The sequence below is a fragment of the Oncorhynchus tshawytscha genome, linkage group LG02 (assembly GCF_018296145.1).
Source record: "Oncorhynchus tshawytscha isolate Ot180627B linkage group LG02, Otsh_v2.0, whole genome shotgun sequence".
Taxonomy (NCBI): Eukaryota; Metazoa; Chordata; class Actinopteri; order Salmoniformes; family Salmonidae; genus Oncorhynchus; species Oncorhynchus tshawytscha.
In genome coordinates, this window is record NC_056430.1 from 52,333,219 (window position 1) to 52,477,397 (window position 144,179).

The window sequence follows — 144,179 nt, forward strand, 5'->3', positions numbered from 1 at the left end:
CTCTCGTACTGTTGTGGAATAAGTGATTTTGAAAGGGTTTTCCTGCTTGGAATTGTGTACATTGAATTTAGACTATTGCTATAATTTCTAAAACCTCTGTCCACCACGATCGAAAATGGCTGGAAATCGGTGGCAATCATTTTTTTTAAATAAATAGATTTGGCTCTTCTGATATGCGAGCCGGCTCCCAACGTTCACCTACAACAGCCGACTCTTAGAGCCGACTCATTTGCGAATGACTCATCACTAATAATTAGCTGGTTGATAAGCTGAATCAGGTTGGAGCAAAAGCCAACAGGAGGGTAGGTCGCCTGAAGATCTGGATTTCCACCTAGTCCAAGGCGACCTCCTACACAGTGTGAATTATTTCGAGACATTCCGGGGGCTACTTTTTTATGGGTCTAAGTAAAGACGTATTTTAAAGGTAAAAATGTATTACCTTTTAGTATGGCATGAACACAACCAGTCCTGATGTTTTCATCTGATTGTCAAAAACATCCCTTCAAAAAGTAGGCTACCTGCGCACGTTCATATCAAGTCTGAAAAGGGGCTGAAATAAGGGATGCAAATACAGCTGCGTCTGTTCTGAGCTCATTGGCTCTGTCAAGTGGGGTGGCAGGTAGCCTAGTGGTTAGAGTGCTGGACCAGTAACCGAAAAGTTGCTGGATTGAATCCCCGAGCTGACAAGGTAAAAATATATCGTTCTGCCTCTGAACAAGGCAGTTAACCTGCTGTTCCTAAGTCATTGAAAATAAGAATTTGTTCTTAACTGACTTGCCTAGTTAAATAAAGGTTTAAAAAAATACACATTTGGTGTGGGAAACTGATTGCCCAATTGAATGTTTGCTAGTGAATGCTCAATATAGACAGAGAGAGAGGCTGACAAGCAGAGTAGAGAGATTCATGTTATTGAAAGAACCTGAACCAACTGTCACTGGTTTGCATTTTGTTGCATTTAGGGGAGCTCATGTCTCATTCACACACTGCTCTGACCCCTTGCTCTTGAGTAGTGCGGGACACGTGACTGTATGATTTTGTGATGAAACTGTCCAAATAATATTGGAGATATGGCCAGGAGTAGCTAATACCAACGATCAAGGTAATATGGACTTACCTATAAAATGTTCCCACTTGTGTTTGTTGAAACTGTCGGGCACTGTGCTATTGTATCTATTTAACTTTAGACAAGCATTGATTTGATTACATTGGCTAGCTTCAGTAGCTAGCTAGCTACAGTAGGTCGGTAGGTCGGGTTGCAATTTCTACTTAATCTGCCTCAATTGTAAATATGTCTGAGGTAATAATAAAAAATAAGTATGTAGGGCGTCAACATTGGGTATAAGGAGTTAGCTAGCTACAGTGCCTTCAGAAAGTATTCATACCCCTTGACTTATGACACATTATGTTGTGTTACAGCCTGAATTCAAAATGGATTAAGTATATAAAAGATTCTACACACAATACCCCATAATGACAAAAAAACGTATACATTTGTGGAAAATTAAATACAGAAATAACTCATTTATATAAGTATTCACACCCCTGAGTCAATGCATGTTAGAATAACCTTTGGCAGTGATTACAGCTGTGAGTCTTTCTGGGTAAGTCTCTAAGAGCTTTGAACACCTGTATTGTACAATATTTGTACATTATTCTTTTAAAAATTCATCAAGCTCTGTCAAGTTGGTTGTTAATCGTGGCTAGACAGCCATTTTTAAATCTTTCCATAGATTTTCAAGTCGGTTTAAGTCAAAACTTTAACTAGGCCACTCAGGAACATTCAATGTCATCTTGGTAAACAACTCCAGTGTATATTTGGCCTTGTGTTTTTGGTTATTGTCCTACTGAAAGGTGAATTTGTCTCCCAGTGTCTGTTGGAAAGCAGACTAAACCAGGTTTTCTCTAGGATTTTGCCTGTGCTTAGCTCTATTCCATTTATTTTTATCCTATAAACTCCCTAGTCCTTGACGATGACAACCATACCCAATACATGATGCAGCCACCCCCATGCTTGAAAAAATGAAGAGTGGTACTCAGTGATGTCCTGTGTTGGATTTGCCCAGACATAACACTTTGTATTCAGAACATCAAGTTAATTTCTTTGCCACATTTTTTCAGTTTTACTTTAGTGCCTTGCTGCAAACAGGATGCTTGTTTTGGAATATTTTTATTCGGTATAGGCTTCCTTCTTTCCACTCTGTCATTTAGGTTAGTATGGTGAGTAACTACAATGTTGTTGATAATCTGTGGATGTTAAATGACCTAACACCGTCATGTCACATGGGATGAACAAACAAATGTTTTGGCTTTTGTTGTCAGGCTAATCTTAAGAAACGATCATAACCTGAGGTATCCTGATTGAAAGGATCATCATCATATCATGAGGATGGTCATGCAGTTGTATTGACACGTCACCTATTATGACCCCTTATGGCATCTGTATGTCATGCTTATATCAAAGTCAAGTCCCTTTAACAGTGGATTATGGCCAAGGACGTTTTGTAAATGCACACAAAGCCAGCCCCACACATTCATTATCCAACTTTTCATTTTATTTTTATGCATCATATAATTTCAATACGTTAAATCCCCCCTGACATTATAAGGCTTTGGTGCAACACACAATCAAAGGGACATATTTAGACAGCGTGTGTTGTCCAAAGCTTTTTGGAGCCAGTCTAGGGAATTAATGGTAGCCTAAGGCAGGATAGGATATGGATAAGCTATCACATTGGGATTTACTTTTGGATTCTAAAATTCAAGGGTTATCAGCCTTCCCGGCAAAATACAACACACATTGTCCAACCAGGTTCCAGGTGAATTGGTCACGGTGGTTACGTCTCAAAAGGCACCCTATCCCTTACATTGTGCCCTTTTTACCAGATCTATTGTCCCTGGTCAAAAATGGTACACTATGAAGGAAATAGGGGGCCATTTGGAACATACCCAGTGTGACTCAGCATTTTCAACATAATTTTCGCTTCTAATCAACCCGACAGAGCTTTTTCCAAATGGAATGTCTTACAGAAAGGCGGGCTTACAGTATATTTTGCACTGGCGTAGTATCTATGCTATTTCAATTTAATTTAATGCAGTACAATATTTTTTTCCCAGGCGAGTGCGGTATGCTGTGCTGTACTCTGACGCTTGTAAAAAAAGTTTGCAGCCGTGTTCCTTTGCTAAGACGGTTCATTGCACATTCACAGTTGCCCCTCACTCGCATGCCTGCTTCACCTGGGACTACTTCAGAGATTCCTGTTTTACTACAGTCAAAAGGCAACAATAGCCACGATGCTGTTCACAACATGACTGCAGTTGTTTATGAACCCATACACACAATACCCCATAATGACAAAGCAAAAACAGGTAAAACATTTTTTAAATTGAAATATTACATTTGCATAAGTATTCAGACACTTTACTCAGTACTTTGTGAGTCTTCTTGGGTATGCTGCTACAAGCTTGGCACACCTGTATTTGGGGAGTTTCTCCCATTCTTCTCTGCAGATCCTCTCAAGCTCTGTCAGGTTGGATGAAGAGCGTTGCTGCACAGCTATTTTCAGGTCTCTCCAGAGATGTTCGATTGAGTTCAAGTCCGGGATCTGGCTGGGCCACTCAAGGACATTCAGAGACTTCCCCGAAGCCACTCCTTCATTGTCTTGGCTGTGTGCTTAGGGTTATTGTCCTGTTGAAAGGTGAACCTTAACCCCAGTCTGAGGTCCTGAGTGCTCTGGAGCAGATTTTCATCAAGGATCTCTCTGTACTTTGCTCTGTTCATCTTTGCCTCGATCCTGACTAGTCTCCCAGTCTCTACTGCTGAAAAATATCCCCACAGTATGATACTACCACCACCATACTTCACCGTAGGGATGGTGCCAGGTTTCCTCCAGACGTGACGCTTGGCATTCAGGCCAAAGAGTTCAATCTTGGTTTCAGCAGACCAGAGAGTCTTGTTTCTCATGATCTGAGAGTCTTTAGGTGCCTTTGGGCAAACTCCAAGCGGGCTGTCATGTGCATTTTACTGAGGAATGGCTTCCGTCGGGCCACTCTACCATAAAGGCTTGATTGGTGGCGTGCTGCAGAGATGGTTGTCCTTCAGGGAGGTTCTTCCATCTCCACAGAGGAACTCTAGAGCTCTGTCAGAGTGACTATCAGGTTCTGTGTCACCTCCCTGACCAATGCCCTTCTTCCCCGATTGCTCAGTTTGGCTGGATGGCCAGCTCTAGGAAGAGACTTGGTGGTGCAAAACTTCCATTTAAGAATGATGGAGGCCACTGTGTTCTTAGGGACCTTCAATGCTGCAGAATGTTTTTTGTACCCTTCCCCAGATCTGTGCCTCGAAACAATCCTGTCTCGGAGTTCTACGGACAATACCTTCGACCTCATGGCTTGGTTTTTGCTCTGACATTCATAAAAAGACAGGTGTGTGCCTTTCCAAATCATGTCCAATCAATTGAATTTACCACAGTTGGAATCCAATCAAGTTGTAGAACCATCTCAAGGATGATCAATGGAAACAGGATGTACCTGAGCTCAATTTTGAGTCTCATAGCAAAGGGTCTAAATACTTATGAAAATAAGGTATTTCTGTTTTTTGTTTTTAATTCATTTACAAACATTTCTTAAAATATGTTTTAGCTTTGTGATAATGGGGTGTTGTGTGTAGATTGCTGAGGATTAAGAAAAATGTAATCCATTTTAGAATAAGGCTGTAATGTAATAAAATGTGGAAAAATTCAAGGGGTCTGAATACTTTCCGAAGGCACTATACTTCCATTCATTTTTTATTGCAATTGTTTTTATTGGTTTTTAAAATAAGATATACAGATAGAACATGATGTAACAACATAAATAAAGCAACAAGCTACATTGATAATATTCCATGTAACAGCTGTTGGACCAAAAAATATATACAGTACCAGTCAGAAGATTGGACACACCTACTCATTCAAGGGTTTTTCTTTATCTTTACTATTTTCTACATTGTAGAATAACATTGAAGACATCAAAACTATGAAATAACATAAATGGAATCATGTAGCAACCAAACAAGTGTTACATTTTATATTCTTCAAAGTAGCCACCTTTTGCCTTGATGACAGTATATATACATACACACATGCAGTGATCAGTAACTTCCTTGCCATACAGCATAACATACAACCTTTCAATGTAAATGTTTATGTAACTTATATTATCTCAACCTGAGAGTAAATATCTCTTTGTGGTTACCCTGTTACTTTGGTGTTTTGTAACACTTCAATTATGTTTATTAATTTAGGATATGCTATTAAAAGGAAAGGAATCAAAACTCCCTTAAAAATGAAAAATAACAAACAGATTTTTGTGCATAGTGTGATGTGCCACAATACACAATAGCCCCTTTCAAATCACCCAGATAAACCCCCTCTTATTGCTAAGATGGCAGGGCTATACAGGTCAATAATCATACCATTAACTTGTATTCCCTGTAGTGGATTTAGTTGGTATGACATGTACTGACTTAGATTTTTATAAATGTCCGATGTCTACGGGCTACACTGAGTTACATGATAACGGAGGTGAACTACGATTGCGAAGTAAACCAATGAAAGTAGAGATCCCACGATCTCCAATGATAGCTTAGATGTATAACTACAAGCTATGGTGGAGAAAGGTAACAGCTATGGCTGCGTTGCGCTTCTACCATGGATTGACAACATGGGTTAGCTACAAGGCTAGCTCAAACAGAAGCAAAAACAAGCATTAAACCAAAACAGGGAAATCCTTTGCTTTAAATTATAAGGAAACTATTGGTTGCCTCAAAAAAATGAAAGCTAAACAAAATTGTGAAATCCTTAGATGTACAAAATGTGTAATACACACTCTACTAGGTAGCCATCTAAGGAAAATAACAAGATTAAGAAAGTATTATTTCACTTTTGGTCTAAGCATCATGAATAGTGCAGATCCTCTCTAGTCAGAATTAGCTGAGATTGAGAACAAGTAACGTCAGCTAAAGAGTTCCGATCTGTAACGTAAATGTTAGCTAACTAGCTAACCTGACAATAACATGGGCCATAAACAAAAATGCTGATTACTGGAAAAATTCACATAACGTTACAGCTAGTTACCCATCTTCTCCAGGTGGAGTTATAGTCCCTTGCAGCACAGGTAAGCAGTCCACTACGGGATCGGTGTCCCACCCACGGGACAGTTGAGCTAACATAGGCTAAGACGATTAGCTTGAGGTTGTAAGTAACAAGAACATTTCCCACGACATAGACATCTGATATTGGCAGAAAACTTACATTTTTGTTAATCTAACTGCACTGTCCAATTTACAGTATATATTACAGTGAAAGAATACCATGTTATTGTTTGAGGAGAGTGCACAGTTTTGAACATGAAAAGTTATTTAAAAACAAATTAGGCACATTTGGGCAGTTTTGATACAACATTTTTAACAGAAATACAATTGTTCATTGGATTGTCTAAAACTTTGCACATACACTGCCAAAATCTAAATTGCAGCTGGGCTGGAATAATAGATTATGGCCTTTCTCTTGCATTTCAAAGATCTACTGTGTTATATTCTCCTACATTCCTTTCAAATTTCCACAAACTTCAAAGTGTTTCCTTTCAAATGGTACCAATAATATGCATATACTTGCTTCAGGGCCTGAGCTACAGGCAGTTAGATTTGGGTATGTCATTTTAGGCGAAAATTTAGAAAAAAAGGGGCGGATCCGTAAGAGTTTTACAAATCAACAAAAGTAATGTCCATGCAGCTGGATGGACCGGTTCAGTCCTTAAACTGGCAAGCAAAACTAGCCTCCAGATAGCCACATGGTTTGTTAGGCTAGCATTTCACCCAAAGTTGGAAAGAGAGAAAGGAATTACTGTTGTTTTCGATCTTCACTTGCATGTCAAATTCTTCAGAATTAAATCCTTAGTGGTGGTTCTGAGAAGCTTTTAAAGAACACCATCTGGGGTTGTTATCTTCAAATCCGCAGGGTACCACAGGCCATAACGGATTCCCTCACAGCCCCTGAGCATGGCCCTCACCTCCCTGAAGGCAGCTCTCTGCTTGATAACCGCCTGAGTGTAGTCAGGGTAGATTCAGGTCTGGTCTCTAAGCAGGATATCACCGGTTGGCCTCGGCTGCTTTGCAGAGAGGCTTGCTTCTTTCTGTTGGTAGAAGTGGCCTCTTATCACGAGAGCGATGTGCACGGTCTAGCAGCGGGGGTTTGTCAAGGCTGAGTGTCAGCTGTAGCATCTCTGCGATTAACTCTGTAGTGCACTTGCCATCCTCCTGTCTATCTCTCACACCCGTCATGCATAAATTTAAACGATGGAATGTAGACTCCAAATGTAGATTTTTTTTCTATCTAAGTTCCTTGATTTCCTTTTTAATTTGGAGAACATTCTTTTCCAGTATGGTGATTGAGTCAGAGTAGCCATTAGCTGCTGTCTCCAGGCTGGTCATGCGGATGTCCAGTGTCTCATGGTTGGATCTAGCTTGTTCAGATGCAGTTTTCAGCTCCTCTCTCAGCTGGCTAACCTGGTTTTGTAGCTCTGCTGACTGCATCTCTGGCTAATCGTCCAGTTTGTCAATTAATTCCTGCTTCATTTCAATGAATGCCTGCAGAACAGCTTCTTGTCCAGTCACCTCGGCTGTGCATTGTCCAGCCGTTGGTGTAGCCTCATGGTCCTTGGCTAGGCTAGTTGGTCTGTTAGCATTCGGCTGATTCTTGCGGTTGGTGCCTGACATCGTCAACAAAAATGACAAAAACGTAACAGTAAGCCTTAAAATTGAATCTCACGTTTTAGAGTGGTATTTTGATCAAAATTACTATCTGCCCATATGTTTTGGAACAAACTAATCAAATACTTAAACGTTCTGGCGAGGAGCTCAGAAATGTACATCCTCACATGGTGCCGCTCCAAGACCTCCCCATCATTTTTTTCAAATGGTGCTGGGGACCTTCAGCCAAGTCTTGTGAGACCTGTGGGCAATCTATAGCAAAATAAGTCTCACATTTCCACAGACGGGTCATTTTTAGCGTGTAGCCGAAACGGTTTGGATGCTACAGACAGAAGTTGTGAGATCGGCGGTACCAAATTCAGACGAGTCCCAAGACGCTTATGGGGGTCATAGAGCAAAACTGTCACGCCCTGGTCTTAGTATTTTGTGTTTTCTTTATTATTTTGGTCAGGCCAGGGTGTGACATGGGTGATTATGTGTTTGTCTTGTCTAGGGGTTTTTGTAGATTAATGGGGTTGTGTTTAGTAGAGTAGTCTAGGTAAGTCTATGGTTGCCTAGAGTGGTTCTCAATCAGAGGCAGGTGTTTATCGTTGTCTCTGATTGGGAACCATATTTAGGCAGCCATATTCTTTGAGTGTTTCGTGGGTGATTGTTCCTGTCTCTGTGTTTGTTTGCACCAGATAGGGCTGTTTCGGTTTTTCACCTTACATTTTTCGTATTTTTCGTTATCATCTTTATTAAAGATGTGTATAAAGATAACCACGCTGCATTTTGGGCCTCCTCTCTTTCAACGGAAGAAAACCGTAACAAAAACACCATTGTGTTTGAGAGAGACTCATCTTTCCATAGAGGGGTCAAACCATTCGGAAGCGACAGACAATTTTGTGAGAAGACCGATTTTCGGGATGTCTCAGGGTTGGACAAACACCACTCTAGCTCAATTCGCGGCATTTTCGCAGACGCAGGCGGTGATTCCACTTCCTGCGGTGGCGGCGTTTATGTTGACAGTTGGGACACTTCGGCTATGAACAGAGCGTGACCCAGCAGGATAAGTCCATTCATTATTGTGTCATTGTAACGATTGTCTTTGGGTGAAAGAGAGGAGGACCAAAATGCAGCGTGATGATTATCCACATTTAATAGGAAACTTAATGAACAAAAACAATGAACAAAAACAACAAACCGACAAAAATGAACGACGACGAAACAGTCCCGTAAAGTGAACACTAACACTGGAAACAGGAACAATCACCCACAAAATACCCACAGAATATGGCTGCCTAAATATGGTTCCCAATCAGAGACAACGATAGACAGCTGCCTCTAATTGAGAACCAATCTAGGCAACCATAGACGTACAAAAACACCTAGATAGGAAAACACACCCATAAACATACAAAACCCCTAGACAAGGCAAAAACACATACATCACCCATGTCACACCCTGACCTAACCAAAATAACAAAGAAAACAAAGAATATTAAGGTCAGGGTGTGACAGTCATCTAGCATTGGCAGAGGAACACGCCCTCCATCTGTAGATAATTGCCAACAAACTTTGTGCTTTTTGTCAGTCTGTAAGAGAGATTGTAACATTAATGATTTACCGTTGCAGCAGGACAGGCTATTTGAAAAGTAAATTATTAACAAATGCATCTGCAGATACGTATACCAAACACATATACAGTATGTGTATCCTACACCCAGTGGCCAGTTTATTAGGTACACCACCTTGTTCACGAAAACAGACAGTGAGTCACGTGGCCGTGTCTTACTATATAAAGCAGGCAGACAGGGATCGAGGCATTTAGTTACTGTTGGATTGAACGTTAGAATGGGCAAACCAGTGCCAGGCGCGCCGGTTCCAGTATCTCAGACATGGCCGGCCTCCTGAGCTTTTCACGCACAACAGTGTCTACCAAGAATGGTCCGATAAACAAAAAACATCCAGTTCTGTGGGCAAAAACAGCTTTTTGATGAGAGAGGTCGAAGGACAATGGCAAAAATCATGCAAGCTAACAGACGGGCCACAAACAGGCAAACAGTGGTGTGAAGAACGACATCTCAGAACGCTTAACTTGCCGGCCTTGTCACAGATGGACTATTGCAGCAGACAACCACACCGGGTTCTACTCCTATTAGCTAAAAACAAGTAGAAATGGCTCTAGTGGGCATGCAATCACCAACGCTGGATAATTGAGGAGTGGGAAAAAAAATTCTGGTTCGATGGAAGAGTCAGGATTTGGCAGAAGCAGCATGAGTCCATGGCCCCATCCTGCCTGGTGTCAACGGTACAGGCTGGTGGCGGTGGTGTAATGGTGTGGGGATGTTTTCCTGGCACACGTTAAGTCCCCTGATTTGTTTATAAATCAAATGCTGGATGTCTCCACAAATCCAATGTACAACAATTCACACAACAGGAAATGCTCTCTCTCTCTCTCTCTCTCTCTCTCTCTCTCTCTCTCTCTCTCTCTCTCTCTCACTGTTGTGTGTGTAAATGGGTATTCACAGTGTGACGCCTTGACGAGTTAATTTGCTTTAAATTTACAACTGAAAGGAATTTAAGTAAAATTAAAAATAAAGCAAGTGGAGCACTGTGTGTCGGATGATAAATGTTCAGTATATTTCTCCCACCTACTACTTAGGATAGCGAACGGCAAGGACAGTATACAATGCTTTTCTAAGAAACGACTCACTATGGATGTACCTATTGTACTGAATCATCTATAGGCAATAGCTCTACAGACAACAATCCCCTCTATAGACAACCAATTATTGTGTACATTAACTTTAAACAATCTGCATAATACTTAATTTATAATGCATTGTAATGCAGTTATATCGCATTGTAAGTATGTTATAATTTTTATTCTGTTTTATAACAGCCATGTTGAGTTAGTTGAAAAGGCTCATATGTGCTTATACAGTGGGGAGAACAAGTATTTGACACACTGCCGATTTTGCAGGTTTTCCTACTTACAAAGCATGTAGAGGTCTGTAATTTTTATCATAGGTACACTTCAACTGTGAGAGACGGAATCTAAAATAAAAATCCAGAAAATCACATTGTATGATTTTTAAGTAATTAATTTGCATTTTATTGCATGACATAAGTATTTGATCACCTACCAACCAGTAAGAATTCCGGCTCTCACAGACCTGTTAGTTTTTCTTTAGTGTTCTCCACCTGTATTAACTGCAACTGTTTGAACTTGTTACCTGTATAAAAGACACCTGTCCACACACTCAATCAAACAGACTCCAACCTCTCCACAATGGCCAAGACCAGAGAGGGTGTAAGGACATCAGCGATACAATTGTAGACCTGCACAAGGCTGGGATGGGCTACAGGACAATAGGCAACAACTGTTGACGCAATTATTAGAAAATGGAAGAAGTTCAAGATGACGGTCAATCAACCTCGGTCTGGGGCTCCATGCAAGATCTCGCCTCGTGGGGCATCAATGATCATGAGGAAGGTGAGGGATCAGCCCAGAACCACACGGCAGGACCTGGTCAATGACCTGAAGAGAGCTGGGACCACAGTCTCAAAGAAAACCATTAGTAACACACTACGCCGTCATGGATGAAAATCCTGCAGCGCACGCAAGGTCTCCCTGCTCAAGCCAGCGCATGTCCAGGCCCGTCTGAAGTTTGCCAATGACCATCTGGATGATCCAGAGGAGGAATGGGAGGTCATGTGGTCTGATGAGACAAAAATAGAGCTTTTTGGTCTAAACTCCACTCGCCATGTTTGGAGGAAGAAGAAGGATGAGTACAACCCCAAGAACACCATCCTAACTGTGAAGCATGGAGGTGGAAACATCATTCTTTGGGGATGCTTTTCTGCAAAGGGGACAGGATGACTGCACCGTATTGAGGGGAGGATGGATGGGGCCATGTATCGCGAGATCTTGGCCAACAACCTCCTTCCAGCATGACAACGACCCGAAACACACATGACAACGACCCGAAACACACAGCCAGGGCAACTAAGGAGTGGCTCCGTAAGAAGCATCTCAAGGTCCTGGAGTGGCCTAGCCAGTCTCCAGACCTGAACCCAATAGAAAAGGGAGCTGAAAGGGAGGGAGCTGAAAGTCCATATTGCCCAGTGACAGCCCCGAAACCTGAAGGATCTGGAGAAGGTCTGTATGGAGGAGTGGGCCAAAATCCCTGCTGCAGTGTGTGCAAACCGGGTCAAGAACTACAGGAAACGTATGATCTCTGTAAAAAAAGGTTTCTATAACAAATATTAAGTTCTGCTTTTATGATGTATCAAATACTTATGTCATGCAATAAAATGCTAATTAATTACTTAAAAATCATACAATGTGATTTTCTGGATTTTTGATTCGGCCTCTCACAGTTGAAGTGTACCTACGATAAAAATTACAGACCTCTACATGCTTTGTAAGTAGGAAAACTTGCAAAATCGTCAGTGTATCAAATACTTGTTCTCCCCATTGTAACTAGTAAAACATCATTATACCTGTTGACTTGCAGTAAAATATTACTCTAATCTGTAACACTGTCTTATCTGCAATACCCAAGAGAATGAACACTGTATAGCAGCCTATTAACTAAAGCAACACAAGCCCAATGTATTAAGCCTACGGTTTAAAATAATAATGAACCTAGCAATATGTAGACTACTGGAATATTGGAATCTTTCACAACCTAATTAAAACATTCTCTGGAGTCCCTAAACTCCAAGAGCAGTGTTCTCAAAGAATAATGTATTATGTATTAATCCACGGTGCATTGGTATTTATGTTACCGAGCATTTCTGTAGCACTTTCTGTAGAGCAGAACTGTAGAGCAGAAGAGAGAATACGATAAATCCCTGTGTATCGTTGAGATATAAATCAAGATGATTTAGTAGGACACGAACACAGCGAAGACTAGAGACGAAGGGCCTATTCAGACAATTCTTTCTGATTCTGGGTTATTCTTTAGTGGTTCACACCTATGTTTGCACGTGTCACTTTTTATAGCTGTCTTTATTTCTACTTCACTTTATTTGTTTTACCTCTTTGTTCTTCTCGTCCTTCATTTTCTATTCCTTTGAAGTTGTATTCCCTCTGTCTTGAAAATAAACTGTGCACCCCTGCCCATTCTATGTCAAATGTGTGTATCTGGTTTTAAATGTAAAGATATCGATTTAGAAGTAAAACCACTTCGGAGATTCAGGGCCTGCATTTACAAAAATGTATGAGAGCTCATCTACTTTTCGCCCTGTCCATGGAATGTTGTTAATTGTGCTCTAAAAGACAAAACTGATCTTAAGTCAGCACTTCTACTCTGAGACACTTTAGGAATATGGTCCCAGATTTCTTACAGTCGAGTCAATGTGGCAACAGTGTGACACATACAGTAAGACCACTCTTTCCTCAGGACGGTTGTGTTATTCACAGGCCGCCTAATTATTGTGGCCGCATCTTGTGTGTGTGTGTGTGTGTGTGTGTGTGTGGGTGTGTGTGTGTGTGTATGTGTGTGGGTGGGTGGATGCTGCGCCTCAGCCACAGACGGGGAGGAACAGGAGGTGCTAACACATGACTGGCCCTCATCTACATCTGATGTCCTTGCTATCCACTGCATATTCATTCAAGTGGCATACTGTATGATTCTGGAGTAGGTTCATTTCCAAACCAAATTTCAATCACGAGGCAACTGTTTTCAGTGTGCTACAGCTGTGGATGTGCCATTATGTTGCCAGATTTGAAAACAAATAAATGTGTAGCTTAATATTCATAGAAAAGGGATAACTCATGCAAAAAAAGTATTAAAAGAGAACAATGACATACTTTGTTTTATTCATCTTGATGAGTTTGGTCATTTGGTTACCTGTTCAGGAGTCTTATGGCTTGGGGGTAAAAATTGTTGAGAAGCCTTTTTGTCCTAGACTTGGCACTCCGGTACCGCTTGCCATGCGGTAGTAGAGAGAACAGTCTATGACTGGGGTGGCTGGGGTCTTTGACAACTTTTAGAGTGTTTTCTATCCAAATCTACTAATTTTATGCATATTCCAGCTTTTATGGCTGAGTAGCAGGCAGATTAATTTGGGCACGCTTTTCATCCAAAATTCCCAATACTGCCCCCTACCCCAAAGAAGTTAAGAAAAAATACCAAAAAATATATATAATTAAAGTACCAAATAATTCAAGAGCAGCAGTAAAATAACAATAGCGAGACTATATACAGAGGGTACCGGTACAGTCAATGTGCGGGGGCACCGGTTAGTCGAGGTAATTGAGGTAATATGCCTTCCTCTGACACCGCCTGGTGTAGAGGTCCTGGATGGCAGGCAGCTTTGCCCCAATGATGCACTGGGCCGTACGCACTACCCTCTGAAGTGCCTTGCGGTCGGAGGCCGAGCAGTTGCCATACCAGGCAGTGATGCAACCGGTCAGGATGCTCTCGATGTTGCAGCTGTAGAACCTTTTGAGGATCTCAGGACCCATGCCAAATCTTTTTAGTTTCCTGAGGGGGAATAGGCGTTTGTCGTGCCCTCTTCACGACTGTCTTGGTGTGTTTGGACCAATCTAGTTTGTTGTTGATGTGGACACCAAGGTATTTGAAGCTCTCAACATGCTCCACTACAGCCCCCTTGATGAGAATGGGGACGTGCTCGGTGCTCCTTCTCCTGTATTCCACAATCATCTCCTTAGTCTTGATCACATTGAAGGAGAGGTTGTTGTCCTTGCACCACACTGTCAGGTGTCTGACCTCCTCCCTATAGGCTGTCTCACGCAATGCCGTCGGGGATACGCCCACAATGTATTTTGTTTAAAAAAAAATCTTCACATTTTCAAACAGTACATTTATATTTTCCAACGGGTCTATACATTTGGGTGAGGTTTTTTTCTTGCCTGAGTAGCCTCGTTTCCCTGCCAAAAATGCAATTAAACAATCTAGTGTTCAGCGAAATAACAACACAATGTTAAATACAGGTAGCCTAGTCAAATAATTAACATCCAATCACATTAACCGTTACTCTCTCGTGAGAAACCTTCACTCTTGCACAGACAATTAGAAACCAAACATGACAATTTGAAAAATAAGTCACGGGAGTTTTTTGAGCGAGAATAAAGACGACTTTCGAGTAGTAAGACTAGTATAAAAGCAACAGTTACCATTAATAAGAAGGGGCTAGAAGCATCTTATATGGTGTGCTATCGAGTGGCTTGGACAGGCAAGCCCCATACTATTGTGGAGGACTTCATTCTTCCTACTGCAGCGGATATGGCTGGGACAATGCTGGGGGAAAAGGCCCAAAAAACTATACAGACAAGGACTCCATCAAACAACACTGTTTCATGACGCATCAGTAACATGACAGGAGATATTTTGAAACAATTACTGCTTCACATACAAGCCAGTGAATTAAATGCTTTACTGCTGAATTAATCAACAGAGGTAGCAGGCCTTGCACAGCTCCTGGTATATGTCCGTTATGTTTATGGGGGGGTCAATTAAGGAAGACATCCTCTTCTGCAAAACACTGGAAACCAGGACAGCATGAGAGGATATTTTTAAAGTACTGGACAGCTTTGTGACATCAAATGGACTTTGGTGGTCAAGATGTGTTGGCATCTGTTCTGATGGCGCAAAAAGTACAGTTAACCAGCATGGCTACCACAGCATTCTGCAGCGATACACCGTCCCATCTGGTTTGCCCTTAGTGGGACTATCTTTTTGTTTTTCAACAGGGGCCTCATTTATAAATTGGACTTGAGATCAATTTTGATCTTAACCCTCCTGTTGTGTTCCCGTCGAATTGGAACTATTTACAAGTTTTCTCTCTGAAAAATATAGTTCATTTAATCTAATTGTCATAAGGTTCCATGACTTTGTCCACACAGGGTATCTGAACACACAAAATACATTTTGATCATTTTGATTACATTTTGGGTGTATTATTTAACTTTTGTACACCTGTGGTGTTCCCAGTCAAAAATGACTGGTCATTAGAAATGAATGGGTGAGACTACAATTACTGCATAAAATTAAGTTCAGGCACATGACCATTCATCCGATGAATACACTTCCTCTCCCAGACCCACACATGCATGTGTGTTTGAGCATACAGACACACACACACACACACACCTCACTCCCCTTCTTGGCTTCCATGGTAACCCCCACGGGAACCACCAGTTGGCATTCTCACAAACATTCACAACATTATAGAACTTTATAGAACTTTTCTCGCAGCTCTGGTATATAAAGCTTCTTTGAGGCCTTGCTCAAAATTCATTCTGTGGCAGCACAATTACCAAACTATACACTGTATGTGAGGCTCTTGATCATATCTTTGATCATGACACTGGTGAGATGGAGAGAGGCCATGTAACTGACAGTGAAGATGCATTAGAGGAGAAAGTGTCAGAAGTTGAAGACAACACAGAATATGATCCAGATCAAAAGACAACCGATGTGGAACAATCCAGTGATGAGGAAGAGGGCCCTGCTGAGGTTGTTACATTCTGGTCAAAGAAGGGGACATTTTTTCTGGTCTTCATCCCCACCTGAGAGGAGAGGTCGGCTGTCGGCTGAAAATGTTATCAGGATGGGCAAACGAGATACGCCATATCCCGGATTGATGACATAAATCATTTTCTATTTCCAGATTGTTTTAGCTGCACCATAAAAATAAAACATGTTGTTGTTCGGTGAAATGCTCATTGAACTTGTGAACAATATGGAGTCAATTCTATTCATTTGAATATGTAAATATTAACTTTAGATGTGATAAATTAAAACAACGCTTTGATGCAATTTTTTTAACGTTACTATTGTATGGTCTTTGGCTATGCCGGATTAAGTGATATGACATGCTATTCTATAAAATAATTTATCCGTAATTAATATTACCTGATTGAGCTAATCATGTAAATGTAAAAATCGTCACCTTAAAAATCGTCACCTTAATTCAGTCTCATCTGAAAGTTGTAAATTCTTGGTTATCTTCACGAACCTGGCTAACAAGTTGAATCAGCAATACAAAATTGGGTTTAATTATTTATTTACTAAATACCAAACTAATCACACAGAATTACACATACAGATAATTAATCATAACTTGATTACAAATTACGTCATAAAGGAAAACGTCCCTAGCAGGCGGAACAGATATGACAGCTTGCTACACAAAAGAAAAGGGGCTGGGTTTGAGCGAAAGAGCGGGAAGACTGAGTAACAAAGGAAGAAGCTGTGCTATCATAAATACAGTATCTTATGCATTCTAAATTACTGCCCATTTGGAAAAGGAAAATGCAATAAATATTTACTCTGAGCTGCGCTTCGGTAGGTTAGTGGTAGATGGAAGGCCGTGTTGCCAAACCGAGTCCTTTGTCCTTTGTCCTTTGTCCTTTGAAGAAGAATGTCTCTGGTGGTTAAATGGATACGTTGTAGTAACGCCGTTGTGTGATAGATGGGATATTCTGTCTGTTCCTTCCTAACCCTCATTTGCAGCAGCTTTTGCTAACTCAACGGCTAGGAGGTATCACTTCTGTAGTCAATAAGAGTTCAAAGTTCATACCATTCGCAACCAAAGCACACGCTGATGTTGGCTTCATTCTGTAGTTATTATCTGAACCATTCTGACATCGGACCGCGGACCGTCGTCCTCACATCCTCGGAACAGGAGGTTACATTTTCGTCGCTTATATAGCGGAGGGAGAAAAGGGGTGTATTTCATAGTTTACAACCTATGTCTCTTCACGTGGACGGGCCACTGAGTCGGGCCTAATTCACTCATGAAAACCCAATTCTCACATTTTAGAAGCTAAAATCACATTTCATCCCATCACGAATAATTTCATATTCAAACATTTAAATTGAACAACAATTCCATGTGAATTCCGATAACTCTGATGTGTAGACTTTACACTGTAGAGTTTATGTCATCTTATCATTGATGAGAATGTCTCAGATGACAACCGAACTGACATCATATTCATTAAGTACCACTGCATATGTTCAATTGGTCGGATTACCAGAATATAGTTAATTTCCCCCAACCTTCTGATGTTCCCAGAATCTCTATGTTAACCAAGGGGTTTTCAAATGTAACATCAGTAGGGTAGAGAGAGGAAAAAGGGGGGAGGTATTTATGACTGTCATAAACCTACCCCCAGGCCAACGTCATGACACTATGCAAGACATGAAGTATCACTAGTATGTACTCATTATTTTATTTACTGATTGTTGCACTTTTGCGGGTTACTGGCACATACTCTTGTAAGAGGATGACGGCACGTTGGCCCATGGTGGTGTTCTTCAACATCCTAGACGTGTCGGCCTACAACGCTTTTGTGGTGTGGATGGAGGTGAATCCAGGCTGGAAGCAGGGGAAATTCTTCAAGAGGAGACTACCCCTAGAAGAGTTGGGGAAAGCCATGGTGGCACCTCTCATTCAAAGGCGCCAACACCTTCCTCGAACACCATCCTCGGCTGGATTGGTGAGAGATATACAAGGGCCAGAAGCAAGATCTATGTCTGTCAGAGACAGAAGAGACAAAAGGAAGAGGTGCAATCTGTGTGTACCAAGACATGTCAAAACGAGCATTATGTGCCAAAAATGCAGAGCATATATTTGCAAGGCACATGCAACAACCACCAGGGATTATCCAACATGTGCATGAGAACACACAAAATGGAACCACCATTGATTGACAGATTGTGAACACTTGAATGTTTTTGTTATTGTTAGTAATACTGTTATTGTTACTGTTGTTCTTTAATGTGTTCAGACATACATTTTGTAATATGGTAAAGTGTTCATGTGTAGTTTTGGGCCTATGTCCTTTCTTTACTAATTATATCATACCGGTCAGTTTTGACCAGGAACATAACAGATGTTATTTTGTGCCACTATTTAACCATTTGAAATGTTTTCAAAAAAAATATCCTTGTTAAACTTTGACACAAAGTAGTCTGTTATAAATAGCACAATATGTTTCATCTGAGTATTTGTTATGGTCAAAATAATCCATACAATATGCTTTTTTTTTAACTAAAAAAACGAGTTGTATGAGCTCAGGTCAATGAGGCCTACAAGCCATAAATAGCAAATATAAATGCAAAACTTTTAATGGTCACTAGAACTTAAGTTGATAAAAATATCTAACACAACATTAGGTGATAATATATGTATTATATTGGATTTATAATCAGCTATAATGGGGCGGTCATTTTGGACCGGGGGCACTGAATTAATTAACATGAAACGAACACAACAAGAGGGTTAAGTATGACTTTAGCAGAAAACCACGCATAAGTAGTTATTTATAAAACCTTACTTTGACGTGGAAATAATCTTATCAATTCAATTCAATTCAATTCAAGGGCTTTATTGGCATGGGAAACATGTGTTAACATTGCCAAAGCAAGTGAGATAGACAACATACAAAGTGAATATATAAAGTGAAAAACAACAAAAATTAACAGTAAACATTACACATACAGAAGTTTCAAAACAGTAAAGACATTACAAATGTCATATTATATATATATACAGTATTTTAGCAATGTACAAATGGTTAAAGGACACAAGATAAAATAAATAAGCATAAATATGGGTTGTATTTACAATGGTGTTTGTTCTTCACTGGTTGCCCTTTTGTCGTGGCAACAGGTCACAAATCTTGCTGCTATGATGACACACTGTGGAATTTCACCCAGTAGATATGGGAGTTTTTCAAAATTGGATTTGTTTTCGAATTCTTTGTGGATCTGTGTAATCTGAGGGAAATATGTCTCTCTAATATGGTCATACATTGGGCAGGAGGTTAGGAAGTGCAGCTCAGTTTCCACCTCATTTTGTGGGCAGTGAGCACATAGCCTGTCTTCTTTTGAGAGCCATGTCTGCCTACGGCGGCCTTTCTCAATAGCAAGGCTATGCTCACTGATTCTGTACATAGTCAAAGCTTTCCTTAATTTTGGGTCAGTCACAGTGGTCAGGTATTCTGCCGCTGTGTACTCTCTGTGTAGGGCCAAATAGCATTCTAGTTTGCTCTGTTTTTTTGTTAATTCTTTCCAATGTGTTAAGTAATTATCTTTTTGTTTTCTCATGATTTGGTTGGGTCTAATTGTGCTGTTGTCCTGGGGCTCTGTAGGGTGTGTTTGTGTTTGTGAACAGAGCCCCAGGACCAGCTTGCTTAGGGGACTCTTCTCCAGGTTCATCTCTCTGTAGGTGATGGCTTTGTAATGGAAGGTTTGTGAATCGCTTCCTTTTAGGTGGTTGTAGAATTTAACGGCTCTTTTCTGGATTTTGATAATTAGTGGGTATCGGCCTAATTCTGCTCTGCATGCATTATTTGGTGTTCTACGGATATTTTTGCAGAATTCTGCGTGCAGAGTCTCAATTTGGTGTTTGTCCCATTTTGTGAAGTCTTGGTTGTTGAGCGGACCCCAGACCTCACAACCATAAAGGGCAATGGGCTCTATGACTGATTCAAGTATTTTTAGCCAAATCCTAATTGGTATGTTGAAATTTATGTTTCTTTTGATGGCATAGAATGCCCTTCTTGCCTTGTCTCTCAGATCGTTCACAGCTTTGTGGAAGTTACCTGTGGCGCTGATGTTTAGGCCAAGGTATGTATAGTTTTTGTGTGCTCTAGGGCAACAGTGTCTAGATGGAATTTGTATTTGTGGTCCTGGTGACTGGACCTTTTTGGAACACCATTATTTTGGTCTTACTGAGGTTTACTGTCAGGGCCCAGGTCTGACAGAATCTGTGCATAAGATCTAGGTGCTGCTGTAGGCCCCCATTGGTTGGTGACAGAAGCACCAGATCATCAGAAAACAGTAGACATTTGACTTCAGATTCTAGTAGGGTGAGGCCGGGTGCTGCAGACTTTTCTAGTGCCCGCGCCAATTCGTTGATATATATGTTGAAGAGGGTTGTGCTTAAGCTGCATCCCTGTCTAACCCCACGACCCTGTGTGAAGAAATGTGTGTGTTTTTTGCCAATTTTAACCGCACACTTGTTGTTTGTGTACATGGATTTTATAATGTCGTATGTTTTACCCCCAACACCACTTTCCATCAGTTTGTATAGCAGACCCTCATGCCAGATTGAGTCGAAGGCTTTTTTGAAATCAACAAAGCATGAGAAGACTTTGCCTTTGTTTTGGTTTGTTTGGTTGTCAATTAGGGTGTGCAGGGTGAATACATGGTCTGTTGTACGGTAATTTGGTAAAAAGCCAATTTGACATTTGCTCAGTACATTGTTTTCATTGAGCAAATGTACGAGTCTGCTGTTAATAATAATGCAGAGGATTTTCCCAAGGTTACTGTTGACACATATTCCACGGTAGTTATTGGGGTCAAATTTGTCTCCACTTTTGTGGATTGGGGTGATCAGTCCTTGGTTCCAAATATTGGGGAAGATGCCAGAGCTATGTATGATGTTAAAGAGTTTTAGTATAGCCAATTGGAATTTGTTGTCTGTATATTTGATCATTTCATTGAGGATACCATCAACACCACAGGCCTTTTTGGGTTGGAGGGTTTTTATTTTGTCCTGTAACTCATTCAATGTAATTGGAGAATCCAGTGGGTTCTGGTAGTCTTTAATAGTTGATTCTAAGATCTGTATTTGATCATGTATATGTTTTTGCTTTTTATTCTTTGTTATAGAGCCAAAAAGATTGGAGAAGTGGTTTACCCATACATCTCCATTTTGGATAGATAATTCTTTGTGTTGTTGTTTGTTTAGTGTTTTCCAATTTTCCCAGAAGTGGTTAGAGTCTATGGATTCTTCAATTGCATTGAGCTGATTTCTGACATGCTGTTCCTTCTTTTTCCGTAGTGTATTTCTGTATTGTTTTAGTGATTCACCATAGTGAAGGTGTAGACTCAGGTTTTCCGGGTCTCTATGTTTTTGGTTGGACAGGTTTCTCAATTTCTTTCTTAGATTTTTGCATTCTTCATCAAACCATTTGTCATCATTGTTAATTTTCTTCGGTTTTCTATTTGAGATTTTTAGATTTGATAGGGAAGCTGAGAGGTCAAATATACTGTTAAGATATTCTACTGCCAAGTTTACACCTTCACTATTACAGTGGAATGTTTTACCCAGGAAATTGTCTAAAAGGGATTGAATTTGTTGTTGCCTAATTGTTTTTGGTAGGTTTCCAAACTGCATTCCTTCCATCTATAGCATTTCTTAATGTTACTCAGTTCCTTTGGCTTTGATGCCTCATGATTGAGTATTGCTCTGTTTAAGTAGACTGTGATTTTGCTGTGGTCTGATAGGGGTGTCAGTGGGCTGACTGTGAACGCTCTGAGAGACTCTGGGTTGAGGTCAGTGATAAAGTAGTCTACAGTACTACTGCCAAGAGATGAGCCATAGGTGTACCTACCATAGGAGTCCCCTCGAAGCCTACCGTTGACTATGTACATACCCAGCGTGCGACAGAGCTGCAGGAGTTGTGACCCGTTTTTGTTGGTTATGTTGTCATAGTTGTGCCTAGGGGGCATATGTGGGAGGAATGCTGTCACCTCCAGGCAGGTGTTTGTCCCCCTGTGTGCTGAGGGTGTCAGGTTCTTGTCCGGTTCTGGCATTTAGGTCGCCACAGACTAGTACATGTCCCTGGGCCTGGAAATTATTGATTTCCCCCTCCAGGATGGAGAAGCTGTCTTCATTAAAATATGGGGATTCTAGTGGGGGATATAGGTAGCACACAGGAGGACTTTTTCTCTGTTAGGATCATTTCCTTTTGAATTTCTAGCCAAATGTAGAATGTTCCTGTTTTGATTAATTTAATGGAGTGAGTTAGGTCTGCTCTATACCAAATTAGCATACCCCCTGAGTCCCTTCCCTGTTTCACACCTGGTAGTTTGGTGGATGGGACTACCAGCTCTCTGTAACCTAGAGGGCAACCAGTGGGTCCGTCTCCTCTATACCAGGTTTCTTGCAGGATGACAATGTCTGTATTACCGATTTCTTTGGTGAAGTCCGGGTTTCTGCTCTTTAGGCCAAAGGCAGATGACCTCAGGCCTTGGATATTCCAGGATAATATAGTGAAGGCTTTTTGTTCCATAGAGTGTCGTATGTTGTTGGTCGTGGTTTGGCCTCAGGCCAGTAAGTGTGAGCAGAGCCTGATGAGCATCTGGTACATGCCATTGGCTTGGGCGAGTGTGAGAGTGGGGGTTGGGACTGTTTGCCCGCTCACTACCTGGGCGTATGTGTGGCTTCCATGTTGAGGCCCTCTTTGCGGGGGTGGGGTGCATGGGGTGGGCAGGAGTGGCATAGGTCTGATCTGAGGGGGCCTAAATGGGGTGTGGGCATGGTTGAGGTGGGCTGTTCTGCTGGCTTCTCTGTGGGGGTGGCCACCTCTCTAGTGGGTTGTTCTCTGTCACACGCCGTCCCCCTCCACTTCTCCTCCATCCCCCTCACCCTCTCCTCCATCCCCCTCAACCTCTCCTCCACCAGCAGTCTGATACTCTCCTCTAGTGCTCTGTTCTGCTCCTCTTTCTCCTGTTGTATTTGTCTCACCACTTATCTCTATGCAAAGTCTAGACTTGACGTAAGTTATTTTCCTGCTGGTTATGTAGGGGTATTGCAGTTTGGGACGCAAATGCGTCCAAGCCTGTGGTGAACTTTGCATTAGCTTTATGAACAATTGTTATGAATTATAATTAAAGGTGTGAGGAATTAATTGCCAGATGCAATGTGTTTTGAGTTAAAAACAGGATGCAATGTTCTATAAATAGTGTGTCAAATTAGAAAAAAGGTTACCATGGCTGTTCTTACGTTATTGGAAGACATTGAAAACCGTGCTTTAGAAGGGAGAAAGTTTTAAGAGACCGGAATGACTTTTTTTGCGCATGATGATCTGTGGTTTATGAATCGCTATAGTCTCCCAATACATTTTCTGTTAGATTTGTGCGCAGATTTATCCCCCAATCTGGAAAGGAAGAGACGTGGTAATCATGCCATACCCGTATCTGTCCAAGTACTGTCCACCCTGGGATTCCTCGCTACTGGGACATTCCAGGGGGAAATGAGTGACAGGTCGAGTATATCACAGCCATCATTCAGCCACAACCTGCCACAAGCGATTGAGGCGATTCTACGCGTATTGTCCACAAGATACATTAGTTTACCATTTACAGTTGACGAACAGGCGCGCGTCAAAGCCGTGTTTGTCCTCTTATATAATTTCCCAGGGGTCAGAGGTGTAGTTGACTGCACGCATATGGCCTTACGCGCACCGTCTGTAGATGAACATGTATATGTTAACATGAATAATTTCCATTCAGATCATCTGCGATGCCCGTATGCAACTACTCAATGTATGCTCCAAGTGGCCAAGGTCTACGCACAACTCATTCATTCTGCGCCACAGCAGAGTAGGCCTGCGTCTAGAAGCTGGTGAGAGGCGGGTGGCTTCTCGGTGAGTTATTTTTTTCCAGTGTATAATAGCCTATTAACCGTGCAAAATAATGTAATACAACGGTTTTACCCTATTAGGTGACCGGGGCTATCCACTGAAAACGTGGCTTCTCACTCCCTTTTCCGAACATCAGAGGAAATGCGCTACAATTTGTTGCACGGCAGAACAAGGTCGGTTGTGGAGCGCCCCATCCGACTGCTGAAGGACAGGTGGCATTGCCTTGATGCATCAGGTGGAAAACTCCTCTACAAGCCAGAGAAGGTAACTTCATTTAATAAAAATACAAAACTTAAATTTTGTTTTAAAATGGGTCAACTTAAAGCAACTTATACCAACATTTTATTTTTAGCATTTTGTTGAAATTGCACACCCAAAGGTTCTGGCCAAATAGCTGAAAAGTTTTTAATTTGGCCCTAAGGTTACTGAGATGTCCCCTTGAAGCTTGTTCATTTTGTAGCAATGCTAGTGTAAACTAATGGAATCAGCTGATTCCTATCATTTCCACTAGCATTGCAACAAAATGTGGACAGATTTCAAGGGGACATCTCAGTAACTGTAGTGCCCATTAGTCGTGCAAGTTTGTTTGACAAGAACATTGGGGTGTGCAATTTCAAATCCCCCCAAAAAATGTTGGCCAGTTTTAAGAATGAATGGTTTCCCTCCCTAATCAAAGGTGACATGTGGTGTGCTCCACAACATAGGCCTGAGGCATAGTATTGAAATGGATGCGGAGAATAGAATGGACCCCCAAGAGCCTCCTAACCCACCACCCAATGGAGCACCTGCCCCGGCTGATGCAGTGAGAAGGAGCCGGCAGCTCATAGAGAGATTGGTGGTAAGAAACAGAATGCCAGACAATATACAAAGCATAGGTTTTTTATTCATGTTGTGGAAAAGGTTCACCAATTGCATTCTGCAAATGAATCAAAACCCTGCGTATTCTTCAGAGTTTAGTCACAATCTGCCCAACCAATGTGTTCAACTCGTTCTGGTCATTCTGGGTTTTCAGGACTGAGGCGGTCAACACGTGAACTGTGGACGCAGATGTGGATGGACCCTCGACACCTGTGGCCAAACATTCCCCCTCACTCCTGGCACCTGCAGGGTCTGCGACGCTTGGGAACCGGGGCCTCACGGACTTCATCCCGGTGCACAGATGCAGACGGACCCTCGACACCTGTGGCCAAACCTTCCCCCTTACTCCTGGCACCTGCCGATTTGGGAGCCTCACGCACTTTATCCCTTGGTGGAGGGGGCACCCTCACCTGGCACACGGGCTGCAACGCAGCTTCCCCTGTTTCTATGTGAATAAAATAATACAATAAAAAATAATACAATAAATCAGTACATATCTTGTATATTAAGTTACTGATAACCAAGTTTCACATTCTCTTAATTACTTACCGTGATCCAGTGATGCAACCGTGGGGGTTTCGCCTGCCGACTTCACCGTTTCCGATGTTATTGCTAAACAATGTAAAAGTTGGGATCAAACAATATGAAAAAAAAAGCAAAATAGAAGAAACTCACCTTTTTTTTAAACATTCACTCTCGACGTCTGAGCATGTGTCAGTGTATGCAGCTGTACACAGCCCATCTGTAAATAGCCCATCCAACCAAATACCTACCTCATCCCCATATTTGTTTATGTTTTTCTGCTCTTTTGTACACCAGTATTTCTACTTGCACATCCTCATCTGCACATATATCACTCCAGTGTAAATCGCTAAATTGTAATTACTTCGCCACTAATGGCCTATTTATTGCCTTACCTCCTTAATTTGCACACACTATACATATTTTTCTATTGACTGTACGTTTGTTTATCCCATGTGTAACTGTGTTGCTGTTCATGTCATACTGCTTTGCTTTATCTTGGCCAGGTCGCAGTTGTAAATGAGAACTTGTTCTCAACTGGCCTACCTGGTAAAATAAAGGTGGAATAAAAGGTCATACTATTTATTTTTCACATAAGCCACAGTTCTGTCTTGCTGCCCCACCTCATTCACTGCAGCAGCGACACATTCCCAAGCTACCTGTTTGGCTTTGTTGGTCAACCTACTATTTAGTCCACCGAATAATTCTTGTTGCCTGTCTTCAATCTCACCTACCATTGCCGTGATCTCGTCTTCCAAAAAGTTTGCTTTTCTCTTTTGATCCATGGCTATTCCTGACTAAACCCTCACTTGTGCTAGCATTCTATAAGGGGAAATTGCTGATTGTAAGGCACGTTCAGGTGCCGTCAATATTAAGTTAATTTGAGATGTTTCGATCACAGGTGCGCAAGTTACAAATGGGCTTCTTAGAACCAGAGTACACTAGGTTTTTTATGCTCAGTATATTTTATGAATTGAACGTAAGCACACTGTTGGAAATGATCAAAAGACTAGGTTCAAGTATAAAACTAAGAACATTTTTTTAAATAAATGAGGCCCCTGGACAATGACCCAAAACATATCTCCAAGCTGTGTAAGGGCTGTTTGACCAAGAAGGAGAGTGATGGAGTGCTGCATCAGATGATCTGGCCTCCAAAATCACACAACTTTTGAGATGGTTTGGGATGAGTTGGACCGCAGAGTGAAGGAAAATCGCATTTTTGGTTACTACATGATTCCATGTGTGTTATTTCATAGTTTTGATGTCTTCGCTATTATTCTACAATGTAGAAAATAGTACAAATAAAGCAAAACCTTTGAATGAGTAGGTGTGTCCAAACTTTTTACTGGTACTGTATATATTTTTCTCACCTCATCTATACACAATACCTTATAATGACAGAGTGAAAATATGTTTTTAGAAATGTTAGCATTTATTATTTCATTGAAAATGAAATACAGAAATATCTTGTTTACATAAGTATTCATACCACTGAGTCAATACTTTGTAGAATCACCTATGGTAGCATTAACAGCTGTGAGTCTTTCTGGGTAAGTCTCTAAGAGCTTTCCACACCTGAATTGTGCAACATTTGCCCATGATTATTTTCAAAATTCATCAAGCTCTGTCAAATTGGATGTTGATCATTGCTAGACAACCATTTTCAGGTCTTGCCATAGATTTTCCAGTAGATTTAAGTCAAAACTGTAACTCGGCCAATCAGGAACATTCAATGTCTTCTTGGTAAGCAACTCCAGTGTAGATTTGGCCTTGTGTTTTAGGTTATTGTCCTGCTGAAAGGTGAATTAATCTCCCAGTATATGGTGGAAAGCAGACTGAACCAAGTTTTCCTCTAGGGTTTTGCCTGTGCTTAGCTCCATTCCGTAAATTTTTTATCCTGAAAAACTACCCAGTCCATAACGATTACAAGCATACCCATAACATGATGTAGCCACCACTATGCTTGAGAATATGGATAGTGGTACTCAGTAATGTAATCCATTTTAAAATTCAGGCTGTAACACAAAAAGGCACTGTACACTTTCTAAAGGCACTGTACAGTACACACAGGATATTATGGAGTAATTGTGGAGCAACTTCATGATAATGAAGGGAAACATGCATTCTAAATGCCCCATAGATTTCTAACATTATTAGCTAATTTCACACGGTACGCACGCACACACATATACACACACATATGTTTTATTAGATATAAAGTGTAGACATGCTCCAGATACGCAAGTTCTTCATTTCATATACAGAGCTAGGATATTCTGTATAATGGGACAGTTTCTAGATGCATCCAATCCGGACTTCACTGCAACCGTATGAGTCCGGGAAGATATCTGGGGTAAGATACGTTCAAGACCTGCTTACGTACAAAACCTGTAGAATATTCTGACTCCGGAAAGGGTGTGTCAACATTCTGACATTTTCCTGTTCAGGCATCTAAAATTATCCTGCTTCTTCACGAAGATGACATGTCTTGAGCATACATTTGCACCATATTTACGGAAATGCAACCATCATCACAATTAATCCAAGTTGCTATTTCTGAAGCACACCTCTGCTATTTCTTTTTTTTTTTAAATGCAGTCACAACACATTCTTCCTGTAAAGATGCAAACGTATGCCAATCTTTGCTAAAAACACATTTTATTTATTTAAAAACTTTTGAGGACAGAGTGATAAAAGCAACATAATATTCAGTGCTGTCTAATTTGAAGGAAGCCTGTTTCTTTGGGATGTTTTCTGTCCTCAGATATGGAAAGCTAAGGAATCCTGTTTGCAGATGAAGAGAGAGGTCCCAAGGAATGTCTTGAAAGACTAAGTGTATATCCTATATGTGTAGGCCTACATATGTTACCAAATGTTGTATACAAAAAATAAATACATTTAAACATCACACAGACTGGAGCAGGCTGGTTAAGCAGGGTTCTGTTTCAGCCAAGCAAAAACACACTTGATTTAATTTCAGCAAATCTAATGAATGTGCGATTGCTGGGCTGGAATAGAAGTCTGCTCACCCAGTAGATCAGGGATCAGTGGAACAAGGTTAGCCACCGCTGGTATGGATTTGTTTTTGTCTTCACCTGAAATTATGCTTTAGTAATAACAGCCTACTCGTTACTACTCAATGATCTATCTATTGTTTTTGAGATTAAGATCTTTACATACGAGTGAGCTTGTTTGTACATTTTGAAGTGATGAAGTTTTGATCGTCTCTATCTCTCTCTCTCGGTGTATGTCAGCTATGTAAATCAATTTTACCATATGGCTTGCATCACCAATTCAGCCATAAGTCTACAGTATGATGGCATTACTGGCCTTTTGGGAATCTGTTATCTGATGCAGAGAATAGCTAAATTCACACATTGTTTACACCTTGAGCTATGTGTTCTCAAGTTAAAATGATACCAGTAGATATTGGATATGAGACAAACCATATTTTGTACATGCCTATTAAGTGCCGACATATACAAGTGTTTAGTGCAAATCCAACCCTTGACAATTAGGTTACAGGAGATGAGAATTACAGGTAACATTTTTAGAGGTTTTGTTTTATTTTATTCATTTTTAGCAATGTTGCTTGCAAAATGATTGCAGTTGTTCCCAATGCCGTAACCGGGCTTTGAGTTTTAGGTCCAGAAGAAAAAATGACCCCAGACATTATCACCTTGGCTGCTGTAGGTTCATTTACCTCAGTTGACTGTTCAGTCAGTTGTAATGATGAATTGCACAAAATCATCAACTCTATTTTCTCAAATTACATAGCTTTCACATTTGTATTCCTAGTCATTAGCAATCAAGCACCACACAAACAGATATTAATGGAGCACACAGATGATCATATTATCACATTCACATGAATTATTTGAATATTACGTACGATTCTGTAACAATATCAGTGATGTAGTGGTAGAAAAGGTGGGTAATAGGTCAACTATAAACTCCAGTGGGTGTTTGAGGTAAGATGAACAACCACCAATATAAACAAAAACGTATTTTTAGAACTGTATAGTTTGCATTTTAACTGAATTGTTATGTATGCCTAGGCCTGTAGGGAAGGTGATGTTCATATTGAAAAAAACATGTTTGTTCCTAACTCGTTTGATAAGATTAGTACAGATTTTCTCAGGGGACCCCACATGGGGCCCGACCCCAAATTTGGGAACCGCTGCACTAACCTCTCTCTCCGCTTGCTTCCTCTCTCTCTGTCTCCTCTGCTTCTCCAGCATGCATTGCAACCTGCCTCAGCCTCACCACTGAGCGCCACACCACTGTCCGTCTCAGTAGCCTACTCTCTGTAAAGCAAAGTTATGAGAATTTAGTAGCCTATTTTCTGCTCCTGCTAAGGTAGTCTCTGTTTAATGTTAGCTTCTTACGTCATTCTTCTGGCTGGCTAAGTAATACTAACTAATACTATACTTGAACATTACTGCAATAGAAGTCTCTGCAGACTACCCACCTGACTGACTGTAGGTCTCTATAAGTGGCTATTTACAAGGTGGTGGATTAGCCGTTTGAGAGTGGTGAATGTGCTGCTAAGAAGGCAAATTCGGGAGGCAAATCCACTGGACGCAGGCTATTTATTTACTCATTTAAATGTAACCTTTATTTCACTTGGCAAGTCAGTTAAGAACACATTCTTATTTACAAACAACGAACAAACCACTATTCAGGATTGCACTCGTTCGCAAAGAGACAGGCGTGATTAGAATTCAGTCAGATCAAGAATATAAGCGTTCGGAGCTTTGAGAAACGCTGGGAGCAATATTTAGATTGCCTTTATTGTGTACAAAATATATATTTTTTATTATTATTATAAAAAAAGATGTATTAGAATTTTTTTTACAGAGGTCCGGACCTTGGTGCCCTCATATATAGCTATGGCCCTGGTTGATCCCATAGATAGAGCAACCATGTAAGCTACTGTCTATGTGTCACTGACCTTTGATAAGCAAGTAACTGGTAGGGTTGCACATTTTGGGGAATATTCAGAGGTGGAAACTTGCAGTGAGAATTAACGGGAATATATGGGAATATATGGGAATTAATGGAAATATCTGCAAATTAATATTAATGCCATTTAAATATAGATATTTTTTGCATTGGATATACAGTGGGGAGAACAAGTATTTGATACACTGACGATTTTGCAGGTTTTCCTACTTACAAAGCATTTGTAAATCACATTGTATGATTTTTAAGTAATTAATTAGCATTTTATTGCATGACATAAGTATTTGATCACCTACCAACCAGTAAGAATTCCGGCTCTCACAGACCTGTTAGTTTTTCTTTAAGAATCCCTCCTGTTCTCCACTCATTACCTGTATTAACTGCACCTGTATGAACTCGTTACCTGTATAAAAGACACCTGTCCACACACTCAATCAAACAGACTCCAACCTCTCCACAATGGCCAAGACCAGGGAGCTGTGTAAGGACATCAGGGATAAAATTGAAGACCTGCACAAGGCTAGGATGGGCTACAGGACAATAGGGAAGCATCAATGATCATGAGGAAGGTGAGGAATCAGCCCAGAACTACACGGCAGGACCTGGTCAATGACCTGAACAGAGCTGGGACCACAGTCTCAAAGAAAACCATTAGTAACCCAATATGCCTTCATGGATTAAAATCCTGCAGCGCACGCAAGGTCCCCCTGCTCAAGCCAGCGCATGTCCAGGCCTGTCTGAAGTTTGCCAATGACCATCTGGATGATCCAGAGGAGGAATGGGAGAAGGTCAAATCAAATCAAATCAAATTTTATTTGTCACATACACATGGTTAGCAGATGTTAATGCGAGTGTAGCGAAATGCTTGTGCTTCTAGTTCCGACAATGCAGTAATAACCAACAAGTAATCTAACTAACAATTTCAAAACTACTGTCTTATACACAGTGTAAGGGGATAAAGAATATGTACATAAAGATATATGAATGAGTGATGGTACAGAGCAGCATAGGCAAGATACAGTAGATGGTATCGAGTACAGTATATACATATGAGATGAGTATGTAAACAAAGTGGCATAGTTAAAGTGGCTAGTGATACATGTATTACATAAGGATGCAGTAGATGATATAGAGTACAGTATATACGTATGCATATGAGATGAATAATGTAGGGTATGTAACATTATATTAGGTAGCATTGTTTAAAGTGGCTAGTGATATATTTTACATAATTTCCCATCAATTCCCATTATTAAAATGGCTGGAGTTGAGTCAGTGTCAGTGTCAGTGTGTTGGTAGCAGCCACTCAATGTTAGTGGTGGCTGTTTAACAGTCTGATGGCCTTGAGATTGTTTTTCAGTCTCTCGGTCCCAGCTTTGATGCACCTGTACTGACCTCGCCTTCTGGATGATAGCGGGGTGAACAGGCAGTGGCTCGGGTGGTTGTTGTCCTTGATGATCTTTATGGCCTTCCTGTAACATCGGGTGGTGTAGGTGTCCTGGAGGGCAGGTAGTTTGCCCCCGGTGATGCGTTGTGCAGACCTCACTACCCTCTGGAGAGCCTTACGGTTGAGGGCGGAGCAGTTGCCGTACCAGGCGGTGATGCAGCCCGCCAGGATGCTCTCGATTGTGCATCTGTAGAAGTTTGTGAGTGCTTTTGGTGACAAGCCGAATTTCTTCAGCCTCCTGAGGTTGAAGAGGCGCTGCTGCGCCTTCTTCACGATGCTGTCTGTGTGAGTGGACCAATTCAGTTTGTCTGTGATGTGTATGCCGAGGAACTTAAAACTTGCTACCCTCTCCACTACTGTTCCATCGATGTGGATAGGGGGTGTTCCCTCTGCTGTTTCCTGAAGTCCACAATCATCTCCTTAGTTTTGTTGACGTTGAGTGTGAGGTTATTTTCCTGACACCACACTCCGAGGGCCCTCACCTCCTCCCTGTAGGCCGTCTCGTCGTTGTTGGTAATCAAGCCTACCACTGTTGTGTCGTCCGCAAACTTGATGATTGAGTTGGAGGCGTGCGTGGCCACGCAGTCGTGGGTGAACAGGGAGTACAGGAGAGGGCTCAGAACGAGCACCCTTGATGGGGCCCCAGTGTTGAGGAGTGGGTCAGCAGGTGTGGAGATGTTGTGAGTGCCTACCCTCACCACCTGGGGGAACAATGGTGGCCCTCTTGAAGCATGTGGGAACAGCAGACTGGTATAGGGATTGATTGAATATGTCCGTAAACACACCGGCCAGCTACCCAGCTCTGCTGGGGATGCCGTCTGGGCCTGCAGCGGGGTTAACACGTTTAAATGTCACCTCGGCTGCAGTGAAGGAGAGGGTCTGCAGGCCGTGTCAGTGGCACTGTATTGTCCTCAAAGCGGGCAAAAAGTTATTTAGTCTGCCTGGGAGCAAGACATCCTGGGTGACTATTTCTTCTTGTAGTCCGTGATTGACTGAACCCTGCCACATACCTCTTGTGTCTGAGCCGTTGAATTGAGATTCTACTTTGTCTCTGTACTGGGATGGATGGGGCCACTGTTTGTATTCGGTGATGTTACCAGTCACCTTGCCCTGATAAAAGCAGTGGTTGGCCAGTTTCACAATGCTGCCATCAATCGGTTTCTGGTTCCCTCAGACGCATCTTGAAGATGCACACCAAATCAGGTCGTCAATGGTTATCTGGGTCTTCCAGTCATGACAGCTTGGTCAGACCAGCGTTGAACAGACACAGCAGCCATGGGTCATGTGGTCTGATGAGACAAAAATAGAGCTTTTTGGTCTAAACTCCACTCCGTGTTTGGAGGAAGAAGAAGGATGAGCATCTCAAGGTCTTGGATCATTCTTTGGGGATGCTTTTCTGCAAAGCCAGTCTCCAGACCTGAACCAACAATCAGAGAAAATCTTTGGAGGGGGAGCTGAAAGTCCGAAAATCTTTGGAGGGAGCTGAAAGTCCGTGTTGCCCAGCGACAGCCCCGTCTTGGAATGACCTAGCCAGTCTCCAGACCTGAACCCAATAGAAAATCTTTGGAGGGAGCTGAAACCTGAAGGATCTGGAGGTCTGTATGGAGGAGTAGGCCAAAATCCCTGCTGCAGTGTGTGCAAACCTGGTCAAGAACTACAGGAAACGTATGATCTCTGTAATTGCAAACAAAGTTTTCTGTACCAAAGATTAGTTTCTGCTTTTCTGATGTATCAAATACTTATGTCATATAATAAAATGCTAATTAATTACTTAAAAATCATACAATGTGATTTTCTGGATTTTTGTTTTAGATTCCGTCTCTCACAGTTGAAGTGTACCTATGATAAAAATTACAGACCTCTACATGCTTTGTAAGTAGGAAAACCAGCAAAATCGGCAGTATATCAAATACTTGTTCTCCCCACTGTATTTACCTTATCATAAGTAGACATAGATCCTTCCAACAGAAAAAAATTATCCATCGCATCTCCCAAAAACGTTTTCAACATAAAATGATAGTCTAGAAACTAAAGCTTTGGTTGTCTCCCTCTCAGGCTTCCATGTCTTCTCCCTGGACCTCTTCAATGTCCACCTCTTGAACATCAGACTCTGAGGCCTCACCTTCACTGTCACTTTCCAAACTTGTTGAGGATGGCTTGTTGTCAGGCTCAAAAAGCCTCAAATTTGCCAGGATGGTCACCAATTTTGTAACCCTTGTATTGGTCAGCTTGTTGCGTGCTTTGGTGTGTGTGTTCCCAAACAAGGACCAGTTGCGCTCTGAGGCAGCTGATGTTGGTGGGATTTGGAGGATGATGGAGGCAACAGGGGAAAGAGCCTCAGATCCACAAAGTACCTTCCACCAGGTGGCTGATGAGATATGTTGGCACGACTGCCATATTGCATCTCCATCCCAAAGCCCTTGCTTGGAAGGGTACTACGCCAGACTGCCAAGAACCTTGCCCTCAACCAGGCCAAGGTGGAGAAGCACAGTAGTGATGACACCATAGGTCTTGTTGATCTCTGCACCAGACAGGATGCTCTTGCCAGCATACTTGGGGTCCAACATGTACGCTGCGGCGTGTATTGGCTTCAGGCAAAAGTCTTCACGCTTTTTGATGTATTTCAGAACTGCATTTTCCTCTGCTTGGAGCAACAGTGAAGTGGGCAGGGCAGTACAGATTTCTTCTCTTACATCTGCAAGCAGAGTCTGAACATCAGACAGGATGGCATTGTCTCCCTCAATCCGTGCAATGGCTACTGCTATAGGTTTCAGGAGTTTCAGGCTGCTTACCACTCTCTCCCAAAATACATCATCCAGGAGGATCCTCTTGATGGGGCAGTCCATATTGGCAGATTGTGATATGGCCATTTCTTGGAGAGACTCCTTCCCCTCCAGGAGACTGTCAAACATGATGACAACACCACCCCAATGGGTGTTGCTGGGCAGCTTCAATGTGGCGCTCTTATTCTTCTCACTTTGCTTGGTGAGGTAGTTTGCTGCTATAACTTGATGACCCTTCACATACCTAACCATTTCCTTGGCTCTCTTGTAGAGTGTATCCATTGTTTTCAGTGCCATGATGTCCTTGAGGAGCAGATTCAATGCATGAGCAGCACAGCCAATGGGTGTGATGTGAGGGTAGGACTCCTCCACTTTAGACCAAGCAGCCTTCATGTTCACAGCATTGTCTGTCACCAGTGCAAATACCTTATGTGGTCCAAGGTCATTGATGACTGCGTTCAGCTCATCTGCAATGTAGAGACTGGTGTGTCTGTTGTCCCTTGTGTCTGTGCTCTTGTAGAATACTGGTTGAGGGGTGGAGATGTAGTTAATTATTCCTTGCCCACGAACATTCGATCACCCATCAGAGATGATTGCAATACAGTCTGCTTTCTCTATGATTTGCTTGACCTTCACTTGAACTCTGTTGAACTCTGCATCCAGCAAATGAGTAGATAAAGCATGTCTGGTTGGAGGGGTGTTTGCTGGGCAAAGAACATTCAGAAATCTCTTCCAATACACATTGCCTGTGAGCATCAGAGGTGAACCAGTTGCATACACAGCTCAAGCAAGGCATTCATCAGCATTTCTCTGACTATGTTCCTCCAGTCAAAAACATTTAAAAAAACTTCTGATTCCAGGAGGACCATGAGCTGTTGCTATTGATAAGGTGTCTGATTCATAATGTTCACCTCGAATAGAAGTAGAAGGACTTTTGTCAGAGGTTGCTTGTTGTGAGCTGAGGGAACTTTATCCACTTGGCCAGATGAATCTGCATCTTTGTTGCATTCTTCACATATGATTTGGCACAGTATTTGCAAATGTATGTAGCTTTTCCTTCTACATTAGCTGCAGTGAAATGTCTCCACACATCAGATAGTGCCTGTGTCATTTTTCTGTAAAGTGTTAATAAAACAAAATACAATTCCATGTACAGATACATAGTTAAGTAGTTAGATTAAACAACTCCTTTGTAAGATAAATGTTTTAAAATTAAACATGTGAATTAACACTCCTCAGTCATGGTAGCAAAATCAAACTAGCAGAAATTAACAAGTTAGAAATTATTTAAACACACTTTGAGGTAGGCTACTATTTACTAGTTAACAAAAAATATGTTATAAAATATATTCACCCCACTCAGTATTGTAATCAAAACTTACCAGAAAGCATGTAGTCCTTGGCTCAGACAATGTAATAGTGTGGGCTCAATAGCATCTCATTAGTGTGCAAGATCTTGAGAATCAGCTGTACATGTGATGGGAGAGTGCACTGCACATGTGATGGAAGAATGCACTGTGCATGTGATGGAAGAATGCACTGTGCATGCAGAGGGTTGCAATTCCTTTGAATTGGGGATAGTTTAACCAAAATATGCCACAAAACCTAGAATTGCCTTATATGTATCCCACAAAAAAGGTTCAATGTTATAAGCTAACTTCTTTTGATGAATTTAAGTAAAATTCCCCAAAATTCCCGGGCTTAACTTCCCATGACCCTTTGCAACCCTAGTAACTGGGCTAACAAAGTGAACCGTTTAGGTCAATAATATGCTGTTGGCTTTATAATCGTGAGAGAAATTGAAGTAGCTAGCTACTTTTTGTCCCTCATGCTAGCCTTTACAGCCAAATATCACTTCAGAAACGTCAAGATTAAAAAAAAATATATATACATGTATATATATATTTATTGATATGGCTGGCATTGTGGACCATTTCTCCCCTCTTGCTGCAGCTTTCACGCATCTAGAAATAACAGAGAAAGGCTGTGAAAAACAGCGTGCTGCGAACGTTCTAAAATGTTTTGTCAATAGTGCGTTTTTGTTTTGTTAAAAATAAATTGTCCTCGTGCACTGTTGCTCCTACGGCACTAATCTGGTTAGCATGCACCTTTTGGAGCTCTGCCCAAACAAGGCATTTGATTGGTTTGACGTGTTGCGAGGTGTCACTGATTTACACTGGGTTCTGACCCCTCTTTAACGGATTTCTGCCATGGAACTTCCCCAGGCTTCCCTTTTTTGGTTTGCAATGAGGCTACCCCAACCTTAACACTAAACCCCTAACCCTAAAACTAAACCTAACCCTTAACCCTGAAGCTAATTGTAACCCTAATTGTAACCCAAACCCTAAACCTAACCATTAAGCCTAAAATAGCCTTTTTTTCTTGTGGGGACCGGAAAAATGTCCTTTTCACTATTTTTGTGAGGACTTCTGGTACACACATACACACTACAAAAGATATGATACAAAGTATATGATGCCACCAAAGGTATGCTCACAGAATTAACAGAACTATGGGGCGGTTTCCTGGACACATATTAAACCTTATCCTGGACTAAAAAGCGTTTTCAATATTCTCCATTGAGTTTGCTTTTTAGTTGAAGACCAGGCTTAATCTGTGTCCCGGAAATGTGTCCCTATTTGTATTGTATTTCTTTGGGCCGGTTTCCCTGACACAGATTAAGACTAGTCATGGACTAAAAAGCACTTTGAATGGAGAATCTCCATTGAACATGCTTAATCTGTGTGCGGTAAACCGGCCCTACAGGTTTGCCCTCAATACATCTCCGATAGCCTCTCTCCATATACCATACATACGACACAATGACCACACCGCATCTGAGCATGAAGTACTTGACAATGATTTCAACAGCGACACACTCAAACTAATTTCACTGTCAAGGAGAGACGAGGGCTTTTGTCAAGCTCTTTCCCAGCCATATTCATTTCTATGCAAATGGTGTTGCTTCTTTTTATGTCATATCACCGTGTCTTACAAACCGTTATTCATGAGGTTAAAATTAATCGTTTTTCTTGGCAAGAAGTCTTGACAATATGGAAAGAAAGTGCTGTGCTCGATGTGAGCCTACCATATGCTCTTGAAATGAAGTTTCTAAATGTGTTATCGCTTTCAACTACAGTGGCCTTTAAAAGACTTAGTCGAGAAAATGTTTGAAGTAATAACCTTTTATTGACAGTACACTCTTAGAAAAAAGGGTTCCAAAAGGGTTCTTCTGCTGTCCCCATGGGAGAACCCTTTGTAGAACACTTTTAGGTTCTAGATATAACTTTTTTTTTTTTTTTTTTAAATAAGTGTACCTGTATACCTAAAGTAGAAATTCAAAACAGTTGAGTAGGCTGACTGGCCATTGACTTTTATTAAAATTAATATGTTGAATTTCTACATGAAAAATATACTTAATTAACAACAAAAGCACAATGACAACACATCCATATACACATGAATATGCCTGATTCTCTTATTATTATTATCTTCCAAATGAAATAAATTCAACTATGGAAAAATTGGGGGAAAATGTATTACTACGATATATCTATGTTGATACATACATTCTTTTAACAGGTAAATTATCTGGGACAAACTCCTTTAAAAAGACGGGCAACGTAACTCAAACAAACAACCATGAGAAAACCTAACTATAAAAAGATTGCGTCGCAGGGTGGAACATCAATACTTCCCCCACCCAAAGCAGCGGGGTGCAACATCAATACCTCCGCCACCCAACAGTAGGAACCATTCAGCATTCAAAACACAACATCACAGTTTGGTTCCTATCTATGGAAAGACATTATCTTCAGGCTATGCAGTGAAAATGCAAAGTGACACATTTCAGAGGCTCTGTGAAACGTTGGTCTGCATGCATTTTAAACTGCTAGCCACAGTTGTTCTCTTCAATTACACTGAAGAATAAGTAAGTTAAATCTAGCAAGTCATTAAAAAGCATGCATCATATTGCAGTAACTATATAATATCTTCATGCTGTTGAAATGCACTATGACTAAACTAGAGTGTCTTTTGATTCAAGCCATGTGATGAATTCTAGCTTTAAAAAAAAAAATCGCCATTGGCTTTTGCGAATCACTTTCATGTCTGCTGCTTTTGCTTTGCCCCCTTTTTTTCAAACAAACAGCACATTACGGTAATGACCAGTCTTAGTCGATGGCAGGGGCGCCATTCACCTTGAGCATGGCTGGGGGTTGGAGAATTTTGCATTTTTCAAACACCTGAAACAGCTTTTTGTGCAATCTAGAGCCATAATCATTATGCCTAATGCTGTCTGTACCTCCTGAACTGGTGGCAATTTTTTTTTTAAAGAAACTAAATATGCTTCTCTGTATCACTTCTAAAATATGGGTAAAAGATTTAAAGGAATCTGAGTCTTATTCAGCACATTTAGTAATTGCATGCTTTTTTAAAGTCTACCAACCTTGCCAGCAAGGCATGCCAGTTAAGATAGAGTAGCTAGCTTGTCTAACTAACTTGATTGATAGCCTGAAACAGCTCCTTGGTAGCTACCGTAGTTATGAGTTTGGGAGATTGGGAACCTACCTCGGCTAGCTGAAGCCAACTTCTTAACATTTCTAGGTGACTAGTAGTATTAAAGAGAAAAATATTATGTATATAAAGTACCAGTCAAAAGTTTGGACACACCTACTCATTCAAGGCTTTTTCTTTATTTGTACTATTTTCTACATTGTAGAATAATAGTGAAGACATTAAAACTATGAAATAACTAAATGGAATCATGTAGTAACCAAAAAAGTGTTAAGCAAATCAAAATATATGTTACATTTTAGTTTCTTGAAAGTAGCCACCCTTTGCCTTGATGACAGCTTTGTACACTCTTGGCATTCTCTCAACCAGCTTCATTAGGTAGCCAAGAGTGTGCAAAGCTGTCATCAAGGCGAAGGGAGGCTACTTTGAAAAATCTAAAATCTAAAATATATTTTGATTTGTTTAACACTTTTTGGGTTACTACATGATTCCATATGTGTTATTCATAGTGTTGATGTCTTCACTATAATTCTACAGTGTAGATAATAGTCAAAACAAAGAAAAACCGTTGAATGAGTAGGTGTGTGCAAACTTTTGACTGGTACATAAGAAAGATGCCGCAAGATGCTGTTTTAATGCAGTGTTCCGTGTCCGGTAGCTTTGAACCGAAACACTTGGATGAAATGTTGAATTTCTTGTCTTGAGGTTGTGTTGTGTGTATGTGGGGGCGGGATACATGGTCTGCTGCTAGTTAGTCAGTCATAATCCACCAGGATGCTACAGGAAAAAAAGAGAGGTTTAATTTGAGTTGGGGAAAAATGGGTAAATAACAATTCAATTCTAAAAGACCTGGGTTCAAATACTTGCTGGGCTTGATTGAGCTTTCCTGGCACATTGGAACCAAAATAATAATTGCAAAAGTCATTGTAAATAAGAATGTGTTCTTAACCGACTTGCATAGTTAAATAAAAATAGAAAATTGTGGAACCCGGGTCTGCCCCCATAGGGCAGGGATTATCAACTAGATTCAGCAGCGGGGTGTTATTTCTTGAGGTGATGGTCAGGGGGTTGGAACAATTACAAATGATTTGTAGACCATCTGAAACCATTTGTATTGTATTTTACCCCCTTTTTCTCCCCAATTTCGATCTTGTGTCATCGTTGCAACTCCCTAACGGGCTCGGGATAGAAGGTTGAGTCATGCGTCCTCTGAAACATGACGCCCAACTGCGCTTCTTAACACCCGCCCGCTTAACCCGGAAGCCAGCTGCACCAATGTGTCGGAGAAAACACTGTTCAACTGATAAGCGAACTCAGCCTGCAGGTGCCTGGCCCGCCACAAGGAGTCGCTAGAGCGAGATGAGCCAAATAATTCCCTGTCTTAGGTCAGTTAGGATCACCACTTTATTGTAAGAATGTGAAATGTCAGAATAATAGTAGAGAGAATTATTTACTTCAGATTTGATTTCTTTCATCACATTCCCAGTGGGTCAGAAGTTTACATACACTCAATTAGCAATTAGCGTGGTCCCATGGTGTTTATACTTGCTTACTATTGTTTGTACAGATGAACATGGTACCTTCAGGCACTTGGAAATTGCTCCCAAAGATGAACCAGACTCATGGAGGTCTAAAAAAAAATTCTGAGGTCTTTTCTTTTGATTTTCCCAAGATGTCAAGAAAGAGGCACTGAGTTTGAAGGTAGGCCTTGAAATACATCCACAGGTACACCTCCAATTTACTCAAATTATGTCAATTAGCCTATCAGAAGCTTCTAAAGCCATGACAACATTTTCTGGAATTTTCCAAGCTGTTTAAAGGCACCGTTAACTTAGTGTATGTAATCTTCTGACCCACTGGAATTGTGATAGTGAATTATAAGTGAAATAATCTGTCTGTGAACAATTGTTGAAAAAATGACTTGTGTCATGCACAAAGTAGATGTCCTAACCGACTTGCCAAAACAATAGTTTGTTAACAAGAAATTTGTGGAGTGGTTGAAAAACGAGTTTTAATGACTCCAACCTCAGTGTATGCAAGCTTCCGACTTCAACTGTAGAGCTCTCTATTATGTGTGGGAACAGTTTTCTAAAATGAAAATGATTTGTAGCTGATTGGCTGGTGTTTTTACAGTCTTATGTCGGTGTGGGGGGGGTGGGCGGATAAACAAAATCCCCCCGGGCCAAATTTGGGGAATCCTGCCAGTTGGGGAACCCTGCCATAGGGAGTATGTCTTGTTCCCAAGACATACTTAAGCTACTGTAATCGCTCAAAGACCAGTGTGAAACGATGTACTAGCCTCAGGACATTTTATTGTGTAGGTTTTGGGTCTTTTGAGCAATAATGTGAAAACATTTGCAGCAGGAAAACACAAGTGATACTGTAAATATAGGTAGGTATTGAATCGAACACAAACACACATGGACACACACCCTTGAGTTTACCTGGGAGCAGCATGGTAGACACAAGCTCAGAATCCTCCAATGTATCAATGACACAGCGCTGGAATTTCTTACTGGCATTGGACTGCAGGTGGCTTGGGAATGACAGGAACACAGCAACAAGCAATAGACTTGACATTACAGTAAGACAACCATCCTTATTAACAATATTGAATAGTGGAACGGCTTAGTTAGTAAACAACATTACATAATAAGACTTTGCACTGAAGATATGCACATCAATTTATGAGAAAATGTAAATGAGCATACTATTGAATGCAAAGACATTAAAACGCAAATATTGCAGTATCAGTTTGAGCTATACTGCAGATGGCATACTGTATATATTGGTGTGTATGAATCAACCCTGAGAAATGGTGTGTATGTGTGTGTCATGACATGACATGAGATGGGCCATCTGCTCATCATCAGTGGAGAGAGCTTCCATCAGCGAGATGAGCAGCCTGCCAGTGTCACACACACACACCTCATCCAGGAGATACGATCCTGCCAAAACTCATACATTATGTAGCACGACTGTCCCTCGAGCTTCTGGATAGACACACTAAGAAAGAGAGAGAAAGAGAAAGAGAGAGAGAGAGAGAAAGAGAGAGAGAGATCGAAAGAGAGAAAGGAAAGAGCGCAAGGGAGTTGAAGTTAGCATCTGGCCCAATCAGTAAATAAGATCTCATTTGCATTAAAGGAGCCCTTACGGCACGAATTCATCATGATGCATAACTGTGGCTGTTTTTTTGAAAGTCTTTTAATGGATCAATCAATGTTACCTATGAAAAAGTTTGTCACTAATTCTTAGGAACTTTTGGAAAGTATTATGCATGCCATCGTTGGGATCTAATAGAACAATCCCAATGGTGAGACATTTTCTATCATCTAGGAATAGGCTTTCCTGCCAAGGTGATTTGACCAGGAAAAACTCTTGGCCTTAGTTAAAAAAATTTTCTGGCCAGGTCACGTGAATCAATTGGTGGTGAGTCGCGTGCCCTGCATTGCCCTGTGCCAAGCCACTGTGCTTTGGGGTCTAAGCCGGGTAACTGTAATGCACTTTATACTGATGTAAAAAAAAAAAAGGTCTTGATAAAATAAGTTTGATTTGCTTGATTTGACTCACTGCAAGTTGTCGCTGTGGTTGGACGTGGCGTCCACATAGCTCTTGAGCAGCTTCTGGAACTCCTCGTGGTCCTCCGTTGCCGCCATCTGCGTCTGCACCAGCAGGATGTTCTGTTAGCACGGCGACCACAAGGAAACGCAACATTTACCTACATTTCCATTTTGATCATTTAGCTTAGACTCCTTTACAGAGCAACTTAAGCAACCCAATAACTACAATTAGCTGCAAAAAATGGCGACCTCAAAGCAAGTACGCAAGATTGTCATTTTAGGTGGCTAATTTAGTTGATGCCTTGCTTATGTACATAAGGTATAACTTAGGATTTACAGTCAGGGCATTCAACTAAGGTAGGTAAGACAACCAGATATCAGTTATCTCAAGAAAAAAGGTATTTAAAAAAAGCAGCTATCGGCAAATAAGAAAAGATTAATGCAAGAAAGACAGGAACAGTAAGGTGTTTGTGAGATTACATCACATGCTCCTCTGAGCTCCTGTACCCGAGCTCTAGGCAAGACACAGGTTTTAGAAGCAGATAGGGGAGTGTTTTTTTTTTTTAGCCTGTGAGAGGAAACTCAATGTGCGAATGATAAATCTGAAGGGCTCCTGTGAAAAATTGGAGGTGTTCTGCAGGTGTTACAGTCACACAGGGGCGGATGCTGATGTGAATTCATTTTGGATTGCGTCATGTGCGGCCCACTTTGAAAAACAAAAACAAATTGACACTGTAAAAAATGGGGTGTATGTGGAAACTTAAAAAGAAGAGCTACACGGACGTACTTTTATTGGATAACTGTGCCGTTAAAGTCCAATGACTGGCCTAAGTTGCCCCTGAGGGTATTAATAAAGTTGTATTGAACTGAATCGAATTTAGAGAAACAACAGTCATCACTCACAGATTTGTATGTACTGGCCAGCGTATCTTCTTTCAGAGGTTCCAACTTTGGACCCTGAAAAGACCATTGGAAACCTAGTTATAATGGTCAAACTCACATTGACCAGGACGTGAATAATTCCCAGTTTCAAAAGCATTTTTTCTTCCAAATACTTTAGCTCTGCTTGTATGAGCTTTCCAGACACAATGGAATAGTCCCAAAAGTGTAAACCACACCCATATGGCTCAATCAAACTCAATCTGAAAAGAAAAGAAATACTACTTGAACCCAAGTCTGACTAGAATATAATTATCTCATGCAGGTATATACTATAATTATCCAATACATTGCATCATTGACACACATTCTGACTAGAGTTCATATCCAACCCCTGTCTGTACATTGGCAACCCTCTATTTCTATCCAACCATGAGACAAAGCAATAAGCTATAATATTCCATTTTATTAGCTCACTGCAAAGGGAATGAGAATCTGTGAATCCGATTGATATTGCACTAGGTACATGCTGCAGGTTATGAATTGCTCTGATATTGCAGTGTAGATTGACAAACTAGAAAGAGACAGAGAGAGTGAGAGACTGACTGGCTGGCAGACAGACAGACAGATAGGTGATAGAGACAGCATAGGGAGTTAAAGTAAGAGAGAGCGACAAAGGGGAGATAGGAGAAAGGTAGGAGCAGCACGGAGCAATATTGCGAGACGTAAAGGCGCGGTCAGGATGAGATATACCCAGGACAGTTCCGTACCTGCCACTCCAGCTTGTCCAATAGCTGCTGGAGCCTGTTGATCTGGGAGCACCAGTGGTCATCAATCTCCATGTTCACTCCTAGAGAAAAACACACATGCACACCCACATAGATCCTATTAAATTAGTTCTAAGAGTGATCCTGGTTAACATCATTAATGTAACAGTCTTGCTATCGTCCCTCTCCTTGCCCCAATCTGGGCTCGAACTAGGGCCCCTTGGAACACATCAACTGTCTCCCACGATGCATCTTCACCTATCGCTCCACAAAAGCCACGGCCCTCGCAGAGCAAGGGAAACAACTACAAGGTCTCAGAGCGAGTGACGTCACCGATTGAAATGCCACTAGCTCGCACCGCTAACTAGCTAGCCATTTCCCAGCAGTTACACTAGCATTGATATTACCTGTAGTGAGGATGCCTGAGTAGGGGTGGGTAGGGGAGAGGCACATGTTCTTCTGAAACTTGCCGCCACATCGTCTGCTGTTTCTCTGCGCTGAGGGATGCTCCGCCACCTCCACCGCTCTCCTGAAAACAGACAGAATGAAAAAAAGGAAGAGGAATAAAAGTTTAAAAAAAGAAAGGTGACTGTCAGAGAGGTGAGGAAAGGAGCGATGGCGCTGGTCACAATTGACGAAGATAGAGGAGGAATAACATATAGAGAGGAGAGGAGGTAGAGAACAATATCAGAAAAGAAGAGAACATTTTGAGAACGATGACAGAAGGCGGTAGCGGCAGTACATTGGCCGAACCAAAACACAACAAAGAAGAGTCGAAGCCGTTTTGTGGATAGCTCCAAATACAAGCCCGACATTGTAATTACCCCCATGGGTAGTGTAGGACATGGTATTGACTGCTCAGTGGTGACACTAACACTTCAAAATCAAAGATGAAGTGTGTGTGTGTGCCCATCTGAGTCTGGTTGAGTCTTTGTGCCTCTGTGTTTGTGTGTGACAGAGTAGATGGATGGAGAGTTGCTGTTTGTGTGTGTGTGTATCTCCCCTACATTTATAACCTCTGTTCTTGTCCATCTCAGTGACTCCTTCTCGCTCTGACACCCCTCCCTCTGTATCTCTCCCCTCTTCTCTCTCTCTTCCTTGTCTCGCTCCCCCTTTCACTCTCTTTCTATAACTCACCCCCCCCCAAATCGACTTCATTATGGCCAATAAACAATATGCTGATGCCCAGAGGAGCACCACAGTAGACTCCACAATACTGGGCTGCCCAGAGTCTGCTTCCCAAGTGACACCATATTCTCTACTGTACAATGTGCCCTACTTTTGACAGGGGCCCATTGGGCTAAGGTCAAAAGTAGCGCACTACGTAGGGAATAAGGTGCAACGGCTCTGCACATTGCCATCTGTCACTGGCTATCTGTGTCAATGTTTAACCATCCCAATAGGAGTGCTCCATGCTGGACAAATGAATAGGTCCACTTAAACAGTAGAGAGGACAGCATGATACAATGATCCATTTAATTACCACAATTATGTGTATTTGACCAGTGTCCTGATGCATTCATGACACAAAAAGAAAGTTGCCGGCTACTCATTACTGCACTATCCACCCATATAATCCACCCAGAAGTACCCAGTACACAGCAAATGTTCATGACATGTTTTAGAGAACACCGTTTAAATGAAACCGTCTCACATCAGTTCGCAGGATGTTGTGTATGATAGCTTTTTTCTGTAGACTGAAAAGCAGGGGCGTCACCCCCCCCCCAACCCGCATTCTTCCTAGTAAGTGGTTAACTCCAAGATGCACCTCGGAGAAAAGATATGCTAGGCAGGACGCTAGATACTGTAGCGCATGCAGACAGTATCGCCAATGGAGGAGAGAGAGTGTCGCGTGACACAGTGTTTGATTTGATTTTAGCTGCCGGTGATGGGCAGGAAGTATGTTTGTAAATTAATTTCATGTAGCCTATTAACTCCTTCTAGATGAAAAAATAAAACCAAAATGTTTTGTTGTTTCTCAGTAATACTAGCCACCTAGCAATTTTATAATTCAGCTAACAAGCTAGATAGCTTCCCAATCTCTCAAACTCATAACTAGCTATCAATAAAGTTAGAGTAGCTTGTCTAACAATCTTAGCTGGCATGCCTGACGCAAAGTTGCTAGACTTTAGAAAATACAAAATAATTTCTTTAAAAATGGTTTACCTATCCCCAAAGCCGAGGGAGTGTATGACTGGGACAGTTCTCCTGCTTGGCAAGGTAGAAGCCCCAAAGGGCACTACAGCACGTAGAACACTACCGCAGATGAAAAGAAAAGAGGACACAGTATCCGGCTGTACTAGGAGTGTGTGTGTATACAGTATGTGTATGTGTCTCTCTCTGTATGTGTGTGTGTGTCTCTATCTCCTCTACATCTTTAACCCTTCTATCTGTGTTTGTCCATCTCAGTGACTCCTTCTCACTCTGCCCCCCCTCCCTCTCTGTGTGAGTCTCTCTCAATCACTCTCTCTCCCCTCTTCCTCTCCGTCTCTCTCTCATCCTTTCTCTATATCCCCCACCCCCTCTCTCTAGTCTCTCTACCCCCATTTGCTTTCTTTCTGTGTAGCATCCCCCCAAATGTCAACATCATGAGGTGGTGCTATAGTGTTTAGTAGTGAGGTGGTGCCATAGTGTTTAGTAGTGAGGTGGTGTAATAGTGTTTAGTAGTGAGGTGGTGTAATAGTGTTTAGTAGTGAGGTGGTGTAATAGTGTTTAGTAGTGAGGTGGTGCTATAGTGTTTAGTAGTGAGGTGGTGCCATAGTGTTTAGTAGTGAGGTGGTGTAATAGTGTTTAGTAGTGAGGTGGTGTAATAGTGTTTAGTAGTGAGGTGGTGTAATAGTGTTTAGTAGTGAGGTGGTGCTATAGTGTTTAGTAGTGGGGTGGTGCTATAGTGTTTAGTAGTGAGGTGGTGCTATAGTGTTTAGTAGTGAGGTGGTGTAATAGTGTTTAGTAGTGAGGTGGTGCTATAGTGTTTTGTAGTGGGGTTGTGACATAGTGTTTAGTAGTGGGGTGGTGCCATAGTGTTTAGTAGTGAGGTGGTGCCATAGTGTTTAGTAGTGAGGTGGTGCTATAGTGTTTAGTAGTGAGGTAGTGCAATAGTGTTTAGTAGTGAGGTGGAGCTATAGTGTTTAGTAGTGAGGTGGTGTAATAGTGTTTAGTAGTGAGGTGGTGCTATAGTGTTTAGTAGTGAGGTGGTGTAATAGTGTTTAGTAGTGAGGTGGTGCTATAGTGTTTAGTAGTGGGGTGGTGACATAGTGTTTAGTAGTGGGGTGGTGCCATAGTGTTTAGTAGTGAGGTGGTGCTATAGTGTTTAGTAGTGAGGTGGTGCTATAGTGTTTAGTAGTGGGGTGGTGCTATAGTGTTTAGTACTGAGGTGGTGCTATATTGTTTAGTAGTGAGGTGGTGCTATGGTGTTTAGTAGTGAGGTGGTGCCATAGTGTTTAGTACTGAGGTGCAGCTGGCGTGGTGTTGAGTCATGAGGTGCCGTTGTGTATCAGAGACTGAGTACTGAGTAATAAGATGGCTACTGCCATAGTGTTTAGGTGTGTTGAGCACTAGCGACTTACGGTGCGGGCCTGCTCTGCTCTTCCACGGCCTCCATGGCACACTGCAGGGACATTTGGAGAGAGAGCAGCTGGCTGGAGGTCTCCCTCAGCATGAAGCGGGTCACAAACTGTCCCAGCACAGAGGAGTCCTGGTACTCCTAACAAAGGAGAGGAGATGGAGGGAAGGTAGATGTGGTTGTGGAGAGAGAGAAAACGAGAGAGAGAGAGAGAGAGAACAGGTTGGCAACCTTTACTCGGAGAGCCCATATCAATTCTAAGAGCTGTTGAGCTCATTACAGCTAAGGCCGTATAGTAACAGCTACCAAAGGTCATTACACGTTTTACTCAAATTAATTTTTTACTTTTCACCGCATACATGATTCTTGGCCTTTTTGAATATTGTCCATGGAATGGTTTTCATACAATACCAGCTATTCTAAATGTAACTAGCGGGAGACTCCTAACAAGAATGCAATTGTAATTGGACCCTGGTCAAAAGTGGTGCACTATATGATGAATAGGGTGCAATTTGGGAGGCAACCCTTGCTATATCCGTTTTGGTTCCAGGTAGAACTCTTTTGGGTTCCATGTAGAACCCTCTGTATAATGGGTTCTACCTGAAACCAAAAGGGTTCTACGTTGAACCAAAAAAGGTTCTTCAAAGGGTTCTCTTATGGGGACAGCCGAAGAACCCTTTAAGGTTCTAGATAGCATCTTTCTTTCTAAGTGTACTGTTGATAAATACCAAGGGGGAATTCTAGTCTAGGGCCTTGGTGGTGATATTTGTGACAACTGCTAACAATTGCTAGCAAAGCAAAAACCTCTAAGGATTTTCCTTCTGACAACGTATAAGGAAGTGAATGGAAGAATGGGGCTTTAATTGTGACAGGATGCATAATTATGCAGTAACAGCCCCCTCTTTTCTAACAGGGATCGCTGTTTTTTCTCATTCCTTCACTGATGTGCTTCACTGATTCCTGGGCTGGCCAATGTTGAAACTTTTTTAAATGGCTCAGAGATTTTCTCTCTGCTCCCCTTCAATATCATCTATAATTTTCAGTAGGAAAAAACATTGATTTCAAAAGTTTAACAAACCATACAACTCTATGCACAATGACTACTTTGAACAGTACGTTTACAAAAAATACCAAGTGTAGATGCAATTTGGCCCGCAGGTGATTTTATCTGCCCAGAGACATATGTGATCGTATATAAATAGAAGCAAGATTTAAAATTATTATGTTTTAAATCAAATATTATAACGTTTTTGTTCTTCTTGCGGTCTCTTTTGCAGTTTAGAAATTATTTGTATTTATGTTTGACCCGGGGCTGAATCTAGTCGATGATCCCTAATATAGACCGTAATATGATGGTAATGAATGCAGATATGCTTGGCTTGACTATTTCAACACCAGTATTGTTGCTGGACTCATCACTTTTACGAGGCACACTAGCTAGATTCCTTTGCACAGAGGCATCTATTTTTTTTCTTCTCAAAGTCAAAACTAGCCCCTAGTCAATGGACTGGAGCAATTACTGTTCATAATACAATACATACAGTTGAATTCGGAAGTTTACATACACTTAGGTTGGAGTCATTAAAACTTGTTTTTCAACCACTCCACAAATTTCATGTTAACAAACTATAGTTTTGGCAAGTCTGTTAGGACATCTACTTTGCGCCTGACACAAGTAATTTTTCCAACAATTGTTTACAGGCAGATTATTTCATCTATAATTCACTGCATCACAGTTCCAGTGGGTCAGAAGTTTAGATACACTAAGTTGACTGTGTCTTTAAACAGGTTGGTAAATTCTATAAAATTATGTCATGGATTTAGAAGCTTCTGATAGGCTAATTGACATAATTTGAGTCAATTGGGGGTGTACCTGTGGATGTATTTCAAGGCCTACCTTCAAACTCAAGTGCTTCTTTCTTGACATCATGGGAAAATTAAAAGAAATCAGCCAAGACCTCAGAAAAAAATTGAAGACCTTCACAAGTCTGGTTCATCCTTGGGAGCAATTTCCAAACGTTTAACCCATGTTCATCTGTACAAACAATAGTACGCAAGTATAAACACCATGGGACCACACAGCCGTCATACCGCTCAGGAAGGAGATGCGTTCTGTCTCCAAGAGATGAACGTACTTTGGTGTGAAAAGTGCAAATCAATCCCAGAACAACAGCAAAGGACCTTGTGAAGATCCTAGAGGAAACAGGTAAAAAAGTATCTATATCCATAGTAAACCGAGTCCTATATTTACATAACCTGAAAGGCCGCTCAGCAAGGAAGAAGCCACTGCTCCAAAACTACCATAAAAAAGCCAGACTACGGTTTGCAACTGCACATGGGGACAAAGATCGTACTTTTTGGAGAAATGTCCTCTGGTCTGATGAAACAAAAATAGTCCATAATGACCATCGTTATGTTTGGAGGAAAGAGGGGGAGGCTTGCAAGCCCAGGAACACCATCCCAACCGTGAAGCATGGTGGTGGCAGCATCATGTTGTTTGGGTGCTTTGCTGCAGGAGGGACTGGTGCACTTCACAAAATAGATGGCATCATGAGGCAGGAAAATTATGGATATATTGAAGCAGCATCTCAAGACATCAGTCAGGAAGTTAAAGCTTGATCGCAAATGAGTCTTCCAAATGGACAATGACCCCAAGCATACTTCGAAAGTTGTGGAAAAATGGCTTAAGGTCAACAGTCAAGGTGTTGGAGTGGCCATCACAAAGCCTTGACCTCAATCCAATAGAACATTTTTGGGCAGAACTGAAAAAGCGTGTGCGAGCAAGGAAGCCTACACACCTGACTCAGTTACAGCAGCTCTGTCAGGAGGAATGGGCCAAAATTCACCCAACTTATTGTGGGAAGCTTGTGGAAGGATACCAAAAACGTTTAACCCAAGTTAAACAATGTAAAGGCAATGCTACCAAATACTAATTGAGTGTATGTAAACGTCTGACCCACTGGGAATGTGATGAAAGAAATAAAAGCTGAAATAAATCATTCTCTCTACTATTATTCTGACATTTTACATTCTTAAAATAAAGTGGTGATCCTAACTGACCTAAGACAGGGGATTTTTACTCGGATTGAATGTCAGGAATTGTGAAAAACTGTATTTGGCTAAGGTGTATGTAAACTTCCGACTTCAACTGTTGGTAGGGTATATTCTGTAGCCTATATCATAGGGTATGTTCTAAAGCCTTTATCTATCCTATAGACTATCCCTTGAGTTGGTATTCTCAATTCCCCCACCTTGGGGGAAAAAAGTGTGGGAGTTCTCACTGACCACCAGCAAAAATAAAACCTATTTATATTTTGCGTATAACTGCTTTTCACACTACTTTTGGATTATAATTGGATTGTAAGGCTCATATGAATGTCCTGCTTAATTTAATGTTTGTGTCATCATTGCAAATCAACTGCATTATACTTTTTTTTAAAACACTTAAAATGGTAAAATGGTTCTTTGGCTAGCTTTGCTACAGTCTATGTCCATGAGCGTTAGCATTCTAGCTAACAACTGCGACAATCAAAAATAGGTATTTAGCAACGATCACAACCAAATATAATCTTAGCGACCGTTCAAGCAATAATCAAAACAACATTGTAAGTGTATGAGAATCCAAAAAAGTGTTTTTTAATAACTAAATCTAGGCTAAATTGAATGGGTGCAGATGGCAAACAAGATTTGTTTTCCCCATGGTGGCTGTTAAACAGTATATTGAACAAAAATATAAACGCAAGTGTTGGTCCCATGTTTCATGAGGTGAAATAGAATATCCCAGAAATGTTCAATAGGCACAAAAAAGTATTGCTCTCAAATGCAACAATTTGTTTACATCCTTGTTAGTGAGCATTTCTCCTTTGCCTAGATAATCCATCCACCTGACAGGTGCGGTATATCAAGAAGCTGATTGAACAGCATGATAATTACACAGGTGCACCTTGTGCTAGGGACAATAAAAGGTCACTCTAAAATGTGCAGTTTTGTCATACAACAGAATTCCACAGATGTCTCAAGTTTTGAGGGAGTGTGCAATTGACATGCTGACTGTAGGAATGTCCACCAGAGTTGTTTCCTTTTATATACTCGAACTCAGTAAACTCATTGAAATATTTATATTTTTGTTCTGTATATTTGCCCAACACCTCTTATTTTCACAATATTAGTCCCGCCAAGTTGTACCTCCAAATTCACTCTGAAGGCAGCTGACCACTTGTACCAGCCAATCATAGTTGACCATTCCCTGTGCACCTCACTGAACCACATGCTGCTGCCTTCAGAGTGAGATTGCAGTCAGAAATGAACAGACTCATTGAACTGTACCTATCTGCATTTGACTTGTGTTAGTGCTTGCATTTAAGTGTAAATACGGCACGTGCCATTGCTTCTTTAATTGAGTGTTGCTAATGCAGTCTAGTTATTTACCGTCATGCTTGTTCAAGCTTGCTAGCCAAGATGTTAGCCAGTCATGCTAGCTCATTTATGCTGTGTGCCACATGCCTTGTTTAGAATAATTCCTTTAATACTGTTTGCTTATAGACATAGTATCTTTAATAGCCATGTTACGGACATTTACAACCTTTATGTACTGTAGCCTCATGCTACCGTGTAACGTTACTGTAGCATGTAGCCTAATTTAGCCGGTACCTTTGCTTGCGGCGTAGTTACTATTCCACGTTGGTCGTGGTCTTGTGCACATGTGCAGACGTCGGTTACGTTCCAGTCATGTTTTCAGTTATTATGCTTACCAGTATTTTGGTCTTTAGCCTGTAAGTGTATTTCTATAGCCTGTGTATTTGGTTTTGCCCCTTACATTATATCTTGGCATAAGCAGTATAGAGATGGGGTATATGGGCTCCTGAGTGGCGCAGTGGTCTAAGGCATCTCAGTGCAAGAGACGTTAATATACCTGGTTCAAATCCAGGCTGTATCACATCTGGCTGTGATTGGGAGTCCCATAGGGCGGCGCACAATTGGACAAGTGTCGTCCAGGTTTGGCCTGGGGTAGGCCGTCATTGTAAATAACCGTTTGTTCTTAACTGACTTGCCTAGTTAAATAAAATTTAAAAATATGGGTGATTTTGCAAATATGGGCCTTTTTGTGTCTCAGGGTTAGATTTTTAAGATAACATTTTAACATAGATTGTTTTTCTTCACATCCATTAAGTAATCCAGGCTGAATCACATCCGGCCGTGATTGTGAGTCCCACAGGGCGGCACACAATTGGCCCAGCGTTGTCCAGGTTTGGCCCGGGGTAGGCCGTCATTGTAAATAACAGTTTGTTCTTAATTGACTTGCCTAGTTAAATAAAGGTTAAATAAAACACGTTTTAAACGAATTTCAAAGTAGAGATTAAAATAACCTTAAACCTTTTTTCTCCATAATGTTATGGAGAAAAAAAAGTAATGTAATGTTATTATTTACACTGTTTTGCACTGTTTTTGTCCTGCTTCACACCTGGACTTTTGACAGTCTTCTATGCATTACACTTACAAAAGTCAATTACAAAACATTTAATGCACCTGTTTAAAAAAAAAGTTTCAAATAAATGGAAACTATATACATATTAGATGTGCATAAGCCATTTGATATACATGTATATATATTTTTTACACAAAATACAGAAGTCTCTAGGTGTTGTGTCATGACCACCATGACAAGCAAATAATAATAACCTTTTTTTTCAAAAGTTGCCCTGCCCTGCTAGAGCTGGCCCGGTCAACACAAGCTCACAAAACAGAACCGCCGAGTGCTGAAGCGCGTGGTGTGTCAAAATCGTCTGTTCTGCGTTGTAACACTCACTACCGAGTTCCAAACTGCCTCTGGAACTATTAGACATGGGTATGGTAAATTCTTTAACCCACAGTCACTAAGCTGTTAAGTGGAACTCTTGCTTTCACCTGTGCAATCGTGTTAAATCAGTGATTACTTCATTGTGCAGAGTAAAGAAGGTTATATTTTCAAAGTGTTATTGAATGACTGGATTCACGCATCGATTTGACAGTAAACCTCGAGCATGGATATGATGTCTCAGAATAGTAATCACAAAGGTGTACCTTTTTAGTTTTGTTCATAGCCTCCAAGATGGCAACATTTAGGATCTCCAGAGCAGAGAGGACATACACATATCCTCCCAAGTGTTGAGCAAAGTCATCTGAAATGAAAGAAAGAAAGCAACCCTAATTGTATATTTAACATCGACACCAGTTTCTTATACTAAACAGTACGAATAACAAATTCAGTTGAATATCTAATGTGCATGGTATCGCAATATCCTTCCCCATAATGCACACTTTGATCTAAAAAAATGTCTATGAGAAATGTCGTAACTACCTTAGACTCTATCGAACAACAAAACAGAACAGTACATCCTGAGACACAAGACCGGACATTGATTAGATCAAGTGTTATATTCTCTTATAAAGTTGGAAAGTAAGTCAACCAAAACGCTTAAGTGTGTCAACACTGTTCTTATACTTTATTATGGTAATGTCAAATCAATCAGGACATTATAACTTTCACCAATCTAAGAGTGCCCCGGATTTCCTTTGCCTATGAAGCAGTCATTGATTGATGTTCAATGTACTAACTCCAAGATAACACAGAGAAAGCACTTACAGTGATAAGAGATAGTCAACATCCCCCCATGTCAAGCTGCTCCACTGACTGATGCTTTTCCCATTCAATAAATTATGCAGCAGGTTTATTCTCGGAAGTGAGTGTTTACAGGTTCTTGTCCTACTTTTGGCTTTCCATCTGCCACTAATTTTCATAAGCTGGATATCTAGATGTGTTAATCAGTTTATACCCACACTTATAATAATAGAAGGTTATAGATGATGATCAGCATGACAATGTTGATTATGAGAAAAATGAAGATCGGAATGACAATGTTATGCTGATGGTGATAACAACTTATTACAACAATAACCCACTGGGCACAAACTGGCTGAATGGTGAAGGTCGAGAGCCGTGCGTCCTCCGAATCACAACCCAGCCAAGCCGCACTGCTTCTTGACACAATGCAAGCTGACACGGTCGCCAGGTGTACGGTGTTTCCTCCTCTGACACATTAGTGCGGCTGGCTTCCGGGTTAAGCAGCCGTTCTGTCAAGAAGCAGTGCGGCTTGGCTGGGTTGTGTTTAGGAGAACGCGCGGCTCTCGACCTTCACCTCTCCTGAGTTCGTATGGGAGTTGCAGCAATGGGACAGGACTGTAACTACCAACTGGATACCATGAAATTGGGGGAGAAAAAAGGGTAAAAAAAATAGCAAAAAGTTGTTTTGAGGGTGAAATTTCAATTGCAGAATTGTCATCATGGTAACCAATTTTCAACATAGACAAACTTTGTGGAAAATATCTAGAATTTGTACCTTTGAAACCACGTCAAATCTTAAATGTTACAGTGGGGCAAAAAAGTATTTAGTCAGCCACCAATTGTGCAAGTTCTCCCACTTAAAAAGATGAGGGAGGCCTGTAATTTTCATCATAGGTACACTTCAACTATGAAAGACAAAATGAGAAAAAAAAATCCAGAAAATCACATTGTAGGATTTTTAATGAATTTATTTGCAAATTATGGTGGAAAATAAGTATTTGGTCAAAAACAAAAGTTTATCTCAATACTTTGTTATATACCCTTTGTTGGCAATGACAGAGGTCAAACATTTTCTGTCTTCACAAAGTTTTCACACACTGTTGCTGGTATTTTGGCCCATTCCTCCATGCAGATCTCCTCTAGAGCAGTGATGTTGTGGGGCTGTTGCTTGGCAACACGTACTTTCAACTCCCTCCAAAGATTTTCTATGGGGTTGAGATCTAGAGACTGGCTAGGCCACTCCAGGACCTTGAAATGCTTCTTACAAAGCCACTCCTTCGTTGCCCGGGCGGGTGTACCTATGATGAAAATTACAGGCCTCCCTCATCTTTTTAAGTGGGAGAACTTGCACAATTGGTGGCTAACTAAATACTTTTCCCCCCCACTGTATAATAATAGTATCAATAATATAATATCAAATAATAGGCTGAGCAGCCCCTCCTACTGGAGCTATCCATTTGGTCTCCCATCCAGGGCTTTAACCAAGCCCTGCTTAGCTTTGATATTGTATAGAATGATTATTGAGAGATCTCTTATTATCTAAATATATTCAGTGTTGCTATCGAAGTCATTCAATGGTCTTAGTATTTTGTGTTTTCGTTATTATTTTGGTCAGGCCAGGGTGTGACATGGGTGATTTATGTGTCCTATCTTGTCTAGGGGTTTATTAGATTTATGGGGTTGTGTTTAGTAGAGTTGTCTAGGAAAGTCTATGGTTGCCTAGAGTGGTTCTCAATCAGAGGCAGGTGTTTATCGTTGTCTCTGATTGGGAACCATATTTAGGCAGCCATATTCTTTAGGTGTTTCGTGGGTAATTGTTCCTGTCTCTGTGTTTATTGTCACCAGATAGGCTCAGTCACTTTGGTTTTTCTTTTTTCCTTGTTTTGGAAGAGAATAGAATGTGAGCCGGTGCGCCATTCTCCTTGCGGAGATGGTGCTAAATCCATCAACATGGTCGGTCCCTGGGATTGGGCTGGCCAACACGATTCGGTTTGCTTGGAAGGAAAAGGAGTTGGAGCCTTTAGGACGGGAAACTTTTGGAAGGATAATATTGATGGGGATTCTAAAGCTGACGGTGAAGGACGTGTTTTGTTTCCAAGGCAACTCGTTGGAGGGAGCATACGACGTGGCATTATATACAGAGGAGAAACACGATGATATCCTGAGAAGGGCAAGAGCAGTGGGAGGTGAGAGGCCGATGAGCCACTATGAAATAACAAGCCTGGCGAAGAACAACTTTAGGGTTGTAACTGTCAACATTTACAACCCATACGTTAAGGACGAAGAGGTGAGGGCCTTTCTGGGGAGATACATGGATAACGTCTCCTCAGCAAGGCACCTCAAAGACTCCCTTGGGTTTTGGAATGGGAGGAGAGGCTTCCAGGCCCTCCTCAGGGAGGACCCAAAGGGACATGGTGGCTACCTCCATCCTCCTGCTATGTTCTCCCTAGGGGCTGACAGGGGACGTTGTTTTATGCACGTCAGCCCCCATTTTGCAGGCGCTGTCTGGCCTACGGCCACATATTCGCCTCGTGCAGCACAAGAAAATGCAGATTTTGTGGATCTGAGGAACATGAGGCGATTGTGACAAGCCTAAGGCGTGCCACGGGTGTGGCTCGTCAGCACACCTGTGGCGGGGTGCCCGGCTCGTCAGGTCATATGCGTCTGCGGCTGGGGGGGGGGGATGGGGGAAGAAGAGGAGGGGAAGGAAGCACGCCTCATGACCAGAGTACAGGTCCAGAGGGGAAGGCCGCAAGGAAGGAGGAGGAGCAAGAAGCGGCGGATGGAAGAGAGAAGGAAACAGAAGGCACGGGAGTAGGAGAACCAGGAAAAGTGGCGGAAGAAGGCAACCGAGTGGAGGAGCATGAGAGAGAAGAAAGCGAGGGAGGAGTGGTGGAGAAGGAGACGGTGGAAGAGCAAGTGGACTGGGGGGAAAGTGCCCTGGTGGAAGAGATGAGGGGTATGGTGGAGGAGCTGGCAGGGGGGGAGGGTGGTATCTCTCCACTGCCGCCATCACCAAAGAAGAGAATGAAGAGGAGGGTGCGATTGGCCGACAGTGAGAGGGAGGGGTTGGTCAAGAGTGATGGGGGTGGGAGAAACCTCTGGGTTGCTGCTGGTCTCCCCAGGCCCTCAACTTCTGTTGGGTGGGGACACACCTAACAAGACTCAGGACTGGGTACAGGAGGAGGTGGGGAGTTTTTTGTTTGGGGACTCAGCCTCCCCAATTATTATTTTTTTATTTTTTTTTATTTTTTTTTCCAAACCAGCTGCAGCACTGGGGAGGGGGAGGAGTGTGGGGGTAGACCCAGGGTGCAGGGCACCCCGGAGCCAAACACTATTCCTGGGTTGGTGAGATGGAGGAAGAGGGGGGGATGTCGGGAGTACGGATGGTGTTTTCACCGGTAGATATGGAGCAGGGCAGCATCGGGTGAGTCTCCTGTTTTTTTTTTTTTTTTCTGTCTGGGTTTAGAATTTGAGTGTATTACATGTTTTTATTTTATTCTTTCATGGGGTCTAATTTTACTTTTGTTAGTTTAAATGTAAGGGGTTTAAGGGATTTTGTTAAGAGGAGGGCGGTTTTTAGTTATTTGGAGGGTGTGGGGTTTGATTTTTGTTTTTTACAGGAGGTTCACCTGAGGGATGGAGGGGATGTTAGTAGGTTTAAGAGGGAGTGGGACAAGGGGGAGTCGGTTTGGTGTATTGGGCGGGTGCACTCATCGGGGGTAGGGATTTTGTGTGGGAACAGGGAGGTAAAAGTGGAGGATTCTTTTGTGGTAATGCAGGGGAGGGTTATAGGGGTGGATGTCACGATAAGGGATTGTAAATTTAGATTAGTGGTGGTGTATGGGCCACAGGTGGTGGCAGACATGAGGGAGATGGTGGACTGTCTGACACCCCTGTGTGTCACAAATAGGAAATTAGTGATAGGGGGGGATTTTAATACAGATTTAGGAATAGGGGGGGATAGCAGTGAAGGCGCCATTACCGGGCTAATGGCTTGCCATGGTCTGGTTGATGGTGGTCTGCACACTACTCCGAAAATGGCCGGTCCTACATGGCGCAACTCCAGGGGGTTGAGCGGAGGCTCGACTATATTTTTGTACCCAGGTCTTTGGGTAAGTTGTCTGGGCGGCTGTTGCCTGTTTTCTTTTCGGATCACGACGGGGTGCTCCTGCAGGTGGGGTCGCCAGTCTGCCTCTTTGGTAGGGGGTACTGGAAGTTAGAACGGGATGTGCTGGAGGAGCAGGCTTTTGTTGACGGGTTTTATGGTTTCTTTTGGAGGCTTTAAGTCCTCCGGTCCTCCGGTTCCTGGAGCGTGCGCATAGTGGCTTTCTAGAACACAATGAGACTTGTTCTGCTATGTTCTTTAAGTCGGTTAGGGCCAGACAGAGTAGGAAGGTAATGCATGACGTTAGGGAAGAAAATGGTAGTATAGTTAGAGAACCAGAGGATATGGTCAGGGTGACAACTGATCATTTCCAAGGTTTATTTAAGGAAAGGGAAATAGATGTAGAGCAGGGAAATGTGTTTTTAGAACACTTGTCCAGGCGGTTGCCGGAGGACATTAGAGAAGTGATGGAGGCCCAGATTTCACTAGAAGAGGTTGAGAGCGCTCTTAGGAGGATGGGAAAAGGGAAGATGCCTGGGATGGATGGGCTGCCGGCTGAGTTTTATCTCAAGTTTTGGGGTATATTTGGACCAGTGGTCCTCGAAGTCTTGAAGGCCATCCTTGAGACGGGGGTCCCGGGGGATCAATGGCTGTTGGTGTGCTGTCACTTTTATATAAGAAGGGGGAAGTAACAGACCTTGGCAACTGGCGGCCGTTGACCATGCTGTGTGTAGATTACAAGCTACTTGCAAAGGTTTTAGCAGACCAGTTGCACACAGCCCTTCCCTACGTCGTCCATGAAGATCAGACGTGTGGGGTAGAGGGCCGCTCTATTAGATGGAACCTACAGTTAATCAGGGACTCCATCGCTTGGGTTGAAGATAGAGGACTGCCTTTAATGGTAGCAGCGCTAGATCAGGCGAAAGCCTTTGATCGCGTGAATAGATCCTTTTTATTCAGAGTGTTAGGTCGATTAGGATTTGGGGAGAAGTTCATAGGATGGATTCGTACATTATATGTCGGAGCGGGGTGCCGAGTTAGTGTAAATAGTCACTTGGGTGACGTTTTTGACCTCTCGTCTGGGGTCAGGCAGTGGTGCCCACTCTCGGCTCTCCTCTTCGTTCTGTACATGGAGCCTCTGGGGGCTGCCATTAGGGCAGACACAGGGGTGGAAGGCTTGTTGATCCCTGGAAGTGGTGGGCTGCGTGTTAAGATGACGCAGTACGCCGACGACACTTCCTTGCTGCTGTGCAAGGACTCGTGCCTGACAAGGTCCCTTGCTATCTTTGGGGATTTCACCCGAGCGTCGGGAGCGGTTCTGAACCATGCAAAGTCTTCCGTCAAGTTTTTCGGAAGATGGCGCGGTAGAACGGATGTGCCCGGGGGGTTATCTCTCTGTGAGGGGGCCCTGAGGATTCTCGGGGTCCATTTTGAGACCTCCGGCTCAGCGACGCTAAACTGGAACATGCGTATCGCAGTGGTACAGAGGAAGCTAACAATGTGGAAGGCTAGGTATTTGTCTTTTATGGGCAATGTCCTGGTCCTAAAGGTGGATGTGTTGCCGTCTCTTTTGTATTTTGCGTACATCTACCCATTGCCGGCTTGTCTGAGGAGGCCTCTAGTGAGGCTTGTGTTTCAGTTCATGTAGAGTGGCAGGTGCGAGTGGGTCGCCAGGGCACGCATGCTCTGTCCCATCGGGGAGGGAGGTAGGGGGGTACCACATTTTCCCCTCAAGCTGGATGCAATTTTTGTTTCTTTCTTGTTAACGGAGCTTGCTCATCCAGTGATACACCCGTCCGGTTACCTCCTGCGGGTGTTCTTCTCGTATCAGGCGAGAAGCATAATGGTGTGGTCTAACACGGGTCCTCGGGCGGAACAGCTGCCGTGGCACTTTGGTCATGCGGCCAAGTGGCTGCGTGCGCACCCTGAGGTTGAAGTTGCCCGAGTAGGTTTAGATCACAGGCACCTGTACGAGGAGGTCAGAAAGGCAGGGAGTCCGGCGCCTGTAGTGGGCATCTCGGAAGTGGTCTGGGAGGGAGTGCAGGCGCGGGGTCTGGACAACAGGCTCAAGGACCTGAATTGGTTGAGCCTCCATAAGTGCTTGCCGGTACGTTCCATCATGTACCGGTATAGTTTGGTGCAATCCCCCACCTGTCCAAGATCCTCTTGTGGCAGGGAGGAGACTGTGCGCCATGTCTTTTGGGACTGTGCCTTTGCCGGAGTAGGATGGGCTAGGGCACGGGTGTTGTTAGGTTTGGTAAGGGGGGATTTTGTATTGACGTGGGCCAGGTTAGAGAGAGGTGTAGGGAGAGCGAGAGGGACAGATAGGGACAGGTTTCTGCTCTGGCTTCTCATGAGTCTCTTTAAACGGGGGCTGTGGGAAGCCAGGCAGAACATGGTGAAGACAGGGAGAGATTGGGGGTGGAAGGGATAGTGAGGAGGGTGGAAGGAGATTTGAGGGGGAGGATGAAGAGGGAGGAGAGGAAGTGGGGGCAGCATGCTGCTCGGGAGAGGTGGAAGGGGGGTTTAGGGCTGGGTGTCATTTAGATTTGTAAGGGGATAGATTAAGGACGGGGAGATAGGGAAAGGTAGCTTGTAGGGTGACGGGGAGGGAAGATGCTCCCCTGAGGTTTTGTTTGGGGTTTTTGTTTAGTTAAATTAAAATACCATTATTGGAGTATGTATGAAAATTATGAGTTGTAAAGAATGAATGGTATTGAAGGTAATAAATTATTTTTTATTAAATTTTTTTATTTTTTTTTAAATAGGGCGGTTTCGGTTTTCACGTTACGTTTATTGTTTTTGTAATTGTTCGTTATTATCTTTATTAAAGATGTATCAAGATAACCACGCTGCATTTTGGTCCTGCTCTCTTTCAACGGAAGAAAACCGTAACATATACAGCACTTGCGAAGTCATCTAGAGGTATTGTTTCAATTCAACTAAAAATAAAACAATACCTATAGGCCTAGGGTTTCAAGCTTAAATCTTAATCTTAAAGTTAATAATGAATATGTTGGATGCACGTCTACATTTCAACCAAAATTAAGTTAAAGAATAGGACTAAATCAAATCAAACTACAGTATAAATAAAGTTTGACTTGATTTAGTCCTCTTCTTTAAATTAGATTTTTGGTTGATATGGAGATGTGAATCCAACATTTTAAAATACAAATTTGAGGACAAACTGGAATTAAAGTCAGACTAAGTCAGTAGGCACAAAATATACATCTACTTCAAATGTTGGTATTTGGTTGTGTTGTCAACTTAATAACAAAATTCTATATGACTTGTAATACTATAAATAGCATAAAGTTATTAAGGCTAATGTAACAGTTTTTATTCAACCTTAAAATGAGTAACACATCCATGGCCACATTTTGAGTTGACTGCAACTATAAAAATCTTACTATGCAATCATAAAGCATGCATATCTCACAATATACATATGGAACAGCATTGATCACTTGTACTATGTACAGTACGTTTGATGTAATCTCAACTACAATCTAGGTCATTTGGTTGTGCTATTAGATGACACACAGTGATAACACTAAGTTGTTGTATAAATACAAAATATCAGACATTGTTTTTTTCAATATAATTTGTTTGTGCTTTTAGATGGTTGAAAGCCTAGTGATAACACATTGGCTGTCTTTTTGAGTGGGTGTATAAAAGGTTGAAATTTCATTGATCAACACCTCAACCAAAAATAACCCACATTTCCACATTGAAATGACGTGGCGTGCTCACTGGAAAGTCACTGACCTTATTATGAAAGAGAATTGTTGAGCACAAAAGATTCAAATGTGGGAATAATGTATTACTGGAGGCATGTTGGAGAGATTGCAGGGTTAATTTTATGAAAGGATGGGCCACATTAAAACACACACTCACCTGATAGTTTGTCGGTATCTAGGTTGCTGCAATGTATCAGAAAATAAATAGATGGGAAAAGAAAGAGTTCATTGAATTACAGACATTTCAAAGATGTTTGGTGTTTCATTTAAGTCCTGGAGAGGTTGTGTGCCTCTGCATGGACAGAATTTCGAATTCTACAGAGGGAAGCTTTGCACCACTTCATGAAGCCGGGTGCCCCCCAATGTACTGTAAAACGTTCAGGAATTAATAGGTTCAATAAAAGAGAACAAGATTACTATGAGCTTTAAATAACGCTTCATTCACCACTTTTCCACTTAGTGAGTGAAGCCTACAGGCTTTGATTAAAGAAATGTGATCTCCTCTCTGGTAATATCATTTCCATGGTATTTGAAATGGACTTTGTGGAACAATATTTTGAAATATTCAAGTCAGCTTTTCCTAGGCTGAAATGTATGACTGGGCAGAAATGACCACATAAAAGTCGACCACCTAAAATGTTATATGAAACTGTCAAGAGGAGTAAAACAAGGTGTTCCACTATCGGCATATTTATTTATTGTGGCCATCGAAATATTATTTATTAAAATCCGATCCAACAATAATATCAAGGCTCTAGTTAATCCAGGGTTTAAAAACAAAGGTGTCATTCATTATATGCTGACAATTCATGTTCTCTTTCAAATCCGCAATTAAAATCCCTGCATATCCTCAGAGGACCTAGGTAATTTTTCTAACCTCTGGATTACAACTGAAATATGATATGTACCATATTACATATTGGATCACATTTAAAAAATTTAAAAAAAACTTTAACATTACCTTGTAGTTTACAAATAAAATGGTATGATGGTGAAGTGGACATACTCGGTATTCATATCCCGAAAGAAATTATCTCACTATCATACAATACATACAGCAAAAAATATTCCACTTTATTTGGAAAAGCAAGCCAGACAAAATTAAATGAATATGACTTCAGAGGGCAGAAATGATTAAATATTAAAGTCCAATGGACATCTCACTAAAGGTTTCAGTCATACAAAAGCTATACTTAACTCTGAACTGGTTCGATACAACCTCTCACATTCAAGAATTTGGAAATCAAATAATCTCCAGAATATCACTATTTTTAAAACAAGCCATAGAAAGCTGGTTGCAATTTCAGTTTAATCCACCAGAAAAGACAGCACAAATATTACAACAAATATTATGTTTAAACTCAAATATATACTAATTGATTAAAAAAAATACATTATTTTTGGCATGAAAGAAAAAAGGCATAATCTTTGAATTATATCATAAATATGACTGGTGGAGTTAAATCACACATGTAGTTAACAAAAACATATGGACATGTCTGCTCTATCCAAAATTACAAGCAACTGATTTCAGCATTACTACAAAAATAGAAGTGGAAGGGGGAGGAGGTAAGGAACTTGTCTGTCGGCCCTGCATTAAAGACCGAAATTGGTTAAAGAAAATTGTATTTAATAAAAAAGTACACCAGTATACCAGGGCCAACAAATAAAAACGCAACATGCAACAATTTAAAATATTTTACTGCGTTACAGTTCATATGAGGAAATCAGACAATTTAAATAAATGAATGAGGCTCTAATCTATGGACTGCGAATACAGATATGCATCTATTGGTCACAGATACCTTTAAAAAATGGGCCTCACAATGGGCCTCAGGATCTCGTCATGGTATTTTTGTGCATTCAAATTGCCAGTCAATAAAATGCAATTGTGTTCATTATCCATAGTTTATGCCTGCCGATACCATAACTCCACCACCACCATGGGGCACTCTGTTCACAAAGTTGACATCAGCAAACTGCTCTCCCACACGACGCCATACCCATGGTCTGCGGTTGTGAGGCCGGTTAGGCGGACTGCCAAATTTTCCAAAATGACGTTGTAGATGACGCTGTGTCCGTAAAATGTATAAACTGGAAGTAGAAGCCTAAGTATTGTTGTCCATTAGTTTACTCCAATTAGGGGAAGGGTGGTAGAGTTAGGGGAAAATAATAAAGAAAGAAAATATATAAAAAATATATACAGCATATATTTAAATCATGTTTTATGGGGGATTGGAAATGATGCATACAATTACATGTTATGCAGTGTTAGCCTAGTATGTGCATGTATAAAAGCATCTCACTTATACAGAGTGCTTCTTTGCTGGTATTTGAAAGACCTTTACTGGCTCTGCTTGGACGGCCAAATTAAGAGCAAAAGTTAAGTTGGTTAATGACTTGTGTAATTGGCATGTGCAACCTGCATTGCTCCTACTATCGTCCACTGTCATTTATCAACATTGACGCAAAAATTCATTTTCAAAGCAACAAGCCGCAATGCCCTTTGTCACCTTTTAGCTGCCAATGTGTTTTCATTAGAAGAGTAACATTAGTTTGAAGTTGTACTAGTCGTATGTACGGGATACGCATTGTATACATCGTCCAATGAAATGCTTACTTGCAGGTTCCTTCTCGACAATGCAATAATAAGAAATAATAAAAGACAAGAATATGAATATAAAGTAAATGGCTCAAATTAATAGAATATTTTTTTTGAGCATAAGTATAATACAGGAAGGCACAATTTAAAGTCCAATATTTACACACGTATTGGGGAAGGGGGGGTGATCTTCACTGTGGGGGGAAAATGCCCTTGCCATTCCGGAATTGTTTTCATTACCATAATCATTAACATAATCTCAAAATTGTGTGTAGGACTTCTTCAGGCAATCTTGGTTTCCCTATTTGTTCATCTGAGCTGCAGGGACTTTGACGGACAAGATCATTTCCCTAACAAGGGTTTTGTTGGACTTCAAATGCTATAATGTTGTGAAATTCTTCATGTTTGGGGAGCAAGTCGGTGGATGCTCAATTAATATACATTTCCATTCAACAGGCTTAAACAATGGAAAAGTCAACTTTTGCCACTTCAGGAGAGAAAACGGCTATGGAAAAAGCTGGCTTTTAAAAGGATAGTTTGGGATTTTAAAACTTCATATTAGATGTGAGTGCAAAATTACAATATTGTTATAATACTGTTATTGCATCAAATGGTTGTTTTATAGAATAGAATAAGGATCTTAAAACACTCATCTGTGCGTGGTCTTCTGAATTGGGCCTCTGGAGCTTAATGCTGACAGTGGATTTACGATGCCTTTGGTGATAACCTAAAGACCGCATTCCATAGCATGAGTTGGTGTTTGTGTACTGGGAGGTACCAGGGTGGAGATGGCTCAGGTATGGATAATGATGAAGGGAACCTTGTTTTGGGGAACAGACCCTGGTTTCCACACAATGAGAACAGTCTTTACAGCAGATACTGTCCACTGTGAATGATTCATTTCTTTCATACGAATCCTAACCTTGTGACTCATTCCACACATCTGTTTGTCATGAACATTCAGGAGGATGTACATTGCTATAAAATTCTGTGGCTGAAATCAGCTTGTTGGGCTTTCAACTAATCATCTAAGGGTGGTTTGTCGACCAGCCATCATTATTGCATAGCACTCACATCATTCACTGGTGTGTGTGGTGTCACATGCTTTCCTTATTTATACGTTTTGAATAAAGTAATATCCTGATTGGTGATTGACTTTGTCTCGCCTCATTATTGATTAGAATTTCCACGATATAGATCACTGGTCACTAACCGGTCGATCGCTAATCTTAGACGATCACCAAATATTTCTGTAAAAAACACAATGATAAAGCCTTGCATTTTCCTATGTTCTTTATTTGTTTTGAGCTGTTGGCGGTAGGTGCACTTGATTCAGCAGCCCTAGCACCGGCAAGGCAAAGTATTCCCATTTTGAACAATTTCATGTGTCTGAAGGTAGAACTCCGCCCAGAGGGCAAATCAAGCGCACCTATAGCCCTACCGCTGGCCAATCAGATAGTTTAGATCACTGTGTCTGCAGTTTCCTCGCGCCATATGCTGTAAAAAGAAGCCTAGGACACAAAGTTGATAATGTGAGATTTAGAAAGTTTTAAAACCAGGACTAGAGTGAGACTCAATGAATACAACAAAGAGCTTCTGTTTTAGGAGTAAGTTTAAGTTGTTATTCAGCACTGTCAACACTTTTTTCAAAAGTTTTATAAGCCATAAAATGTGCATTCTCCCTACTCCCACTCACGCTACAACCAGCAATGCAGCTGCAATAGATGAGAATAGCAAAGTGTTTTCAAATCAAAATCAAATCAAATTTAATTTGTCACATACAAGAGGTTTCTTACAGTGAAATGCTTACTTACAAGCCCTTAACCAACAATGCAGTATTAAGAAAATACCCAAAACATTAAAGTAAAAAAAATGTAAGAGATAAGTAAAACAAATAATTATAGAGCAGCAGTAAGTAACAATAGCGGGCTATATACAGGGGGTACCGGTACAGAGTCAATGTGTCAACGTGCGGGGGCACCGGTGTCAAGGTAATTGAGATAATTATGTACATGCAGGTAGGGTTGTTAAAGTGGCTATGCATAGATAATAACAGAGAGTAGTAGCAGCGTGGGGGGGGGTGCAAATGCAAATAGTCTGGGTAGCCATTATATTAGCTGTTCAGGAGTCTTATGGCTTGGGGGTAGAAGCTGTTTAGAAGCCTCTTGGACCTAGACTTGGCGCTCCGGTACCACTTGCCGGGTGGCTGGAGTCTTTGACCATTTTTAGGACCTTCCTCTGACACCGCCTGATATAGAGGTCCTGGATGGCAGGAAGCTTGGCCCCAGTGATGTACTGGTCCGTTCGCACTACCCTCTGTAGTGACTTGCAGTAGGAGGCCGAGCAGTTGCCATACCAGGCAGTGATGTAACCCGTCAGGATGCTCTCGATGGAGCAGCTGTGAAATCTTTTGAGGATCTGAGGACCCATGCCAAATATTTTTAGTCTCCTGAGGGGGAATAGGTTTTGATAAGCTTGCGTTGTTGTTATTTGCAGCTTGTGCCTTTTTTAATATCAAGGAAAATGTAACTTTCTCTGGTCATAGGAGTAACAACATGAATTGGTGCATGAGGCCAAAATAATGCAGTGCGACTTTAGTTTCGCCATCAGCTGGAAGACTGATTCACCTTTTCTCAGCAGAGGGAAGGAGAGAGGCGGGATGGTGAGTCGGGTGAGAGGCTGACCATCACTCCAGTAAAAAAAAGCAAATGATTATGCTCACTCAGCTGTGCCTCACAAGTAATACAACAAGTGACCTATTACCAGTGTGATCATATACTGTAGCTACCTGTACATTTAAAAAATATATAATTTCAAAATTGTCTGAGAAGAACATTGGCAGGGCCTATTGCCTACTGAGCAAACCTCATTGCTACAGAACAGTTTTTAATTGGTGCATAGGCTTACGCTTTTTAAGTCATGTTAAAAATGAAAAATAAATCAGTGGGTCGTATTTAAATAGCCTCTTGTTTCTCATTCCCCACCATCTACTCTGTTGGTTAGTTCTGCAAAATGCTACATCAAGTATACAAGAAATGTGCATGTTGATGAATTGGACATGCCTGTGCGATGTTTCGCTATAAATCAAATCAATGTTGCACACCATTAGGTAAGGGCGGTATACCTTATATATACCGTATACCAGGGCAATTTTAAATACCCACGGGATAATTTTAATAACGTTAAAAAAATACATCTTTGCTTCCTGACGATCCACTGTTGTGCATCGCAAGAGAGGTGATCAAGTTACACTTGATATTCACTACTGATGTTTGCCAGCTATCTTATAACTTGTAAGTTTAACTGAGTGCTTAATACATTTTCTCCAGTTCAGGGCCCCAGCTATGAATTTGGTTTGCTTAGTGTCTAGCTTGCAAGATCAATATTGTTGAACATAATATACTCTACAGGCATGTCAAAGTTCCAGAGTGAGATCTCTGCTAGTTTTAATGTTGTTTTTTTATACAGAGAATGTAAGCAATCACAACCCTCCATTTACTTGTATCATTACACATCCTGCAAATCACCAGCAGAGGGCGACCATTTTGAATCCATTTTCACATTCACTCTGTTGGTAATGCTTACAAATTTGATTATAACTCCTAAAGTAGAAGAGATCCCACTCTGGAACATTGATATTCCCTCCAAGTATATTATGCTCAACAATATGAAAAATGTGCCAAATCTAAAATGGTATATTTTCAATATTCATAAATTAATGTAAGAAAATTGTAAGATATTAATGTAAGGAAATACTACTCATATTATAGAGCAAGCGGTAAAGCGTAATATGAAACCAAATGTTGCTTTTTAGTTCCTACAGATGATACATTATGGTGTCTTAAAGGAGGCCTCGGTAAGGCCAAAATGTCACAAATACTCCAGCCTCAATTATTTCTCAATTATGCTTTAAGATACAAATGTAAAATACATGTCAACAATCCTTCCTCCTACTAAAGGACCCTTCTATGGATTAAATGTCGTGAAAATCCCCCCAAAAATCATTGTCTTGTTTTGTTCTAGTTTCATGAGGAATCACAGAGAGGGAACATACTTATTCTGCCGCCCATCTATGGAGTAGAAGAGCTCCTGCAACTCCTCAGTGGTGAGAATCCCGTCTGCGAAATAAGCATTGAACTCATCAAACGACAGTTTTCCATCATCTGAAAGACAACACAAGACCACAGTTTATGCATCAATGACTGAGACACATGGCCATAGGAAATCATACTAGGGTTCAAATACTATTTGCGGTCTTTCAAATGCTATGAGCGTTTGATTCGGCATACCTGTGCCAGATGTTTGGAGTTTGAACTTTTGGGACAATTCCATTTTTGTCCATCCATTTATGCCAGACAAACTCAGCTTAAATTATTTGATAGAAAACAAATATTATTTGAACCCGGGTCTGGACGAAATAGAGCTGGCCTACGTATAATAGCTTAAATGGTTACGTCCCAAATGGCACCCTGTTCCCTACATAGTGCACTACTTTTGAGAGCTTAGTTGTCTGATTTGTGATGAACATGTTCCTGGTGTTAAGCTGCCGCTTGGCAGGAGGACTAGACAGACAAACGTTGGAGCTGGAGTCAGCAGCTGGCTAGCCAGACTGGGCGTACTGACGGACAGAAGGAAGTCATCAGCAGATTTATAACACTTTGTGTGTATCCTAAACGACACTCCATTTACTATATAGTGCACTACTTTTGACCAGGGCCCATAAAGCTCTGGTCAAAAGTAGTGTACTATCAATGCGTAAAATGGTCTGTTTCCGAGTGTGTACATGCAAGGGAGAATATCTTTAATGATAAGTAGTAGAAGCCCAGTATTGAGAAGTCAGAATAAAAGCAGAGCTGGACCACTCTTGATTAGTTGGCTCTGGAAGGTCATGGATCTTTACACATGCTATTAGCCCCTAACACCTTGTCTATTGTACTCATATAACGCCCCAATTAATCTCAGCAGGCAATCTACTCCAAACATGTATTGAGTAGGTATATAACATAGTTCATACATTTTAAAAATGTCTTAAGAATGATAGACTATAAAGTTAATGGAGCCTATATTCATACAATCATCAATTAAAGATCCAATATCTAATCAAACTTCAATTCAAATGTTCTTTGAAGTGCATTTAAAATAGCAACTCACTTAAAACAATAAAATGAAAAAACAAGCACGGCAATAAAAGAGATCAAATGTTATCAAAGAACATAAAACATAAAGCCGTCATTGATTAAAGGCCAAGCTAAAAAGGCCGGTTGACAATTGGGATTAACATAACAAAAATGTATAATAAATTGTAGAACAAATGATGATTATTTTATAAAATAAACACAAACAATTTAAGAAATAAACATGAGAAATGCATGAGTTTCCATTTGCTGGACCAACAAGCACCTCACAACAGAACAACCGTGTTACTATGCCTGGTGTTAGCTCTACATCTGGTTGAATGAGTGGTAGACCAATCTGTCTGTCAGTGGCGAACCACGTGGTAAGTACATATGATGAGCGAAAACGTATACTTTGATCAGTGCTTATAACCTCTCACAGCATCCCTACCTTATCATGTTCTGTCAGCTGTACAATGGTGAAATCCTTGTTTAGATACATGAATGTGAAGACACTATACAGATCATGCCGATCTTCACTTCCTTATGACAAACAGCTGTTTAGGGGGCAGGCAAATAATTTCTGAGCTAACTGCAAATTCAACACCGGTCAGATCCTTATTCTCATAGATCGTTATTCTAAATTATGTAAGTACTTGGTACCATCAGAACTTACATGTACTGCACGTCATCGCTCTCATGACTGCCTGCTAACAAGTTTGTAATATTATCAGTCAGTTGGCCAGACCCTTCTCTTAACCTCTTGGGCAGTTAAATAATTTCCCATTAAATTAACTGAGATGCTGTGATTGTTGGTCTTCTGTTTACCGATGAAATCACTGAAATGGAAAGCATCAGAAACTATATACTGGACCATAGTCCAAAAAGCATTTCTTCAAGAGGTTAGGTAGGGGAAAATTTGGTGTGCAAATACTGTTTTCCATACAACCTTGCAAAGCTCTCACAGAACTTTTGCAAGTGGCGATGATCCTCTCTAACTCGCTCCATCGTGATACATCTAGCACATAATATGGTACAGGCTTTGACAAAATGGGTTCAGAAATCATAACGGGCATCCTCCACAAGTCCTTTAAGAGCGAATAAGGAGTAAACGCATGTCAACATTTTTCATTCTTGTGCACTGAAATGAGAAAATCCTGAAGAGATTTTAGCGGGTACTTGGCACATGCCTGTAGGTGCTTTCAGTTCATCATCTTTAAGCTGAGTATGTGTTTGTATTCCATCTTCAAGCACACCAATATTCTTCCAGACTGTAAAAACGTGTTTTGCTGTCCCAGTAAAAGAATATGCATTGACAAAACCGACATGTGTGCAACTATGGGGCAAAATAGACAACGGTTGGCTTAGACTGTTAACAACATGTAAACTATATTTAGTCTCCCATGTTTATTGAAAACATAAATACATTTGCACAATGAGCACTTGTCTCTCAAATACATTGTTAGAGTTGGTTGGTTATCTAGCTAGTGAATTCTTGCCACATTAGCATTGACATGAAATCAGCCAAAACACCTCAGAACAAGACACGGTATTAAGAACAAGATGAAACTATCTGAAAAAAATCACGTAGTGTTTCCCCACATGGCAGTTTCTTGTCATTGTTGGTAGCTATCTGGCCATCCTGTATCACAACAACTCACAGACTTCTGCCCCATTGTAGTGTGTGCATCTTTTCCATGACATTGTCAGCTAACCCATCTATAGGGTCCACTACAGCCATGTCTATGGGCATGAAATATAGCAATTTAAATAGCTATCTGCCTTGATCTTCGCCTGTGTCCAAATACTCCCTTGCATTTTGTGAACTTCATTCTGACGTTGTTGTCCATCTAGTGCATGATGGAATAATCTGCTTTTCATCCCATGTCCATGGAAATGGTTCTAAGCATTTGTTGCAACCTGTGCGAGCTTGACCTGAATCTGTGTTGTTGGAACAGATAAAAAGATGGTGAAGAAATCACAAGTAGGCTTCATGAAAGTTAGAAACATCACACCAACAAAAAACGTTTCTAATAAAAGTTTCTAATAGAATGACATGGAACATAAACAGGGGCCAACTCTATAAACGGTTATGATATGTTATCGATGTACTCTAGCTTTGAGCGAAGTCTTGTGGATCTGTGCACCTAGAGCCAAAGATGGTGGATAAATGAAGATGCCTTACTCAGCCCATTTACCATTGAAAAATAGTGTCACAGTTCCGGTCTACTTAATTAAGGGGTGGCTCTCCTGTAGATATTACATTTATATTTTTGTCATTTAGCAGATTAACGTATACACTAGGAGTCAGGAAGCAGGTGCAGAAGGTAAGTTTAAAAGAGAATAAGCAGATAAACAAAACAGGAGACGCATACTGAAAGTGAACAAAAAGCATATACTGCATGAAGACCAAGGCTACTGAGGACTAAATAAAGGGGAAGTAATCAAGGTAATGATGAAGGCAGGTGTGCATAACGATGGGGAGCAGGTGTGCTTGATGATGGTTGCCAGGTATGCGTAATGTGGGTTGCTAGGACCGGTGGTTAGTAGACTGGCGACGTCGAGCGCCAGAGTGAGGGAACGGGAGTGGGCGTAACACAAATGCTCTTATCCAGAGCAACTTACAGCAGCAATTAGGGTTAAGTGCCTTGCTCAAGGGCACGTCAACAGATTTTTCACCTTTCGGTTACTGGCACAACACTCTTAACTGCTAGGCTACCTGCCGACCCGCGAAAGCAGCTTGGTCTGTTCTACTTGTATATGAACCAGAATTTCTTTGCCAGTGAGATGTCTCGATTCCTCTAACTTGTATCACAGAGGCTGCAGTCCAAATTCAAAGTAGACAGCCCTCGGCCCTAAGCCCCCAGCCCTTGAATGACGTATTAAATCGTCACATCCGAATGTACCTTAAATGTCCCTGGCCCAAGCGAGGGAGAGTGATGATCAGAGAGGCAACGTCCTTGGTGGAAATCTTGAAGTTGAGTTTAAAAACAACCAGCCTAAAGCTATTCATGTACCTAGCAAGCTAACGTGGCTAGCTAGCTACACTTACCCATAGTTCTATAGTTTGGTCATTTATTTCAATACATTTCCGAATTCAAAAATGTTAATGAAGCTAGCTACGTTTTATAGGCTCCTCACTACGAGAGTAAGCCAATTTGCCAACACTAAAATCAATGTCGTAATATAAACAGTACCAGTCAAAGGTTTGGGCACACATACTCACTCCAGGGTTTTTCTTTATTTTTTACAATTTTCTACATTGTAGAATAATAGTGAAGACTTCTGATCTATGAAATAACACATGACGGTTATTTTATCAAATCAATTAACTATGTTTAATTATTACGTGATTAATTATGTGACAATTAACTCATTAGCAATCTTAGCACAACGGAAAAAATTTGTTTAATGAGTTACCGTTTCCTGAATTAACTCAAAAATATATCAGAATATTTCGTCATCATATTAGTCATCCATTAAATATTATTACATCATATCAGTCTCAATCTGAATGTCGTTGACTTCAAATCTGCACGAACCCTAGTCTAAATGATGATTCAGCAATACACAAATTGGCTTAAACATCTGAAGACATCAGTCAGGAAGTTAAAGCTTGGTGGCAAATTGGTCTTCCAAATGGACAATGGCCCCAAGCATACTTCCAAAGTTGTGGCAAAATGGTTTAAGGACAACAAAGTCAAGGTATTGGAGTGGCCATCACAAAGCCCTGACCTTATACCTATAGAAAATGTGTGGGCAGAACTGAAAAAGCGTGTTCGAGCAAGGAGGCCTACAAACCTGACTCAGTTAAAGAAGCTCTGTCAGCAGGAATAGGCCAAAATTCACCCAACTTATTGTGGGAAGCTTGTGGAAGGTTACCCAAAAGTTTGACCCACGTTAAACAATCTAAAGGCAATGTCAACTTCTGACCCACTAGGAATGTGATGAAATAAATAAAAGCTGAAATAGATCATTCACTCTGCTATTATTCTGACATTTCATATTCTTAAAATAAAGTGGTGATCCTAACTGACTTGGCTCATTCATCCCCCTCCTCTCCTCTGTAACTATTCCCCAGGTCGTTGCTGCAAATGAGAACGTGTTCTCAGTCAACTTACCTGGTAAAATAGCGGATAAATAAATAAATAAAATGACTTGGAATTTTTACTATAATTAGAATCTCCCCTTTCTATAGAGTTCGGATGCTACTGACATTTTTAAAAAATGCAAAAAAACAGATATCTCTAGCTCAAACTGACATATTTTGATGGGGAGTTTTGTATTATGTTAAATACCAGTCATGTCTCTAGCTAGACACATTGGCAGTCAGGATCTCTAGTCTCCACTGAGTGTTGTTAACACCCCATGGTTCCCCTTATCCAGCAGTCGGTGAAAAAAAACTGTGTTCAGAGATAAAACACCTAAGTTCTTCAAACTGGCATGGAAGTGGCTAGAGTCTTAAGAGGTGTCAGGATAATTAGGAGTCTGAAACTAGGGTATTTGGTGCAGTGTATTTAGGGAATAGGGTATCATTTGGGACGGAGAGCCCTGCACGGGCATGAATTTTAAGCCTGAGCCCTAACCATACCCGCGACATTCAGGTCCGATTGCTTCTGCCAAATTTAAAACCCAGACCTGCCGGAAACCCAAAATCTGAAATAAATTCCTTAGTTAGTAAAAACCATTAGATGCTCTTCTCTGTCTGCCACTCGCTCCCTGCGCGCAGGCATAACAATGGCTTGGGCTGCTCTCCTCAATGAGACATGAGAAAGCTGTGGACTACTTTGACGAAATTCAAGGAACATTATTATTTTCTGTGAAATAGTCCTGTCTTATATTTGATGAGGTCAAAGCACTTCTCACACCATGTTATGATCTTAATCAGATATGACTGTACTATGTAGCAGAGCACAAGCAAATGGCTCAGATTCAAAATGTTAGTGATCCCCAACCAAACTCTAGTTGAGTTTCATTTTTAATTGAACCTTTATTTAACTAGGCAAGTCTGTTATGAACAAATTCTTATTTACAATGAAGGCCTAGGAAGAGTGGGTTAACTGCATTGTTCAGGGGCAGAACAACAGATTTTTACCTAGTCAGCTTGGGGATTCGATCTAGCAACCTTTCGGTTACTGGCCCAACACTCTGACCACTAGGCTACCTGCCGATGAAAAAAAACAGGCCCTATCCGTTCCTAACCCGATGTATAATGTCGGGGCCCGTCGGGTTCAGGTTGGATAGCAGAGCTCTATTGGGATGCAGCCTTTGGCTCGAGTTCTCAGCTCTAGCCTAGGACACAAAGTAAGGCACTTTGAAAGGGCAAACCATGTCAAAACACTCAAAAAGAACTCAGAGCTACTTCCCAGCAAACTTCCCAAATAGTCAGGCCAATCTGGCCAAATTGCGCACAACAAGGTAGCAATGATTATAATTAAATATGCCAGAAGTTCCAGACGAATGATTCTGCTCAATTCAAGGGCAAATTTGAGGACCATCTGTTCGCCGGCCTCCGTGGCACACCTCATGGCGGTTCTGAATTTGTAATGTGCTGGGTGGGAGGATGATGCAAGGCCGTTGCCGCCCCCTCCTCTGACTTAAAATACTGTAGCTAACGACAACCCAACCAAATGGCTATTACCCTTTTAAATGCCGTGACAAACAGAATTGAAGTCAATGTTTACAACTTTGTTCTGGTAACAGGAAAAGGCCAATTTTGACCAAATGAAAGGGTTCTTCGTTTAACTAGGTCCTATATTATGCAGTCAATGGCTTTGTTCATAATTATGGCTCATTGATAAGATAAATCAGGCAAAGCCTATAATATGGCTGAAATCTCCAAGGAATATTCTTCCACAAAATCTGAGTTTTTAAGAAATAGAAGTAGATATGCAGTAAACTTGGTACAATATTTTGATGCTTTATCTAGAAACAATGGGAGGCCGTCTGCACTCTTCTATAGTCCTTATTTCAAAAATAATGTCAACACAGGTTTCAAAAACAGGATGAAGGAAAGGATAGATACTAGATCTAGTTCATGTTGTACAGATCCCGATATAGATGTGCGCCTTCAACATCTGACTGTGCCCTTCTTTCATTGAAGACCTCTCATGTCTTGCCATCCAGCCACTATATTTGATGCCTTGCTCTTTGGCAGCCCAATGGTGACTACTGGGAGCTCACTTTTTTTGACAGCTCTAGGTGGAAATGTTGTCCTCGTATAAACCAGGATGACTTAGAAGAGCACACTATTTCCATGTTTTCGGCTTATTTCATCTATTAGTATGGAGGGGTCAGACAGAAGGAAGAGCGATTGAGTAGCCTGCTGTGGGATTAAAGTACTTATGGGAATCTACCTTGATTAGAAGAGAATAACAGCATGAGCCAGTTCAAATCCCCAGTGACTGGATCTGTGACCCAATAATCAGCTAGGCCTATTGACATGCACTCTGCCCCAAATTGCGGTCTTCCCAAATAGGCATAGGCCTACAAGCTTGTGATTTGAAACAATCCACTGCTATTTTTTTTTTAAAGAAGCCAATGGTCGTCAATTCTTCTGTGGGGTCATGCTCTCTGGTGAAGTATTTGTAATGATTTTAATCATTTTGGTCTAGACAGGAGAAATTATTTCCATTTACTTCCCTATTGGACCCACCGCTATGCCATTTCTCTGCTGTTCTATTGGTTTTCATATGAACTTTTTTCTGTTGTCCAGAAGCCAAAAGCACAATCCTACTCATATTAGAAACACATCCTAGTTGTTGCACCTTAAATTCCACTCCTTTCTAAGTTTCTAACAGAGATTTGTTATCTCTGTCACATATGGAACCGCTATCAGGTGCGCTGTTTAGAATGGTGTTCTCCCACAAATTGCATTTTGGCAAATGTCTGAAAATTAGGTTTAATTGGCTGCTTCATTACGATTTGCATGTTCTGTTAAGATGCATTTGTAACGGTTTCCTTTAGGTGAAGGAGAGGCAGACCAAAACGCAGCGTGGTGGTTATTCATGTTTTTTAATAAAGACACTAGACATGAATAAACTAACAAAAACAATAAACGTGGAAAACCAAAAACAGCCCTATCTGGTACAAAACACAGAGACAAGAACAATCACCCACAAACACACAGTGAAACCCAGGCTACCTAAATATGGTTCCCAATCAGAGACAATGACTAACACCTGCCTCTGATTGAGAACCATATCAGGCCAGACATAGAAATAGACAAACAAGACATCCAACATAGAATGCCCACTCAGATCACACCCTGACCAACCAAAACATAGAAACATACAAAGCAAACTATGGTCAGGGTGTGACAGCATTACCATAATCTAAATGTGATTTATGTCATTCTGACATTCTGAGAACCGTGGATGAATGCCCTAATGTGCTTTGCACCCAATGCATATGGGTCCAGGTAAATTCAAATCTTCCCGGTCACGTTGTATAGTGCCACATTGTCCTAACGGAAACAATGTCATCTATATATACTTTATCAGTATATTGCTGTACTGACAAATATACAACAATATATTAAGCAATATATTGAAATACACTGAGTATACCAGACATTAGGAACACATTCATAATATTGAGTTGCACCCCTACCTTTTGCCATCAGATCAAACTCAAATTGGTCGGGGCATGGACTCTACAAGGTGTCGAAAGTGTTCCACAGTGATGCTGACCGATGTTGACTCCAATGCATCCCACTGTTGTGTCAAGTTGGCTGGATGTCCTTTGGGTTGTGGACCATTCTTGATACACATGGGAAACTGTTGAGCATGGAAAAACCCAGCCGCGTCGCAGTTCTTGACACAAACCGGTGCGCCTGGCATCTACTACCATACCTAGCTCAAAGACACTTAAATCTTTTGTCTTTGTTTGAAAATACTGGGATGTCTGGGACTGCTCAAAGATGGGATCAGTAGCCCTCAGATTGCATCTCTGACTTGCTCACATTAAATGAGCATTGGGGACAGCTGCGCGCCCTAAGTAGGCAACGACATGGGGATTTTGTGCCCGATCACAAAAACTTGTCTGGAACATCTAGAATCAGTACCAAAATTGTGTAGTGTACGTCCGGCTTTAATAACTTTAATCACCAAAAAGGATAAAGACCTGACCACACTGGAAGTTATAGACCTGTAAACCTTAGTAATGTGGATGGAAAGATATTATCTTAAGATTATTGCCTCTAGACTGGAGAAAACTATTCCAGATATCATCCACTCTGACCAGGTTGGCTTTGGGAACTTAAGTGATAGCTTCAGACGTTTGTGGCTGAATAAATCTGGATCCTGCCCTGGTTTTTCAAGTTTGTCCTCAGTAGATTAGGTTTGGTTCTGGGTTTATGAATTGATGTCCTGTTTTTCAGGTCCTATGACAGCTGTACAGACTAATGGAATGATTTCGCAAATTGTTTATTTATCTAGATCTACAAAACTGGAGGACCCTCTCTCTCCTTTGCTGTTTTTGATAGCGATAGAACCTCTGGTGATATCTATAAGGTCAAAACCCAGAGATTCAACAAGTATATAGGGTAGAGGAATACAAATAGTTCTTAAAAGCTGATGACATTGTGTTGCTGATTAAAAACTCCATGTCATTGATCCAACCACTGCTCAAAACTGTGGAGATACGTTCTGTTATTTCCAGATACAAGGCTAATTGGCATAGATCTGAGGCTATGCCAGTCTCTACAATACTCCCGTCAGCTATGGTTAACCCCTTTTGATTGCAAGTGTATGCAATCGGGTATGAATTATCTGGGGATTGTGTTGACATTCGAGTTAGATAAGATAGTGGATATCAATATGCTTCCAGTCCTCCAATAAAGAAAACAAAACATTGACAAGTGGAAGTTGTTAAATCCAAGTTTATGGGGGGGAACTTTTATTCAATTAAAATGATGGTTACTCCTAAGTTTAATTATATTTAAATGATGCTACTGATATGCATTCCTACATACATTTTTAAGCAGTATAATTGCATTATTAAAGAGCAACTGAAAGCACAGATTCCGCATGTGTTTCTCTGGTTGCTAATGAAGAAAAACGAGATTTCAGTCTTGGCGTTGTGGTTTGATGTGGTAGTTACTGATGTGTCTCCCATGAGTCACCATAGGAACAATGGCAGTATCAGTGCTTCAAAGTAGTATGTGCATCTAAGATAACTCAATAATTTTGTAATTAAATTAGAAGTCTTTGCAGGGGAAGTTTTTGTCGCGCAATTTTACATCTAGCTACGGTATTTATTAAGTAAAAAATGTGCAACGTGATCTCTTATGTAAACCAAGTCCAATCCGCTGTGCTGCTGGGCAGGTCAGACTCACAGTCTGTGTGTTCTGCGGCAGCATTGGATAGAGTGCAATCACCACAGCTGTGTATCCTGTGTTACTGGGCAAGTCAGCAATGTCAAAATCGAAAACCAATGCTCATGTAAGTTATGATGAACCTTTGGATGAGATTGACTTTATCACCAAAGTTATTAAATATACACTGCAGTCAATTTTGACACTAGAATGTTTGACGAATATCGATGCCACATAGGCCGTTTTCTATCAGAGAAGTTGTTTGTTGCCTTCAGTTGTGCTTTAAATACTTTATTTGGGAGGGAAAAAAGACCATGCATCGGTATGCTGAAAATACATGCCCCTAAAGAAAGAGGGATATGACTCCCGGCAAGGCCGGTCCTTGCCATTCTGACGCCCTAGGCAAGACCAAAAAATGCCATCCCTGCAAAACTAGAAATAGTCCCAGTAAGCAAAATGAAGTCTAAAACACGTATTTTCCAGGCGTTGAAGTTACATGCTGACCTGACCAGACCGGACACGTCGCGTGCATCGCAAAATAAATGTAGAAATACATGTTATTCAATTATTGCACCCACACTGCTCGCAGGCGCCAACGAGTGTCTGCGATGCCAAGGGCTAAAATATAACTCCCTTCTATTTCTGACACAGATCGCGCTGAAAGTCCTGCCTCTCCCAACTCCTCATTGGTTTATAGAAGCAGGTACCTACGTGCCATCTCCTCATTGGTTATACCCACGTGGGTGATTGAAAGACAAACTGATTTGCCGGTCGTTGTGGTAATACTATGAAAGTTTAGATGCAATCACCATATAAGTTCAAAGATGAAAAATCTTGGAAGGAGGAGAGATGACTAGAAACGATTAGTTTGGCCATTTTATGTGTGGATTAATTGTCGGAGTAGAGGACCTTGTGCATTTCACGTAAAATAACAACTCAATGTTTATAACCCAGGACAAATTAGCTAGCAACAGCAAGCTAGCTAAATAGGACAAATTAGCTAGTAAGTGCAAGCTAACTAGCTAAATTGCCATACATGTTTAATGCTATTCGACCTGTCCCCAAATGAATGTCATTGGTTCAGAGTTTGTTTTGACATTTTAACCTGGGTGTCATGATCGCGTTTGGTGTAGGGGGACAAAATAAAAGTATGCGCACGTGTTCAGTCGGTTTGGGTTCCGTTCTGAAGGTGAAAATATGCATTTTCCAGGACTATGAAAATGCATTTTCCCAGACATTGAAATAAAAACGTATTATCTGGATGTTGAAATCAGGTTTATTTTCAGTTCTGAATGAAGGTTGAAACTATGCATTTTTTGGATGTTGAAATCAGGCACATTTTGGGTTCTGATTGAAAGTTGAAAAGACGTCATTTATAGACATCGATGTTTGGGCCTAATCAAAGACCGGACAAAAAAAATTGATGTCTGGGGACGATGAAATCAAGGCCGGTCCAAATCTGAACCAAACATAGACGTCTATGAGTGATTCTGATTTTGTCCGGACCAAAAACCAATGTCCGTGGAAATCAAGGCTGGTCTGGACTGCACTAAAAAAAAAGACGCCCAAAAGGCATCAGCCCGTTCTTACTGAGGTGTAGCCTACAGTGATTAAAGTAACTGACAATGTCAGTGTGCTGATTCAATGAATGATGGTGCTGAGTTTGCCTTTTAGACCAACATTTCATTTTAAGGAGCTCCAGAGCTTTTTACTGTCATTCTTCATATAATTTCTTTGTTTCATAGTGTAGTTTCTTCTTTTTATTCAGTTTAGTCACATGATTTTCTCAATTTGCAGTACTTTTGCCAATCGGTTGTGCAGACGGACTTAATTGCCATTAGTTTTACATCAAACTGACATCAGTCAGTTTACATCCGTCGTTTTACATCATTACATCAGTCTAAAATAGTTGATGCATTCAAATATGACTGCACTGTAACTATAGATGCACGTTAGCACATATGCTAATGCTAAAAATGCTTTAAAAATCTTATTTTCATCAACCATAAATCAGATTGACTCCAGATGTTATATAGAATTAGTTTCTAATGAATTTAAAAAACACTAGACTAACTAGACTTCACTTGCATCATTGTTGTGATATTGAGAAAAGCATGGTAATATTATAATATTTTACCCCCAATCTTGTGATATCCAAATTGGTAGTTACATCACCATACGGACACAGGAGAGGCAAAGGTCGAGAGTCATGCGGCCTCAGAAACACGACCCTGCCAAGCAGCACTGCTTCTTGACACACTGCAAGCCGCACAAATGTGTCAGCGTGCGCCCGGCCCGTCACAAGAGCACGATATGACAAGAACATCCTGGCCGGTCAAACCCTCTCCTAATCCAGAAAACACTGGGCCAATTGGGAGCTGGCCCATGGGTCTCCCAGTCACGTCCGGCTGCGGCACAGCCTGGGATTGAACCCTGGTGTGTAGTGACACCTCAAGCAAGGCGATGCAGTGCCTTAGACCACTGTGCCACTCAGGAGGTCAGTAAAGCTTTTACTGATTGCACCTAAAGGAAGATTGTCATGTAGGAACTGATTAGTTGTTTTGTTATCCAGCTGATCTTGTGTCCTCTGTCAACCTGCGAACCCCGTTCATTGCTGCTTGCAGCTATATTTGTATTTATTATTACATTTAATTGAACAGGGGCAACATACAACAAAATACAAGTCTCAGTACACTTCAGAAAAGATGCGTTGAACCAGATTTTTGGGGGGTATATTAGACGCCTTGATAAACAAAACAGTTTTTTGGGGAAAAAAAATAAAATTAGGCTAAGCATAAAAACGTTTTTGGTAGTGCCCTTTAAAAACATTGGTGGGGCGCATTAAAATCAGTTATGTTTTGCCTAATTCATCCCCCCCCAAATGTTTTCAATCATAAAAACAGCTAAATGTGATGTTCTATGCTCACAACAATACTTTAACCACATCAAATCCAATGTTGTCACATGCTCCAAATACAACAGTGAAATGCCTTACTTACAAGCCCTTAACCAACAATGCAGTTAAGAAAAATACAAAAAATAAATAAAATAAAAGTAACAAATAATTAAAGAGCAGCAGTAAAATAACAATAGCTAGGCTATATACAGGGGGTACCAGTACAGAGTCAGTGTGCAGGGGCACCTGTTAGTCAAGGTAATTGAAGTAATATGTACATGTAGGTAGAGGGGTAGAAGCTGTTTAGAAGCCACTTGGACCTAGACGTGGCGCTCTGGTACCACTTGCCATGTGGTAGCAGAGAGAACAGTCTATGACTAGGGTGGCTGGAGTCGTTGACCATTTTTAGGGCCTTCCTCTGACAATGCCTGGTATAGAGGTCCTGGATGGCAGGAAGCTTGGCCCCAGTGATGTACTGGTCCGTTCGCACTACCCTCTGTTGTGCCTTGCAGTAGGAGGCCGAGCATTTGCCATACCAGGCAGTGATGCAACCTGTCAGGATGCTCTCGATGGTGCAGCTGTAGAACCTCGAGGATCTGAGGACCCATGTCAAATCTTTTTAGTCTCCTGAGGGGGAATAGGTTTAGTCATGCCCTCTTCACGACTGGCTTGGTGTGCTTGGAACGTGACCTCCTCCCTATCCGCTGTCTCATCGTTGTTGGTGATCAGGCCTACCACTGTTGTGTCATCAGCAAACTTAATGATTGGGTTGGAGTCGTGCCTGGCCGTGCAGTCATGAGTGAACAGGGAGTACAGGAGGGGACTGAGCACCCATGTGTTGAGGATCAGCGTGGCGGATGTGTTGTTATCTACCCTTACCACCTGGGGGGCGGCCCGTCAGGAAGTCCAGGATCTAGTTGCAGAGGGAGGTGTTTAGTCCAAGGGTCCTTAGCTTAGTGATGAGCTATAAGGGCACTATGGTGTTGAACGCTGAGCTGTAGTCAATGAATAGCATTCTCACATAGGTGTTCCTTTTGTCCAGGTGTGAAAGGGCAGTGTGGAGTGCAATAGAGATTGCATCATCTGTGGATCTGTTGGGGTAGTATGCACATTGGAGTGGGTCTATGGTTTCTGGGATAATGGTGTTTATGTGAGCCATGACCAGCCTCTCAAAGCACTTCATGACTACAAACGTGAGTGCTATGGGTCGGTAGTACTTTAGGCAGGTTATCTTAGTGTTCTTGGGCACAGGGACTATGGTGGTCTGCTTGAAACATGTTGGTATTACAGACTCAGACAGGGAGAGGTTGAAAATGTCAGTGAACTTGCCAGTTGGTCATGGCATGCTCGGAGTACACGTCCTGGTAATCCGTCTGGCCCTGTGGTCTTGTGAATGTTGACCTGTTTAAAGTTCTTACTCACACTGGCTGCGGAGAGGGTGATCACACAGTTGTCCGGAACAGCTGATGTTCTCATGCATGTTTTAGTGTTACTTGCCTCTAATTTGGCTCGTCTGGTAGGCTTGTGTCACTGGGCAGCTTTTGGCTGTGCTTCCCTTTGTAGTCTGTAATAGTCTGCAAGCCCTGCCACATCCAATGAGCATCGGAGCCGGTGTAGTACGATTCGATCTTAGTCTTGTTTTGAGGCTTTGCCTGTTTGATGGTTCCTCAGGAGGCCATAGCGGGATTTCTAATAAGCTTCCGGTTTAGAGTCCTGCTCTTTGAAAGTGGAGGCTCTACCCTTTTAGCTAAGTGCGGATGTTGCCTGTAATTCATGGCTTCTGGTATGTACGTACAGTCACTGTGGGGACGACGTCATCGGTGCACTTATTGATGAAGCCAGTGACTGATGTGGTGTACTCCTCAATGCCATCAGAAGAATCCTGGAACATATTCCAGTCTGTGCTAGCAAAACAGTCCTGTAGCTTAGCATCTGCTCCATCTGACCACTTTTTTATTGACGGAGTCACTGGTGCTTCTAGCTTTAATTTTTGCTTGTATGCAGGAATCGGGAGGATAGAATTATGATCAGATTTGCCAAATGGAGGGTGAGGGAGAGCTTTGTACGTGTCTCTGTGTGTGGAGTATAGGTGGTCTAGAGTTGTTTTCCCTTTGGTTGCACATTTAACATGCTGGTAGAAAACAGATTTATGTTTCCCTGCATTAAAGTCCTCGGCCAGTAGGAGCGCCACCTCTGGATGAGCATTTTCATGTTTGCTTGTGGTTCTATACAGCTCATTGAGTGCGGTTTTATTGCCAGCACTAATACCGGACGTTCACCAAAAAGATCAGTTCTAGTTGCTATCCAAACTGAGCATTTGCCCACTGAAGTCGGTTACGACGACGAACTGCAGTCAGGTCAGGACCCTGGTAAGGATGACGAGCACGCAGATGAGCTTCCCTTAGATGGTTTCTACAGAAATTCTTCAGGTGTGACTCGTCTCAGACCATCCCGCAGGTGAAGAAGCCAGATGTGGCAGTCCTGGGCACATGTGGTCTGCGGTTGTGAGGCCGGCTGGACGTACCTCCAAATTCTCTAAAACTACGTCGGTGGAGAAATGAACATTCAATTCTCTGGCAACAGCTCTGGTGGACATTCCTGCTGTCAGCATAGCAATTGCACGCTCCCTCAAATCCCTCACATCTGTGACAAAAATGGACATTTATTGTATTTTAATGTCCCCAGCACAAGGTGCAACTGTGTATTGATGTTTATTCAGCTTCTTGATATGCCACACCTGTCCGGGGGATTGACTATCTTGGAAAAGGAGAAATGCTCACAAACAAGGATGTAAACAGTGGTAGTCCACACAAGCTCAGAGAACCGGACCAGAGTGCTGAATTGTGTAAAATTTGTCTGTCCTCGGTTGCAACACTCACTACAGCCTTCCAAACTGCCTCTGGAAGCAACGTCAGCACAATAACTGTTTGTTGGGAGCTTTATGAAATAGGTTTCCATGGCCGAGCAGCCGGGATGCAAAGCATCGGCTGGAGTGGTGTAAAGCTTACCGCCATTGGACTCTGGTGTAGTGGAAATGCATTCTCTGGAGTGGTGAATCACACTTCACCAACTGGCAGTCCGACAAACAAATCTGGGTTTGGCAGATGCCAGGAGAATGCTACCTGCCTGGATGCATAGTTGTTATAGAAATTCATATGATTTATATGTTTACGGTAATGGTAAGATAATGGCTAAATTATTTATAAATTCTAATTAATGATAAGGCAATAACTAACAGTATTCCACCCTGTCATTGTATAATAGTGCCAACTGTTAAGTTTGGTGGAGGAGGAATAATGATTTGGGCTGACGTTCATGGTTTGGTTTAGGCCCCTTAGTTCCAGCTAAGGGAAATCTTAGCATACAATGACATTCTAGATGGTTCTGTGCTTCCAACTTTGTGGCAACAGTTTGGGGAAGGCCCTTTCATGTTTCAGCATGACAATGCCCCAGTCCACAAAGAGAAGTCCATACAGAAATGGTTTGTTGAGATCGGTGTGGAAGAACTTGACTGTCCTGCACAGAGCCCTGACCTCAACTCCATCAAACACCTTTGGGATGATTTGGAATGCCCAACATCAGTGCCAGACCTCACAAATGCTCTTGTGACTGAATGGAAGCAAGTCCCCACAGCAATGCTCCAATATCTAGTGGAAAGCCTTCCCAGAAGAGTGGAGGTTGTTATAGCAGTATAGCAGTAAAGTGGGGACCAACTCCATATTAAATGGCAATTATTTTGGAATGAGATGTTCGACGAGCACGTGTCCACATACTTTTGGTCATGTAGTGTAGCTTAGAAACCAGTTAGCCGCCTAGGTCTAGTTGTTTTGTATGGCTTTGCATTGGTTGTTATTGCATTGGTTCTTATGTTATGTTGCCTTGACTCTTATCTGTTTAATAAGCTCTCTAGGTAGATAGCCAAGGAAGGCACTGAGCCCCAAGCTGTCCCCACAAACCCAAGTGCTTGAAATGCCCTCCTCTACCTCATACTATTCCTCAACAACGTCATAATTGACAGGTTAGTTCAGACAGAAACATGCTATTAAGACGTTTAATGTAATGGTTTATTTTTTTAGCAACCATCTCTAAACTCGTGGAGATCGTTTAAAAATATGCATATTTTGTCTTTCTTCAAATGCATGTGTGACCTGTGATGGATTGGCATCAGACGTGAGTTGGTGTCTTCCAAAGGTGGAGAAGAAGTGACCTGGCAGAAGATGGTGAAACTTTCTAATGGTAAGACAGCCTGAAAAATATACCAGGCCTCGTTTTAAAGGAAGCTGACATATGTCCTGATCCAGTATGTTTTCCACCTGATCACATCGATAATTTGAAATGTTGTTTCCCCCCATTGTATCATTTGGCAATGTGGCCCTGAAGGTGGTACCTGCCACCCTGTCTCCATTGTTATACAGAATAGATGGAAGGGGAATGATATCCCCTTAACAATACAACCTGTGCGTGCACGCTAAATAATAACACATGAGACCATTACTATAATGCAATCAACCTGTCCTATCAGTGCAGCACAGAAATGCCCTTATCCAGGTGATGTGACAAAGGCATTTCCTATCAGACCTGCTAACTTTCTTTGTTGTTACTTTTAAGGTTGGAACCAACATGCAGTACTTCCAGCAGGCAGAGAGGCAAGATCCGTTTTTTCGCCAGGTAAGGGACAAGCTACACTATTCACAACCATGTGTAATGTTCAATGTAATTGCATTGCTGGACTTTTGGGGTATTAATGGAAGGGGTTTAAAATTTAAAAATAAAAGGAAATGTATGGTTTAAACTTCTCTTGAATGTTTATTTGTTTTAGCTGATAGTGATGATTTCTTAAGTTAGCCTCATTAAGATGTGTGTGTGTTATGAATGACCAAAAGGTGTCCGACTTTAAAGTACAGTAAGTACACTGTCACGCGATAGTCTTTATGGATGTGTTATGAATGACCGAAGGTGTCGCACTTCAAACAAAGTATTACACGACACTACATGAAGTGTTAATACATTGTTTATAAATGTTCTGCTGATTTATGAAGGTTCCCAAGATCCACAGGTTAACTGTAGAGTGTGAGAGGTATTTAATTGGGTTGATGGACCTGCAAAGCTTGCATTTGTGTGTGTGTGTGTCTGTGTGTGTGTGTGTCTGTGTGTCAGAGCCAAAAGTTTGGGGTCACATCGAAATGTCCTTTTTGACTGGCTCTAACCAGAATAGAAAGAGTGGGAGGCCCCGGTGCACAACTGAGCAAGAGGACAATTACATTAGTGTCTAGTTTGAGAAACAGACACCTTACAAGTCCTCAACTGGCAGCTCCATTAAAGAGTACCCCCAAAACAACAGTCTCAATGTTAACAGTGAAGAGGCGACAGTAATGGGGAGTCACTACCATCATGGGACCTTTATTAATTGTTTTATTCAGTGTTGTTACAGCATTCAACCCACATAATGTCCCCAAAAAATATGAAACCGAAAAATAAAATGAAAAAGTTATTTTTTAAAATCGAACCAAAACTGAACCAGCCTCAAAAAGCACCTATCGCTCAGCACTAGTTTCCAGACTTGAAACACATTGAAAACCTGTGGTTTAAATTGAGGAGGTCAGTCCATAAGTGCAGGTTGAAGGATATCTAAGAGCTAGGGATGCACCCATATATATTCAATATTTGTCTTGACAAAAAAAAATATGCCGATATTTCCATTTTTTTGCTGCCTTTTAAGCATTCTAGTACAGTTAAATAGTTAACACACACACAAACATGAATGCAGCGGTCTAAGGCACTACATCTCAGTGCAAGAGGCGTCACTTCAGTCCCTGAGGGCGGAGCAAAATTGGCCCTGCGTCGTCCGGGTTTGGCCGTCATTGTAAATAAGAATTTATTCTTATCTGACTTGCCTTGTTCAGGTTACACACACACACACACACACACACACACACACACAAGTTATTTTGTTGGCATTTATGTATGTCCCCATTACCAGTAAAACATAATCAAAACCTATTTCTTTCACTGTGCTGTTTCGTTCATTTGTTCAGGCGTTTCATTCGCAACCAGGATTTCATCATACATGTCAAGCAGTGAAGTTTCAGCTCTGTCTGTCCGTGGCCTCTCTTCCTCGGTGCGCACTGTCACTGTGTCCGTTTCCATCTTGTCCAGCTGTGTACACTATCTACCATTTCACGTAAACCCTGTTTCTTGTCTGCATTGAAGTAGAGGTCCTAGTACCAAGCATCGAGCATGGTGGCGACACAGTAAAGAGGCTCAGAGAGAATGCCACTGAGTACTTTTGTAAGTTTTAACCCCACGGAATGTGTCGACAGTTTTGTCAAGCAGGCATTTCAATGCCACAACAGAAGGTATCACGTCTGCTGCAGATGCAGTTGATTAGCTTATTTCTCGAGTCAGTTGTTCGATTGGCGCTTAGAGTGTGTTCATGTTTCCAAGTTTCAAACATGTTCTCAAACGCCATTGAGATGGCAGCAGCGGTATGAGAACCAGAGCATTCTTGAGCGTGCAATATGGCTTTCCTCAGTACGAAATCCTCGTCGACCCCGACTCAGCATGCTCAAGGGGCTGACATCGCTGGTCCAAATGTCAGTCGTGAAGCTAATAGCAGTGACGCCCAAAACAAGTAGCTCATAGATGTACGTTTCAACAATACTGTGTAACTCTGGTAGGGCAACATCTGAAAAATAGTGTGTACCAGTGCTCGACCAGTCGGCGAAAGCTAACATCATCCACGACAGAGGACAGTTGATTGTCAAGGGCAATGAATCCCATTATCTTGGCATTAATGGATTTCGCCTTTGAGTTGTCTCGCTGAAAATTTCTTACTCTTTCAAATGACGGCTCAACTTGAACTTGTTTGCTTAGTATTTTTCTGCTTCTGTTCTGTGTAGCGCTGTATTTCGTGCCATCATTATGTCATCTACTTACGTTATATAGATATGCACGTCAGCTTTGACATCGATTTTGCACATCGGGTGTTAAACTAGACATCGGGCCGATGCCAATGTTAGCATTTTTAGCTAATATCCTATGTTTCTGATATGCTCAACGATATATTGTATATTGTGTATCCCTACTAAGAACACAACTCCTACCACTCCCTCGTTGTCAAGTTTCAATTGAACATTCCCCAAAGAATAACAGTTTGCTAACTCATTAGAATGATTAGCTCTGAAACCAAATTGCATAGGGTGCAATGAGAAATCACTAGTGTTCAAATGATCCGTCAATTGCTCAGCAACTACCTTCTCTGCAGCCTTAGAAATGATTGGCAGAATACTTAGAATACTTATAGGTCTATAATTATTGATCATAAAAAAACTCAATTTATATCAGGGTAACAACATCTGACTTTGATTCCTTTGGGAATATACCTTGGTTTATGGATAAATTAATCAAATGTGTTATTGGGGAGGTTAAAATATCTTTGTTTTGAAGAACACCATCAAAACCACAGACACATTTGGCTTTAGTGGTTTTCAAGCTGCTTAAGATTTTGTTGAGTGAGTCTCACATTGGGTGATACATACCGTGCTCACTGTAAACTTTCACCCCCAGATCTTATACAGACTGAATAAAAAAATAGTTAAAAGTAGTGGCTATAGAGTAGCTATCCTCGATCAATCTTACATCAATTTTCAGTTTTATATCTTTTTCCAAATTTGTTTACAATCACCTTTCACCTAATTTGTGACGTTAATGAAAAATGGCTTTCGATTTTCTTGGAGATCGCCTTGTTTCTCAGCCCTCTGAAAATCATTCTCTCAATGTCTAGTCCAGTTTTATTTATACTTGGGATATTGTTTTTCAACAGGAACAATTAAAAAAAATTGCTGTTGTGTCTTTAATTGAGATAGAGCCCAGACGTTTTTTTCCTGATCCTGTGACCTGACCAGGAAACACTCCTGGCCCTAGCTATGATTGGATAAGCAGTAATTGTTCACCATTCAGTTTTCAATGGAGAAAAATTGACTTACACTAGAGGTCTTCACGGGTCCACCAAACCCAAAATTCCAAGATCTGACCCGGGACCCAATTCTGACCTTTGTCTCAGATCTGGGTCAGGTCTGATATATTGCCACGGATCTCAGGCATGTGCAATTAAAATGTATTTACTGACTGGACCTGATTGGACCCGTCCTCTGTTCATTTAATGTGCACCTGCTGCTGATGAGAGAGGAGGCGGGAGAAGGGCAAACTGACAGCCGCAACCAATCACAGAAACATAATCCATAGATGGCAGTTCCCAAGTCAGGACTGGCAGCCATTGCTAGCATACGAAGGAGTTTCACAGTCAAATTGGTTCCAAAAACCCTTCTATGGATTATATGTATATGGCAACAATGCAACAAGCTGTTTTATATTTGGCGCGTGTGCTACCCAAGTCGCGGCCTTCCTGACTGTAGGTCTATGTGCTAGTGATAAAACTGAACCCACAGCAAAAGAATTAAAGCTATTGAACTTTTGTTTTTTTATATTAATGTCATACAGTGAACGACTACGCTTTTAGGCCTATGCATGCAATGCCTTGACGCATTTAGCGCTCAAATCTGACATCTGAACGGTGAGGTTGACAAGTATTGTTTTAGTAAAAACAATTAAAATAGGCTATAACGTTTTGCATATGCTACACATCGAAACACAAGGAATTGTTTTTTTGTACTTTGTTATAGGCTGTTAAGGACACGTAATGTGTGCTGAAAACACATTTGGCCAATATCCCTTGTTTATTGATGGCACTGGCTGCGCCAGGTCGGAGGTTTCTTTCTCTCTCTCTACCCTCGGATCTGAAAGAGTCTCTCGGATCCGAACGGGCACGGGTCTGTTTTCCACAGGCTTTTTCAGAAATGGGTCTGACTGTCCTTGGGTCCATTCGGAACAGGCCTGTGTTTTACTTTAATGCATATTAGTTCTGTGTGGGAATGCCACGGAAGCCACGATTGAATGAACCATAATAACAACAGCATATTTCCCCCCTAAATGGTACCGTGTGAAGATGATCCTTTAGAAATGGAACAAGATAACTGTAAAAACAACACATTCACACATACACCACACAAACGGTTGTTTACTCACCGTTTTTGTCAGCACGGCAGAAAATCTGAAAGAAAAGGGAAAACATTTAGGTATTGATTTTAACAAAGCGTCAAAATAGGGTTTCTTGCAAGGCTATTTCAAATTGAGGTAATTCATCATAAAAGACAGTTCCCAGAGAATGTGATATCCTTTTGTGTTAATGCGGCATTTGAGGGTAGGCTATTAATTTAAATATATATTGTGACAAGGAAACAAGCATGCAGAGAAATGCGTACATTCACTTATCCACACATTTATTCATAGTCATAGGATCCCTTGTAAAACAAATCAAATCTAACTCAATCCAAAGAGCATAAAACAACACTTACATGTGACAAGCAATTGCTCAATCTGATGTCTCCATCACTTGGGATAAGTGAAGAGTAATGACCTTTGACATCAGGATCCATCCCTAGCTCAACCTACGGCATATTAATAAGCTGCCTCCGACTATCATCTTGCAGAAGTCAACAACCTCAGGGTCTTCAACTAGCCTATGACCCCTACTGTCAATGTTTATTTGCTCATAGCCCCAGACCAGTCAGTTGTGACAGATAGTGTGACCACATATCTAACACAATTGTTTTTCTATTTTGGATGCATTTGTCTGTGCTAGACAAGCTGATAAGTGCAAAGTTATGCCATTGTGTTTACTGTAAATTATAGAAATACAGTTGAAGTCGAAAGTTTACAAACTTAGGATGAAGTCATTAAAACTCGTTTTTCAACCACTCCAAAAATGTCTTGTTAATAAACTATAGTTTTGGCAAGTCGGTCTGGACATTTACTTTGTTCATGACACAAGTAATTTTTTTCAACAATTGTTCACAGACAGATTATTTCACATGATCACAATTCCAGTGGATCAGAAGTTTACATATACTAAGTTGACCGCGCCTTCAAACAGCTTGGAAAATTCCAGGAAATTATGTCATGGCTTTAGAAGCTTCTGATAGGCTAATTGACATCATTTGAGTCAATTGGAGGTGTACCTGTGGATGTATTTCAAGGCCTACCTTCAAACCCAGTGCCTCTTTGCTTGACATCATGGGAAAATCAAAAGAAATCAGCCAAGACCTAAAAAAAAAAAAATTGTAGACCTCCACAAGTCTGTTTCATCCTTGGGAGCAATTTCCAAACGCCTGAAGGTACCACGTTCATCTGTACAAACAATAGTACGCAAGTATAAACACCATGGGACCATGCAGCCGTCATACCGCTCAGGAAGGAGACATGTTCTGTCTCCTAGAGATGAACGTACTTTGAAGCGAAAAGTGCAAATCAATCCCAGAACAACAGCAAAGGACCTTGTGAAGATGCTGGAGGAAACAGGTAAAAAAGTATCTATATCCACGGTAAAACAAGTCCCATATCGACACAACCTGAAAGGCCGCTCAGCAAGGAAGAAGCCACTGCTCCAAAAACCGGCATAAAAAAAGCCAGACTACGGTTTGCAACTGCACATGGGGACAAAGATTATACTTTTTGGAGAAATGTCCTCTGGTCTGATGAAACGAAAATAGAACTGTTTGGCCATCATGACCATCGTTATGTTTGGAGAAAAAAGGGGGATGCTTGCAAGCTGAAGAAAACCATCCCAACCGTGAAGCACGGGGGTGGCAGCATCATGTTGTGGGGGTGCTTTGCTGCAGGAGGGATTTGTGCACTTCACAAAATATCATCATGAGGATGGAAAATTATGTGGATATATTGAGGCAACATCTCAAGACATCAGTCAGGAAATTACAGCTTGGTTGCAAATGGGTCTCCCAAATGGACAATGACCGCTAGCATACTTCCAACGTTGTGGCAAAATGGCTTAAGGGCAACAAAGTCAAGGTATTGGAGTGGCCATCACAAAGCCTGACCTCAATCCTATAGAAAATGTGTGGGCAGAACTGAAAAAGCATGGGCGAGCAAGGAGGCCTACACACCTGACTCAGTTACACAGGCTCTGTCAGGAGGAATGGGCCAAAATTCGCCCAACTTATTGTGGGAAGCTTGTGGAAGGCTACCTGAAACTTTTGACCCAAATTCAACAATTAAAAGGCAATGCTACCAATTACTAATTGAGTGTATGTCAACTTCTGACCCACTGGGAATGTGATGAAAGAAATACAAGCTGAAATAAATCCTTCTCTACAATTATTCTGACATTTCACATTCTTAAAATAGAGTGGGGATCCTAACTGACCTAAGACAGGGAATTCTTACTATGATTAAATGTCAGGAATTGTGAAAAATGGAGTTTAAATGTAATTGGTAAGGTGTACGTAAACTTCCGAATTCAACCGTATATTCCCATGATTCATTTTGCTTGTTTTAATGACAGATTTGAAAACATCTATTTTACACTTCAATGAACAACAAAAAATTCCACATTGAATTTAGCTTTCCTGTCTTCCTTGGAAATGAAAGAAAATGTATTAAAAGAAACCCATTATATCTCTAATTGGACCAACATATTCTCTTATCTGTCTAAACGTTATTTACTTGGCATTTGCTTCTAGATGGCAGTGAGAAAGGCTCAATTGCATGGCCCCATATTTTGCTAAAGTGTTTTGAGAGGATAATGCATCATTTACAACGTGCAGATAAAGGTCAGCCTTGCATCCCAGAGCGTCTCTGTTTCGGGTGGCACGTTGGAAGGTGTTAAACTAGTGGGAACCTCGAGTCCTACTGACACTGTTCTCTATGAGGGGAAGGAGACTGGTGCCCAAGTGACTGCCTGAGGATGATCTCCCTCGTCCCAACTTCCTGTTATTCAGTGTACGGAAACACACGCACGATCGCACAGTTATGCACGCACGCACAGTCAAGCACAAATATTTTACACACGGTCAACAAAGAAGCCATCAAACCTTTAGAGGAGAATCTTTTGAAGCGTCTGCCTACTCCTTCTGCCTAATTCAAGCAGTTGAGATGCGAGGTTGTATTCCTCTGTGTTCAAATTGCAGCGGTATCTCAGAACTATTTAGCCTTGTAATATATTCATATCACAAAGAGCTCATCCACTTATCAACCGAAAGAATTAGCCAAACATTCTCTAACGCTATAGTTGGGTTGTTTATCGAGAGCGATAGAAAATCAAATCAAAGTTCATCAGTTGGCATTGTCAGGCAAGAGCGCATGCATCTCAATAAATCAATATTCTGAAATGCCCAATACATTTTCAAAGACAATATATTTTGTATCTAAGCGCATTCATTATTCTTCCTCTGGTTAGTGCATGGTGAAAGAGAGGGTCACAAAAATAACATATGATCCCAACTCACTGTGATGAAACAAACAAAGAAACAAGGAATCCAATTAAAAGTAGGCAGTAAAACCCTCAACGGAGCTTCGGAGTGTTATATGAATAAGACATCCACAAATGAACAGATCCAAACTCACTGTGATGATCAAGGAACACATAAACCAACTAACCAACAAACAAGGGATGCTGTAAAAACTACCCAACAGAAGCCACTGTCACTTTAGTGTGCTAGTATTCAAGGTTACTGTAAAAGCCGATGTAAACAGCAGTCTATCTAAGGAGCTTTTCCATTATTGTTTCAGATCGTAACTTGTGTCAAGCTTTGCAGAAACATTGCTGCTGCTTATAACCATCTAAGATGTGCCAAATAAATGATCTCTAACTAAGGGCTCCAGCTATACATTTGGTTTGCTAACTTACTAGCTAAGTGGCTAGCTTGCGAGATCAAGCTTCTTTGTTACAGCAGAGACAATCAATCCCATCCAGGATCAAGATCCTTGGTGCCAAAAAAACGAAACATTTTTCAAATACCTTTTTAGGTTTGGAGAGCAATAGCGCCCCTTTTGTGCACTGTCAGTAATATCAAATACCCTGGTATGGTACAGGAACAGTATAAAGGTATGACAATCTGGATACTGCCCAACCCTAGTGATACCGCCCAACAAACGCACACACAGTCTTGTACAGCTAACCTTGTGGAGGGACACAATTCAGTGCCATTCAAAATCATATTTTCCCTAACCCCTAACCTGTACTCTTACCCTAACTAGGGATGAACGATATATCGGTGAACATATTGGAATTGGCCGATATTAGCTAAAAATGCCAACATCAGTAACGGCCGATGTCTAGTTTAATGCCGATGTGTAAAACTGATGTTAAAGCCGACGTGCATACCTATATAACGAAGGGACATGACGTAATGACGCCACGTAAAATGTTGCGCTACACGTGCAACACAGCATTCTGAAACTAGCCCACAATGTCTGCTTTTGGGATCAAGCAGTCATTTCAAAGAGTAACAAAAAAGGCAAGACAATGGAATTTCAATGCCCTTGACAATCAGCCGTTCTCTGTCGTGGGTGATGTTGGCTTCGCTGACTGGTCGAGCACCGGTTAACACTACCAAGTGCGTTATTTTTCCGATGTCGCCCTACCGGAGTTACACAGTAATAACGTCACTGTTATTAGCTTCACAACATTTTATTTTTTTATTTAACCAGGTAGGCTAGTTGAGAACAAGTTCTCATTTACAACTGTGACCTGGCCAAGATAAAGCATAGCAGTGTGAACAGACAACACAGAGTTACACATGGAGTAAACAATGAACAAGTCAATAACACAGTAGAAAAAAAAGAAAAAAAAGAGTCTATATACATTGTGTGCAAAAGGCATGAAGAGATAGGCGAATAATTACAATTTAACAGATTAACACTGGAGTGATAAATGATCAGATGGTCATGTGCAGGAAGATATACTGGTGTGCAAAAGAGCAGAAAAGTACATAAATAAAAACAGTATGGGGATGAGGTAGGTAAATACATACTATGGAACGCCGTTTGGGTCTTTGTGTGTCAAAAAAGATACAGTAGCACTGTCAAAGCTGTACAAAAAAAAGTCAGCAAACAAGCAAACACCGGCCACAAACGATGTGTTTAACATACCGCGTAGGTAATAAAGAATCATTTGTTCGACCACAACTTCTGGGGTTGCTAGCTTTAGCTTGGTACCTAGCTAGCACCAATACAACCAGCCTGAAAACAATGACCAGTAGAAACTGCAGTCATTTTCATTATTCTTAGCAATGACTTAGGAATCCTTGTGAGTAAGTATTAGCTAGGTTGCCACTTGTTGTTCACCTATTGAAGTTGAACTTTAGTGCATGAAAATAAATAGCTTGCCAGCAACTTAACCCTGTTGCCCAAAGCTAACATTATATGCAGCCAGCTAGATTCATCTGGCTAGTGAGGCTCGACCAGACCGGGTTATGTGTTGTGAAGCTAGCCACAATAAGGATTTGGCACAATAGTGGAATTTGCAGGTTAAAAGTCTGTAATTGAAAGTGATGCAAATGAACACAAATAGTAGAATTATGCTATACTTTTATTTTGAAGGTGTTGGGTTCTGAGAATATGAAATGTTACTTATTCATGTCACTGATGGAGTGCTAAGGTTGAGGGTCTACACCAGAAGTTAAGGGGTATAGGAGGAAGGTATATAGTGGGTGCAACTAAGCTTGGAATGTGTTGAGTGCAGGGAAGCGATTACATGTGACAGGCATTGATAAGGGGAGACGGGTGGAGATCTTAGAAACTAACAATGTCACTGAGGGAGAGAGGGTAATGTATAATGTTTACATTATGTCAGGATATGTTATTGTTAGCCATCAGGGATCCTCTGGGAGGAGAAGAGACACAGTCTGGTATCAATAACCATGACAGCCTTGAGTTGAGAAGGAGTGAGCACTTTGGGGTAGAGGTCAGGTCAGATGAAGTGAGGAAGAATAGATATCACTAAGGTGCTGTCCAGTCACAGGGATACATTGGCTGTTCGGTTGTGGAGGAGGAGACTCAGCCTAGGAGAAAGGGTTAAATATCAGTGCTTGTGTTGAATGTTTTTTTTTGTCTGAATTACAGCTGTAACGACCCTTTGGGAAGAATTAAACTTGGTTAAAGCTTCTCTAGTGTCCGTGAGTTATTTACTCTGAAAAATTAGAACCTAACAAATGCTAACTGCAAAGTTCACTATTGTGGCTAATCCTTATTGTGGCTAGCTTCACATAGAAGGGTCCGACCACCATTAATCAAATAAGAACGGTCTTATAAATTAGGGTTATTTTAGATGATGACACGTAACTATATCACCTAGCTATATAGTTAGCTAGTCAAACAGATTGTCATTTTGCTATGTTTTTGGGGAAGAACATTGTTTGCATTCATGAGCTAGCTAGCTTTTTTTAAATGACCAGCACTGTAGGTGCACAAGACAACTTCACTAGCATCATAGCATACGTATCGATGAATCGTTGTGACGTATGAAATACGAGTGATAGTGTAATCAATGTGTAATAGCTACGTAAATTTTTTTATGATCGCATTAAAAAAATTGTGACGTGCAGTCATATTCAGGTCCTGATTGGTCAACAAACTTATTTGACACGTCAAATAGTGTTATTTGACACGTCAAATAGTTTTAAATAGTGTCTTTTTTGACAGGCAAAGACCCAAACGGCATTCCATAGAAATCCTGGTTGAGAATGAAACGACTGAACGACTGAACAACGAAACAGCACAGCAAGTGAAAGAAATAGGTTTTGATGATGTTTTACTGGTAATGGGGACATAAGTCAACAAAGCCAACAAAATAACTTTTTGGTCAGTGTGGTGTGTTTTTGTGTGTACACTTTATTTAACTAGGCAAGTCAGTTAAGAATGAATTCTTATCTACAATAACGGCCTACCCCGACCAAACCCAGACGATGCTGGGCCAATTGTGTGCCGCCTTTATGGGACTCCCAATCACGGCCGGATGTGATACAGCCTGGATTCGAACTAGGGACTGTAGTGATGCCTCTTGCAGAGAGATGCAGTGCCTTAGACCGCTGTGTCCATGTGTGTGTGTGTTAACTATTTAACTGTACTAAAATGCGTAAAAATGTCGCTAAAATTTTAAATATCGGTATTGTTTTATTTTTTTTACAAGGAAAATATCAGATATCGGTATCAGCCAAAAATGTAATATCGGTGCATCACTAACCCTAACCCAAAACCCTAACCTTAACCCTAGCTCCTAACCCTAACAAAATGTCCCCAGTTGGTCAAATTTTTGTTTGTTTACTATTCTTGTTAAACACACACACACACACACACACACACACACACACACACACACAGCGGTTGAGTTCAATTCATGGTCGTCAAATATCATATCAGGAGTCAATGAGTGCAGCAAGGTGTGGTGGAGATATGGGCACTTAACCTCAATTGAATGTTTGTGTTGGTTACAGTAGGTCGATAATGGTGTTTTTAGCCACAATATGGCTAAATGTATTTATCATGAATTTTTAAAACAAGATGCTTACAAAACAAGTAACTTAATCTCCATGATGATTGATTATAAATACATAGAGGTTCACTGGTTTTTAACGCCATTAGCCTATAGTTCAACTATGCATAATATTTTTTCTGTATGCTTACAAGGGTGGGTATAATTTGTGTTACGTTCCAACAGTAATCTGTTCCAAGAACTTCGTAAATAACAAGGTTGTAAACAAACAACGCATACAAAGTTGTATAGCGGGAGAATAAGATACCAGGTAGGGAGGGAGTGGGCAAATTGGTTGAGTTTTTCACTCACCACGTTTATTCTGAAAAATGTTTGTCCTCACTCTGGTAGCCTATGTACAAACATTAAGATTAAGCTACGTGGTGAGTTGATGCCTATTCGGCAACTAGTTAGCCAGGTGAATTGCTCATGCTACTTTGTATGCGTTGTTTGTTGGCATCCTTGTTTTTTACGAAGTTAGTGGAACAGATTCCCGTTGGAACGTTCCACAAATTATACCCACCCCCAAAATTAACATACATCAACCATAGGCAAATAAAGAATTTCAAAGGCGTGATTGTTTCTGACAGCAGTATGCAGAGCTTTCAGAGAGAATATGTGACTACTTACATCTTTGAAAATTGGAAGTCCATTAACAGGGCTATGCAGTGGCTGCGGTTGTTCCTGCTGAGAGCGAAAATGCTTATTTTTCGCCGACTGAAGGCACATAGTGATCATCTCTGTGCACGCCAACATATTGATGTGGAAGATGTATAGCCGACTTGTAGACAGACACCTGCTCGTTGGAAAGTGTAGCCTTTTGACAATGGGTTCAAAAGTGTCGCCCTGCTCTGTTAAACCGAGGCAACAGTGCTGCAACAGTGATGTTGATCTGCAACCGTACTCCAGTAGTGATGTTGCTCTTCAACTTTCTGCGGTAGGTAACCCCACCTTCTGGAGCGCTGATTGGTCAAAATCTTTGTTGCGCATCCCTGCTAGGCAAGAGGAGGAAAAGATACTACGTGGCGCAATAATAACATTATTTTACAATATAAATGGTAGAAAAGCTAGAATAGGTGAATGTCAAACATTAGAAGCGAATAAATTGATAGAGCTACAATAAGGATATGAAGGAAATAAAAATTGGCCTCCCGCTACCTGTAGGTTTAAGGTAGACTCAGCGAAATTTTTATTTATTTTATTTTTATTTTACCTTTATTTAACCAGGTAGGCAAGTGGAGAACAAGTTCTCATTTACAATTGCGACCTGGCCAAGATAAAGCAAAGCAGTTCGACAGATACAACGACACAGAGTTACACATAGAGTAAAACAAACATAGTCAATAATACAGTATAAACAAGTCTATATACAATGTGAGCAAATGAGGTGAGAAGGGAGGTAAAGGCAAAAAAGGCCATGGTGGCAAAGTAAATACAATATAGCAAGTAAAACACTGGAATGGTAGTTTTGCAATGGAAGAATGTGCAAAGTAGAAATAAAAATAATGGTGTGCAAAGGAGCAAAATAAATAAATAAATTAAAATTATATACAGTTGGGAAAGAGGTAGTTGTTTGGGCTAAATTATAGGTGGGCTATGTACAGGTGCAGCAATCTGTGAGCTGCTCTGACAGTTGGTGCTTAAAGCTAGTGAGGGAGATAAGTGAAATGAGCAGATAATGGTCCTGTTTGAGAGAATCAAAACTGTGATGTATCATGGGTAAGTTGATGTGACTGATCTACAAATAATAATGAGTAGTTATTTATGATGCAAGCTATTTTACTGGGTAAAGTTCATGATGCCATTGATCTTAACAAGGGCCCCAGGACCAGTGGAAACAAAATAGCCCCATAACATCAGAGATCCACCACCATATTTTTCTGCTCATGCATTCTCATTTCAACGCCAAACCCACTACTGGTGTGTGTGGCCAAAGAGCTCTATTTTCATGTTATACAGCAAAGGTAAGTGCCTGGAGTTTGCTAAACGGCATTGGCACTTGGATTGGAACCGATGCTTTGGTCAGATGACATGAAAATAGAGCTCTTTGGCCACGTACACCCCAGTGGTGGGTTTAGCATCTACATTTGACCTACTGTAAAATATGGTGGTGGGTCTTTGATGTTATGGGACTATTTTGCTACCACTGGTCCTGGGACCCATGTTTAAGGTCAACCTCATCGTAAACTTTTAGCCAAAAACCCAATTGCCTCTGCCAGGAGGCTGACACTTGGCTGCAAGTGAATCATCTAGCAAGACAGTAACCCCAAGCACACATCAAAATCCACACAGAAATGGTTAATTGGCCACAAAATCAACATTTTGCAACTCAGTCTACAGACATAAAACCCATTGAAACCATGTGGTTTGAATTGAAGAGGGCAGTCCATGAGTACATACGAAGGTAATCAAGGATCTGGAAGGTGTCTGTACAGAGGAATGGTCTAAGATTCCTCCCAAACATTTTTAAAAAGGCTCAGTGGTGTTATCCTCACAAGGGGAGGTATTGAAAGGTATTGAAAACAGGGGTGTTAGTAATTTTTTATTACTTGTTTAACAAAATCTTTCTCTGAGTAATTGTATTAGTATAACATAATATAAGTTCCATTTTTTTTGAGCATACAATATAGCTCACTATTTTAATTTTATATTTTATGCAGTCATTTATCAAGGGTGTTAATAATTTCTGACCCCACTATAGATCTCAGAGGTTTGTTGGGCCAGACATTGCCATCTGCTGATGGATGATAGGCTATGGATAAGTATAGGCTATGGATAACAATACATTGTAGATAATAACATAGAACATATTATTTGTGTTCTAATATCAAATATTTTTTTAATTCTCACATATGCACCCCAACCTGTGCAGGGGAGAGCTTTTGTCACCGAAGGTCCAGTGCAGAGTTTGTGATTTGTGTACTCTTATGAATATGTATTACTGTAATCCTGTTTCAAACAAGCAAAACCCAAACTCTAGTTAATAAATAAATGTTGCTTGTTTAACATTTTTTATTTTATCTTGTTTTGGCTCCCATAAGATTTAGTTTCCATGTGTAAAAATATTTTATTTTATTTTCATTTTGGAAGTGAATCTCTAATTTCTAGAAATTCTCATTTATCATGTAAAAAAAACATGGCCTACAAGCTACGTTGTTGCTCACATCGCCTTACATTGGTCACATGACACAGATGTTCCCAAGCGGTCTTCCCTTGTTAACATAGCCACAAAGTCATGATTATAGCTAATCCCCGCCCATTTATCAAATGTGCCTTCTTAAAATCAGATATTAAGAACCAAAAATTGACAGCTGTGCCATATAGATTGAAAAATAGTTTGGAGAGAGAGAGATTTTCGATATACCGATTCCATGGCACATGGTTTATGAACTGATTGTAATGGCTGTCTCTGGAAGAAGGTGAAGACCAATGCTCAGTGTGGTACGTGTTCATCTTTTTAATAAAGTAAACTGACCACAGAATAACAAAGAAACAACCGGAACAGTTCTGTCTGGTGTAGACACACAAAGACTGAAAACAACCACCCACAAAACACAATCGAAAACAGGCTACCTAAATATGATTCTCAATCAGGGACAACGATTGACAGCTGCCTCTGATTGAGAACCATACCAGGCCAAACACAGAAATAGAAAATAATAGGAAAACTAACATAGACAACCCACCCAACTCACGTCTTGTCCATACTAAAACAAAGACATAACTAAAGAACTAAGGTCAGAACCTGACACTGATACACAAAACGCTGGATTCAAAACATCACATTTTTTCAATTTAAATTACTATACAAATTCTTGCAACCAAATAGAATGTTATATATTTGGGGGATACAACCATCCCAGCTCTGCAGATTTTGCTGCAAAGAGAAAGAATCCTTTCTTTTGGTACAATTTACAATCTGTAGACACTATGAGAAGAGAAAGGTTCAGAACTTTTGTGAAACATCACAGCACAGTTGAAAAATATATGGCAAATAGAAATAAAAATGTATGGTGTTAAGAGATAGATGGGAGGGGTTGAGTGGAGCTGAAGTTTGGGACTTAAAACAACAAGATGACCAATGTAAAAAATATATACTGTGTCCGTAAAATGTATATAGGTTCAGAACTTTTGTGAAACAGTACAGTTAAAAATATATGGCAAATAGAAATCCCACTGGATGGTCTTCAGAGATAGATGGGAGGGATTGAGGGTAGTTTAAGGGTGGGATTAAAAACAAACAAAAGATAACTATTGTAAAATACATTGTGTCCGTAAAATGTATATAGCATGTATGAGCTGGAAGTAGAAGCTTAATTAAAGTGTTGTTGTCCATTAGTTTACTCCAATTAGGGGATGGGTGGTGGGGTTTGTGGAAAATAATAAGGACAATATATTTATATGCTGTATATATTTACAAAAAAATATATGGGGGATTGGAAATGATGCAGACAATTACATTGATGGAAGCTACAATCTATCTGCAATATTAAAGCTGAACTACCCCCCCCCCCAAAAAAAAAAACACTTAAAAAATAATAATAATACTTGCCTAACCTAATGCCTAACCCTAACCTTAAATTAAGACCAAAATACACATTTTTGAAGCCAATTTAGGGTGTGAAATCTGACTTTGTGGCTGTGTTATCTAGTCGAAACAAAGCCTGGGCTCTGCTCAACTCCATTGGTGGAGTTCATCAGAAACTTCCTTCACCATGGAGTTAACTTCATATGGCTGCAGGGGCAGTATTGAGTAGCTTGGATGAAAAGGTGCCCATTGTAAATGGCCAGCTCCTCAGTCTCAGTTGCTAATATAGGCATTTTATAATTCATATTGGATAGAAAACACTCTAAAGTTTCCAAAACTGTCAAAATATTGTCTGTGAGTATAACAGAACTGATATTGCAGGCGAAACCCTGAGGAAAATCAAAGCAGGAAGTGGCTTCTACTTTGAAAACTCCATGTTCCATAGCCTCCCTTTGCTCCATTTAAAGGGATATGAACCAGATTCCTATTCCTATCGCTTCCTCAAGGTGTCAACAGTCTTCAGACATAGTTTTAGGCTTTTATTTTGAAAAATGAGCCAGAATGATAACATCGCGTCAAGTGGTCACATGAGTTTTGCTTGCGGAACAGAATTTGGACAGCCATTGTTTTCCCCTCTCCTACTGTGAAATACAGTCGCTACATATTCGCCGCCAAACCCACTGACTCCAGGTCATCTATAAGTCTATGCTAGGTAATGCCCCGCCTTATCTCAGCTCACTGGTCACCATAGCAACACCCACCCGTAGCACGCACTCCAGCAGGTATATCTAACTGGTCATCCCCAAAGCCACTGGTCATCTTTTGGCTACCTTTCCTTCCAGTTCTCTGATGCCAATGACTGGAGCGAATTGCAAAAATCACTGAAGCTGGATACTTATTTTTCCCTCACTAACTTTAAGCATCAGTTGTCAGAGCAGCTGTACCTGTACACAGCCCATCTGTAAATAGCACACCCAACTACCTCATCCCCATATTGTTATTTATTTTTTTGCTCTTTTGCACCCCAGTATCTCTACTTGCCGATCATCATCTGCACATCTATTACTTTGGTGTTAATGCTAAATTGTAATTATTTCTCCACTATGGCCTATTTATTGCCTTACCTCCCTAATCTTACTATGTTTGCACACACTGTTCATAGATTTTTCTATTGTGTTATTGACTGTATGTTTGCTTATCTCAAGTGTAACTCTGTTGTTGTTTTTGTCGTGTAACAGGATGTGAAACGGCTAGTTTAGTTAGTGGTGGTGCGCGCTAAATAGCGTTTCAATCGGTGACGTCACTTGCTCTGAGACCTTGAAGTAGTAGTTCCCCTTGCTCTGTAAGGGCCGCGACTTTTGTGGAGCGATGGTTAACGATGCTTCGTGGGTGACTGTTGTTGATGTGTGCAGAGGGTCCCTGGTTCGCGCCCGGGTATGGGGAGGGGACGGTCTAAAGTTGTACTGTTACAGTCGCACTGCCTTTGCTTTATCTTGGCCAGGTCGCAGTTGTAAATGAGAACTTGTTCTCAACTGGCCTACCTGATTAAATAAAGGTGAAATAAATAAAAAATAAGAACACAGTCCCGATGCTGTGTTTTAACGTTTAGAAACGTCAGAAATCCTCACATGCAAAACAATTTTCGAAACATATGGCCCTTGTCCTTCCTATTGGCTATTATGAATATTTTAAATAAAAAATATTCACTCGCTGTAGCAGTTTTGCACACACCCATATGCTGTGTGCCTCCAAGCGACAAACTAATCTTCCTCCCCAGTTACGCTTACAAACAGGTCTTCGAAGCACACAGGGTTGGGTAGGTTACTTTCTAAATGTAACCCGTTTTCATTTAATAGTTACCTGTCCAAAATTGCAATCTGTAACGTAACTTTTGGATTACTAAAACTCAGTAACGTTATCTGATTACTTTTAGATTACTTTCCCATTAAAAGGCGCAGGTTAGTAGCTGGCACAGCCACAAAGTGATAAAATCTGACTTTAAATGTAACCTTAACTTTAACCACAATTCCTAACCCTAATGTTAAATTAAGACTTCGCATGCCATTCTCTACTCTCATCTGAGATGCAGAATAAAGCTACTACCGGAAGTGACTTTTTCGGAGCAGATTATGATAATTGACACAGCATGTTAATAGAATTAATGTAGCAGGTTAGGTGAATAAGGTTAAGGTTAGGAAAAGGGTTAGGGTCTGCTAAAATGCTCTTCTAATCTGCTACGAAAAGTCACTTCCGGCTTTAGCTGTATGTAAAATCTGACACCCAATTTGCATAAGGAACGACACCTCACATTTTCTTGCCTATCCAGACAAAGGATCAAATACCCCTGTTTGTGAACATGGCAGCTCTGCTTAAAATACAACATATGGGACGGGAGACTAGCAATGGCAGCAAACACAGTCTCATCTCGCTGTAATATTCTCCGGTGGATTTAGAGCTTTCAACATAAAAAAATACAAAATAATTTTGTAGTATTGAAACAAGATCACCTTGTCATGGTCACAGAGAGACAAAATCAACTTGTCCTTAGAGCTGAAGTTTGTAACGAGTCAGCAGGCATTTGAATGGCGGAGAACACTGGGCAGAAAATGCTCTGTCATCAGTTACAATTTGTACTGTAACTAAGTATGATCATATTTATTTGAAAGTTATAAGAAATGTGAGATATTAGATTAAGTCGGATATAATTTGATTGTTACTATATTTAGAAAGCATTTAAACCCCTATTCCCCCACTTTTGTTGAAAAGGAAAAATTATATGATTTTTATATTTTTACATTTTAATCATATTTGTACTGTGTACTTGACCATGTGTCCTAAAAATGACTACACCTCAGCAATGTATAACTATGTTTGATAAATAGATAACATAACTATGAGATTGTAATATTTCTGGTAGTATAAGCATTACTAGGTTTTGTTTATGGCCCTCTCATTATAACGAATTACAGTGCTTTTGGGTATGTCTATGTAGGCGGAAGTCAGGTTGTGTTTGTTTATGATTTTTGTCTGTCTTTATTAAACTGTGATTGACTACACACTCCAGTACAGTAGGTGGTGGCATGCACCTCTAGTGTTTGTTTGCCAACCGCCGTAATACCATATACGAAGAAGTGAATGGGCTTGTGCAAACCTGGTGGAAACCGTGCCAAGGGCTGTGAGCGCTACCTGTCAGACATCTTTCTAGTTTTTCTTAGAAATCGTTTACCGTCCACATATGCCTTGGTGGGCGTGAGGGGACATTACAGAAACATTTGCTACCAACCGTCACGGGTAAGACATAATCCAATCGTTTTTATGGAAGTATTGTACATTTTCAAAGATATCCGTAGCTAGTTATTTAGCTTAGGCTAGCTAGCTAACGTTAGCTAGCTATCTCACCTGTGTGACAGCAAAATTCAAAGCTAGCAAACCTGTGCAAAACTTCGCGACACCTGCTACTGACTAAGTAGCTAGTTAATCATTAAGATGGCTAACTATAATCTAGTGTTTGTTCTTATGTATGTTGTGAAGCTAATATGTAATTATAGCTAACTAGCTAACTACTAGAGTTGTTGTTGTTAGCTGTTAGTAACTAGCTAGCTTTTTTGGCCTGCTTTCAACCAGACAGAGCGACCAGGGATTGTTATTGTAATCTCCGTTTTGCTTTTCGCTTGACATTTTCCTATTTTATTGCTCATATTCCATGTAGCAGTAGGCTATACATTGTTGTATCGTTACCCTCTTGAATCAAAAACGATTCAAATAGTATCTACAGGGCAGCTAATTTAGCTAACAAACTAAAGTATCTACTGTGTTATCTAACGTGGTTAGGTTTACATGGTTGTATTTTGCTAACACTAAAACGTGGATTAGTTGGTTAGCTAATTTAGCCGTATATCCCCCCACACAAACTAAAATATGAAGCAATACTAATAACGTTAGTTACTACGCGTTTGTCTTTCTACCAGAACTAGCTAGCTAGTTAATTATGTAAGATCAGATTTGCGTTTTGTAGTGAGAGAACGTTATATTTTAATTTAATTTGTATTTTTTTATTTAACCTTTAGCTATGGAAGGGGTTTTTGTGGCAACTTCTGACCTTGACATACTTAATGTCACTAGCCTGTGGAAGTTAGGAAACCAAGGGACGAGTCAATGTTTGCCTTCAACCCAGCCAGAAAAGTGTGAGCCAGGTCACAGTAACTAAAGAAATGAGGCGAGGGGAACAGTAGGCCAGCATCCTTTATTTTTTTTAGACTGCCTTGTTTCCTCGGAAGCCCATTGCCACTACCAACATTTGTTTAAAAAGGTTGATGTAAAAGGTCAAATTCACATCTTGAAATTATGACCAAGTATTTCAAAATGTTGACTTGCTTATCTAGAAATGTTCTGATACTAAATAGACATTTTGAGATGCGCAAGTCAATCCATCTAAACACATTGCAGAGATCAGCACAGCAGGGCCGCTGGCAAACATCTGGCGAGCTGGCATTTGCCCCAACAAATATTGACACAAACGCGTTGAAAAGGGGACAAAGTACTGTTGTTTAGACTGATTTGCCTCATGATTTGTGAACTTGTGCACAATTAATCTGTGCTTCAGTCTGATCAACTGTAGCCTACTGATAACAACCACAACTGCAGGTAGCCTAGAGATGCCTATCGCTCTGATCCCCTTTGGCCAGGGGAAACGAAGCGGTAACGTCATGTATTTATAGCCTAAGCTATGGATTTATAGCCTAAAATAGGCCTATTTATTTGTGTTAAGAGAAATGTTAATGTGATAAAATTTGGTTTATATTCTAACTTCGGGTGGCAAGGCTACCTAGGCGTTATCAATCATGACCTACTGTGTGAGTACATTTTTAATTGGAAATGCAAAGGCCTACACGATGCAACCCAATATAAAGTAAGCTCAGCCCTGTTAGTTCTATTGTCCAATCTGGCCCCATCATAGCCCATATAAAACCATTTTACAGCTGGTTTATTACAATGTTCTACTCTACAACGAGGGTCCTCCCCACTCTGGGACCTTGTCGTGCATCACCACATAATGTTACAAATGAAGAATCATGTATAAGTATGGTCTACTATCTCAACATTTCAACTTAGTATCTCAACATTTTGAGTTGTGTGTCTTTAAATTGTGAGTTAGTATCCTCATTTAATATTTTTTTGGGGTGATTGGAATGGGCTTCCTTACTGTGGGACCCATTGTCATTCCAAAACATGTTATTAAACAGATATGAACATTTAGGCAAAAACATTTTGGTTCTATTGATTTGGGTGTATTTTATTCAGTCAGACTTAAGAGCCATGCACAGTACTGAGACAGCCTTGGTGAAAATTACAAATGACCTGCTCATGGCTGCAGATTCAGGATCATCTTGATTTTTCTGGAGCTCAGTGCTGCTTTTGACACAGTAAATCACACCATTCTACTGCAGTGCCTCAGAGAGCACACTGCCATCTGTGGGACTGCCCTAAACTGGTTCACCTACCTCTCTAACTGCAAGCAGGATGTCACCCTCGGTGATACAAGTTCAGAGGAGTCCACCATAATCTGTTGGGTCCTACAAGGGTTGGCGCTAGCACCCATTCTCTTCCTAGTCTACATGCTCCCACTTGTCCAGATCTTCAGAGAGCACAGTGCCCATTTCCACTGCTATGCAGATGTCGCACAAGTGTACCTTTAAACAAATCCTGTCTGGAAGAGGTAAAATCTTGGATGCAGAATTACTTCCTTCAACCCAACAGCAGCAAGACAGAGGCAATTCTGATACTCACCCCCCAGCAGATCAACAACTCCTGCAGCATCTGTCTTGCGATAGAGGCCACATCATTCCCATCTCCTCAGTCATAAACTTGAGTGGGAAATTCGACCCTGCTCTCTCCTACAATACCCACATTAGTCACATTTGTAAAACGGCATTCTTTCATCTGAAGGAACATTTCCTGCCTAAAACCCTCTCACCATTTCTGATCAAGAAAAGCTTATCCATGCATTCGCTTTCTCTAGAATTGATTATGTAAACGCAGTACTTGGGGGCCTGCCTGAAAATTCAATTAAGAAATTACAGCTCATCCAAAACAATGCTGGAAAACAAAAAAGTCTACCCCCATCTCCCCCATCCATGCTGGCCTCCATTGGCTGTCCCTCAATTAATTGCCTTTCAAATTTCGTCATCACTTCGTCATCTACAAAGCCTTAAATGGCACCGGACCTGCCTACTTGTCAGATCTACTCTCACCCTATAAACGGGGCGGCAGGGTAGCCTAGTGGTTAGAGCGTTGGACTAGTAACCGGAAGGTTGCGAGTTCAAACCCCCGAGCTGACAAGGTACAAATCTGTCGTTCTGCCCCTGAACAGGCAGTTAACCCACTGTTCCTAGGCCGTCATTGAAAATAAGAATTTGTTCTTAACTGACTTGCCTGGTTAAATAAAGGTAAAATAAAAAAAATATTAAAAAAAACCTCCACGCACACTACGTTCAGGCCATGCCAAACTGCTCCATACCCATAGGACCTGGCTCTGCACAATGGGGTTCTGTGCCTTTTCCTCCCAAGCTCCGTGCCTTTGGTGCTCCATTCCTGACAGTCTCAGGGCTGCTCAAAGCTATTGGGGCTTTTAAAGCAGTCTTTAAAGGTCATGGACAGTCGAAATCATGTTTTTCATGAAGTTGGAGGATATTTGAAGAAAACCAGATCAAATTATGATGACTAAAGGTATGAAAAATGTCTGCTTCTACATTGATAATGTTTGATCAGAAAGTTACTGGTCCCCTCCAGTGTCAAACACTTTGATTCATTATTAAGGGGAAGAGGTGAAATCACCTTAACTCTCATTTTATTACGCCAATGGTAACATGATATTATCTTACCTAATTTAAGTACTGCCTTGTAACCAACATTGGAGAAGGTGTTTTTGTAGAGGGGCATGGTTCATATAGCTAAATGACTACTCTACTCTACTCTGGTGCCAACATTTGACTGTAGGATGTCAGCAAATATAATGAAGTTTACCCTATTAATCTATTATTATAGGGTAATAGTGAAGACATCAAAACTATGAAATATCACATGGAATCATGACGTAACCAAAAGTGTTAAGTCAAAATATATTTTAGATTCTTCAAATAGCCACCCTTTGCCTTAATTACCTGTTAAAGATAGGGCTGACTACTGCCCCCTTTGGAGGAATTGCGTGCCCATAGTAAACAGAAAAAAAATCTGTCAAAAATGGCTAATATATGCATATAATAATTATTATTGAATAGAAAACACTCTAAAGCTTCTAAAACCGTTCAAATTATGTCTGTATGTAAAGCAGAACTCTCAGGGCAGCCATTCTCCAAAACTCTCTCTTGGCAACAGAAAAGTTGGGACAACTTTGACGTCATCGCCCCCACCCTTCCCAACCAGCTACAGATCTGGGAACAGTTCCTATCTCTTCAGCGCGATGTCCCCTTTCAGTGGGGCCTGTCATTGTGAGAATCGCGTGCTCCCTCGAGTTTTGGTGGGCTGAAACCTCCGGGTCACGCGAAAATACATGTACTTTCATGCGCGCCTCGGGTCCGGAGCTCTCTTTGTTCCAAGATTCACCAAACGATGTAGGTTTGTCTGTTCACGCTAAGGATTGTTTTGCATGTTTAGAACATGCTAAAGCTCGATTCTGCACTTAGTTTGACCAGTTTAGTCGACATATAATATGTAATTTTGAAGTTTTGATGCGCATCCACTAGAATTTTGGCTGCATTTCGACCGGAATTTGTCGTGTTTGATAACCTAAAGACACAGACTTGAAAACCAAACACAGTTTTTGGTAAGTATAACTCCTTCCACGTCTTCTGATCGAAGAACATCAAAGGTCACACAGCTTTACACACTTGACATTCTCTCAACCTGCTTCACCTGGAATGCTTTTCCAACGGTCTTGGAGTTCCCACATATGCTGAGCACTTGTTGGCTGCTTTTCCTTCACTCTGTGGTCCAACTCATCCCAAACCATCTCAATTTGGTTGAGGTCAGGTGATTGTGGAGGCCAGGTCATCTGATGCAACACTCCAGCACTCTCCTTCTTGGAAAGGCTATTTGACCACAGCCTGGAGGTGTGTTGGGTCATTGTCCTGTTGAAAAATTATAGCCAGATGGGATGGAGTATCGCTGCAGAATGCTGTCATAGCCATGGTGGTTAAGTGTGCCTTGAATTCTAGTAAATAACAGACAGCAAAGCATCATCACACCACCTCCTCCACGCTTCACTGTGGGAACCACACATGCAGAGATCATCCGTTGACCTACTCTGCGTCTCACAAAGACACGTCGGTTGGAACCAAAAATATAAAATTTGGATGAATCATACCAAAGTACAGATTTCTACCGGTCTAATGTCCATTGCTTGTGTTTCTTGGCCCAAGCAAGTCTCTTCTTATTATTGGTGTCCTTTAGTAGTGTTTTCTTTGCAGCAATTCGACCATGAGGACCTGATTCACGCAGTCTCCTCTGAACAATTGATGTTGATGTGTCTGTTACTTGAACTCTGAAGCATTTATTTGGGCTGCAATTTCTGAGGCTATTAACTCTAATGAACTTATCCTTGCAGCAGAGGTAACTCTGGATCTTCCTTTCCTGTGGCTGTCCTCATGAGACACCGTTTCATCATAGCGCTTGATGTTTTTTATTTTATTTGTTTAACTAGGCAAGTCATTACAATTTTTGCGACTGCATTTGAAGTTCTTGAAATTTTCTGGATTGACTGACCTTCATGTCTTAAAGTAATGATGGTCTGTCATTTCTCTTTGCTTATTTGAGCTGTTCTTCCGTAATATTGACTTAACCTCTCTAGGGTATGTGGGACGCTAGTGTCCCATCTGGCCAACATCCAGTGAGGTTGCAGAGCGCCAAATTCAATTACAGAAATGCTCATTATAAAAATTCAGAAAACAAAACATATTTTACATAGGTTTAAAGATTAACTTCTTGTTAAACCAACCACAGTGTCATATTTATAAAATGCTTTTCGGCGAAAGCATACCTAGCCCAGAACATACCTAGCCCAGAACATAGCCCAGTTGACAAATTATTACAAACAGTAACCAGCCAAGCAGAAGTAACCAGCCAAGCAGCCAAACTCAGAAATGGAGATAAAATTAATCCCTTACCTTTGATGATCTTCATATGGTGTTAATCAGAAGACATTATTTACTCAAATGTTCCTTTTGTTCGATGAAGTCTCTTTATATCCAAAAACCTCAGTTTTGTTAGCGAGTTTTCTTCAGTAATCCACAGGCTCAAACTCAGTCAAAACAATCAGACAAAAAAAATCCTAATTGTATCCGTAAAGTTCATAGAAACATGTAAACCGATGTTTATATTCAATCCTAATTATTATTTTTTGCCTAAATGATCTATAATATTTCAACCAGACAATAACGTTGTCAATATAAAAGGTAAACAAGAAATGCACATGCGCCTGAAAACTTTGGGTCCACTCGTTCAGACTGGTCTTACGCCCTCATTTATAAGAATACAAGTCTGAAACGATTTCTAAAGACTGTTGACATCTAGTGGAAGGAACTACAAATGGAGTCCTATGTCAATGGATACTGTAATGGCATTGAATAGAAAACTACAAAACCAACAAAGGAAACCTACTTCCTGAATGGATTTTTCTCAGGTTTTCGCCTGCTAAATCAGTCCTGTTATTCTCACAGACACTATTTTAACAGTTTTGGAAACTTTAGAGTGTTTTCTATCCAAATCTACCAGTTATATGCATATCATATATTCTGTGCCCGAGTAGCAGGCCGTTAAATTTGGGCATGCTTTTCATCCAAAATTCCGAATGCTGCCCCCTACCCTAGAGAGGTTTTAACCCTATTTTGTAAAAGACCATCTTCTGTATACCACCCCTACCTTGTCACAACACATCTGATTGGCTCGAAGCCATTAAGAAGAAAATAAATTCCACAAATTAACTTTTAACAAGGCACACCTGTTAATTGAAATGCATTCCAGGTGACTACCTCATGAAGTTCATTGAGAGTGTCAAGAGTGTGCAAAGCTGTCATCAAGGCAAAGGGTGGCTACTTTGAAGAATCTCAAATACAAATATAATATTTTGATTCAACACTTGGTTACTACATGATTCTAATTTGTATTATTTCATAGCTTTGATCTCTAAACTATTATTCTACAGTGTAGAAAATAGTAAAAAAAAAAAAAAAACCTTGAATGAGTAGGTGTCCAAACTTTTTTGACTGGTACTGTACATGCATACGGAATGCTACAGTAGAAATGACAACACGATGCACAGAAGATAAGGCCCTTTGATAGGAACGCACACGTCCAAGTTATTAGTTGTAAAGAAAACAACCATGCAGGCAATGCAGACACCAGCCAGAAAATATGCCTGGGGGGAAAGTTTGTGCAAGACCTGTTTTGACTAGAGATGCACAAATGTCTTCATACTTAATCTGGGGAAACACTGGGGAAGTGCTTGAACTCTCGCTGAAGAGTTTGTCAGGCTCAATAAAGCCTCAAACATTTGTCCAGTGAAATGGGATACTACTTATGTGAATTAATGAGTAGGGGCAACACACCTTCATTGAAACTTGTTAGAAAATAATTTGAAATTGACTAGTTGAAACAGCCTATATATATAAATAGCTTGAGGGCAGTGTGGGTTAACTGTCCTGTTGCGTAACAATCACATTTTGGAACAGTGAGTGAGACCATTCTGACATCGCGCACATAAAAAAAACAACCTAATGTTTAGATGACCGTTAAAGATATTTGTAACTCATGTGTGAAAAGGTTAAGCACACTGTGATTTAAATAATTAAGGCACACAAATGACTCAAGGGAGATAGAAATCAAGATAACTTGTTCCCGAACCGCCACCTCCCGCTGCTGGCCTTCACGGTCCCGAAGTTGCCGGTAATAGGCTACACCAGTAGTCAGCAACCTTTTTTCTTTCCCATTTGGAGTTCCAATTTATCTTAACTGCACTGCAGATCGGTAGAAATGTTATGGTTTTCAAATGTACATGTTTTTTTTTTTTTTTTTTTTTTTTTGCAGAGTGGTTATCGAAAGAGACACCTGGAAATATTGTTCAAATAGGCTACATTGAAGAACTACTGTAATTCTCAATGGATGTAAAAACAGACTTAATTTACTTGCTATTTGAGGTGGAGAAAAATTACTTTGAGAAGCTCCACCGCTCATTAGTGGTGGTGAGTTAAGAGAATCAGAAATACTATCAGCTCCCCAGATGGGCACATTTTATAAGCCTACATTTGCAAGCAGGCCAGGTAGCCTAAGCCTACTTATATGCATAATCAGGTGCGTGTCCTTACTCAACATTGACAGGAGTGTTTCAAACAAAAGACAATAAATTGACAACTCATTGCCTAAATGGAATGAAATAAACTTGTTTCTCACAAGTGTAACCTAGGTTATGCGCTCTGCAAACAATGCGTCCACTCTGACAATGTGAAGAGTAAAAGACTGAAATAATAATAATATATCGATTGCATTAACAGAAATGATGGTAACCAAACAAACATAATTCTGGGAATTAAGGGTGAATGTACCATGTGCCATCCCCGCGGCGTCCGCAATGGATTAGTCTGCTGAGACGGGCAACAATAAAGATGTTTTTTATGCAACGGCTCGACTAAAAAAATATATATATATCGGTCGACCAACATTCTATAAACCAAACAATCGACCAGTTGACTAAATGGGGTCAGCCTTAGACATTAATAAGGGATCATAGCTTTCACCTGGTCAGTCTGTCATGGAAGGAACAGGTGTTCCTAATGTCTTGTACACTCAGTTTGTTTGTGTATAAATATTTATTTATTTAAAACAATATCTATTTTATGCACTTTGATATTATTCTTGTAATATGAAAAATGTACTTTATAAGTGTAATAAATTATTAGTGCAATATCCTATACATTTTCTCCTTGGTTTTTCCTGCAATTTGCAGTTACTGCATTGATGATTAGCAGATGTAGGATTTAGACTGCTCCATCCTGCTTCATCATACCAAAGCTTTTATCCCAATCAAAAAGAACTGTCCTACACTGATATGTTTGTCTCAGATTTCTGTGTTTGTTTCCCCCAGCATTGATATATTTTCAATGGCGTGGACTGTGCCATTGGCATATTCTTATACATTAATTTTTAACTTGTTGGCAGATTTGAATGTATACACTGGCCTTACGTAGGTACGCCGTGCATATAGCCAATCCTAGACAACAAGGCTCCGTTGAATACTTATAACTTTAGGCTAAATCTTACAATTCTCTTGGAATGTCGCATACAAATGCGTTTTAATAGCTTGAAGGAACAGGTTTCCTAAACCTAAATGAAATCGACTTGATTTAATTGTATTGGCTCTGCTTTGGTTACAACTCTGCTCACATTAGTGAGTCAGACATGAGATGTTGGCATGCTAGCTAGGATATTTCTTAGCAAAATTAGGCTATGTAGATGCAGTGCGTTCGGAAGGTATTCAGATCCCTTGACGTTTTCCCAATTTTGTTACGTTACAGCCTTATTCTAAAATGGATTAAATACATTTTTTCCCTCATCAATCTACAAACAATACCCCATAATGATGAAGCAAAAACTGGTTTTTAGGTATTTTTGCAAATATGGCACCATCCCTACGGTGTAGCATGGTGGTGGCAGCATCATGCTGTGAGGATGTTTGTCAGCAGCAGGGACTGGGAGACTATTCAGGATTGAAGGAAAGATGAAAGGAACCAAGTAGAGAGAGATCCTTGAAGAAAACCTGCTCCAGAGCACTCAGGACCTCAGACTGGGGGTGAAGATTCACCTTCCAACAAAACAAGTCTTTGAATGTCCTTTGGGACAAGTCTTTGAATGTCCTTGAGTGGCCCAGCCAGAGCCTGAACTTGAACCAGAGCCTGAACTTGAACCCAATCGAACATCTCTGGAGAAACCTGAAAATAGCTGTACAGCAGTGCTCCCCATCCAACCTGACAGAGCTTGAGAGGATCTACAGAGGAAAATGGGAGAAACTCCCCAAATAAAGGTGTGCCGAGCTTATAGTGTCATATCCAAGAAGACTCAAGAAGGCTGTAATTGCTGCCAAAGGTGCTTCAACAAAGTACTGTGTAAAGGGTCTGAATCCTTATGTAAATGTCATATTTCCGCTTTTAACATTTTTTATATATATACATTTGCAAAAATGTAACCTGTTTTTGCTTTGTCTTTATGGGGTATTGTGTGTAGATTGATGAGGGGGGAAAACTATTTTAATCCGTTTTAGAATAAGGCTGTAACATAACAAAATGTGGACAAGGGAAGGGGTCTGAATTCTTTCCGACTGCACTGTAGGTCTAAACCTACATAATCTAAGATATAATGAAATCTATAAACCCAAATGTCAGATTTTTTTAATTTTTAACAAGGACCCACAGTCTGTAACTGTCACCTATGAGCCGCTAGGCCAAACGGCTATCTGAGGACACCAATCAGGGCCTAAAACTATCGGTGACTCATGATGTACTAGTTTGCGTAATCTGGTAATCCAGGAGGGATTTAACTTTTCCTATCCTTCTGATGTAGCTGTGACCACCAATGTCACGGCTCTATGGTAGAACAGGAACATGGTAGTTGGGATTGCCTAGCCTATTAGTATGCCAAGGTAGGTTATGTGGCTACTTTTTACTCTCTGTACAACAAAATGCTCAATGTTCGCATTTCATTGCCTTGTTTAGTTTAAGTCTCCATAGGTTTGTTATAGGCCTAAGTATAGTAGTATATTTAAATGTTCCGTTGACTGCAGTGCGATAATCCCTTGTGTAAACGAGAACACCTGTAATATAGACGAGTGTCTTGTTTTCTATTGTTTACATTTGATGTCACGTTTGCTTTCTCTGCAGAGCCTGTCGTAACCGAAGTGGGCTTCAGTGTTAATGGCTGAACCATGAAGGCCCAACTTCAAGTTACTGGTGAGCTTTGACCTTTTGTTACACCCTAACTTATAGCCCTGAGTAGCTAATAGTAAAGTGATGGTATGTTTTTCTTTTTTTCAGTAGGCATTTAATATCGTTTTGTGGATAGAATGGAAATAAGAATCAGCCGCTGACACCCGAGGAGGCAGAAGACACCTTTGAATGGGACTGGGCAGTGCTTATTCTCTATAGGCCTAGCTGATGGCACAGGCTCTAATCAAGTACTTATAGTGTATAGAATCATTTTATTTTGAGGGAACTTTGCTTTTCAGGGGTTCAAAAAAATATAAATAACATGGTAGGATATTAGCAGACCCCAAAACAAGTCTATTGGTTAGGCCTTTCTTATTTTTATTTTTTATTTCACCTTTATTTAACCAGGTAGGCTAGTTGAGAACAAGTTCTCATTTGCAACTGCGACCTGGCCAAGATAAAGCATAGCAGTGTGAACAGACAACACAGAGTTACACATGGAGTAAACAATTAACAAGTCAATGACACAGTAGAAAAAATAAATAAAGGGGGAGTCTATATACATTGTGTGCAAAAGGCATGAGGAGGTAGGCGAATAATTACAATTTTGCAGATTAATAACACTGGAGTGATAAATGATCAGATGGTCATGTACAGGTAGAGATATTGGTGTGCAAAAGAGCAGAAAAGTAAATAAATAAAAAGGCCTAAGTGAATGTAGTTCTCGCATTTCAAGGTTTATTTCTATATCTCACTTCAGTGACTGATAAGAGCATTTACTACACTTTTGCTTACCATGCTATTTGTGTGTTTTATGTCCTCTTTTGCACACAGTGCTGTCGGCCAAACTGAAGGAGAACAAAAAGAACTGGTTTGGCCCCAGTCCGTACGTGGAGGTGGCTGTGGACGGCCAGTCGAAGAAGACCGAGAAATGCAACAACACACACAACCCCAAATGGAAGCAGTCACTGACAGTGTAACTACAGCAATAATTATTTGCATTAAAATGTATATTCATTTAGCATACAGTGGTTCTTCCTTATAAAGTTACGAGCTTATGCTGCGCTGCGACTGTTACTGGTAGATGGTGGCATTCTGTCATTGCACCACACTATCACAATGGGGAGTTAAAACGCTAATCAAAATATCATTATCTTTTTTAAACAAGACAGAAAGTTGATTGCAATTTCAGTTAAAAAAAAAAAAATACTTAAGGAACTTGTCCGTCGGCCCTGCATTAAAAACCAAAGTAGTTTAACTTCTTATGGCTGCAGGGGCAGTATTGAGTTGCTTGGATGAAAAGGTGCCCATTGTAAACGGCCAGCTCCTCAGTCTCAGTTGCTAATATATGCATATTATAAATCGTATTGGATAGAAAACACTAAAGGTTCCAAAACTGTCAAAATATTGTCTGTGAGTATAACACAACTGATATTGCAGGCGAAACCCTGAGGAATATCAAACCAGGAAGTGGCTTCTATTTTGAAAACTCCATGTTCCATAGCCTCCCTTTGCTCCATTTAAAGGGATATCAACCAGATTCCTTTTCCTATCGCTTCCTCAAGGTGTCAACAGTCTTCAGACATAGTTTCAGGCTTTTATTTTGAAAAATGAGCCAGAACGATAACATCGCGTCAAGTGTTCGCATGAGTTTTGCTCACGCAACAGAGTTTGGGCAGACATTGCCGTTCCCTCTCCTACTGAACAAGACATTTGCGGTTGATATATTATCGATTATATATTTTAAAAACAACCTGAGGATTGATTATAAAAAACGTTTGACATGTTTCTGTGGACATAACGGAAACTATTTGGAATTTGTCTGCGTTGTCGTGACCGCTCTTTTCTGTGGATTTCTGAACATAAAGCGCCAAACAAAAGGAGGTATTTTGGATATAAAAATCATCTTTATTAAACAAAAGGAACATTTATTGTTTAACTGGGAGTCTCGTGAGTGAAAACATCCAAAGATCATCAAGGGTCAAATTAATTTGATTGCTTTTCTGATTTCCGTGACCGAGCTGCTTGATGCTAAGTGTACTTAATGTTTTGTCGAGCGATCAATGAACTTATACAAACGCTTGGATTGCTTTCGCTGTAAGGCATAATTTCAAAATCTGACACGACAGGTGGATTAACAAAAGGCTTAGCTGTTTTTTCCTATATTGCACTTGTGATTTCATAAATATTTTTAGTAATATTGTTTGAATGTGGCGCTATGCTATTCAGCGATTGTTAGATGACAATTATCCCGTTAACGGGATTGCAGCCATAACAAGTTAAAGAAAATTGTGATAAATAAAAATATATACCAGTGTCGTGTCTTTGCTATGCCGGATTAAGTGATATGACTTGCTATTCTAATAAAATAATTTCTCTGTAATTAATATTACCTGATTAAACTAATCATGTAAATGCAATTAACTAGAAAATCGGGGCACCACGAAATAATGTTTATTGAGCTGTTATCTTCCGAATAAACTCTTAAAGACCTGGTAATCTTTTACATCAATAGCAGTCAATTATTAATCGTCACCTTATTCAGTCTCATCTGAACATCGTAAACTCTTGGTTATCTTCACTAACCCTGGCTAACAAGTTGAATCAGCAATACAAAATGTGGTTTATTTATTTACTAATACCTAAACAATCACACAGAACTACATATACACAGGATGGGTCATACATTGATTACTAATTGTCATTAAAGAAAATGTCCCTAGCGGATGGAACAGATTTGACGGCTGGTTACACAAAAATAGGGGTTGGGGTTCGAATGAAAGCGCGGGAAGACTGAGGAACAAATAATTTGGTCTGATTGTACCTTGTGAAGCTATGCTATCGTAAATACAGAATCTTATGCATTCTAAATAACCGCCCATTTGGAAAAGGAAAATGCAAGAAATATTTACTCTGAGCTGTGCTATCAATAGGTTGGTCATAGATGGAAGAACGGATACGCAGAACGGATACGCTGTAGTACCGTCGTCGTGTGGTAGAACAGATACTTTGTCCGTCCTTTCCTAGCCCACATTTACATCTAGTGCTGCTAACTCAACGGCTAGGAGGTATCACTTCTTTTGTGAATAAGAGTTCAACGTTTATACTAAGTTGCCATACTTTGAGCTCACGCTGAAGTTGGCTTAGTTCTATAGTTTGATATTAGCCCTTCTAATGTATGGACCGTCGTCCTCGGGAACACAAATGTTACATTTTCGTAAAGGGCTTATGTAGTAGGGAGAGAAGGGAGTGTTTCATAGTTCACATCCAATGTCGGCTCACACGAGCGGGGCCACTGAGTTGAGCCTAGTTCACTTATGAAAACCAATTCTCTCATTTAGAAGCTAAAATTACATTTCATCTATTCACAAATATTTAAATTGCACAACAGTTCCATGTGAATCTGATCCAATCTGAATCCAAGATACAGTTCATGTCATCCCATCATCAATAATAATGTCTCAGATGACAACTGATCTAATATAATTTTCTTTAAGTACCAACGCATATATTTTCAACTGGTTGGATTACCGAAATATGGTTCTGTTCACCACCATTTTGATGTTACCCGACTCTCTCTGTTAACAAAGGGCTTTCCAAGAGTCACTCTCTAGGTTTGAGAGAGTGGAAAGGGGGAAAGGTATTTATGGGGGTCGTAAATCTCACCAACAGGCCAACGTCATGACACCAGTTTAATTTAAGGACCAAAAAATTGACAACTGTGCCATATAGATTGCAAACTAGTTGGGAAGAGATTTTTGATGTACCGAGTCCATGGCACATGGTTTATTAATTGACACGCAATTTTCCATTTATTATAACCTACTGCAGGCCCAAAACCTATGGGTTTAATCTTCTGAACTAATGATTATATTGAAGATAGAAGCCACCGCTTAATGAGTTCCCGAGAGCCGATCTGTTATCCAACTATTATTATTATTATTGAATGACAGAGCATGGGGACTGGTCTTGATAAATCAATCAGATTTCTATTTTGGAATATAAGGATTATTTTGTTCTTCATTTGCAGTCACCTAATAGCTTAGGCCTACAGTACTCTCGACCTGTCTCGTTGTACAGCGCCATATTTTCTTAACTGAAACCTTTTAATTAAATCGCTTTAGCCGTGATTGTAAAATGAATCGGCTATTGCATTGGTCCAGAGCCAGGAGAGTCACGTGAGCTCTGGGACGCCACTTCTTTTTTTTCCTTCTGTGATTTATTACAAAATTGTAATTTAATAGCCTGGCTACTGTAGGTGTGAACCCCCCCCAACTTGCAATATATTCCATGTTTATTTCAACTACATTTTAGTTGCACTTCCCCCAGCTCCATGACCACGGGTAAAACCTAGCTGAGATGATCAATGTATTTGTTGCATTATTGTATTGTAATTTTCTCAAGCCAAAACGTCTTGATGGGCATCACCAGTTCATCTTTCCTTGTAGGCTTGGCAGAGTTACGGTTGAATGTTTTCACTTGATGTCAAACAAGTTCGATCGGGTTTAAATTAGGAGACCTACATGTAGAGATGTTATACTGTAGGCCTACCGTAGGTGACATGAGTCTCACTAATGTTGAATAATGTGCTGTTAAAAGTGTTGTAGGTATTTTATTTATTTTAACCTTTTATTTTACTACATAAAGGTCTACTTACTCTGCTGGTGTCTTGACCTAGTTTATGCCCTCATTTGCAATGCAAATCCGGGCGCAAATGTGTTTTGGGCCATTATCTGCATTTGGTCCATGCCTGGGCCTGCTGCACACAAAGTTCTTTGTTTGTCAAACAAATCGTTGTGTCGAAACTACAGAACAAAACAAGAGAACACGCATGTTTACTGTTCTGGGGAGAAAAATATATATGAAATCTCTTCAACTGTCTTCTGACTGTGATTAGAGCGATGATTGCCTTTGCCGGGGCTCATCGTCTTCAACCATCATTGAGTCCATCTTACTGAGTCCACCAAATGCATTGTTTTCTAACCACATCTGGATGGATCCATAACGAATTACTATGGGAATAAATATCACTGAATGACAGAAATATTGTTTCTTACTGGAACACCCAAAGTCATCCAATTGTTATAATAGGATTTGAAGAAAGGTCAGGGAGGTGACAATGAACCCGATGGTCACTCTGACATACCTCCAGAGTTCCTCTGTGGAGATGGGAGAACCTTCCAGAAAGACAACCATCTCTGCAGCACTCCACAAATCAAGCCTTTATGGTAGCGTGGCCAGACGGAAGCCACTCCTCAGTAAAAGGCACGTGACAGCTTGGAGTTTGCCAAAATGCCAAAATGCACCTAAAAACAAGATTCTGTTCTCTGATGAAACCAAGATTGAACTCTTTGGCCTGAATGCCAAGCGTCATATCTGGAGGAAACCTGGCATCATCGCTATGGTGAAGCATGGTGGAAAAATCGTGGTGGCAGCATCATGCTGTGGGGATGATCCTGCCAGATCCTTGATGAAAATCTGCTCCAGAGCACTCAGGACCTAAGACTGGGGTGAAGGTTCACCTTCCAGCAGGGCAAAGACCCAAAGTCTGGCCCAGCCAGAGCCCGGACTTGAACCCGATCAAACATCTCTGGAGAGACCTGAAAATAGCTGTGCAGCAATGTTCCCCATTCAACCTGACCAGAGCTTGAGAGGATCTGCATAGGAAAATGGGAGAAACTCCCCAAATACAGGTGTGCCAAGCTTGTAGCATAATACCCAAAAAGACTTGAGGCTGTAATCGCTGCTGAAGGTGCTTCAACAAAGTACTGAGTAAAGGGTCTGAATACTTATGTAAATGTGATTTCAGTTTTTTATTTGTAATAGTTTTTTTGAAATGTTTAAAATGTGTTTTTGTTTTGTCATTATGGGGTATTGTGTGTAGATTGATAAGGGAGAATTTTTTTTGAATAAATGTTTGAATAATTCTGTAACGTAACAAAATTTGGAAAAAGTCAAGGTATCTGAATGCATTGTATATCACTAGTAGTACATTTACTCTTAATTCCTAATCTACACTTTCTTGCTTTGGTTACGTAATTGCTGTTAATGCATTAAATATTATTATTCCAGTCTTCCTGTTATCATTGTTGGAGTGGACACATTGTTTGCACAGTGTACAACCTATGCTACACTTGTGAGAAACGACTTTGTCAATTCAGTCATTGTCTTTTTGTTTGGAGCGCTCCTGTCAATGTTGACTAATGACGCACACACATAAAGTAGGCCTATAGGCCACCTGGCCTGCTCGTATGTAGGCATACGTCTTGATTTACCCAGTTTATCAAAAGAGATTTACCATTAAAATAAATTACTACCATTATGTTTGTTTTTGTAGTTGGATTGATTTGCATGATTTTATTCATTAATGCATACATTCTAATGTCAAATGTAATGATATTAATCTCAAAGGATCTGTCTGGATCAAGTGCCATTCTGTGACTTTGGCTAATGCGCCTTATTTATTTTTTTGCCTTGGTATTGAGTATCGTGATACTAAACCTGGTGTCGAAGTCAAATTATGGTATCGTGACAACACTATTGTCTATTCCTTGTGTACTGTTGTATAATCTACGTGCAGTGTTTAAACCCTAACTAAATATACTTTTTCCCTCTACACAGAATTCTCACACCTTTCAGTAAGCTCATTTTCCGGGTATGGAGTCATCAGACGCTGAAAGCCGACATCTTATTGGGAATGGCTACATTGGAGATCAGTGAAACCCTAAAGTCCAATGATATGAAACGTGAGTTAATTCTCTTTTCCCTATAAGGCACAGAGCAGGTAGTATGAAATGTGATGATCTGAAATCTCTGACTCTTTGATACTGGAAAAGCGTGATGCATTGGGACTTAAGATATACAGTGCCTTCAGAAAGTATTCAGACCCCTTGACTTTTTGCACATTTTGTTACATTACAGCCTTATTCTGAAATGTTGAATAGTTTTTTCCCCTCATCAGTCTACACACAATACCCCATAATGACAAAGCAAAATAGGTTTTTAGACATTTTAGAAAATGTATAAAAAATAAACTTCATCACATTTACTTAAGTATTCAGACCTTTTACTCAGTACTTTGTTGAAGCGCCGTTGGCAGCATTTACAGCCTTGAGTCTTGGGTATGAAGCTACAAGCTTGGCACACCTGTATGTGGGGAGTTTCTCCCATTCCTTTCTGCAGATCCTCTCAAGCTCTGTCAGGTTGGACGGGTAGCGTTGCTTGTTATCCCAGCCATAGCTTTTTCAGGAACACAAGTCATATTTCTCACATGAGATGGGAATAGATCTAGGCTAGAATTCAAGCTAATCCACCACATCCATGCTTATACTGTCTTTAGTTTGTTTACAAACTAGCATGTGCGTACATGTGCTTACATGCCTGTGTGTATGTGTGCGTGTGCTTACATGCCTGTGTGTGTGCGCATGTATGTGTGGCGTGCATGCCATATCTCTCAACTCTCCTCTCCTGTGTGTCAGTCTCTGAGGTGGTACACACCCTGCAGCTGTGTTCAGACCGAGACCACACTGACGTGGTGGGGGACCTGTCAGTCTGTCTGGACGGCATGCAGGTGGACCCAGAGACATTCACCTCTGCAGAGAGGGACCATGGTGAGGGTCATGTGATTTTAAAAGGGATTGTTCACCTGAATAACCAAATTACGTATTGGTTTATCGTGCATAAATGCTAATATACACTACCAGTCAGAAGTTTTAGAACACCTACTCATTCTAGGGTTTTTCTTTATTTTTACTATTTTTCTACATTTTAGAATAATAGTGAAGACGTCAACTTTGAAATAACACATATAGAATCATGTAGTAACCCAAAATCATGTAGTAATCATGTAGTAACCCAAATGCTAAGAGTGTGCAAAACTGTCATCATGGCAAAGGGTGGTATTTGAAGAATGTCAAATATAACATATATTTTGATTTAAGTGTTTTTTTTTGGTTACTACATGATTCCATATGTGTTATTCCATAGTTTTGATGTGTTCACTATTATTCTACAATGTAGAAAATAGTAAAAATAAAGAAAAACCCTTCAATGAGTAGGTGTTCTAAAACTTTTGACCGGTAGTGTAGGTAACATTGACTTGCATTGGACTTGTGCCACATGCTAAAAAGTTAGCATTTGAAACAGCGGCCTGATCAAAGCATGGATTGCTGTCATACTTTGTCAATGGACAGCTTATAGGGAAAGGAAACCAGTATGTAATTTGGGTGAACTATCTCTTTAATATGTTTCCCTGGATAGAATGGGATCAATTCTCCCCTCAGAATTGTATTCTTTGTTTTGATTTTAATAACATTTCAACAGTTGCTGTTCCAAACGGGGAGGTGAGACAGAACAGAGATAGTGTCAACAGGTATTGTGTTTTTATACTTCAAAAATATTTTGTAAAAATTGTTTTATGTCTTCTGTAAGTTAAAGTGAACAAACCTACTTTTGACAATTTTGGGAAATGTCCTTAAGGTACTCAGTCAAAGTAGCATATCTTCCCAATGTGAATACTAGATATGGGCACCGATATGGAAATTCTACAGTGGGGCAAAAAAGTATTTAGTCAGCCACCAATTGAGCAAGTTCTCCCACTTAAAAAGATGAGAGAGGCCTGTAATTTTCATCATAGGTACACTTCAACTATGACAGACAAAATGAGAAAACAACCCAGAAAATCACATTGTAGGATTTTTAATGAATTTATTTGCAAATTATGGTGGAAAATAAGTATTTGGTCAAAAACAACAGTTTATCTCAATACTTTGTTATATACCCTTTCTTGGCAATGACAGAGGTCAAACATTTTCTGTCTTCACAAAGTTTTCACACACTGTTGCTGGTATTTTGGCCCATTCCTCCATGCAGATCTCCTCTAGAGCAGTGATGTTTTGGGGCTGTTGCTGGGCAACACGGACTTTCAACTCCCTCCAAAGATTTTCTATGGGGTTGACATCTGGACACTGGCTTAGGCCACTCCAGGACCTTGAAATGCTTCTTATGAAGCCACTTCTTCGTTGCCCGGGCGTTGTGTTTGGGATCATTGTCATGCTGAAAGACCCAGCCACATTTCATCTTCAATGCCCTTGCTGATGGAAGGACGTTTTCACTCTCACGATACATGGCCCCATTCATTCTTTCCTTTACACGGATCAGTCGTCCTGGTCCCTTTGCAGAAAAACAGCCCCAAAGCATGATGTTTCCACCCCCATGCTTCACAGTAGGTATGGTGTTCTTTGGATGAAACTCTACATTCTTTGTCCTCCAAATGCGACGAGTTGAGTTTTTAACAAAAAGTTCTATTTTGGTTTCATCTGACCATATGACATTCTCCCAATCTTCTTCTGGATCATCCAAATGCTCTCTAGCAAACTTTAGACGGGCCTGGACATGTACTGACTTAAGCAGGGGGACACGTCTGGCACTGCAGGATTTGAGTCCCTGGCAGCGTAGTGTGTTACTGATGGTAGGCTTTGTTACTTTGGTCCCAGCTCTCTGCAGGTCATTCACTAGGTCCTCCCGTGTGGTTCTGGGATTTTTGCTCACCGTTCTTGTGATCCTTTTGACCCCACGGGGTGAGATCTTGCGTGGAGCCCCAGATCGAGGGAGATAATCAGTGGTCTTGTATGTCTTCCATTTCCTAATAATTATTCCCACAGTTGATTTTTTTCAAACCAAGCTGCTTACCTATTGCAGATTCAGTCTTCCCAGCCTGGTGCAGGTCTACAACTTTGTTTCTGGTGTCCTTTGACAGCTCTTTGGTCTTGGCCATAGTGGAGTTTGGAGTGTGACTGTTTGAGGTTGTGGACAGGTGTCTTTTATACTGATAACAAGTTCAAACAGGTGCCATTAATACAGGTAACGAGTGGAGGACAGAGGAGCCTCTTAAAGAAGAGGCTCCTCTGTTTGTAAGTGACCAAATACTTATTTTCCACCATAATTTGCAAATAAATTCATTAAAAATCCTGCAATGTGATTTTCTGGATTTTTTTTCTAATTTTGTTTGTCATAGTTGAAGTGTACCTATGTTGCAGTAATTTTAGTCGGAAGTCCTGATAACTGCTTGCTGATTGCAATTATCTTAAAGAACATATGTTAACAATTCTTGATCCTACTTAATTGACATTTTTGGTTAGGGAGAGGGTGGGGGGACAATTTTCTTTTACATGACGTTAACACTTGACAGTATGTAAATATTTATATTGCTTTCATAAAATTATTTTATAATTTTATAATTGTTAATGTCAGTGATTTGATCCTCCGGTATGTGTATATTGTAAAATTAAAAGTAGTAGTAGTATAAGTAAATAAAAAGATTGTTCACAAAATAAACGGCACTAAGGGAAGCAAAATGTAATAGGCACTACCTGGCTTACATTACAGCCAAAACATCAAAGAAGAAGTATATGTTGAAAAAGGACTAGGAGCCATTGGCTATGTACTTTTGTTTATATTTTTTGAATTTTAGTGATAACATACCACCCAGATCCAGCAGGGACACGTCCCCTTCCAGTGACTCCACAGAGGACTGGGTCATCGTCCCCAACGGCCACACGGTCAACAGCATGGGTTCTCCTGCCCCATCCCCAGGGGGCTCCAAGTCCACACGTCCCCCCAGACCTGCACGGCCTCCCCCTCCCACCCCCCGCAGACCAGCCGCATCCCCAGGTGGGCACCACACAAAAAAAACTGTAGAAATACCATAGTATTACCCTAGAAATATATGGTAGAAATACCACAGCAATACCATAGCCATACTATAGAAAAAGTAAAACCATAGTAATACAATAAATAAACAGAATTCTCTGACAGAACTATTGAAAGATATTCCTTTCATGTGTTGACATGCTAATGCCATGTCCATTTATTGCGTTCTCATGTAATGAAACTGTCATGGTTTCATGCCATTCGCTATTCATGCCATTTTGTGAAATTAAAAGAAATAAGTGCTGGCCAGATATGGTTTTCAACACAGATATGCATTCTAGTAACCTTTTAGCCTTATTTACTAGACTCTCATCGGCATCTCCTACTAGCGACCACAGCTAACATTCTCTCCTCTGTCCAGCCTCCTCCAGCAGCTCTACCCATAGCGAGGTGAGTGAGCCCCCGGCTTCATACGGCTCGTCCCTGGCCTCGGCCAGCGGCGCCTCCTCAGACCCCCCTCAGGAGAACGGAGCAGCACCCCCACAGGCAGCCAGCGCCCCCCCAGCCATCGGGGCACCAGCCGGTGCACCCCCATCTGGTGGGCCCCCCCGAGTCATCCCTAACGGCCCACTGCCTCCAGGGTAAGGGGACTCATCGATGCCTAACCAGATGTTATAATGAGAAAGTACAAAAAGAACAAAACAAAAAAAGCCCTGACCAGCTCCGTCTATAGAAAATGTGCGCGTGCGTTCGTGTCTGTAGAGTCATTACTTCGTTTTAATGCACATATTCACCAACCAAGCTATTGCATATGTCAGGAGTTGACTGTATTTCCAATATAGCCTATTGTATGTTTTGTGCTATATATCCTTACGCTGTGTACCTGCATCATGTAAGAGATTCGGGCTTAGTTAAATAAAGGTTAAATAAATGTTTAACGCCACGTTGGTTATGAATAACGGTTGACACTTCATTTTGATATTTCAAACAACCTCTCAACCGCCAGTAGATGGAACTTGAGAGATTTCTCACTCATTTGACAGTCAGTAGAAAAAATAATAGATTTACTGTAGTCAGCGTTAGTATGTTACATTAGCACAGGTATCCCTATTGTATAATGCATAACGTGGGTAGTTACATTGTAATAAGTATAAGTAGTAAAATATACGTCAGTTGCTAGTAATAATATTCTTTGAAATTTCAATGAATGTGAAACCACATTTTTGCTATGCTTTTTATGAGGAACTTAACATTCCTTTAGGTATTACGATTACATTTGTGCAAGCCTGTTGCCCGTCAAATGTAGTTGCTGACTGTTCCATGTGTGTTTTTTGTATGAAGCTGGGAGCAGAGGGTGGACCAGAATGGCCGCATGTATTTTGTGGATCACATTGAGAAGAGGACGACATGGGACCGACCAGACTCTCTCCCCTCTGGGTAACTAACGCTTAAGAAACAAATACTTTATTCATCAAATCCTTATTTCATTTTTAATATACTGTATGTTTGGCTTCCATACGGCAGTAGTGTATAACTGAGCCTACTCTTTGAAAAGTAACCAATGTATTTTGGATTACAGTAACTAATGTGTATGTTACGCTGTATTAAAAAAAGTGATAAAGTACAATAATGAATAATTTTAGTTAAATTAGTTTCAGTAGAGCACCTGCACAAAGAGGACACGACTACTAGTTTGACATGATGTGGCACTAGGAATGTTGCATAGTACCAGTTCTAGCTCAGTTGTAATGCTAAATTCCTATTTAGAGGAATATCAGCCCTGTTGTAATACTTTAGAAATACCTTCCCTACTTGTTTCTTTGAGGTAAGTTTTGACCGACTGCCTTTGAATGTCTTGGTGCCGACTGGAGAGTTCTCCTTTGTCTACACCCATTCAGCATCGTTCACACCCTCTTAAGCTTTAGCTCCACCGATCTCTTTAAGGGTTGATCTGATCTTTCTGTCCTAACAGCAGTCAAGCACCCAAGCTTACTGGCTAACAGTTGTTGCAGTGACATTTTATTAAAATGATAACTTGCATAGTGGAGTATTTTGTTAAGACATGTAGCTAGCTAGTGAAACAATGAACCATATTCACAACACATAACGTTACTATGAATGTGCAGGTAGCTAACCAACCAAGTGCAATGTTAGCTAGCTAACATTAGGCTATAACTAGCCAAGCAAATGGCTCTTGACATACGAATAATAAGATCGTACATGTAACGTTCGCTAGCGTACCAGTTAGCTAGCTAGCTAACAGTACACTTTAACTTGAAATCAAAACGACTTTGTAAAAATTTGAATCATGTAATATCTGAAAATGTAGCTGACTAGGCGATCTTACCCATATGCATCACGTGACAAACTTTATTTGTCACGTGCTGAATACAACAAGACCTTACTGTTAAATGCTTACTTACAAGCCCTTAACCACCAGTGCAGTTCAAGAAGAAGAAAATATTTACCAAGTAAAATTATAATATAGAGTAACACAATAAAATAACAATAACGAGGGTATATACAGCAGGTACCGGTACCTAGTCAGTGTGCGTGGGTACAGGTTAGTTGAGGTAATTTGTACATGTAGGTAGGGGTGAAGTGACTATGCAAAGATAATAAACAGCAAGTAGCAGCATTGTCCAAAGCAAATGGGGGTTCAATGTAAACAGTCCGGATGGCCATTTGATTAATTGTTCAGCAGTCTTATGGCTTGGGGGTTCCTCCTTTAAAAGTTGCGAGCTTACGCTGCGGGACTACCGTTTAATACGGTACCCTGCGTCACCACTTCATTGCTCCAGACCAGCACAAGGGGGAGTTAGAGCACTGATTATGCAATGGGATCCTACTGTGTCTCTAACTGAATGGGCAACATAAGCCTAAGTAGAAACTGTTACACTAAGGTTTCATTATTTTATTTTATTAGGATTTTTTTGCTCTTACTGTAGTACTGTAGGCCTATCCTGACCGGTCACGTTGTACAGTGCCTGAGTGGCGCAACGGTCTAAGACACTGCATAGCAGTGCAAGCTGTGTTGCTACAGATGCTGGTGCCGGCCTCGAATGGGAGACCCATGAGATGACTATGTTATTGTTTTTTCTCCCTCTAAAAACAGAAATAAATAATTCTAAATAACAAATGGGCTTTGTTTACAAATTAGTAACAATGTCTCATCCCATGTTCAAGAATGTCCTTTTTCTCAGTCATTTTACGTTATTTGAAAATAAAATAATCTCAAATATTTAAGGGACATTGCACAAATAATGGTGCTGACTAGGGAAATGTTTCCGCTGTTCTGTTCTTATTGCCAGTCTGCACGTTCAAACTAAAACAATATAACTAATAATGGCATCTTTATGCTTTCATTAATAAAATAATGATAAAAATACTCTTTCAAAATGCCGATGTTTATTTACTTATGGATCCCTTGCGAATTACTATGGGAATAAATATCACAATTACAGAAATATCCTCTATGTAGTTATTTGCGGAGAGTCACGTTATATGTTTTGATACACTGTAGGCCTACCGTAGACATGTTGAGTAATATGCTGTTAAAAGTGGTGTAGGTCTTATTTATTTAAAGAGCATGTTGAAGTTAGAAGTAATAGCCTACAACTATTTTAGCACCGTTTCGCACTGCTCTGAGACAAGCATTGGGACTGGTCTTGATGAATCAATGAGATTTTTATTTTCACTGAATCTCCGTTTGGGTATTGGTTAGACTAGAATTTGAATATTAAGGTGTAGAAATGTTATGCTCTTAGTGTAACCTTTATTTAATTAGGCAAGTCAGTTAATTAAGAACAAATTCTTATTTACAAGGACAGCCTACTCCTTCCTTCCCATCGGGGAATTGAACCCCGGTCTCCTGCAGGACACTGGATTCTTTAGCTAAATAGCCCAATTCTGTGCTCCTGACCTTCACGTTGTACAGCTCCATATTTTCCGTTCCATCCTTACGGAAAGGGTTTTTTGTTTTCCTTGGAATAGAAACACCATAATATTAATCAAATGAATCCCAAACTCTAAAAGTAATTGGAAAGGTAGATACAAATGATTTGTGATCTTGTGGTTACAATAAAGAATGTAAACAAGATGCTACGTTTTTATTTACAGTAGTGATGGATAGCTGGTGACATTTTGAAACAGGTTTTCAAACACTTGTATATCATTAGCAGGACAATAGACTCTTTATAGCCCGGCTACTGTAGGTGTGAACATCCCCCTACCTGCAATGTATCTGATGCATAAGTGTTACATTTCTAACTCAAAACAGCAGTACAGTATTTCTTCATCAACCTCTTTTCTGCTACCGTTAATAAAATTAGAAATACTCTTTCAAAATGCAGATGTTTATGTAGTTATGGATCCATTACAAATGACTGAATAAATATAAGTGAATTACAGAAATATTGGAACAAAGTTGTCTAATGAAGGTAAGCAAATTGTTGCTTACTGGAAAATACTTATTCAAACACACGGTCATGTTGTACAGCGCCATTATGGCTATTAGTAGGGCTATATTTTGGCCTTTCTGCGCACCATTGGCCCAGCGTTTCTCTCCCTCTAAAAACAGAAATGAATGTTTTGGCCCTTATTGAGGTTACAATCGCTCTCTTTCGTTTATTTGAAAATGAAATAACTTAAAATATTGTTATATATTATCAAGTTGATGACAGTCATATAGCAGCACCTACATAAAGCTGAGTGACTCACTCATGCATGGCATTGGATCAAAATAAATAAGTAACAATGTTCTTTCTGATTAGTCTTTTAATAAAGAAATGGTTTGGTTATCCTGACCTGGACACCATGTACAGTATTATAATAGCCCATTATGGGCCATTAGCAGGACAATATACCTTTACCAACACCTCTCTGTATTTTGATACTTTGTTGATGGGATCTCCTGAGTTGATGTGGGCTCGCAGTGCAAAATTAGTTGCTACAAATGCAGGTTTGAGACCCATAAGGTGGGTTTTGGTTTTAATTTAGAATCCTGCAATCATCTTTATGTAAATATTGGCGGCGAGTTCTTATTTACAAGGACAGCCTACTCCTTCCTCCCTGTCGGGGAATAGAACCCCGGTCTCCCACGACCCGCATTCTTTAGTACAGCCATTATTCAAGGTACTTCAGGTCCCCGAGAAAGTCTGGACAGGGCCTGCTCTCCCTTATTTAAGGAATTAGGCACTTTCCCATGTTTACTACAGTATGTGTTGTAGGTTATATTTACTTGTCAGACTGCACAGTAGCCTAATAAACAAATGCAGGTGGCTTATATCTTCTAAATGCTTTATTATCCAAACGTGAAAGCATATACGATACAGTACTGCATTTCTTCATCAGCGTCTTCATGCTTTCGTTAATAAAATAATGATAAAAACACTCTTTCAAAATGCAGATGTTGATTTAGTTATGGATCCATAACGAATTACTATGGGAATAAATATCACTGAATTGCAGAAATATTGGAACAAAGTTGTCTAATGAAGGCAAACAAATTGTTGCTTACTGGAAAATACTCTTTCAAACACATGGTCACGTTGTACTGCGCCATTATTGCTATTAGCAAAATATCGTTATATATCGCCTTCCCACTGTGGACATCTATTTCAGCATCGTTTCGCGCTGCTCTGAGGCAAGCATGGAGAAACGCAAATGTTCAATTTTATTCCATGATATTCTTAAGATGTACAGTTGACGTCGGAAGTTTACATACACTTAGGTTGGAGTCATTAACTTGTTTTTCAATCACTCCACACATTTCTTGTTAACAAACTAGTTTTGGCAAGTCGGTTAGGACATCTACTTTGTGCATGACACAATATTTCCAACAATTGTTTACAGACAGATTATTTCATTCGTAATTCACTGCATCACAATTCCAGTAGGTCAGAAGTTTACATACACTAAGTTGACTGCCTTTAAACAGCTTTTTGATGTCATGGTTTAGGCTAATTGACATAATTTGAGTCAGTTGGAGGTGTACCTGTGGATGTATTTCAAGGCCTACCTTCAAACTCAGTGCCTCTTTGCTTACCATCATGGGAAAATCAAAAGGAATCAGCCAAGACCTCAGGAAATAAATTGTAGACCTCCACAAGTCTGGTTCATCCTTGGGAGAAATTTCCAAACGCCTGAAGGTACCATGTACAAACAATACTACACAAGTATAATGGGACCACGCAGCCGTCATACCGCTCAGGAAGGCGCGTTCTGAAGATGCTGGAGGAAACAGGGTGGAGGAAACCGGTACAAAAGTATCTATAGCCACAGTAAAAAGAGTCCTACATCGGCAAAACCGCCATAAAAAAGCCAGACTACGGTTTGCAACTGCACATGTGGACAAAGATTGTACCTTTTTGGAGAAAAGTCTTCTGGTCTGATGAAACAAATATAGAGCTGTTTGGCCATAATGACCTTTTGTTATGTTTGGAGGCAAAAGAGGGATGCTTGCAAGCCGAAGAACACCATCCCAACCGTGAAGCATGGCGGTGGCAACATCATGTTGTGGGGGTGCTTTGCTGCAGGAGGGAAAATTATGTGGAAATATTGAAGCAACATCTCAAGACATCAGTCGGGAAGTTAAAGCTTGGTCGCAAATGGGTCTACGAAATGGACAATGACCCCAAGCATACTTCCAAAGTTGTGGCAAAATGGCTTAAGGACAACAAAGTCAAGGTATTGGAGTGGCCATCACAAAGCCCTGACCTCAATCCTATAGAAAATTTGTGGGCATAACTGAAAAAGTGTGTGCAAGCAAGGAGGCCTACACACCTGACTCAGTTACACCAGTTCTGTCAGGAGGAATGGGCCAAAATTCACCCAACTTATTGGGGGAATCTTGTGGAAGGCTACCTGAAATGTTTGACCCTAGTTAAGCAATTTAAAGGCAATGCTACCAAATACTAATTGAGTGTATGTATACTTCTGACCCACTGGGAATGTGATGAAAGAAATGCAAGCTGAAATATATAATTTTCTCAACTATTGTTCTGACATTTCACATTCTTAAAATATAGTGGTGATCCTAACTGACCTAAGACAGGGAATTATTGCTTGGATTAAATGTCAGGAATTGTGAAACTGAGTTTAAATATATTTGGCTAAGGTGTATGTAAACTTCTGTCTTCAACTGTATGTGTTGCCTGAATATAAGCAAGTGATGTCTGCTTAATAATCAAGTTAGGTTTCTCCAGAAATAAATAATGAACTGGATTGATTTAGAAATTAGTGAGAATGTCTCACCCCATGTTCAAGAATGGCTTTTTTCTCACTCTAGCTTAAATGAAAACGAGATCGCCAAATATCGTTACTTTTTAAACAAAGCGATTTATTAATTAACTTTGAATTATATGGAAGCCCCTTAGATATTTTCACAGGTCCTAACAGAAAATGACCCTTAGATATCAATTTAGAGTCCTCCAATCCTCTAAATGTTATTATTGGGTGAGAGTCACGTCATTGATTAGATATTAGATATACTTTAGGCCTACCATAGGTGAAATTAGTATTTGTTACACTACAATTAGGCTGTGTAAATGTTATGCCCCTTAGATATTAATTTAGAATTCTCCAATCCTCTTATGCTGTAACATACTCCCAACCACCACGCAATATTTTCCATTCCATCCTCATGGAAACCCAGTTTTTCGGGATAGAAACACCATAATATTAATCAACTTAATTAAGCCAAATTTCTTCAATTCTAATCCCATCTACTATGTTATTACAAAAAAGGTTTTACATTTTCTAGTTATGCCAATATGGGAGACTATCAAATGCTTCTCAAAGATGCCCTCTGGTGTTCAAACTAGCACTAACTTGCATTAATGTAAGAAATGGCAGCCCGCACGCAGGATGTGCTGCAGTATGACACAACTTTGAAAGGAGGAACTGCTCTAGAAGCTATTAAGGAGCCTTTTGAACCTTGACTTGGTGCTCCGGTACAACTTGCCATGCGGTAGCAGAGAAAACAGTCTATGACTTGGGTGACTGGTGTCTCTGACAATTTTATGGGCTTTCCTCTGACACCGCCTATTATATAGATCCTAGATGGCAGGAAGCTTGGCCCCAGTGATGTACTGGGCTGTATGCACTACCCTCTGTAGCGCCTTACGGTCAGATGCAGAGCAGTTGCCAGACCAGACGGTGATGCAACCAGTCATGATGCGCTCGATGGTGCAGCTGTAGAAGTCTCATGAGGGGGGAAAGGTTTTGTTGAGCCCTCTTCATGACTGTCTTGGTGTGTTTGGGTCATGATAGTTCGTTGAAGTGGACACCAAGGAACTTGAAACTCTTGACCCGCTCCACTCCAGCCCTGTTGATGTTAAAGGTGGCCTGTTTTTCCTGTAGTCCACGATCAGCTCCTTTGTCTTGCTCACATTGAGGGGGAGGTATTGCACGTTTACATATTGCACGTTTACTTTCTTCTCCAACACAGTGTTTTTGCATTATTTAAACCAAATTGAACATGTTTCATTATTTATTTGAGACTAAATTGATTTTTATTTGATTTATATTAATTTAAAATACAAGTGTTCATTCAGTATTGTTGTAATTGTCATTACAAATATATATAAAATCGTCCAATTATTCGGTATTGGCTTTTTTTGGTCCTCCAATAATCGTTATCAGTTTCAGTGTTGAAAAATCCTGATCGTTCGACCTCTATCTACGTACGGTCACTGTGGGGAGGACATCGTCGATGCACTTATTGATGAAGTCGGTGACTGAGGTGGCATACTCCTCAATGCCATTGGATGAAACCCGGAACATATTCCAGTCTGTGCTAGCATAACAGTCCTGTAGCGTAGCATTTGTGTCGTCTGACCACTTCCGTATTGAGCGAGTCACCGGTACTTCCTGCCTTAGTTTTTGCTTGTAAGCAGGAATGAGGAGGATAGAATTATAGTCAGATTTGCCAAATGGAGGGCGGGGGAGAGCTTTGTATGCATCTCTGTGTGTGGAGTAAAGGTGATCTAGAGTTTAATTTAAATTTTATTATTATATTTTATATTAAATTTTATTTATTAATTATTATCTCTTGTTGACATGCTGATAAAAATTTGGTCAAACTGATTTAAGTGTGTCTGCATTCAAGTCCCCGGCCACTAAGAGCTCCGCTTCTGGATGGTTGGACGCTTCTCCCCGTCACGGATGCCATGGTTGCCCTTAGTTTGAAGATGTAATCTGGAGACAGATGTTTTCTCCATCTCCTTAGCTATCATACTCTAATTCTACTGATTTCAAAACTCTGTCCTCCAGAAAATGGAGAGCAACCCCCTGTATATAACCTTTTTATTTTGATGTAAATGTGTTACTTTTTGATTGATTAGATAAAAAAAATATATTAAAAAGTTTAATAAATATTTTATCAACTCTCGAACTACATTGTTGGTTAAGGGCTCGTAAGTAAGCATTTCACAGTAAGGTCTACACCTGTTTTATTCAGCGCATGTGACAAATAAAATTTGATTTCATTTATACAGTTGTACTAAGCAATATATAAAATAAAAAAAAGCTGTGTTAGGTTTACCTACACACAATAACAAGCTCAAATAGACAGAAGTGTACTATATAGCAGACCAATCTGAAATCATCTCGGCATGTCCAGCCCACAGAAAAAGGAAGGTTGCTTCCTTGTTCTGCGACTAAATCAACTAGGCTCCGAATTTGAACAATTTAATTTGTATTTACAGATGGCATACACGTTTGTCTATTAAGGCACATGAAATTTCACATGTACCTGAAGGCATTTCTGCACAAAAATGCATTTTGAATTTGTATATATTTTTTTATGTTCAAATGGCTCTCGTGTGTAGTAGTGACCCGCGACATACGCCTAGTTTCCTGAAAAATGTTGTTCGGTTACAGCCTTATTCTAAAAATGTATTAAGTTATTTTTTTCCCACTCATTAATCTACACGCAATACCCCATAATAACAGAGCAAAAACAGGTTTTTAGAAATTTTGGCTAATTTATTACAAATAAAAAACATATTACATTTACATAAGTACTCAGACCCTTTTACTCAGTACTTTATTGAAGCACCTTTGGCAGCGATTACAGCCTTGAGTATTCTTGGGTATAACTACAAGCTTTCCACACCTGTATTTGGGGACTTTCTCCCATTCTTCTCTGCTAATCCCCTCAAGCTCTGTCAGGTTGGATAGGGTGTTGCCTCACAGCTATTTTCAGGTCTCACCAGAGATGTTTGATCGGGTTCAAGTCCGGGCTCTGACAGTGCCACTCAAAGACATTCAGACAATTGTCCTGAATCCACTCCTGTGTTGTCTTGGCTGTGTGCTTAGGGTCGTTGTCCTGTTGGAAGTTAAACCTTCGCCCCAGTCTGAGGTCCTGAGCGCTCTGGAGCAGGTTTTCATCAAGGATCTCTCTGTACTTTGCTCCGTTCATCTTTCCCTCAACATGATGCTGCCGTCACCATGCTTCACCGTAGGGATGGTCCCAGGTTTCCTCCAAACATGACACTGCATTCAGGCCAAATAGTTAAATCTTGGTTTCATCAGACCAGAGAATCTTGTTTCTCATGGTCTGAGTGTCTTTAGGTGCCTTCTGGCAAAGTCCATTGCGGCTGTCATGTGCCTTTTACTGAGGAGTGGCTTCCGTCTGGCCACTACCATAAAGACCTCATTGGTGGAGTGCTGCAGAGATGGTTGTCCTCCTGGAAGGGTTTTCCATCTCCACAGAGGAACTCTAGAGCTCAGTCAGAGTGACCATCAGGTTCTCGGTCACATCCCTGACCAAGGCCCTTCTCCCCCGATTGCTCAGTTTGGCTGGGTGGCCAGCTCTTGGAAGAGTCTTGGTGGTTCCAAACTTCTTCCATTTAAGAATGATGGAGGCCACTGTGTTCTTTTGGTGACCTTCAATGCTGCAGAAATGTTTTGGTACCCTTTCCCAGATCTGTGCCTCGACACAATCCTGTCTCGGATCTCTACGGACAATTCCTTCAACCTCATGGCTTAGTTTTTGCTCTGACATGCACTGTCAACTGTGGGACCATAGATAGACAGGTGTTTATTTGCCAAATCATGTCCAATCAATTGAGTTTACCACAGGGGGACTCCAAGTTGTAGAAACATCTCAAGGATGATCAATGGAAACAGGATGCACCTGAGCTCAATTTTGAGTCTCATAGCAAAGGGTCTGAGTACTTATGTAAATAAACTATTTCAGATTTTTTTTCAATTTTTTTTTTCAAAGAATTAAAAATCTGTTTACATTTTTCATTATGGGGTATTGTGTGTAGATTGCTGAGGATTTTTTATTTATTTGCATTTTAGAATAAGGCTATAAAGTAACAAAAAGTGGAAAAATTCATGGCGTCTGAATACTTTCCGAAGGCACTGCGCTGAGTGTACAAAACATTATGAACACCTGCTCTTTCCACAATATAGACTGAGTAGGTGAATCCAGGTGAAATCTATGATCCATTATTGATGTGACTTGTTAAATCCCCTTCAATCCGTGTAGACGAAGGGGAGACGATAGGTTAAAGAAGGATTTTTAAGCCTAGAGACAATTGAGACGTGTTGTATGTGTGCCATTCAGAGGGTGAATGGGCAAGATAAAATATTGAATTGCCTTTTAACGGGGTATGATAGTAGGTGCCAGGTGATAGTAGGTGTCAAGAACTGCAACACTGCTGGGTTTTAATGCTCAACAGTTTCCTGTGTGTCAAGAATGAGCCACCTCCCAAAAGACATCCAGCCAACTTGACACAACTGTGGGAACCGGGGTCAACGTGGGCCAGCATCCCTGTGGAATGCTTTCAACACCTTCACCAACAAATTTAGGCTGATCTGATGCCAAAAGTGGCGGTGCAACTCAATATTAGGAAGGTGTTCTTAATGTTTTCTATACTTGGTGTATAAGTTAATGGATAGATGTAAGCAAGGTTACCACCCTATTACTTACACCAATCCAACCGTTTCAGATCTGTGATTATTTCAAGAAAGGTGGACTGGAAATGGATCCTTATTTCTGAACTATTCAAACAGGGCCTTCATTATTTTGCCGGCATTCAAAATTCACTCGCCTCTCCCCTCCTGTACCGTGTAGGTGGGAGCGGCGTGTGGACCCCATGGGCAGGGTGTACTTCGTGGACCACATTACCCGGACCACCACGTGGCAACGCCCCACGCAGGAGTCTGTGCGCAACTATGAGGAGTGGCAGCACCAGCGCAGCCAGCTGCAGGGGGCCATGCAGCAGTTCAACCAGAGGTTCATTTTTGGGGTACGACAGAGGCTACCTTGCAATACTCTATTCTTCCTCCCAATGTGTGCACTTGTTCACTTCCCTGCACTGGCACAATCCTAAATTGTGGAGATCTGAGATTATTTGTAAGGTGGAAGCAATATGGTGAAACTTAGCCTTAGAACCTCCTAGCTTATCAAAGTGGCAAGTTGAAACTATTACCAAATTGCTTACACCTGTCAAATCTGCTCAGATCTCAATAAGTGTATATGGTCTAGGGGTGGATTTGGGATTGGGCCACTGTCGTGACATGACCTTGATTAGTCTCAGGACTGTTGTCTCTAACTAACTATGTTTAATTGTTACCCGGTTTTAAATTCATTGTGTAAAACAATTAACAATTTTGGGCACCATGGAAAAAGTTGTTTAAAGAGTTACCGTCTCCTGAATTAAACTCTAGAAGGTATAGATCTATTACATTGATAACAGTCAACTTATTAATCATCACCACCTCATATCATCATTCTGAACGTTGTATCCTCCTTGCATCTGCAAAAACCCCAGCCTTACTTATGATTCAGCACTACACAAATTGGTTTAATTATTTATTTACTATCTACCTAAATAATAAAGGATAAACACATACACGGTATAGATTATTTACTTGAAACTTAATACGAAGCAAACAGGTCCCTAGCGGACTGACATAATACGACAGCTTGTTACAACAGAGATGGAGAGAGGGACAGACACATAATACTTTGGTACATTTAGAACCTACTCTCACAGTAATCATATACTTTGCACATGACCCACTTCCCGCTTGGAGTACGAATTCATGAATGTATTTTTGTGGGATGCCGCCGTGTAGCTCTCAGAACCGGGCCACCCTGGAAAGGTAGTTCGATGGATATTCATTCGGCGTGCTTGTAAGGCTCCGATTGTCCACAAGAGGTCACAATGTCCTCCTTAGTTGCCCATGGCTCCAAGACTTGTCATGTTGTCTTGAACAAAGCTACAGCATGGATTTTTAGGCCAGTCAGCCCTCTTAACAAAAACACTTTTTTTGTATTGAATGAAAACTTTGTGCATATAGTGCGGATACTTTTCAAGTTACAGTATATCCTCATCATTTTTATGACATCACAAAATAACAGCCTATATGACATTTGTTTTCTGTAGATCATCTGACAATTCCCCACATTCTTATGTTAGAAATATTGATCCAGTATTCACTTTTTAACGTGTTAGAGTTTTGGCGGGTGTCTGTTAACAAAGGACATTCCTTTCGCCAATACTGGAAGGGAAAATCGAGTCCTCTTATACTTACATATACGACAGGGTGTGAGTTGTCAACCCCCACACAGGTTCCCTCCCTTCTACTATTGTAAAGAAGCATTATTCAACACATGTACTGTAAACTCTTTCACCTCCTTGTTTCTCCATTATAGCTCCAGGATCAGCAAATAGCTGCAGCAAACAAAGAGTTTGACCCACTTGGGCCGCTGCCACACGGCTGGGGTAAGTGGCACATTCCACGACAATGCGTTTCAACTGTATATTATGTCACTATGCTTGGAAAGTGCAGACAAAACATCAAAAGGTAAACATTGCCTAGAAATGCCTTGCCAGTTTTAGAGGCAGCGTCATGTTTGCTAGCACAGGGCAGTGTTATAGCTAACTAACTATACATTGTTTTTGCGCCACCGTTAGGTTAGTTAGCTAACTAGCTTCAATTACTTCCAGTTAGTTAGCAACTGCTCACACTTTCGCTTTACCCCCAAAATTGACGTGTCTCCAGTTGGGTTTATTTTGACAGATTAGGATTCAATTAACTTTCTAAGCATACAACTGCAATGGAAATCTATATGTGGTACGATGAGGGATTCTAAAGCTTACTCTATGCTTACCAGTTGACACAGTTTGCAGAAATGTTGTAAAGTTTTTGTTAGTGTTGGTGTTCGGCAGTTTTTTTTTTTTCGGCTGTTCGAGTGCATATTTTTTTCTTGAGGTAATTTATTTTACCTTTATTTAACTAGGCAAGTCAGTTAAGAACAAATTCTTATTTTCAATGACGGCCTAGGAACAGTGGGTTAACTGCCTGTTCAGGGGCAGAACGACAGATTTGTACCTTGTCAGCTCAGGGATTTGAACCGAAGTTCGGTAGTCAACGTCTACGCCCCTTTGTCTGTGAGTGGTCAACAGTAAAGATTCTTCAATTAAATGTTTGTTGTCATTCAACGAGAGGAGACTACTTTTTTTATTTTTTTTATTTTTTTTAGCTTGAAATATTTACCCAAATATCTTAGTTAGATCTAATATTGTGAGAATGAAGACCGCCTCAGCAAAAAATTCAATTGATAAATTTCTTCATTTATCTTAATTGTTTCTGGCTATTTTAGGAAGTTTTACTGGGTATGTTATTGATACAGTGTCTCAAATAGGGCTGGGTGATATGGCCAAAATATTATATCACGGTATTTTTAAAGAAAAAATGGACGGTATGACGGTATATGACTATTTTTATTTTTTGAATAATAAAAGTACTATATTTGCTTTATGAGTAGTGAGTGATCCTAGGGTGGTAACATACATTCTAAGTGATATCAATGAGTTTTTGTCCATTCTGATTTGTTTTATACTGTTTAATTCAACTTCAACCAAAACAAATTTCAGCACTTTTATCATTTCTGCGTTTCCTGCACTCAGTTGAAGTGGTGGAAAAAGTACCCAATTGTCATACTTGAGTAAAAGTAAAGATACGTTAATAGAAAATTACTCAAGTAAAAGTGAGTCACCCAGTGAAATACTGCTTGAATAAAAGTCTAAAAGTATTTACTTTTAAATATACAAAAGTAAATGTAATTGATATAATGTACTTAATTATCAAAAGTAAAAGTATAAATAATTTCAAATTCCTTATATTAAAACCTCTTGATGCTACCCATCCCGGATCCGGGATCGTGACTACGGCTCAAGCTCATTAGCATAACGCAAAATGTGAAAAAATATTCTTAGACATATTTAACCTCCACACCTACACAAGTCCAATAGCTCAAATGAAAGATAAACACCTTGTTCATCTACCCAGCAAGTCAGATTTCTAAAATGTTTTACGGCGAAAACATAGCACACATTTATATTAGACCACCACCGAAACAAAATGCAAGCGGCGGCCATTTTGTCCCAGAAAATATAAAATTTAAAAGTAGGATTAAAAAATAAATAATTCACTAACCTTTTGAAAATCTTCATCAGATGACAGTAATATTACATGTTACACAGTACATTTTTTTTTTTTCAATAATATGCCATTAATATCCATAAATCTCTGTTTACAATGACGACATTTCAAAAAATGCTACTCAAAATGTCCGGAGAAATTATGATAGCTCGGACAGATAACGTCAGATAACAAGCAATAAACATGACTAAATATACATGTTCTACATATAGTTACAAAGATACACTTCTTCTTAATACAACCGCTGTGTTACATTTATTTTTAACGTTACAGAATTCGTTCACTAGTCTATGCTATGAGTCGGCGCTCAGATATTAGCAGTGTCTCCTCTACGTTTGGAGTCCACAGAAACCCAAAATAACCACATAAATATTCCCTTACCTTTGATGTTCTTCGATCAGAAGACGTAGAAGGAGTCATACTTACCCAATACATCGTTTGGTTTCAAGTTGTGCGTCTTTGTATTAGCATATGCTAACAGCTTCAGCTGAAATGCACCCAAAATAACTTCTGCTCCTTCTGGTCCCGCACTCTTGCGCAATCAAACTTCAAAATTACATATTATATGTCGACTAAACTGGTCAAACTAAGTGCAGAAAGCAAAATGATGTTTTTATCATGTAAAACAATGATAATCGCAAACAAACGAACCGGCTTCAACTGGTGTCTATTGGAAAAGAACGTTCTCCAAATCGGCCGCGCGCAATAGAGTGCATGTATGTGAGAGTGAACCGGGCATTTTCGCCCGCCAAAGGATGAGGGAGCGAAATTCAAACAATGAACGAATGTGAAAGCAGA

General features: G+C 40.6%; 2 protein-coding genes across 8 annotated transcripts in view; one reads left to right on the forward strand and one right to left on the reverse strand.

Moving 5' to 3' along the window:
• Positions 1–39,772: 39,772 nt before the first annotated feature.
• LOC112267226 (N-terminal EF-hand calcium-binding protein 1) lies at positions 39,773–99,685 on the reverse strand. Of its 4 annotated transcripts, none has more exons than XM_024445459.2 (13): positions 99,399–99,685; positions 91,469–91,493; positions 69,113–69,221; positions 62,614–62,639; positions 54,068–54,165; positions 48,012–48,148; positions 44,853–44,974; positions 44,449–44,528; positions 43,703–43,756; positions 42,810–42,901; positions 42,168–42,245; positions 41,684–41,775; positions 39,773–40,016 (listed from the first exon to the last, which is right to left on the reverse strand). In XM_024445459.2, the coding sequence occupies exons 1-13, from the start codon at positions 99,522–99,524 to the stop codon at positions 39,991–39,993; spliced, it is 1,065 nt and encodes a 354-aa protein (XP_024301227.1). In that variant the 5' UTR covers positions 99,525–99,685; the 3' UTR covers positions 39,773–39,990. The 4 variants fall into 4 exon arrangements, with proteins under 4 accessions (XP_024301227.1, XP_024301230.1, XP_024301219.1 ...); XM_024445462.2 differs by having other exon boundaries at positions 42,204–42,245; positions 42,810–42,919; XM_024445451.2 differs by having other exon boundaries at positions 42,810–42,919.
• A 6,742-nt stretch (positions 99,686–106,427) lies between these two features.
• Positions 106,428–144,179, forward strand: part of LOC112267209 (E3 ubiquitin-protein ligase Itchy) — a 69,886-nt gene continuing 32,134 nt past the window's right edge. Inside the window, exons 1-12 of one of the 4 annotated variants that reach the window (XM_024445433.2) lie at positions 106,428–106,587; positions 117,219–117,287; positions 117,372–117,511; positions 118,098–118,239; positions 123,885–124,009; positions 124,742–124,873; positions 125,586–125,634; positions 127,735–127,934; positions 128,335–128,554; positions 129,255–129,350; positions 140,002–140,176; positions 141,589–141,658. In XM_024445433.2, the coding sequence (XP_024301201.1) occupies position 117,511; positions 118,098–118,239; positions 123,885–124,009; positions 124,742–124,873; positions 125,586–125,634; positions 127,735–127,934; positions 128,335–128,554; positions 129,255–129,350; positions 140,002–140,176; positions 141,589–141,658 (1,210 nt within the window). In that variant the 5' untranslated portion in view covers positions 106,428–106,587; positions 117,219–117,287; positions 117,372–117,510. Of the gene's footprint in view, positions 106,588–117,218; positions 117,288–117,371; positions 117,523–118,097; positions 118,240–123,884; positions 124,010–124,741; positions 124,874–125,585; positions 125,635–127,734; positions 127,935–128,334; positions 128,555–129,254; positions 129,351–140,001; positions 140,177–141,588; positions 141,659–144,179 lie in introns of all 4 variants that reach the window. The other 3 variants (XM_042300779.1, XM_042300782.1, XM_024445422.2) reach the window with 3 other exon arrangements.

What these genes read in the sequence shown, in the direction of transcription:
- LOC112267226 (XM_024445451.2), bottom strand. Translation starts at nt 99,524, where the DNA reads ATGTTGGCGTGCACAGAGATGATCACTATGTGCCTTCAGTCGGCGAAA. An exon ending in GAGCAGAGCAGGCCCGCACC is followed by an intron (nt 44,975 to 48,011) that starts GTAAGTCGCTAG and finishes GTCTGTTTTCAG; the next exon opens with GAGAGCGGTGGAGGTGGCGG. An exon ending in GTCTACCATGCTGCTCCCAG is followed by an intron (nt 40,017 to 41,683) that starts GTAAACTCAAGG and finishes TTTTTCCTGTAG; the next exon opens with CATCCTGGTGGATTATGACT.